General features: G+C 49.0%; 2 protein-coding genes across 4 annotated transcripts; one reads left to right on the top strand and one right to left on the bottom strand.

Annotated features, from left to right (window-relative positions):
• Nucleotides 1–2,796: 2,796 nt before the first annotated feature.
• Nucleotides 2,797–10,862, bottom strand: PSMB4 (proteasome 20S subunit beta 4). The gene is made up of 7 exons (XM_054982521.1): nt 10,691–10,862; nt 8,265–8,471; nt 7,844–7,990; nt 4,787–4,868; nt 4,562–4,678; nt 4,183–4,271; nt 2,797–2,963 (listed from the first exon to the last, which is right to left on the bottom strand). The coding sequence occupies exons 1-7, from the start codon at nt 10,825–10,827 to the stop codon at nt 2,954–2,956; spliced, it is 789 nt and encodes a 262-aa protein (XP_054838496.1). The 5' UTR covers nt 10,828–10,862; the 3' UTR covers nt 2,797–2,953.
• A 13,137-nt stretch (nt 10,863–23,999) lies between these two features.
• Nucleotides 24,000–106,716, top strand: CGN (cingulin). Of its 3 annotated transcripts, XM_054997763.1 has the most exons (22): nt 24,024–24,045; nt 25,710–25,840; nt 44,640–45,916; nt 47,746–47,846; nt 49,309–49,378; nt 53,760–53,858; nt 56,849–57,000; nt 58,969–59,110; nt 60,005–60,217; nt 62,527–62,675; nt 64,410–64,551; nt 66,946–67,158; nt 68,853–69,059; nt 71,149–71,406; nt 78,408–78,578; nt 81,626–81,787; nt 84,088–84,177; nt 87,117–87,200; nt 97,285–97,403; nt 98,493–98,601; nt 99,887–100,050; nt 101,826–106,716. In XM_054997763.1, the coding sequence occupies exons 3-22, from the start codon at nt 44,669–44,671 to the stop codon at nt 101,965–101,967; spliced, it is 4,035 nt and encodes a 1,344-aa protein (XP_054853738.1). In that variant the 5' UTR covers nt 24,024–24,045; nt 25,710–25,840; nt 44,640–44,668; the 3' UTR covers nt 101,968–106,716. The 3 variants fall into 3 exon arrangements, with proteins under 3 accessions (XP_054853748.1, XP_054853738.1, XP_054853757.1); XM_054997773.1 differs by lacking the exon at nt 25,710–25,840 and having other exon boundaries at nt 24,000–24,045; XM_054997782.1 differs by lacking the exons at nt 24,024–24,045; nt 25,710–25,840 and adding an exon at nt 27,297–27,316.
• Nucleotides 106,717–125,333: the final 18,617 nt, after the last annotated feature.

Here is a 125,333-nt window from a genome sequence, read left to right as displayed (position 1 = left end):
TGCCATGTCCTGTGGCATTCTCCCTTCCCCAAATGCTTTTTAAACTTTTTTTTATAACATCCAGCCTGAAGAAACCGCTTCGAGATCTCAATTGAACAGAAGCGGTATAAAAATTGAATTAAATACAAAATAAAAGGAATAAACCTACGTTCTGGTGAACTCAAAAGCCCATCTACAATGGGCTGTGTTGATCCTAGTAAAAGGTATTCTGTGTTTAAAGAGCCATTGACAAGTCATTTTTCCACACCTTTTTTTTAAGGAAAGGTTTGGGGATTGCGGAAGGGTGTGGGCGAACTGCTAATGAGCGCACTCTTTAAAAGTTGCCCAAACATTTGCAAACAGTCAAACTTACACAAATGTGGGTGGTTTCTGGCCATAGCCAAACAAATACAGATTTACTCTAGTAACGGTGCTGTCCCTGGCCCAGAGAGGAAGGATCCTGGTGCCAGAGGAGAGCACGGTGGTATCTAATCCCCTGCTTGCAGAACAGTTCTTTCTCAGGTTCCGTATTTTGTGCAGCTTTGCACATCCAAGTCTTAGTGAAGAGCTCTGAGGCTGATAAAATACCTGAAATCTGAATGTCTGCGTCTCTCTCCTGCACACCTCTGGTTAATCTTCCTCCACCTCTTAGATCCCCCCTCCCATCTGCTGACCCTTCTCTCCACTTTCCTTCCCAGCTACCCTTTTTCTGCCTAGCTTCCCTCTGGGACAGGAAGCAGCTCAACAGGGAGCAGCCGGTGGTCCAGTCCTGTCTTGCACGAGCCTAAAAATCCAGCGCTGCCAACTGGCTACTCAACCCTTCCATACCCAACTGGGACATACGATAAACTGACTGCTCCACACCAATGCCAGAGTAAGCCACCCACAGAGGAGGTCTCTGTCACACAAAGGTGGTCTCGTGTATGCAAAAAAGTGTGACTTTTCCCATTAGCCCACAAAAAAGTGGGGGAAGACATGAGCATGCCTCAGAGAAGACTAGTAGCACCTTTAAGACTAACCAACATTATTGTAGCATAAGTTTTCAAGAGCCACAGCTCTCTGCCAGATGCATGACGAAGCATGCATCTGAAGAAGAGAGCTGTGGCTCTCGAAAGCTTATGCTACAATAACGTCAGTCAGTCTTAAAGAGGCTACTGGACTCTACTATTTTGCTACTACAGACTAACATGGCTAATTCCTCTGGATCAGAAAAGATCGAGAGCCTACTAACTGTGAGAGTGTTAGAGGAAAGGGAGAAAAGAAACTGCAAAGTCCAGGCAGCGTCCTGGAGGAAGTTCCAGTGTCTCACCCGACAAATCTTTCCTTATTTTCAAAATGCACTGGAAACAGAGGTGTTTATTCACGTGCAAGGAAATCCATCCTGAAAGACTCTTACAGTACCATTCGATTTATATACTGCCCTTCAGGACAACTTGACACCTACTCAGAGCAGTTAACAGAGTATCTTTCTTTATAAAAGGAAAGCCATATTGATGACGACTCACTTTTTATCCTGGTGCACCTGCGCACCCACTCCACTTGAAGCCAGCTGGGTGACCTTGGGTCAGTCACAGCTCTCTCAGAGCTCTCTCAGCCCCACCCACCGCACAGGGTGTTTTATTGTGGGGATAATAAGGGCATACTTGTAAACAGCTCTGAGTGGGTATTAAGTTGTCCTGAAGGGCGGTATATAAATCAAATGTTATTACTAAAAACTGAGTTGTTGCCAATATGGCCTCCAGCGGCCGCCATCACAGCAGATAGCCCAGGCAAGGTGGCCTGTCTCTCCGGAGGGTGCCACTGCAGTGGGAAGGCCAGGTGAGGCGAGCCTTCCTCTGGAGGGCACTGTGGCGGTGGGAAGTCCAGACGAGGCAGCACGTCCCTCTGGAGCATGCTGCCACAGTGAGAAGACCAGTATTCCTGCACTCCGTTTTCTAAGGCCCGTTTTTTTTTAATGGGCTCTGTTACAATTGTTATTATCCTCACAACAATCACCCTGTGAGGTGGGTGGGGCTGAGAGAGCTCTGGAAGAGCTGTGACTGACCCAAAGTCACCCAGCTGGCTTCAAGCGGAGGAGTGCCATTAGCTCAGGGTTGAGAAATGAGACATGGCCTAATCCTGGGAACACTACAAGCCAGGGACTGTGGGCTAAAAAGCAACACCATGCATCTGGAAGGGGGGGTTAGGTCAGTCACTCTGCCAACTGTACTGGCCTTTCCCTCTAACCAAAACTTCTTGACTTGAGGAAGAACTCTTAATAACATAAATAACAACATTCGATTTATATACCACCCGTCAGGACAACTTAACGCCCATTCACAGCAGTTTACAGTGTGTCACTATTATCCCCACAACAATCACCCTGTGAGGTGGGTGGGGGGCTGAGAGAACTCTGAGAGAGCTGTGATGGCCCCAAGGTCACCCAGCTGGCTTCAAGCGGAGGAGTGGGGAATCAAACCCGGCTCTCCAGATTAGAGTCCTGCCGCTCTTAACCACTACAACGAACTGGTCCCTACTGGCTCTCCCTCCACTTCTGAAGTGCTACAATCCCTGTGTGCAGCGAGGAGGGAGAACACACGAACTAAGCCCCGGCTGCAACATCACTGCCTGGAGAAGGCCTACTTATGTTGTTTCAGAAATAAGGTGAGTGACGGGAGTGTGGTGTGTTTGTACAGAGCCTTTGGAAATGCTCCTGCACAACTTTAGAGCCTGCACGGTGTCTCGGCATCAACGGTCAGTGCTCCGTGCTGCTTTTCAGTTGCATCACCTCAGGCTCCTATAACAGAGGTTTTAATCCAAGTAAACCAAGCCTTTGGGTTAAGCATCCCCACCTTATTTTGGGGGGTTTGCAACCTTGTTTATTTTGTTTACAAAAAGACATCCAGGCACGGCCACAGGTCATGCATCGAACAGCTTTGGAGGACATCTCCGCAGAGAGGGAGCCACTGCAGGCCCTTCCGTTTCTTCCACTTCATTAAAAGCCGCTGGGGGGAGAAATAAGAAAGATCAGGCCAACCGGAACGAGAGAGTTTGGAAATACATGATTTTGAAAATAAATCCAAAAAGTTTATGTCCTTGTATTTTAAATTATCAATGTTGATTTTACCCTGGAGTACCCTGCATATTGCCCAGAAAGATTTATGAAACAGTTCAGACCTTCCAAGTGAAAAGAAATTTTAATTGCCGAAGGAGGATTAGGACAAGAGCCCATGGCAAGGTGAGCTTTCAGGCACCCCTTGCTTGCTCCTGGGGAAAACAGTCTCTCTTTCCATGGGCTCACATGCGCACACATATGTACCCATCGCCATACACTAGAGCAAGAGAGACACGGGAAGGGGAGAAGCTCCTTTCCCGTTTTACCTTTCTCTCACTTTCAGCCAAATTCCCAAAATGTCTTGCATCCCTTCCAATGCAAATACCAGTCACAAAAATGCATGCCAGGGAGAAGATTCGCAGCCCGTTCTGGGGCTTGGCCCAGTGGAAGAACGTCTTCCCCCTTCAACGGACATGTAGTTCAGGAGCACTAGGATAATGGCTGGAACTGGTAGATGTACTGCTAATCCCAACAGGAGCGGATTTCAAGAAGCCCTGACACCGGGATTGGATGTTCTCTAGTGACCACAGGTGGGTACGGACCGGGAAAAACCCACAGGCTGTGGGTCTGTGATGTTTCATGGACTACGGACTTTTCACGGTCCAGCACTGGTTTGCGAACCGACTGGTTCGTTGGTCCAGGCCAGTGCTGGGAGCCCTCTAACCCCCCTACCCCTCGCTCCAGCTGACTGTCAGCTTGCTCCAGCCAGTCAGCTGGAGCAAGGGGGGGATTTAAATGTTAAAGCGCTCCCAGCGCCGCTTGCCAACAGGGATCAACTGGACCAACAGACCGGCAAAAAGTCCATGGAAAACAGGCGTCCCACAACCCGCCAGTTCGCGAATGCTGAACCGGCCCGGTCCATGATACATTTTGGTCCATTTTCCGGTCTGTGCCCAACTCTACTAGTGACAGAGAAGTTACTAGACAGCAGGGGTGGCCAAGCTGTATTTTTTGCAGGCCGCTCAGCCTAACAAGACTCTTTCTAGATCACTGGAGAACATACACACAACCCCTGAAAGAGAGGTCGGGTCGGCAGGTAACAGGTCTGCTGGTTGTGGCAAACGCTGGGATCCATTTTTCAAAAGCTGGTCAAAAGAGCAGGTGCTTACCTGACGAGATGTGCTATATCCCAGTTGGTGTCAGAGGTGAGCGGCCCTTCTATTTCCACACCTTTCTCCGTCACGCTGATCAGCTCGTACTGCAACAGAGGCACCCTTCTTATTCCCTGCCCAGTGCGTTTGCTTTCAATGACCGTCTTGAAATTGCTCACTGTGCCCATAACTCCTCCTCTGCCACAACCCACCCCCTAAAAATAAGATCGTCCGTCTCATATCCATTTGACGAAAAGTTCATACTACAATAAATATCCTTCTTTAAGGCAACACCAGATTTTTGCTGTTTTGTTATGACAGACTAAGATGACTACCCCTTTACTACCTTTCCACCGCTCCCCTTTTCTACCGGCAGGGGGCCTACAGAACAACTTACCCTGTTGAACGAGCGAGCGTCTCGGTAGTAGAGGATTTTCATGCAACGCTCAAGGAGGGCCCGGGCCTCTTCTCTGGACAAGGTACCCTTCTTCTCCAGGGTGTCCCTCATCAACGGCTGCAATGAGGGGGGAGACTGTTAAGGGTGGCAGGATGTGGCCAAAAGACCTCAGCCCTGAAAAGCTGCACTGCTTCTCAGCCAAATCTATGCCCCCAGATGGCTCACCTGTGCTACGTAAGAGCCGTATCCGGTCGCAAGTGTAGGAGCTTCGTAAGCCACGCCCAGCATGTCGACGTAACCTAAGAAACTGAGAAGGAAGGTCTTGTTTTTATGCTGGACAATAATATAACAACAACATTTGGTTTATATACTGCCCTCCAGGACAACTTAACGCCCACTGAGAGCAGGTTACAAAGTGTGTTATTATTATCCCCACAACAACAAACACCCTGTGAGGTGGGTGGGGCTGAGAGAGCTCTGACTGACCCAAGGTCACCCAGCTGGCTTCAAGTGGAGGAGTGAGGAATCAAACCTGGCTCTCCAGATTACAGTCCTGCCGCTCTTAACCACTACAATGAACTGGTTCCAAACTGGATGAACTTGGCTTCATAAGCAGTCCTCCTCTTTCTCCCCTCCTCCCGTTCACTCAAGGCCTGATCACGGTTCCTATTTCTCTGGACTTCATGCCCCTTCCTGCCCCAGGTGCGCTACAGTTAAAACCAAGCGCGAGACCTAAACCCTTTCTGGGCTGCTCCACTCTCCTTCCCGTTGCCTGCTGAAGGTAGCTGTGAAAAGGGGCGAAGAAGCCTGTCTTGCAGAGACAAACCAAAAGCCTCTCTTGTCTTGTCTCCTGCACCAGCTGACCAGATGACTTAAGCTCACAAAGGCAAAGAGCCCATCCGTGCGGGCGGGACAACGGGGCAGACGGCCTCTGAACTTTCCGCCTCCATACTGCTGGCATCCAGTCGCAAAAGAAGATCAGAATGACCCTGCTGGATCAGACCAGTAGTCCGTCTAGTCTAGCATCCTATTTTACCCATGAGACAAACCAGTTGCCCTGAGGGGGCGACAAACGGGCCAAAGAGGCCGAGGCTTTGCCCTGCAGCTGCCTCCTGGCACTGGGACTTCAGAGGTTGACTGCGTCTGCATATGGAGGCTCCCTCTGCAGGACCGCCTCTCCCCATATGTACCCCAGAGGATGCTTCGTTCAACAAATAAGCAACTGTTGGTGGTTCTTGGCCCAAGGGAGGCCCGCCTGGCCTCGACCAGAGCCAGGGCCTTTTCGGTCCTGGCACCGACCTGGGGGAACTCTCTGTCTGAGGAAACCAGGGCCCGGCGGGATTGATCATCTTTCCGCCGGGCCTGTAAGACAGAGATGTTCCGCCAGGCATATGGTGGAGGCTAGGTTGGGCCCCCACTGGTCACACTAAAGATCTGTCCACCACCTTACATATGAGCCAGAGCTTGAAAAGCAGTATTTTATTGTAGCCATCTGAAGAGAAGCTGTATTGTATAAAGTTGTTTTAATGTTATTTGTATACTGTTTTATGTGTTTTTAACTGTATTTATGTAAATTGAAAAGTTGTACTCTGCCCTGAGCCCGCCTGGCGGAGAGGGCAGACTAAAAATCTAATATAATAAATAATAATTTAGTCACCAGGGCTACCAGCCACTGATGCCCCGATCTCCATGAATCTGTCTAACCCCCTTTTAAAGCCATCGATGCTTGTGCCCATCGCTACATCCCCAGCAGTGAATTTCACAACTGAATTACTGGTTGAGTAAAGAACCGCTTCCTTTCCTCCGTCCTGAACCTATTTCTCATCAATTTCATTGGGTGCTTCTTCTGTTCAGAGTCAAGAAGAATCCTATAAATTATTTTGTACTGACAAACGGAGCGAAGGCTGTTTTCGGGTCTCGCTTCAAAGTCTGAACGCTGCTCAGAAAATAAGATAAAACCTTTAATCTGAACAGCTGGAAGCCTTAATGAGACGTGGATAAGCATTCCATTACACCACTCCCCCCCCCCGCCTAATTTCGTAAACCTCTATCATGTCTCCCCTTAGCCTTCTTTTCTAGACTGAGTAGTCCCAGACTTCCTAGCCTTTCCTCAGGGAAGGTACTCCAACTTCTGAATCATCTTGGTTGTCCTCTTCTGTACTTTTTCCAGCTCTGCAAGGTCCTTTCTGAGATGTGTGCAGTGCTGAAGCGTGTCAGACTAGGCAGGGGGAGATCTGTGCGCAAACGGCAACGAAGCTCGCTTGGTTACTCGCTCTCCACTTGGCCTACCACACAAGGTTGTTGCGAGGACAACCAGGGGAGAGGAGAACTACGTACATTGCTCTGAGCGACGTGGACAAAGGGCAGGATACAAATGGAGAGATCTGCCATCCTCCGGACCCATCTCATCCTTTTTAACAGTCCTCTACACCTCGTCTCCTGCCCCATTCCATATGCTGACTAGCAGCGGGAAGAAGGGTGCCTTCCGTCCACCCGCCAGGCAGCTGCAGCCAAATGACTTTATTTATATTCATTTTATATTCCGCCCTCCCCACATCAGCAGGCTCAGGGCAGATTACAATTAAAATTTAAAATTACATTACACAGTTTGTACGATTTAAAACCATAAAGCCATTTAAATACCATAATTAAAATACATCTATATATACACGCACATACACAGTGGCACAATGATCCAGACGACCACCTTTTAACCATCTCCAGAGCATTTTGGCAGGGAAATTATCACTAGTAGAGGGCATGTGCTATGTTCACCCGGCCAGGGGGCACCGCCTCGCATCAACTATATGCCTGGTGGAACAGCTCCGTCTTACAGGCCCGGCGGAAAGATAATAAATCCCGCCGGGCCCTGGTCTCATTGGACAGAGAGTTCCACCAGGCTGGGGCCAGGACCGAAAAGGCCCTGGCTCAGGTCGATGCTAGGCAGGCCTCCCTGGGGCCAGGGATCTTTAACAGATGTTTGTCACTGGAACGGAGAGTCTTCTGGGGTTCATATGGGGAGAGGCGGTCCCGCAGATCCGCCAGTCCCAGTCCACATAGGGCTTTATAGGTTAATACCAGAACTTCAGCAAGTGGCTCCAAGTTCTAGTACTGTGACTTATGTATTCGCTTCATTTACACCCAGCTTATCTTCCCAGAGGGGATGAAAAGCAGCTTACGTTCTTCTCCTATCCTTGCGTATAAAATAAGAATGACAACCTGACTGTACGTTACAAAAACGAGCATCGTGCAAGAGACTTCTGTGCTGTCAGTGAGGCTTACCCCTCTCCGTTGGAGTAGCCGCCAATCACAACGGTGTTCCAGAGGGGGTTCATCTTGGACCGGCGGCTGTACATGGCTCGGGTCAGCCAGGAGTGAATGGCCTTCGGACTGTAGCTGTGGCCGTCTCCCAGCAGCTCCTCGTCGATCCTGGGAAACGGAAGCAACAGCAAATGCACCCGACTCGCAAAAGGCTTTTCAAGGAAGGCTCCTTGCGCCAAGGGAAGGACCAGATCCACAGGATCTGACCCCTGGACTGGGAATCAACGTGGTGAGGAGGGGGACGGAAAAGGGGCTGGGCAGGAGCTAGAAAGAGCAGCCACCCCACAAGTATGCACATCTATGCACGAGCCCAGCACATCCAGAAATATGTCAGCAGCCAAAGCGCGCATGAGCCCGAGAAGTCGGAATCGTAGCAACTTACACCATCTGATCTATGACCTGCTTGAGGTACTGGAAATCCGCATAATCGCCAGAGGCCCCCAGAACGGTGCTATCGTTGACCTTCATGACCCTGGAGATGTTGCGGAAGCGGGCGAGTGAACCGTAGGAGCCCAGCATGTCTGCAGCAATGACCACTCCGCCGTCAAACTTCACCCCCAGCACGGATGTGCCCGTCACCATGGGATTCCTTAGAGGAACAGGACAGAGGAACAGAATTAGTTATCTACTCACTCCATGTTTACCCCGCCTTTTGCCCCCCAGGGATGCCCAAAAGGGCTTATATTGTTCTTTCTTCTCTGTTTTATTCTCACAGCAACCCTGTGAGGTAGGTTAGCCTGAGAGTGTGTGACTCGCCCAAGGTCATCCAGCGCGCTTCCATGGCTGAGTGGGAATTCGAACCCGGGTCTCCTAGATCCTAGTCCAACACACACTGGCTCCCATCCACTCTGTAAGCTCAGACCCTAAACTTTTCAGGAATTTCAGGCAAAGTATCATCCCAGCCACCGCATCCAAGACCCCTCTCACTCCGGCCCCCTTCTCAATCTCAAACCACTCTCCTACGCCAGCACCTTCCTATTTGCCAAAGCTTCAGTCCTGGATTTTTTTCCTACTCATGGTTGATTTCACCAAAGGGACCTGAAAAATTCTTGCCCCATGAGAACAATGAACACAACTGCACTTACCCCTACACAGAGGACAACTCTACCAATTTTTTCTCCAGTCCTTCCTCCAAGGAACTCAGAGTGGTGTACATGTTTCTCAACCCCCTCCATTTTGCACCTACAACAATCTTGTGAGGTAGGAGAGAAAACTGCCTGCCCGGTCACTCAGTGAAGTTCGTGGCTAAGCGGGTCCTAGCCCAACACTCTAGCCACTATACCACATGGTCTGTCTCTCGGCAGAGAGTCATTCTAGGTGTCCCATCTTACATCCATCCCTGCCAAGCTGTTAGGCCTGAGTGGGGGGGGGGCACACGTAGCATAATTCCTCCCCCCCCTCTGGTGAAGCCTTGCATTACACCAATGCCCCCCCACAGTTTCCATCAAGACCCTTTTCCCTCTCAAGTACAGTTCTGATACACACCCCTTCACAAGTCACACCTCAAAACATCTCTATTTTATATAAAACTTTTCTACGCCACCTTTCCCCTCAAATAGGGTCCCAGAAGACAGCCCAACATCAAATGCATTAAAACCTTAATAATATTTAAAACAAAGTTTAATTCATTAAAAACATATACACACACATAACACCTAAGACCAGGGAGGAGGCCAATAACAGTCACTCAGGAAACACCAAACAGGAGACAAAAGTCTTCACCTGATGGCGGAGGGGGCAGGTGAGTTTCCCTGGGGAGAGAGTGCCAAAGTTTTGGCACCATGACCGAGAACGCCTCTCAGTCCCTGGCAGCTAGGCCCCTTCAAGTTCTCCACAGTTAACACACAGGTGTTCCAGTTGAAGCCACTTTATTAGAGATCCATACAGTTCAGGGTGTTCACACAAAGGTAGCAATTGGGAGAAGTGACCATTCAAAAAAGGGCACTGCTAGTTTTAGGGAAACCTCCCGCCCTTTGGGTCCGTTGACATCCTGGCTCAAAAACCCCAAAGAGTTACATGGGAACTGATTAGTTTAGGCTAGACAGAGTACAGAATGAAATCATCTCAGACTCTGAGAAAAGATACACCGCTCGCTACCCGCAGCTTGCTTCCAAGGACACTTGCTCCAAAAGTGAAAGCAAATACTCTCAACAGGCAACAGGCAACCCCCACTGACCCAGTACATTGGATAGCAGTTAACACACTCTCACACGATTTATGCAGTATACAGAACACAACCTTAGCACAGAGTTATGATCAGCACATAATGCAAAACACATTAATGGCAGGGATGCAGGCATACATACATAACAAGGCCCTTTCTCAGGTTGCCACCTGTCTAGTCTCACGTGGCAGGGGCCCCTGAAGCCTGGCCTCTGAAGATGACAGGCAGATTTGTATCGGAGAAGGTGGCCCTTAAAGTATACTGTTGGCAAACCACACAGAGCTTTGAGGCTCAACAGCAGCCCCTCGAACTGGGCTTGGAGAAAAGGGCTGCTTTGGAGGGAGGGTAGGGCTCTATGGCATTACATCTCACTGAGGTCCCTCCCCTTGCCAAACCCCAGGCTCCCCCCCCCCCAAATCTCCAGGAATTTACCAGCCTGGAGCTGGCAACCCTACTAAACTTCCCCTCTAGTTTGCAGGCAGACTGTCACTGTGCGTGGAGGCTCCATTTGGCCATCAACAAGCCCTCTCCCTCCCCAGGTCTAAGCCATTCTCCGATCGACCTCCCTATGACGCCCCACTTCTCCCGTGACGTCACCAGTGCCCCTCTTTTTCCCCGCGTGACGTCATAAGCCCCCCTCTTACATGGTTCTGTTGACGCCCCCGCCTTCTGCGGCCTGGAGCCCGGCTCCGTTGCCCGGGCATGGGGGCGAGTACAACTCCCCCGGCGCGGGGCCCGCGGCCCAAAATGCGGGAGGCGGCACAAGCGACGGCGCTTCCATCTTGCTCCGGCGGCAGCTTAGTCACGGAGCCGGAAAAGACGCCAGGTCACTGAGCATGCGCGGGGAAGCGAGCCCCGCAGGCCACCGTAGGAGTGAGGACGGAAAGGGGGCGGCCATGTTGTGCGGGGCAAAACATTAGCGACGGCGCCATCTTGGATGAGGGGTATTGGGGGCTTTCGGAGCGCGCGGTCGCCATTTTGAGAGTGGCTCTGAAAAACAAAAACAAAGAGGACAGCCTTGTGGGCTAATAAAATTTTATTACAACGGAAGCTTTCGTGGGGAAACAGCGACTGTCCCTTGGTATCACTTTCGGTTCCCGTTCTGGTGGTCGTAAAAGGCAGAGGAAAATGCTGAGGCACCGAGTGGATAGAACGGAGCGAGCGGGGGCTTTCCACTTTTACCGGAAGTGGTAGATCTGCGTCGCTCTAGACTTCTCCATCTCTATGGGGCAACGTAGAAACCTGCGGAGGGCGCCATCTTGAGTGCGGCTTCGGCTAAAGCTGGCGCGGGAATTGAAGTCTTGCAGGTTGATCGTCATTCTAAGGCTTAAGGTTGCCCCCAGCCTCCAGGTGGTCAAAACAAAACTACAAGCCGTGAAAACTAAATCCCAACTCAAAAAGTAAAAGTGTCCAGTAGCAACTTTAGGACGAACCAACTTTATTGTAATATAAGCTTTCGAAAGCCACAGCTCTCTTTGTTGGATGCTGAAGAAGAGAGCTGTGGTTCTCGAAATCTTATGCTACAATAAAGTTGGTTAATCTTAAAGGTGCTACTGGACTCTACTATTTTGCTACTACAGACTAACACGCTAGCTCCTCTGGATCTACAACTCAAAAAATATCCTAAATTAGCTTAAAGGATCCAGCAGCAATGAAATTTAGAAAATATATATTTGGTTCTTGAAGGGGGTTTTTTTGTAGCTAACCAAGTCCTCTAATAATCCAACATGTACTTTTCAATAGCAAAGACAGGTTGAGTAAATATCAAAAGCATTCAAAGTGCTACATAAGCCTCAGAGTGGGTTAGTGTCAAAAATTCCTATTGTGAGCAAAATGACCAACAAAACTTAAGACTAGTAAAGTGCTAGTGCATTAACCATTCACAATCAATACCATATACATTCATATACACAGTGTCAGTTTGTAAAAAATAATATATTTCACAGTTTATTCAATTTTAAACATTAGAAATAGCCTTAAGGAGACTGTGCAATATAAAGTCCATTCATAAAAAGTTCATGAAAATTCGTGGACTGGCATCCTGTATCTGAGAAAATCCAAATTGGTCTGACACCTTTTCAGAAAACGTATTTTCAGATGTGACCACAACGTAATCCGGCTTATCTTCCTCGTTTCCAGAATTCTTTTTCAGAGTTGTCACAATATATGTATCATATATATAATAAAGAATATCAAAGACCAAGTTAATGAATTTCAAGAAAAAACTATCATATTTCTTCATACCCACAGGGCGATTTTCGCATAATCAGAAGTAACACATCCTCAAACTCTCATTCGGAAGGCTCCTAACGTTGTTATTAACACTTACTGAGGCTTATGTAGAACTTTGAATGCCTTTGATATTTATTCATCACGCCTCTGCTATTGAAAAGTACATGTTGGATTATTTAAAAGGACTACAAAAAAATCCCTTAAAGGCCCAAATATATATTTTCTAAATTTCATCGCCTCTGGATCCTTAAATATTTCTTTAAGCTAATTTAGGATTTTTTTTTAGTTGTGATGGGAAGTTAGTTTTTACAGCTTGTTGTTTTGTTTAGCCTCCAGGTAGTGGCTGGAGATCTTGCAAAATTACAACTCCCACTGGAGAAAATGGTTGCTTTCGAGAGTGCACTCTTTGACATTATACCCAGCTGTGGTCCCTCCCCAAACTCCTCCCTCTCCAGGCTCACCCCCCAAATCTCCAGGAATTTCCAAACCTGGAGCTGGCAACCTGACAAACAAACCTCACTGAGTGTTACTTCCTACTCTATCCTCTTTTTAAAGCACATGCTTTGTGGTTGATTCATTAAAAGCCTGAGATTGTTATTATTAACTTAATTTTTACAGCCCATCTTTGAGACTCAAGTCAGTTTACAAAACATGATTTAAAATAAAAAATTCAGTCAGAAAGTTCCCACTCTCCTGGCTTTGAGTAAACTGCAAAAATGAATTATTCTGCAGGTAATAGGGCTGTGCTTAAGGAAATGGTTCAGAGAGATGCTTTGGGACTGTAGACTATGCTACTGCGTACTGTCTGTTGCAATAAGTATGTTCCTGCGGAATAGTTTCCCTGTCATTTAATGTGTCATGTCAAATTGCTTATGCTTTATTTCAGCATTGCATCAGCTCCGTGTCAGACTTCTTGCTTGTTCCCAATGTCTGCAATCCACTCCCAATTGTATTGTCTATTTCCTTTTAATCTGCCTTGCGTCTCAGTGAGAAAAGCATGCTATAAATAACAACATCAATAATAAAAGACCTCTAATGGACAAACAATGCTAGGACTGAAGAACTGGAAACATAAGCTGTTTAGAATACTTTGCCACTTGTTGGCTCCAAAGTTTGAATTCTCAGACTTCCAGGAACGAACAAGTTGCCAACTCCGTGTTAAGAAATACCTGTAGATTTGTCGGTGCCTCTTAAGGAGGGGAAACCTCAGCAGGGTATAATGCCAGAGAGTCCACCCCTCTGCTATTTTCTCCAAGGGAACTGATCTCGGTAGCTGGGTTGCCCAGTTCCCGCTGGCAACTGGCTGCGAGTTGAGGGGTTTACTGGGTGATAGGTACTGTTGCCAGTTTCAGGCTGGGAAATTCCTGAGCAGAGCCTGGGGACAATGGGATTTGGTGAAGGGCAGGACCTCAGAGCTCCCCTCCAAAACAGCCATTTTCTCCAGGGGAACTGATCTCTCTCGTCTAGAGATTTGTTGAAATTCCTGGAGCTCTCCAGTCCCACCTGAAGGCTGGCAACCACAGTCACAGAGCCAAGCTACAAGTGACGCCTGACACAGGTTAGACACTTGTCAACTTCCCTCAAGTTTTGATGAGAAATGTAGGCAGCTTGGCAGAATGTTGGACAAGTGACAGTTGAAAAGTCGATGTATTGTCGAAGGCTTTCATGGCCGGAGAACGATGGTTGTTGTGGGTTTTCCGGGCTGTATTGCCGTGGTCTTGGCATTGTAGTTCCTGACGTTTCGCCAGCAGCTGTGGCTGGCATCTTCAGGGGTGTAGCACCAAAAGACAGAGATCTCTCAGTGTCACAGTGTGGAAAAGGTGTTGGCAGGTCATTTATATCTACTCAGGAGGGGTGGGGTTGAAAAGACAGTTGAAAAGTCCATTGGACAGCAGTCGGAGAGCCAAGCTGCAAGACCAGGACGCCTATGTTTCCCATCAAAACTTGAGGGAAGCTGACAAGTGTCCAACCTGTGTCAGGCGTCCCTTGTAGCTTGACTCACAGGGGGCTTGTTGGCTATCTCTTGATGTCACTTCTGGGCCCATGGAGAATGACATTAGCATGTCGAGGTGATGCCCAAATTCCCTGCCCCAAATCTGAGCAGCTACAGGAAGTACCAGAGTGGGAATGGCAAGATGACTCTGTAGTCTGGAGATCAATTGTAATTCCAAGAGGGGAACTAGAGGGGAAGTCTGGTATGGTTGCCCCTTGGAGGTTGGCAGGCCTAAAGAGCCCCCTGTTCAACATACATACAAAGACCTCTCGAAACATCAATCAGCTCATTCCAAGGGCTAGAATCCTAAATCTGCTTACCTGGGAGTCAATCCCACTGAACACAGTGGGACGTACTTCTGAGTAGGCATGATAGTAACGTGCTTAGGAGGCAAGCTGTTTGGGTTCCCTCTCTGCCCTGCACCCTGGGGCTGTCTGTTGGTAAATCATCTGCCCTAGACCCCTTTCCGGCCTGGCTACAGGACAGAGACATTGCTGGCCATTCTAGTAGATCCCTTTTCCTAAGAGTCTCTCTACATGAGACATCTGACACATGAAGAACACGTGTCGAAGATGCAATGGTAGCCGGGAAGGGTAGTTTAAGAAGACAGAGCCAGCGGCAGGGCAAAGGCTTTGCTATACACTGGAGCTGTGCGAAGGGGCTGTGAAATGCCAGAAGGGAAACTTTAGCCCATTATAACCTCTCCAGGTTCAAACTTTGCTTTGGAAGGCAGCTCCAGCCCATTTCCATTCCTCAGTGCCCTCTGGTTGCCATCACACACACAGCTTTAGACTGGAGAGGTGAAATTGACAGAGCCTTCCAGGAGGCGAAGATGAAATTGACAAACCCTCTGAGGAGCAATCTCCGCCTGCTTTCTTTTTAAACTATGCTTCCTGGATAACATTGCATCTCCCTACACTTGAGGAACATGCACCAAGGCGGCTCATATAGAAAGACTCTCAATATAGTCTCTCTGTTGCTTTTACTAAACTCATTGGCAGCCTTTGACCAAGTGAGCCATGCTGTCATGGCCCAGTCTGAGAGTGAGGTCTCCTCTGGAGGAGAGGAGCCTCATGTAGCCAGCCAGGACTCCTCAGGAGAAGAGGAGCCCTGTGTAGCCAGCCCTAGCCCTGATTCAGCAGAAGCCAGCAATCAGGAGCAACAGCTGCTGGCTGATCAGAGCTTACAGCCAGCAGCTGAGGCACCAGCACCCTCTAGCTCCAATACTACAGAGGAAGCTCAGCCAGGGACTTCTACAGGTGCAGCACAGCCAAGAGCCTCCACCCCCCCAGGTTCACCCACGCCCAAGGAACGCCGCAGGCAGCGCCAGAGACTGGAACTGCAGGAGAGACGGCGCAGTGCTCGCCTCTTAAGCCAACGCCAGCTGCTGGAGAGTGATGATGAGTAGTGGCAGGATAGAGCCCCAGCAGCTGGCTGAAAACCACGCCTGGCTATAAGAGCCAGTCTGGAGGAACTGCTGGGCGTGGAAGCAATGTGTCTACTGCTTGCAACCGCTCTGTGTTTTGTGAACCTTGCCCGTGCCTGCTTTTGGACATGACACTATTGGTGACTGACCTTGGACTGTACCTGACCTCGCTCTTGGACTCTGGACTCACTCCTGGCTTTATCTTGTGCTCTGACCACTGGTTTGACTTGGCTTTTGCTCTTGGAACTCCTCTTTGACTTTGGCTTTAAGGTTTGGACTTGAACCACCCTGCTTGGGCTGGCCCAGCCTGTGACACATGCCAACCTGTTGAGATGTACATCTGTCAGCTCTGGATTAGGAAATCCCTGGACATTTGAGGGTGGAGTTTGAAGAGGAGATGGACCTCTGGGAGGCTAAAATACCAGTTTTCTCTAGAGGACTGGATCTGTGGAGATCAGCTGAAATTCTGGGAGACAGCAAGTTCCTACCTGGAGTTTGACAACCCTGCTGGAGACATACGGAGGGGTTAAAGGATGTGCTTTGATTTGTTTTCAGTTGTTCCTTATGGGCAGAACTCAAAGGGTTGCAGAAAGGGACACATTTTCGACAGCACAGGAAGGCTCCACCTTGTAGATTCCACACGATCGTCCCCCGTGCTATTCAGTTTCCATGTGCACCACTTGGGAGAATTCACTGATGGTTTTGGAATAGGGTGCCATCAATATTCTGGCGCCAACCAACCCGAAATTTCTTTACCTAAATTCCCCGGTGACGCTTTACAGTCTCTGAACGAATGCCTGACTTCTGTAGCGGAGTCTGGAATTAGCTGGAGAAGGGGCAATGGCGTGATTTTACAGGCAAGTAGTCTCTGGTTGGCTTTGGGGCTGTTTTGTGCCCCTCCCTCTACTTCTACAGCTAGGGCTGCCAACTCTGGGTAGGGAAATTCCTAGAGATTTGGGGGTGGAGCCTGAGGAGGACAGAGTTTGCAGAGGGAAGGGGGCTCAGCACAAATCTAAGCTGCCATTTTCTCCTGGGGTCTGGAGATCAGTTGTAGACTGATTCCTCACACGTTGGATAATGCACTTTCAATGCACTTTATCTGTCCTTTGAGGTGGATTTTTTGTTCCGCACACAAAAAAATCAGTTCCAAATGATCTGTAAAGAGGCTTGGAAGTGCATTATCCAACATGTGTGGAATCACTCCTTATTCCAGGAGAACTCCAGGTCCCATTTGCAACGTGGCCGCCCTATCTACAGCTCCAAATAAACATATTACAAAAAAACTTCCAGCAAGTCCTGCTGTCTCTCTTTTCAAAGAAACTGACCTTCTCAGTTGCCCCAGTGCCCCTGAGACTCCCCACCCCTCCAAGAAGCATAGAGCATGAAACCATTTGTGTTTCAGAACCCATGGGGGGGGGGTCCCTTCCTGAACTTCCTCCGCCTCCAATTACAGAGCTGGCCACCGGGCGGCCACCTCAAATACGTCGTCCGGTTGCGTTGCAGAGAGATTCCCCCCCCAGCAGAATGCCTCCCAACCTTGATTGTGTGTCTTTTGTCTCCCATCTTGCACAGGCAGAAAAGAAAGTGACAGGGTGCTGACATGATTCGGGTTAACGAGCCCCTGATTATCCAGCAGAGAACATCCTTTCACCCGGGATGTGCAGTTGTGCATAGCTTGCTGGGGGGGGGGGGCAGAGGGAGCTGGTGCTTTCCGGACAGCATCTATCCTCTACTCGCCAAGAGTGGCATTCCACGCTGGTGTGTGTTGTAAAGCGGGCTGGGGTGTGGGGGGAGAGACTTGCCACCCTCTGTATATACTTGTGCTGCTTTTGACCTTAAAAAAACCAGCAGGAAGGCAGTGCAGGGCAATGGTTAAAACATCGGCCTGTATTTAGATATATGGGGGTTCAAACCCCCCTTCTGCCGTGATGCACACCAGGTAATTTGGGTCACTGTTTATTAATTTAACCTACCTCACAGGGTCGTTATGAGGCTAGATCAAAGGGGGAAGGGCTGCCCTAAAATCCTTGACTGGGTTTGGCATAAAACAGCCACTTGCTGAAGCCAAACAGTGGGTTTGGACTGGGTGACTGGAGAGGATATCCCCCCATGTGTCTTATGCAGATGGATCGCCTAGTTTTCCAGGATGGAAGAAGAGCAGGGTGTGAAAGGAATTATTACATGCATGGCAGTATGTAATTTTTTTAAAAAAAAATCCTCTTAAATTGTGCAAATTCTCCATCAAATGCAGCATCTATGAACACTAGTTTGGTTTCCCTTCCCTTGGATCTCTTATGTAGTTATTCTTATGCACTTGTGCCAAGTATACAAGTAGGGCTTTTTGTGTGATAGCCAGAGCCTTGAATTGAACCCAGTAACTGTGTTTAAAGATGTCTGGGGGAACTCGGAGAGAAGGAACATTATTTGCTCCTGGCTAGCGGCAAGTGGCGTCGAGGGTGGCAGTCTCAGGCGGCACCTCTTATCGAGCTGCCACTGTAACCCTGGCACTGGCTGATTTCCTCTGTTAGAAACAGGCCCAGCATTTCGCCACTCTTGCTCTGTGGGCATGGGTCTAGCTGGAAAGCAGTGCCATGAGATCTCCAGACCCTCTGAGTGAATGGCACTGCACGGGGCTTTTTTTCTAGGAAAAGAGGTGGTGGGACTCAGTGGTGGAACTCGGGACCGCACAATGACGTCACTTTGGGTCAGCTGGAACAAGGGGCGAGTTTTTTAAAGTTTAAATCACCCTAGGCGAAACTTGTCACATGGCTAGTGGCCCTGCCCCCTGATCTCCAAACAGAGGGGAGTTTAGATTGCCCTCTGCACTGCTCCAACAGTGCAGAGGGCAATCTAAACTCCCCTCTGTCTGGAGATCAGGGGGCGTGGCCACCGGCCATGTGACCATTTTCAAGAGGTGCCGGAACTCTGCTCCACTGCATTCCCGCTGAAAAAAACCCCTGGCACCGGACCTTTTTCATTTATTTCCTTCAAGTCCTTTGACCGGAATGAAGGGGTCACATCCAGGGCACCGCAGATGGACCCTGGAGAGGGCGTGCAGGGCCCAGGGCAAGAAGTTTACCGGGCCTTTCCGCAGCAGTAAGACAAGTTTGCCTCATCCTTCCCGGCTCCAGCCCCTACCGTCCTTTGCTCGCCTCCACCGGTGTCAGTCCCGCTGTTCTTTCCTATCAGTCTTTGGGCTGCCTGCTGTGGAGAAGCAGCCCCTCTGGGGAGTTTCGGCGGGTGGCGCCAGGCCAAAAGTGGTCAGCAGAGAGGAATCAGACAGGCCTGGCAGGAGTTGGAGGAGGAAGCCAATTGCATTCCTCGCGCACAGGCTTGCCAAGGGAACGGTCAAGGTGGGTTTTGGCTCCAGTTGTCGGAAAGCGTAACGCTCAAGCCAGGCTGCAAGGCGATGGAACCTAGTGCGGCTGGAAACAGCGACGTTTTCTATACCAGCAGGTGTTCTCGAAATCACCACAGCACATTTTTCTTCCAAATTAAAAACGGAGACACATCACACTCGTACTCCCTGAAATATTTATTTAGAGAGTGAGATGAGATTAAGAAGAGTCGTCCCCCCCCTCCATGTTTCCCTTTTAGTCGCTCTTGCGAAAGTATCTCATGATTGAAAGAATGCAAGAGCAGGGACTCATCTTGAGATGTGTTAGGCAGCTTTAATTTGTTAAGAGGGCCGTTAATGTTGTCTGTGCTGGCTGTGACTGGAAGCAAAGTTGTGATTTTAGGCTCATTGGAAGGAAAAGGCCGGAGCAGTGATTAATGCAGAGAAGCAATCTTCAAGAACACGCAATTCCGTTGCGTCAGAAATAGTTGAATAACCCAATAGCCATCCAATGCAGAGACACACCAGAATTGCAGAATCTATTCAGACCAAAGCAAGACCAGATCAGTAAATCATACAGAGAGCCACTGGCCATCCTCCTCTGCAGGTGGAACTTCGGGCTTGCAGAATAGTTATTATTTATTTATCATGGCATATTATCAGGGCTAGCATTTCCCCCGCTCTCTATCTCAGCATACAGTTTTGAGAATAATCAGTACAAAGGCAGTGAAATTCAGTCTTTGATTGGCTCAGCCAGAGTAAGAATTTTGAAGTATGCAAGCTTTTGTGCTCCACAGAACTCTTTTTCCAGGCAGAACAAAGTAGTGACACAATCATTTTCGAACATAAACAGTAGCTACTGCAAGTTTGGCTAGAAAAGCAAGCTAGCACAGATAAAAATCAACCATAGTGAAATTATGTTTACATGCTTCCACAGAACTTAAAATGAAGCTTGGATGCCGAGGACAAATCAGAGGCCTGTAGCCTAGCCTAGGGTTTTAAGTTTTGTATGATGGGAATGTAAATATTTTAAAAAGTCCTCCTTTTTAAAACCACAGTGGTCAAGCACGCTGCAAGATATTTGGGAGAATCTTGACTCTGGTCACGGTGCAGGCGAAGAAGTGGCCAGGCAGCCTTCCTCTTGCGTCTTTTGTTTCCCCTCTCAGCAATCAAATCCGATTCCTTCACTGCTCAGGGCAGCATTTTTTCAAAAAAATTCTGATCTTGCAACCCCACATCGAATCAAATCACTCTCCGGTTGGGGATCAGCCAGGGGCTTGTTCTTCCCTGTCTCTTGGATCTTAAGCTGAAAAGGCTCCTGCCTCGCTAGCTGAGAGGAGAGACAGAGATGCATCTCCGTGTGGTGCTGACTGTCCTCAGATGGCCTTTGCCCGTCCAATGCATGGCAAAGATTTCCTTCTCTTAACCATCAGAGTGTCAAAAGGAGGCATTAGGCAAGATCTGGATGTCCAGAACGGGGTTCTTTGGCCTCTCCAGTGGCCAACCAAGAAGCAGAGAGACATCCGATGGGAGTTGGCATCTGAGGGTATTGGAATTAAGGGCCTGGGTCTGCTGCATCTCCAATTCTTCTCAAAGCATGCCCCCCCAGCAAAACTAGTTGTTGACCACAGTCATCACAACCTTTGGGATTCAAATTTTCACTTTGAAGCAGGCTGTGCCAGGCTGCAAAATCTGTTTGTACTGCCAGGATTGAGTCTTGGAACACAAAGTAACCATGTGCAAACCACGAGAGGCAGTTTGGTGTAGTGGTTAAGAGCGCAGGACTCTAATCTGGAGAACTGAGTTTGATTCCCCACTCATCCACTTGAAGCCAGCTGGGTAACCTTGGGTCTGTCACAGCTCTCTCAGAGCTCTCTCAGCCCCACCCACCTCATAGGGTGTTTGTTGTGGGGATAATAATGACATACATTGTAAACCACTCTGAGTGAGCGTTAAGTTGTCCTGAAGGGTGGTATATAAATCGAATGTTGTTGTTATCATCTTTCCTTCTTTCCTTCACTGCTTGACTACCTATTACAGCACAGACCAGTGTTGATCTGAAAGCTTACTATTTTTTTCCCAAGAAAAACTTTTGATGTTAGTTTTTAAGATTGTTTTTGTCTGTCTTTTGCATGTGGCATGAATCTGTCAAAACAAAAATCTGCTTCCTCAGACTGAATGAGGAAGACTTAATTGCCAGTTAAGGCTCAGACTAAAATAAGGTAGTTAGCCTTCAAGGTACCTCAGAACTCTTTACCATTAAGCAACCCCCGTTAGCCTCCTTCATCAAGAGTTGGTTTGCCACATATGTTTTCTAGCAGAGTCTTTAATTTCTGCAAGACTGGGAGAACTTCAGAATGTAAAAGTTCCCATATCTCTGTGCCTGGAAATGCTTTCCCTGTTGAATTCCTGACAATCACCTAACTCATAGTTCAGTTGGGGAAAAGGTAGCCTTTTGCAGGTGGTAAGGACTAGATAGTGTCAAGTCACAGCTGACTTATGGTGACCCCTCAGTACAGGATTGCACTGTATTTATTATTATTTAATTTATCTGAATGAAAATAAAGTAAAAGAATGTTTTAAAAAATCACTAGCCGATCATTATAAATTACAAGCAACTAAATTATGCCAGCTTCATGTGGATGAGCGTGCTGGTCTGTAGTAGAAGAGTCTAGTAGCAGTTTAAAGACCAAGCAGAGAATTTTAGTTGTTCAAATCAGAGTGTGAGGATGGGTACAATAATTTTACTTACTTTTTATTTTACTTGTAATAAAAAACACATTAACAGTGAAATCCTAAGCAGAGTTACTCCAGTCGAAACCTAGAGTTAATCCAGGCTTAGACTGGGGTATCTCTGCTTAGGATTTCTCTGAAAAATATTTTAAATTGGGCTTAGACTGGAGTAACTCTTTAGGATTTCTCTGAAAAAAATGTAAATTGGACTTAGACTGGAGTAACTCTTTAGGATTTCTCTGAAAAATGTAAATTGGGCTTAGACTGGAGTAACTCTTTAGGATTTCTCTGAAAAATGTAAATTGGACTTAGACTGGAGTAACTGTTTAGGATTTCTCTGAAAAATGTAAATTGGACTTAGACTGGAGTAACTGTTTAGGATTTCTCTGAAAAATGTAAATTGGGCTTAGACTGGAGTAACTCTTTAGGATTTCTCTGAAAAAATGTAAATTGGGCTTAGACTGGAGTAACTCTGTTTAGGATTTCTCTGAAAAATGTAAATTGGGCTTAGACTGGAGTAACTCTTTAGGATTTCTCTGAAAAATGTAAATTGGGCTTAGACTGGAGTAACTCTTTAGGATTTCTCTGAAAAATGTAAATTGGACTTAGACTGGAGTAACTGTTTAGGATTTCTCTGAAAAATGTAAATTGGACTTAGACTGGAGTAACTGTTTAGGATTTCTCTGAAAAATGTAAATTGGGCTTAGACTGGAGTAACTCTTTAGGATTTCTCTGAAAAAATGTAAATTGGGCTTAGACTGGAGTAACTCTGTTTAGGATTTCTCTGAAAAATATAAATTGGGCTTAGACTGGAGTAACTCTTTAGGATTTCTCTGAAAAAATGTAAATTGGGCTTAGTCTGGAGTAACTCTGCTTAGAATGTTTCTGTAAAATTAGTTTAAATTGGGCTTAGAGTAACTCTGCTTAAAATTTCTAGTCATAATTAGTATGAATAATAATCAGAAGCTTTGAGTCTCAGTGAGAAAGTGGAGTCTAAATAAATAATTGTCCAGCTCTCTTATTGCTAGAGTTGCCAGCCTCCAGGTAGTGGCTGGAGATCTCCCGGAATTACAACTGGTTTCCAAGCCACAGAGATCAGTTCACCAGGAGATAGGGTTGCCAGCTCCAAGTTGGGAAATTCCTGGAGATCTGGGGGGTGAAACTTGGAGAAAATGGGGTTTGGGAAGGGAAAGGACCTTGGCATGGCATAATTCCATAGAGTCTTCCCCCAAAATAGCCATTTTCTCCAGGAGAACTGATCTCTGTGGCCTGGAGACAAATTGTAATTCCAGGAGATCTCCAGCTACTACCAGGAGGCTGGCAACCCCACCTGGAGAAAATGGCTACTTTGGGGTGGGGGTGGACTCTATGGAATTATGCCATGCCAATGTCCTTTCCCTCCCAAACCCCACTTTCTCCAGGTTTCTCCAGGTTTCACCCCCCAGATCTCCAGGAATTCCCCAAGCTGTAGCTGGCAACCTTACGTATTGCTATTAGGATAAACAACCATCAAGAAAGCAAACTAAAAGGGCATATTGTTGTCGTCGTTAATAATAACATTCAATTTATATACCGCCCTTCAGGACAACTTAATGCCCACTCAGAGTGCTTTACAAAGTATGTCATTATTATCCCCACAACAAAACACCCTGTGAGGTGAGTGGGGTTGAGAGAGCTCTGAGAGAGCTGTGACTGACCCAAAATCACCCCGCTGGCTTCAAGTGGATGAGTGGGGAATCAAACCCGGCTCTCCAGATTAGAGTCCCGCGCTCTTAACTACTACACCAAATTGGCTTGAGTATTAATCATTACTACTACTACTACTACTACTACTACTAATAATAATTCAGTCAATGACCTTTGTCCTATTTTATTGTTCCTGGGTATTAATCATTACTACTACAACTAGTTCCCTCCAAGCGGGCCCAGGCGCCGCCCTGGTTGCTAAGGACTCCTTCCTGCCCCGCCCCGTCGCTTCAAACACGGCGGCCATTTTTTTTCTCCCTTCTTGAGGCCGCCTCCCTTTTTTTCCCGCCCATTCTTCTCCGGCGCCGCATCGCCGGCGAGGCCCCGCCCCTTAGGCGGGGCGAGAAGTTAAGAAGGAGGGGCGTGGCTCTGGGAGAGCAGCTGTGGAAGGGAGGGGCCGGGCCGCCCGGAGCGCGAGCCAATGGGAAGCTTCGGGGCGTGGCCGCGGCTCGCGGCTCAGGTAACAGGTTGCGCCCTGGAGCGGAGGAGGACAGAAGGTGCGCGACGCGCCCGCCGAGCTGCTGGAGAGGAGGTGAGTGGGCGGTGGGCTGGGGGTCGCTCCTTCCCCACGCAAAGTAGTCCCTCCACTGGCGTCCCCCTGTGCGTTTCCCCAGGTGAGGATGGGTGGGCGGTGGCCAGTGCACCCAATTCCCCCCTCTGGGACCCTACATGGGGCTGGCAGCCCCCCTCCCCACGTGGCAGTTTTGGTACCCCCCCTTGACAACCCTCCCCCCTTTATGTGCTTTATTGAGCTTGTTGCTTTCCAGATGGGGGGCTTGTGCATGGTACCAAAATCGTGGAAGGGGTTGGGGTCTCCTCTTGGGGACTGAATCCGAGGTGGACGGCCCCTCGTTGGACTCGGCATGGTTGCTGCCCCCTCCTTTGTAACTTGGGTAGGGGGCTTGCAGTCACAGCTCCTGTTGGCAATGTCACCTCCCCGCCAGCCCTTAGGTGTTGCAACTTATTTGCCCCCTTGAGCACTCAGTGCCCTGCCTGTGTGGTTTCAGGTGGGTACTGGGTAGCCCTGTTGGGTCTGCACTAGAAAAGCAAGATTCGGGTCCAGGGAATTTTGCTTTCCCGGGTGGGTCACTGCCTGCAGTTGGCATGCTCAGGCTGCCTTGAGTCCAAGCGCCAGGGCCCTCTGGGCGTCTCCTTTCCCTCGTTCCAGCTGTGTTCCCTACTGCGCATCTCCCACACCTGTCTTCTGCTCCGGAGGGCTGGGATAATGCCCCACCCTCTGGGAAATTAATTGCCCTCACTTTGCCATCAGTGCCCCTGCCTGCTGCCCCCCTTTGCTTATAGTGCCGCCCAGCTTGACCGCGAATGCCTCCTGTCCATCTGGTACGGCCCTCCCTGTGTTCCCCCATGAGCAGGGCTTCCCCCACCTGTGATTTCTACCCTGGGGTCTCTGTACTCATGCCTAGCAGATGTTTGGTCCCCTTGGTTTGGACTTTGCCCCCTAATTTTGTGGGCAGGGATCGCATCTTTGGGTCATTGCCCCTTGTTTCCCTCCACCCGGGGTCTCTGCACCTCATTTCCCTTCCCCTGGCCGCTGCCTCCGACAGTGAGTGGCAGACACTGTGGCCGCCCACCTGGGACACTCTGGTGGCAACTTTCTCCGTGAAGACTTGGTTCCTTTCGTGTTCTTTTGGTGCTGTCTGGATGGCATGGGGGAATCCCAGTTTCCCGAGGCTGGTTTCTGAAAGTGGGATTTTGGCGCCTGTCTTTATCCGACTCTTAAGACCTTGAAATTCGGGTTGAAGGAAACCTCCAAACGACCAGCAGTGCATTGCTCAGTATCCGCTGCTGCCAGGCCCGGCCGGGTCTCTCCCCTCTCCAGCCATATTTGGTGGATGGATTTCCGCAACGGTGGTTTTGACAAACCACAAGGACTAGGGAAAGGATTTTATTTGGATACGGCTCCACAGCTCTGTGAGCCGATGGTAATTGTTTCTGCAACCGCAAAACTTCTGTAAGAATGGCTGCCTTTTTTTCCAAAGAAGGTACTTTGCCCTCTGAGGTCTGGCCGGGCGGACCCAAAATACCACTTCGGCTGGCTTCGGTGTGGTCTTTCGTAGAGCGACCTACAGCGCCTGAAGCTCCTGGCAAAGCGCCCTGAGCTTGCTCTCCGCTGCTTACCCCTTTGCAAAGTCTGAGCACTGTTTTGGTTACGCTGACCTTTTTTTCCCCTAAAAGGAATGTTGAAAGGACGCTCAGAACTGGGCCCTGGTTCCAGCCGATAACGGTGGAAGCGATGGCTCTTTGGTAGCAAGGGGTTGCTTTGCTGACTCCAAAGGAGCGGTGGTGGAAAACAACTTACAAAGCCAGTAAGCGAGCTTTACGGGTGTCTCTGTCGGGGAGGCTGGAATGGGAGGGACTCGGCAGTGCCACGGCGTAGGCAAATGTGAGGTGCGGAGGCAGAAATCTGTAAAGTGACCTGTGACATCGAGCCTGGAGTCCGCCTTCCCCAGCATCCGGTTTGCGCTGGCGAGCAGCCAGATGACTCTAAGAAGTGTACTAGAAAGTGTGGAAGTGTCGGCTCTGCCCCATTTGTTTGTGTTTGCCTGGTACACTGCCTCTGAAACTGGAAGTTCAGCGTAACTGCTGTCTATGCTCCATGAATCCCCCTAATGCAAGCACCCCGGGGCTTGCCGTCTAGCCAGGGTGGATCCTGCAGATCCGTTCCGCTAACAAATCTGTGGCAACAACCCCTTAATAGCATGGTGTAGTGGTTAGCGTGTCGAATAGGATCTGGACGTCCCAGGTTCGAATGCCGCCTCTGCCATGGAATCTCGCTGGGTAACCTTGGGCCAGTCGCGCTCTGTCTCAGCCTAACCTACGTAGCAGGGGAAAAAGAAGATAAGATGAAACAGGGAAAGGGAGAGCGCTGTAAAGAAGCAGCAGCTTTACTTTGCCTAGTGTGAACTTTTGGTGCCCTCTCTTGCTTTGGGATTGAGCCCCTGAGGCGGGCCCGGAGGGCCAAAGCTTCAGTTGTGTGGTTTGCCCTAGAACAGGGCAGCTAAGACCTTCGCTGCCCTGTACTTTTACAGCAGTGAGTCAACGGGCAGATCCCACGTTGCCAGGCCTTCAGCCTTGACTCAGTTCAGAAAAATGTTAAAAAGTCAGCTGGCCAGCTTTATTTTTTCTTTGTATTGCTGATAGCTGGGACGGGAGAGAATTTAACCACTTTTTGGGGGTAACTGAACCAGATAAACAGTACCCTTCCCACCACAATGTAGTCTGTCTTTCCAAATTCTACGATCCCCCCTCTCCTCCGCTGTCCCAATTCTGCATGTTTTCCCCCCACTGCAAACGCCTTAAAAACATATTCATTCTTTCCTAATTCCAATCACGTTTGCAAGGTTTTTCTTCCCACTACCAGGTTGTGGGGTTTGGAGATCCCTGCACAAAGATTACTCTCCCCCCACCCAAATATTCACTTTTTTTCCTGTACATGGTTTCCTCTTACACCTGGAGGTTTGTGTGCCGCACAATCAGCTGATTGAAACTAGAGGAAAGGCTGATACTTCAAAGCACGGTTTCGCTTTCTCCGGTTCCCATGCACGGAGAACAATATTCCTGTGTCTCGACTGCCCCTGGAGTGGAGGAAATGAGGTTGGCACCCAAGTGGGAGAATTGGTTACTCAACTGGAGAGCGCTCTAAAGAGTTTAACTCAGGTTCACTTTGGATAAACTAAGAAGGAGCGAGCGGGATCAGGTTTAAGCTGCTGACCCTTCCCCCCCCCCATGCTTTCCAAACGGGCCGAATCACGCGCTGGTTAGATTGGGGGCTGCTAGATAAGGTGAGTGGAAAAGACAGAAGACTGAACACAGTTGCTTTTTGTTCGTGCTGTGCAGAGAAGAATCGTTCTAAATGTGTCCTTGAGTCCCAGACAGTTTAAAAAACAACCACTGCCGAGGAGGCCTCCTTCTATTGTGATATCTCGTCTGCCTGCTGCAGAATGGTGGGGGGGGGCATACAAGAAATGCAAACCCAAAGGGCACCACCACCACCCTCCAGGTGCCTGGAACTGGAAACAGAGTTTCCTTTGCGGTTGTGGAGTCCAGAAATTTGATTTTTAAAAAACGAAAGCCAAACTTATGGCCAATAAGATTTCTGTGCTTTCACTGAAACCCGCCCCCCCCCCCCATGTTTCAGTGTTCATCCCATAGAAATATTGTGGCCATCAGTTCAGTTCTCACCAAGAAGGGAGTTCTGACTCTTGAAAGCTCATAGCCTGAGAATTTTGTTGGTCTCTAAGGTGCCGTTGGACTCAAATCCTGCTATCCCTGCTAGGTGAGGGAAATGCCCTGTGCCTCTGCTCAGGGGCGCTTGGATCTGTTTTTTTCCTCCTGGGTGCCAAGGCTGGGCCCTGGCATAAATTGCCCTGGGTGCCACCTTTAACGTGCATCTCTTTGTGTGCCTCTGCTTTCTTCCTGGCTGTCTCACAGGAGGATATTCTAGTTGGAATTTCCACCCTGAAAGATAACCTGTACCCTTCTTACTTGAGAGCAGGCCAAAATCCGAATGGCTCTGCTGTTTAGGGGCAGCGTGAAGGGGGGGGTGTCTAATAGTTGCCTGGGTGCGCTGCCAAAGCCAGAGCGCGAATGTCTCTCATTCTGATTAAATGGATTTGGAAGCAGGTGTGGATGGAGGTTTTAAGAGATGGCTGTACCTTAAGAATATAGGCAGCCTTTTTCCACATGTAAAATGCTCCTTACGACAGCCTGGCAAAGTAGGACCATGTTGGTTGTTGTGGGTTTTCCGGGCTGTATTGCCGTGGTCTTGGCATTGTAGTTCCTGACGTCTTTTGGTGCTACACCTCTGAAGATGCCAGCCACAGCTGCTGGCGAAACGTCAGGAACTACAATGCCAAGACCACGGCAATACAGCCCGGAAAACCCACAACAACCATCGTTCTCCGGCCGTGAAAGCCTTCGACAATACATAGGACCATGTTTTTATCCCCAAACTGGAGGCTTTGAAAGAGTTGGTGGCTTAAGGCCACCAAAGGGTCGGTTTGAGCGCCGGTTTGAGTGCCAGAGGGTCAGTTTGAACGCCAGAGACAGGCAGAGGGTCAGTTTGAACTCAGGCCTTCCTTAATTTGGTCTCCACTGCTGGATCTCTTTCTTTTTACTGAATAGTAAAGAGTCCAGTAGCCCCTTTAAGGCTAACCAACTTTATTGTAGCATAAGACTTTAAGACTAATCAACTTGATTCAGATGAAGAGAGCTGTGGCTCTCGAAAGCTTACGCTACAGTAAAGTCGGTTAGTCTTAAAGGTGTCACTGGACTCTTTACTTGTTTGTAACTACAGACTAACACGGCTCACGCTTTCTTTTTCCTGGCTCCGTAACAGTTCATGTGGCACCTGCAAGAGGCCATCGTTTTATTGCCGGGGTCAGGGGCAGCAGTAATACTTTTTGGTAAGAGAATCCATTCCTGGCAAAGGGAGGTATCGGTGTCATACTTTCAGGGTGGCGCCTGCTCTACTTTTTAACCTTTGTGCCTTCCCATCACTGGGTGGAGGGAAAGAATGGAATCGAGGTCGTCTTGGGGTGTTTGCATCACTCATCAACCCACAAAAAACTGCTTCCTTATGAAGTCGCAAATGTACCCATTTCCTAAGTCAGTGGACTGAGGTGTCAAGAGACTTGTGTTCTTTCCCTGGGTTGGCTCCTTTGGATCTATTCTGATAATGACGGTGTCCTGGTCCCCGACCGTCCCAGGGGCCTTCCTGGTGTCCTTGCACGGAAGGAAACCACTTTTGGTAGCGGAAAGGATGTAGGAGCCTGTTTTCTTGCAGTCCTTGTTTTCTAATACCTGTTGTGATTTTTGCCTTTGGGAGTGGCCTCTTTCAAATGTTGTTAATGTATGCATGTATGCTCCGGGGCTCTTCGCTTTTCAGTTCATTCTCCTAGCTGCTAAATGCATTTTTGGGGAGGTAGATCTCTCTTGCTTCCTGGAGCACATGTCAGTCAAAGCTCTCGCCTGGATCCCAATCCGCAAATGTCCCTTCAGTTCCATCCCCGCTGCCTACCCATAAGCGAAGGGCTGTGGACGACGTTTGTATTTTAAGAGCGTAGTTTTCCCCAATGCCTTCCTCTAGAATCCCGTGCCGGACTCGCCGAGAACAGAGGACGGAAAAGGGGAGGTGCGAGAGCAGGTGTTAGGAATTCACAGGTGCCCCTATTTTTGGCTGCAAGGTTTGGGCTTTGATTTCTGTTGCTGTGCCAGCTTTGAACAATGGTATGCGAAGCCACAAAGCACTTCTGGTGAGCTCTAGGAGAGCATGCAATTTGCTTTTAAATATAAAATCCTGTGCTAGAAAGTGAAATGCCACAGAGTATATAGATCTAGTACACTTAAACAGAATGAGTTGACCTGTTTCATTGTCTCTTCTTCTCTGCCCCCCCTGCCCCCCCCATTGGGTGTTGTGTTGAGGTATGTAGCTGTTTGTCGGGACCAGATTGGACAGAATTCTTGGTGCACCCAATGCCTTGGGTATGGCTGATGGGGTTGTCGACGTTTTGGGGAACAGCAAAGCTCCGTTGCACATCACAAATTCCGGGTAGAAGGATACAGGACGCAGCCCTTCTGGGGACCCCTGGCGAAGTTCTCCCCAACACTGCTGGAGGCTAGGATTCTTGCAGGCAGCAATTCTACAGGTCCAGTCCTACGAGGCACTGCTGTTGCCCTCCTGCATTCTCAGGACCACTGAACGCAAATCGAAAGTGTTCATTCTTGCTGTGTTAATTTAAAATACGTTGCCACCCTATAGCGATTCTAGTTTTTCAAAGAGCAGATGGTGCAAGCCAGAAGTCAGCCGTGCAACAGCCATAAGCTGCCTTTGAAAAACTGCTTGCAGAAGCTGTTGGATATTTGGAGGGTGCAGGGAGGCTGATGTGGGAAAAACTCAAGCCCAAAGCCCATTTGGGCACGCAGGAAATTGGTGACGCTCTGTCTAGATCGTGGCCACGAGCTTCTGAGAACCAGTTTGCCGCAAGTTCACCACTTTTTGGCAAAGGCAGGAATTCTTTCCAGCGCCGTTTGGCTCGCTTTGCCCCCTCCGCTTCCCTTTTCTCTCATCCCCACGCAACCTGTTTGTCCGGTTTTTGTGAAGATTTTGCTTCTCTTGGAGAGGTTTGTGTGAGCACTGTATGTGTGTGTGTGTGTGTGGTTGCAAAAGACTCTGAATGCCTTGTGTCTGAAACTTGGACAATTTGTGATCCCAAACTGCTGGGAGTTTCATTGCTGGGCAAAGTTGTGACTACCTCCTGCCTCGCTGGGGTGTGTTTTCCCAGTACCCTTTTGGCTCTTTTTGAACAGCCAGAGGGGCAGTAGAAGGTCTTCTCCCAAGGTGACTGCAACCCTCCGGGCTTGGGAGAGAGCAGAACAAATTAGGGGACACTGGCCTCCTGCTAAGGGGGGGGGACTTCACAAAATGTTATCCCTGCTAAAAGCTGACTGTTTGGCAACAAACATTTGCTGAGCATCCAGTGATTTTCCTTTGATCAAGGTCCAAAGATCGTTCCAGTGGCCGACAAGAGACAGACTTCCGCAGGTGTAAGAGTCATTTCCGGGCCGTGTGAGCTCTTTGGTGTCCCTTGGGGGACAGTCGCATCGGCAACCGGTGCTTTGATTGGCAGAAGAAGGGTGCCTCGGGGAAGTAACCGGGCACCGCCAAAGCACCTGAGCTGGATTCCTTTCTGCCCCTGCGTACGTGCGAGCAGCGAAGGGCTCGATCCGAAAGATCGGGAAGCCATTTCTGCGCTTTGTTCCAGGAGCTTGGCTTATAATTAACCATCTTTCAGGGCTTTGTGTTCCCTCTCTCTTTCCCCCTCTTTCTTTCCTTTGCCAGTGGAGTGAGAAACCTGAAATGGAGAAGTCCTAGATTGTTCTCACTGCTGTTGAACGAACTTGGGTTTTTTTTGTCTGGATAGCAAGGGGGGGGAATAGAGAGAGAGGGAGAATTCCGAGCGTATGCCAAATCCATTCTGGTTTGCGGGCAAATTCAGACCTTCTGCCAAATCCAAGCTTCTTCTTAACTGTGGTTTTTGGATGGTAACCTGGTTTTGTGTATGTACATGGAGGAGAACGGCTGGGTGGATGGAAATAGCCAGGAATCCGGCCACTCAAGTTTGAAGACCGGTTTTGCAACTGCTTCAATATCTGCTTGCCTTTCCACCTCTGTACCCTATTGAAATGTAAGGGGCACAGGAGGAAACCAGGAATCCATTTCCTTCCGTGTTGTAAATTGGAAATTTGATCCGCAGAATGCAAAAACAAGCAAACAAAGCCGCGTCATGCTTTTTTATTAGGACCAACCAAAATAATACCGCCTTATGGAAGCGTTGTGAGTTCTCCAGAACTCTTGATCAGACGGGGCACCTTTTTTTTTATTTTAAGGTGTGGGCTAGGGAAAGAAACGAACGCTTCGGGCCTTAGATCTTCTGGCCATTTGTAGGGAACCTGTGTAAGAATGCCAAGACAATTTGCATAGATAAAATGGTGCCAAGTGGAGCCGGTGTCAGGTTGCGCCTTTGCTCTTATTGGAAGAAGAATAAAAAAAAATGGAACCATCCGATTTAAAAAACACGGAAACCAGAAGTCGCTCAAATACCACTTTAAAACCAAAGAGTGTACACAGCTCCTTAAATGCAAAACAAGATTTGTGTCAAGTAGCACCTTAAAGACCAACTAAATTTCCAGGGTATTGATTTAATTTGATTTATTAGATTTATAGCCCTCCCTCCCCGCAAGCAGGCCTGGGGCAGGTCGCGACTGCATAATCACATAAAATACAGGAATATAAATACATAAGCATATCTAAAACAGCACGATAAATACAAAGCTCCCAAGGGCTAATCTAGTTGGTCTTTCCTTTCATAGTCTGCCTTTCTCACTGATACTCAAGGTGGATTATACAATGTGAAATTTATACAGTCAATTTCAAGGATATTTTCATAACCGATGACATGGGGTCAGTAAACACAACTTTAGAAAGACAAAGCATTAGCAAGAATCCAATACAGAGTTGAAGAAATGCTGAAACAGAACATAAGCAATTCTAGAGCTGACGTTAGAAAACATGAAGCACAGGTAGCTCATAGGAGCACATATTTAAGACAACAGATAGTACGTAAGGCAACATAGTGTTGGAGTCCAGGGCCCCTAACTCGAAGCATCTGAGACCCGCCATTTTTTTAAAAAAAAGTTTCAGTCTCTCATGGGAGCATTACCCAATAATTTGGAGATGGATGCCAGAACATTGCTTAGCATGACACACGATACCTCCTGATGCACCTCTCTGCCCAAAGAGTTTCTTTCTTGGTTTTGATGGGGGTGGGGTGGGAGTCTCACGTACAGCTGCCTAGCCTGGCCAGTGGTGACTCTGCCAGGCAAAGAGAGGTTTTTCTCGGCACCCAAGATCCTTGAACTGGAATCGCCTAGAGATGAAGCCCGGGGGCTTCTTCCCTTGGGTGCTAAGCCGGTGCCCTGCCGCTGAACCTTTTGATCGAGACCTCGGATGTTCGTTCCTCGGATGGTGGAAGGCTCGCAAGCCCTCTCCTCCGTGTGTCCAAGCAGCGACTCTCCCCCTTAATCGTTATTTACCTACCATCGCCGCCTTTCTTGCGCAAGCGACAAAAGGTCGCTCAGGTTCTCTCGAAATTCCATTCCACCTGCTGCGCCTGCAGGGACGGATCGGTGATGTAAGCTCAGGTGTGTCGGTTTCAGGTTTCTCCACCACTGCCGGGAACTTCCTTGGCTGCTGCCTGGCGTGTTGCAAAGCGCTCCTCTTCCTCAGTCCAGGACGCCTCCCCAGGCCCCCTTCTGAAAACAGCATTGGTGCTGCTACCAGGGCTCATTTCCGGGGGGAACGCACAGGAACGCAGTTCTGGTAGTTCCCCCAACAATCAGGTGGTCCCGCCCACCTGACTTTTGGACATTTGGGGCCGTTCAGGCCTCGATTGGGGCCAAAACGGCCCGGATCACCTTGGTGCTGAGCGGGGAAACCCTCCCCTGCCTGGCAGTGACCCGATCCGGGCCAAAACAGCCCGAATCTGGGCCTAAACAGCCCAGATCAGGTCGGTGCTGGGCGGGCCCGATCTGGGTCCAAAAGAGCCCAAAATGGCAACTTTGGCCCAACTTTATGCTGGGATCGGGACTGGAACAGACAGGATTGGGTTGGTGCTGGGTGAGGGAACCCTCCCCTGCCTGGCACCGACCCAATCTGGGCCATTTGGGGCCCAATCCAGGCCAAAACATGCCCCAAATGGCCATTTTGAACCATTTTGTGCTCATTTCAGCCAGGATTGGCCCAAAAGGCCCTGATCGGGCCACTGCCAGGTGGGGGAACACTCCCCCGTCTGGCAGCAGCCGAATCCCGGCCATTTCGGCCCAGTCAAGGGGCATGGCATATGCTAATGATTTATGCTAATGAGTTCCTGCAGCTCTTTTTCTATGAAATGACCCCTGGGTGCTACCCCAGTAGAGCGCAGCAGGACTGCCTCGGAACGTTACCCAGCGAGGCCTTCCTCTGGCGCACCTCTGGGCACCCTGGCTGTGTGCTGTGCTCTCACCTTCAAAGAACGGCCATGCCTTCCACCTTAAGCACCACTTCTGTTGAGCTCCTTTCCTGCCAGAGGCAAAGGATGCCCCTGGGGCTCCGGTGACTTAGCCCTCTTTTGCCCTCAGTCAGCGTCTCTGCCGGTCATTTGCACTGCATAAATACGGCTTAGGAGCAAAGAGGCCGCCGCGGTGTTCCGTCTCCCCTGTGGCTTGAAAACCAGTGGCTCTTTTTAGAAGTGCTTTGCTAACGCCCGGCTCCTCTTTGCCTCCGGCTTGTTCTTGCTGGGTAGACTGTGCTTCCTTCTGGATAAGTTCTATCTTGTTACCCTAACAATCTAGAGAGGATCCGAATAACAAGCTGGGGATTATGAATCAGTAGGAAGCCTCAATCTTATCTCTATTCCCCAGAAGGAGGCTGGTTTCCTAGGCTGTGAGCCATGGGGACTTCTGATACGCTAGCTGCGCTGTGGGTGTTTAGATTGCTTGGGCACAATGATTCTGCTTGGCCGCATACTTTTAAGAATATCTTCTTGTCCATGAGGATTAGCAACTTCATTCTGCAGTGAAAACGGGGATTGGACAATACACAAAGGCTTGGTAATAGGAGTGTATAGTGATGGGAGGGGTGGGTGTGTATGACTGTATTTAGAATAGTTTCAGGTGGGTAGCGCTGTAGTTAGAAGAGCAAGATTTGAGTCCAGTAGCACCTTTTGTGTTTGTGGTGCCCTCAAGCCATAGCTGATTTATGGAGACCCCTGGTGGGGTTTTCATGGCAAGAGACTAAGAGAGGTGGTTTGCCATTGCCTGCCTCTGCAACCCTGCTCTTCGTCAGAGTTCTCCCATCCAATTACTAACCAAGGCGGACCCTGCTTAGCTTCTGAGATCTGACTAGATTAGGCTCCCCTGGGCTATCCAGGTCAGGGAATATTCAAGTTTATAGTCTCTATCAAATTCAATTTTTCTTTCTTTATAGCTTTCTCAGGGAACTTGTTCCAGTACTAAAAATGGCAGGCAGCGGCGGCGGGGGGTGGGGGGAGAAGAGAATATTGGACAAAAATAACTTAAGCATTTAGATTCTTTTTGTGTAAGGGTTACTGTCTTACCCTTAACACGACATACCACATTTTATGCAGCCAGATCTCTATTTTTGGCAAAAATTGCTGTTTCCACACTGTTAACCACAGGTGCTCCCTTCCACGTGTTTCTTTAGACATGCGTGGACTGCATCCTGGCTCACACATTGGTTTGATTGATTCAGCTTTTAACCTGCTCTCCCTACGAACGGGCTCAGAGTGGATAACAATATAATAAAAGGTGCATTAAAATTTACATGAAAATCATAAATAACACACAGTTCAATCATAAAAACTCAGTCGACGGTCCCCATTTACCCAGCCCGAATAAACATTTCTACGGGTGGGAGGTGGAGAGAGCAGCAGCAGTCTCACATGGAAACTGGGGAGGGGGTTACTCTATCCCCCCAACAAGAGGCAGGTCAACCATTTCCCCTGGAGGGTCACAGAATCATAGAATCATAGGGTTGGAAGGGACCTCCGGGGTCATCTAGTCCAACCCCAGCACAATGCAGGACATCCACAACTACCAGCCCCGTGGCGCAGAGCGGTAAGCTGCAGTACTGCAGCCCAAGCTCTGCTCACGACCTGAGTTCGATCCCGGCGAAAGCTGGGTTCAAGTAGCCGGCTCAAGGTTGACTCAGCCTTCCATCCTTCCGAGGTCGGTAAAATGAGGCCACCATTACTTCCACTGTTGATAATGCTCACAATGTAATTACTCATTGAATAAAGCGGGTTTTCATTTTGTCAGCTCTGTACCTGTTGCCTGTCAACTTCACTGGGTGCCCCGATTTCTAGTTTTAGTTCTCTCTTCGTCTCATACATCTGACGAAGAGAGCTGTGGTTCTCGAAAGCTTATGCTACAATAAAGTTGGTTAGTCTTAAAGGTGCGACCGGATTCTTTAATATTGTCTGGGTAAATGAGAGTTGGGGGCCTGCTAAAGACCCTGTTCCTTCTCTCCCTGCTGACTTGGCCCTGGCATAGCGCACCAGCCCTTTGCGGGCGCATGATCTGCCTCTTTTCCGGACGGATTCCAAGCTGGCATCGGCCCAGCTGCGGTTGGACGGGAGCGGCAGGACTGCTGCTGGCTGCTTGCGTTGCTTAAATGTGTTCTGAACAGGAGAATAATGAACACCTCGGCCACGTTTACAGAAAGCGAGGGAGTTGGCTGCTGGCTTTTTAAAAAAAAAACCCACAGGGTTGCATTTTTTAAAAAATTGCTCTTTAATACATTTATTTTAAATTTGATTTGAAGGCATTTGGGGGTGAGGGAGAGATGGTTTTGGCCTAGCTGGCAGTTGATGCTATTGTAGCTATCTCTGTGCCATTTTATTCCACATTATTAATAATAATAATCAGGGCTCATTTCCAGGGGGAACGCACAGGAACACAGTTCCGGCAGTTCCCCAAAGAGGTCACATGTCAGGTGGCCCCACCCACCTGACTCTCGGCCGTTTGGGGCCAGTTTCAGCCTGGATTGGGGCCGAAATGGCTCGGATCGGGCCTCTGACAGGTGGTGGATCACTCTCCCACTCAGCAGTGGCCCAATCCTGACCATTTTAGGCCCCTTTTTGGCCATTTTCAGCCCCTTTTTGCCATTTTGGGCCCAATTTCGGCCCTGAATGGCCAGGATTGGGTCCAAAACAGGCAGGATAGGTGATGTCAGGGGGTGTGGCATATGCAAATCAGTTATGCTAATGATACACTTCCGATGACGGCAAGGGGTGTGGCATATGCTAATGAGTTATGCTAATGAGTTCCTCCCGCTCTTTTTCTACGAAATGACCCCTGATGATGATGATAATTACTGCACTTACGTAACATTAATATACATGGAACTAGTGCAGCAAGATGGCAAAGAGACCGAGCCAGTTTGGTGTAATGGTTAAGAGGGGCAGGGCTCTAATCTGGAGAATCGGGCTGCTTCTCGTCGTTTTGGCTAAGATCAAGTGTAACCTCACAGGGCGATTGTTGTGGGGATAATAATAACATACTTTGTAAACCGCTCTGAGTGGGTGTTAAGTTGTCCTGAAGGGCGGTATATAAATCGAATGTTATTATTTTTTTAATTATTTGAGCGGAGACTTGTGAAGTGCCTAGTTCGAATTCTGCTTCCTGTCATGTGTTCACTTATTTATTATATTATTAACTTATTTATTTATTTATGTATTATTTATACATAATACTTATGTATATGTATTTATTTATACATAATACTTATGTACTTATTTATGTATTACTAACAAGATTTTTACCTTGCATTTCAGCCCTCTCAGGGTCACCATGACAACTAACAAATTTAAAATATGCACATTAAAACATGGTCTTAATGGCCACCTCATTAAAACAATTTAAAATAAATCTAAAAGGTTTTTTAAAACCTTTTTAATGTTTTAAAACCTTTTTAAGGTTCCCTCAGGGGTCGCTGAGGGAATGCTAAACAAAACAAGAAAGTCTTCACCTGGTGGCAGAAGATAGAAGGGGACAGGTGAATCTCCGTGAGGAGAAAGTTCCAGGGTCTAGGTGCCACCACTGAAAAGGCCCTCTCCTGCGTAATCTCAGGTGGAGGCACCCAAAGCAGGGCCTCTGAAGATGACCGCAGTGGTTGGGTAGGTTCATAAAAGAGTAGGTAGGTCCTTCCGGTCAGTTGATTCCAAACCAGGTAGGGCTTTGAAGGTCAACACCGGCACCTTGAATTGTGCCTGGAAACAGATTGGGAGCCAGTGTAGATGGGGCAAGAGTGGACGGTGTGTCCCCTGCCATCCACTCTAGTCAACTTCCTGGCTGCAGCATTCTGCACCGATTGAAGTTTCTGAACACTTTTCAAGGGCCCCACACAAAGCACAGTGCAGTAATCTGACGAAGAGAGCTGTGGTTCTCGAAAGCTGACGATGCATCTGACGAAGAGAGCTGTGGTTCTCGAAAGCTTATGCCTCAAATTTGGTTAGTCTTAATGGTGCTACTGGACTTTTTACTAATCTTGTTAGGTGTCCTTTCCCAAGCTATTTACTGTCAGACCCCCTGCCTGTAATCTGCAATAGCCATATAGGCTGGTAGTTGAACTTCTAACCAGATGTTGGATCCTATCCGTTCTGCTAACTCAAGCATTTCCTCCTGGCGAAGGAGGAAAGGATCCTTGCCCTGGGTGAAAGCGTTGCTGTTAGTGGAACAGAGTCGCAAGATCCAGCTCTTTGAATTCTCAAAAGCAGGGCTCATTTTGAGGGGGAACACGCAGGAACACAGATGCGGCTGTTCCCCAAAGAGGTCACATGACAGGTGGCCCCACCCACCTGACTCTCAGCCATTTTGGGCCCGTTTCAGCCTGGATTGGGGCTGAAACGTCCTGGATCGGGCCTCTGATGGGTGGTGGATCGCTCTCCCGCTCAGCAGCGGCCCTGAACGGCCAGGATTGGGTCCAAAACAGCCAGGATAGGTGATGTCAGGGGGTGTGGCATATGCAAATCAGTTACGCTAATGACACATTTCTGATTATGTCAAGGGGCATGGCATATGCTGATGAGTTATGCTAATGAGTTCCTCCAGCTCTTTTTCTATGAAATGACCCCTGCTCAAAAGCGATATATAAGATCTAAGGATTGGTTTGATGCCTGCGCTAGGATTTGAACTCGGGACGCCTTTTTCAAAATGGTCTGTCCACTGGATTTCTCCTCACCAACCAGCACTGGTATGAATTGAGACTTCAACCCTCCCCTACCCAATCTCAGCAGCGAGTTTTCAAGTGCCATAAAGTTCTTCGTCAAGAACTGGAATCGAGGCTTGCCCCCAAACCCACAACGAGATCTCTTCCACTGTATTGCTATGAGATGGGAGTTTTCACAGCGACCTGAACATGCAACTTGGCCAAGTTTCTGATTCCTGCAGTGTATTTTGTTCTGGATAAAAGTTTTGTGTGCTTTGAAAGCTCGCTCTGTATCTCAACGTAAGTTAGATCTAGTTCTTTTTCAGAGTGTGCACTCTGTGGGTGTTAGAGAGAGAGAGAGAGAGAGAGAGAGAGAGGTGGTTGGCAACATGGAGTGAAAGAAGAGATGCTCTCTTGCCTGGCAGCCTCGATACCTCCCTGCAATGTTATCTGGTATTTCTGTAACCATAAATAGTTTCAAAAAAGGCCTGGATGGCAAAACCTCTCCTCCTCCTCCTCCTCCTCTCTTCCTCCCTCCTCTGCCGAATTAAAGCTGCAGCACCCCCTTTCCAGTGGATTGCCAGCTGAGCCGGGGAAGGGTGGTTTGTTCTCGGCAAGCTTCCTGTCCCAGCCGCTCCTGATGTCTCCCCCTTTGCCAAAGGGCTGTGTCTTTACTTCCAGAGGTACTCAGTGATAGTTTTGGGGTCTCTTTCTGGGAGCTCCAACCCGCTGAAGAGTGCTGGGCTGCGGGGTAGAGCAGCATTTCGGCTGCCTGTTAGCTCAAGGACATCTGGCTTGGCCGGCTGGTTCCCAGCCAGAGGGAAGTCTGCCTGGTTCCTTTAGCCTGCGGCAGGGAGAGGAACTGGATGCTGGTCTTGGGCCCGGACACTCTCGGTTCCTCCGTCGCCAGGGAACCGATGCCATGCTGCAGCCCAGCTGGCCGCTCTCTTGCCACCACCATGTGCCAGGCGCCCTGCCCGTTCTGCCTCTGGGGACCGCTAACCAGCTCTGGCATCATGCTGTGCTCCAAACGTCACAGCTTAGCATCTCTTGGGCTGTGAGCAGGTCTCCTGGCCGGACAAGTTCCCACGGCAGTGCCGGGCTGTGACAGATGCTCGCCTAGCGCACTTCTAGCTGGCTTTCCAAAATCTTTTGCTATCGTTCTCGTTCTGTGCATTTCCTTCCCTTTCCCAGATGCTTTTTCTTCCTGCCGCGCACCCGCCTGCCGCATGGTACCCCTCTCCAGTCGCAGTGAGTATGCAGCATTTTGCTAGCGGGCCGGTGAAGGGGGGGGCAGACCGGGGAGGCTGCTGAGTTGGGAGAGTTCCCGGTCAGCCTCCCGAAGACTGAAGGATGCTCTTTGTTCAGTGTGACAGTCTCCAGGACTGCGATCCCCCTTCCTCTTTTCCTGCCCCCTCTTCCACACTCTGTGCCTCTTGTCCTGCTGATGCGGCAGGATTTTAATTGAAGCACGTTTCTCGTCTCTGATCACGCGGCCCCCTCGCTGTCCTGCTAATTAATTCCCACAGTAAAACGCAAGGATGCACAGAGTGGAATTGCTGGTGTTCGCTTTTTTGTCAGGAATACAGGCCTCTCCTTGTGCCTGGCTTGCCTGTACCCTAGAAATCAGACTTCATTCATGAGCACAGTTGTCTTCTCCTGTCCCCCTTTGTTTCCCACATGCTTCCTTTTTGTAAAAAATCCCCAAACGGTAATTGCATCTTCTTAGAGCCCGGCAGAAGATCGCTTTTGTGGGATGTGAGAAGAGTATATAACTGTGAATGGTTTGGGGGGAAAGTAGACAAAGTATTTTCTCTCCTTCTCCGGTATGCTGAACTCAGTCGGCGGTGAAATTAATTGGCGGGCGACTGCAGACGAGGTCCAGTTCTTGCAGCGTATAGCTAACTTGCGGAACTCATTTCCACAGGGTGCCGTGATAGCCACTCGCTTAGATGGCTTTGAAAAGGGGCTGAGACGAGTTTGTGGTAGAGAGAGGTCTCTTGATGGCGGTTAGCCATGGCAGCAAAGCAGAAACTCCATGTTCAGAAGCAGTTTATCTCAAGATATCAGGTGTTGGAGACAGGGAAGAGTGGCTGCCTACGTGCCCCTGATTGTGATCTTATAGGAAGTATCCCTTGAGAAGAGGACGTTAGACCAGTTTGATCCAGTGATGATTTTCTGGGTAACTACTGCTCTGTGAGGACTAGCAATGGAGCCTCCATGTTTAGAGGCACTGCCCCAGTAGCTGGGGCATGGATTTCAGAAGCTGCCTGCTTGGGAACTTCCTTGGGCATCATCTGGTTAAGCCCCTGTTGGAAAGAGGGAGCCGGGCTAGATGATCTCAGGTGACCCAGCAGGGCAATTCTGGTGCCCCTGGTTCAGATCTCATTTCGCTCAGGAACACTCCCAATGGTTTTAGATGAGCTGCTTAAGTTCAGCTGTCCGTCTGCAATACAGGAATGGTGGTGATACTGGCCTACCTTACAGGGTTGTTGGAAGAGTTAAAGAGAAGCACTGTGGATATTCCAAAGCTTATACAAAGGCTACATGTGGTGCTACGTGACTGGTGTATGTGTTCCCAAACTGCTTCGGTGCTTAAAAGTTTGCCAGAACAGTGTCTCTCCGGCAAGCGTTCAGCTTCATTTATCGATTTTTAACTTTTGAGCTTAATACAGAAAGACTGAAACCAAGCAGCAGGCAGTTCCCCTGGTATTTCCCTTCCATTGTTCAAGGGTCATTGGGGAAATAGTAGTTGTGATTGGTTGGCGTGATCAGGTACTCCGGAGAACAGCTGCTCCTAAAATTGCTGTGTTGCTTAATTCAAGGAGTGAACCTGGGGCTTAAAGACCCTTGAAAATATTCAGGGGCTCGAAACTCTTCACTTTTCTCATTCCAAGGAAAGCAAGCCTTATCTCTGGTACGGTCAGATTTGACAGGCTTAGAAAGTGTGTGTGTGTGTGTGTGTGTTAAAGAGAAAGAGGGAGGGGGATGTTTGTGGCTGATCTTGGCTAGGTGGCAAAAGATTGTGCAACTTTAAAAAAATTGTATCTGCCACATGTATGCCAGCGGAGTGGATGCAAGTATGTTATTTGGTGAATCTCCTGATTGCCCTGTGCAAATTAGGCTCTCCAGACATCGGTAAGTAGTTGCTAGTCGCCCGTGGTAAGCAGGAATTGTCCCCAGGCGAACAGCTCAGAAAATTCCTTGTAAAACTGCAAATGGGCACGTTGATGTGCCCACCATTGGCTGGTAATGTGCCAAAAGAAAATGTCTATGTTATGGTACAGAGTAGTAGGTTGGCAATACGTTGTTGTGTCTGGCTACTTAGGAGGCACTTCCCCTTTATGACGTATTGGGCCTTTGGCACCCTGCAGCTTCCTGTTTGGCTTAGTAGAGTTTATCATCTGCATGAATAAAAAACCCGCGTTAACACCCTTGGAAAATTTGCAGGCGGCTATTCCTGACCTCCGGCTGTTTGCACTTAAAGCCCTGAAGTTCTTTCCAAGGAAGGACAGGAACCCACATTGCAAAACGTATCAAGAAGCTGTGCAGAGTGCCAGCTGATATCCTCTAGGAGAGCTGTTAGGATTGGGTCCGGTAGCACCAGATTTCCACGGTAGGAGCTTTCAAGACTTCATCGGATTGGGTCGGGATCTCCGTCAAGCAAGCGCCCTGTGGCCGAGCTGGGTTTGTGAAATGGTTCCTCTCTTCTCTGCGATGCAGGGCCTGCTGACTCTGTCTCCCTGGTCCCCCTAAACACAAGACGTTGGGAAGAACGAGTCCTTGACCTTTCATGGTTCTAATCACCGTTAAACTTCCTCCATCCAGGTGGGAAGGATTCCAACCTCTCAAAGCTTACACTTCTGCTTCCTTATTGCAGACAGATAACAGAGGCCAAGTCACCTACAGAATTCGCCTGTCACCTCCGCGGGGATTTTCTCTCCTGCTTTCCACTCTACTCAGTTCTCTTTTTGTGTATGGATGTGTGCACCTGAGGGTGTGTGTTTTCGGGAACCAGGCACCGTTGCCTCCAACCGACAGATCAGATGGAGCCGCGTTTCCAATTTGCACTCCAGCAAATTCCCTCCTCCCCAAGCCGTTCGGCGTATTTATTTTTCTCCCTTTGTAAAAAAGGAGTTGCCTGCTGTGTGTGTGTGTGTGTGCCTGTGTGTCGCAGGGCTTAAAGTTCAGCTTTGTTGCTTCTCCTGCGGCGTGGAAATACCCTGTATTAATGCAGCATTCCACAGGTTCTTTTTTAAAACCCTTTTTCTTTTAATTCAGGATTAAGGTGGACCGCGCTCTGGCTTGGTTGTGCCGCACAATTCAGTGGGTTTTGTTCCCTCTCCGTGTTTGTAATGCTGTCCCGACCAGTTCAGTGGGACGAGGGAGTCATTACGATAGCATCCCGTTATCAGGGCCTGTTTTCTGGAATTTCTTCCCCCTTCTCCTGCCAGAGTCTGAGTCGAGCTGGGTGGGCAAGAATTTTGCAAGCGTTCTTGCACAAGAATCTCAAGAGCTGGAGACCACATGCGGCTTGGAGCTATTTGACCTTTTCTGTGAACGGGCGAAGTGGTTCTTAATTCCCCCTATCCCTTGGCTTCAGCCTAGGGTAGCCAACCTCCAGGTAGTGGCTGGAGATCTCCCAGAATTACAGCTGATCTCCAGGCAGCAGAGGGTTGGAGGGTGAACTCTGTGGTGTTATGCCTTGTGCGGGCCCCTGCCCTCCCCAGGTTCCACCCCCCAAATCTCCAGGAATTTCCTACCCCAGGGCTGGCAACCCTATTGCAGCCTTTTTATCCCATTTGCAAAACAGAAACCTCAGAAGAGCCTGTTGGATCAGACCAGCGGTCCAGCATCCTGTCTCAGGGCATAGAGGCCAAGCTCTTCCCCTGAGGTTGCCGTCACCATGGCTAGTAGCCCTGTGTCACCATAGCTAGTAGCCCAACAGCCCTGCGAGGTAGATTAGGCTGAGTATGTGACTGGCCTGGGGTCACCCAGTGAGCTAAGCGAGAGGTTAAGTGGCTCACCTGCGAATCGGCACTCTTCTGGTTCGAATCCCACTCCTGCCATGAGCTCAGGAGGTGGCCTTGGGTCAGCCCCGCCTCTCAGCCCCAGCTCCCCAGCTGTATTGCGGGGATAATAATAACACTAACTTGTTCACCTCTCTGGATGAGGCACTCATCTGTCTAGAAGAGCGGTATATAAGTGCAGTTGTTGTTGTCATTATTATTATTAGTCTGTCCTTAACCCTTTGTAGCATACCGGATCGCTTTTTGCCCTTAGGTGGCTCCCTAGTAGAGCATGAAAGGAAGGGCCCTTCCCTGTTCTCTGGCCTAGCGAGGGGTACTTGGCAATATCTACTCCTAAACACAGATGCTCAAGGGAGAACCCGTGACTCATTGGTAATTGTGTACCTGTTCCCTTTTTCTTCTCCAGTTTTTTTGCTAGTCTGTTGTGTGCTGGTTAAGGATAGAACGTTTTGGAGGTCTTTCATTCATAGGGTCGCCGTAGGTCGGTGGCGGCTTGACGGCACTTAACACACACGTTGTGTGCTGGTCTCTGCCCCTTTGTCCAGCCCACTAAGATGGGCTGGCTGGCTGGCTCTCTTTCTCATTGCTGGTTGGCCACCTGCTATGCTTGACCACCTGCAGCAGCCCTGCCTCTAGAATACAGGAAATTCTCCAACATTTATCCAGAACAGTGCCGGTTTTTGCAGAATACAGACGAGCGGTGCTTCACCCATTGGGCAAGCCTGTCCTTGCTCCTTTTGTTTGCCTTCACAGTGCTGCAGTGTGATCCTGAGTCTGTGATCTCTCTCTTTCTTTCCCTCCCCTTTGCAGGACCCATTCAGAACTCCAGCCGGCGGGGAATGGACCACCAGATGAATGGCGTCATGGCCGAGAAGCACAGCCCCATTGACTACGGGGTTCAGATCAGGTTCATCGATGACCTGAAAGAACCCGGCAAGTCCCAAAAGATTCGACCGAAGATCTCCAAGCCGGGTTCTTACGGCGTTGCGGTGCGGGTCCAAGGCATTGACGGGCAGCCATTTGTGGTCCTCAACAGCGGCGAGAAAGGCGGAGACTCTTTTGGGGTGCAGATCAAAGGGGAGAGCAAATATGGGGCACCTGCCCGGAACCAACAGCCCGAGGAGCAGTTCCCCGGTTCCCCCGGCACAGCCTCGTCATCCAAGGATGCCTCGGGGTCAATCAGCTCGGACTCTGATCTCCCGGAGAACCCGTACGCAGCAAAAATGTCTCGCTATGGCTCCCAGTACAGCACATCCGACGAAGAGCAAGGCCCGAGACGCTGCACCAGGGTGCCAAAACCGGACAGCTTGGAGACCGCCTCCTCTTATCACAGCAATGGGTCCTCTCTTCCCCGGGGCAGCTACAGGACATTACCCCACAAAAAGGCCTTTGGGGAGCAGCTGCGGAGGACCCAGTCTCATGGTTCGCTGCTGAGCCCTGATTTGGAAGAGCCGCGTGAACCCAGTCCTCCCAGAACCCAGCCCGTCCACGCTTCCCAGCAGGCCCCTGCGGGGGGAACCATGAAGAGTTCCAGCATGATGAATCTTGCCAGCAGAAAGCTACCCAGCCCTCGCGATGAAGTCGGCAGCGTCTCCGGTTTAAGACCCGTCAAGAAACAGCCGTTGTTGGAGGTGGAGGAGTCTTCTCAGTCCGCCCAGCCGGCAAACACGGGCGGCGGCAGCGACATCGATACCAAGCCACTGTCGTCCGTGGACTCTCTGATCAACAAGTTTGACGGGAAGGCCCTGCAGAGAGGAAGGGCTTCCCGGAGAAGCCGGGTCTTGCCGGAGGACCGGAAGCGCTCGCAGAGCCTCGATGGTAGGGTGCCGTATCACGACACGGCAGACAGCCGGGAGTTGGATGGCAGCGGGCCCCAAGCAAGCTTCGGAGATGGACCCGCGACTTCGACGGCCAAGCAGCTTGGCTCAGGCAACCTGATGGGAACCAGAAATCACAGTAGGGTCCCCGGACAGCAGCCGAAAGAGAACGGAGTGGACAAATCGAAACTGACCCGCGAGTGGGTCGTCAAGAACCTGGAGGAGCCTGTGACGGACAAACAGCCGAACAAAGTACAGTCAGACATGCAGGTGATTCTCACTCCAGAATTATTTTAAGAGGCCTCTCCTGTCAACACTCATCTTTCTTTCCTGCATCTCTTAGGCCCACCAGCCCAGGGTGTCTCGAGCAGAGCTGAGGATGTCAGTGAACAGCGTGGCCATCTTCCGTGCCTTATTGGTGGTGATAGGCCTGCTCCCGGCAGCCTGTGTTGTCACTGGGATTGTGGAAATGATTGACGGGGCCCTGCTGGGCCGTATTTCATCAGCTCCCTGCATTTTAAGCAATATGTGCAAACTTGGTTTAAAAAAAAATCTAACAGTGAAATCATAAGCAGAGTCGCTCCAGTCTAAGCCAATTGATTTCAGTGGGCTTAGGCTGGAATAACTCTGTTTAGGATTTCACTTTAAGTCTTATCAGATTTTTCACCCTACATAATTTTATTATACACAAAGGCGCTTGTGGGATTCTAAGAACATAAGAGAAGCCATGTTGGATCAGGCCAACACTCGGTGTCACACAGTGGCCAAAAACCCAGGTGTCCTCAGGAGGTCTGCCAGTGGGGAAGGGACACTAGAAACCCTCCCACTGATTGCCCCCAAACACCAAGAATACAGAGCATCACTGCCCTAGACAGAGAGTTCCATCTAGACCTTGTGGCTAATAGCCACTGATGGACCTCTGCTTCGTATGTTTATCCAATCCCCTCTTGAAGCTGTCTGTGCTTGAACCTGCCACCACCTCCTGAGGCAGTGAGTTCCATGTGTTAATCACCCTTTGGGTGAAGAAGTACTTCCTTTATCCGTTCTAACCCGACTGCTCAGCAATTTCATTGAGTGCCCATGAGTTCTTGTATTGTGAGAAAGGGAGAAAAATACTTCTTTCTCTCCCTTCTAAGTGCTGTGCAGGAAACATATCCAGTAGGTCTCTGCCCCACAGGCTCACAGATGAGAAGAGGGGGAGATATTTGCACCCGCTGGGTTGGACGTGAGCGAAGAAAAGAGTAACGTTAGTGGCTATATCATGTGAGCATGCTAGGAGAAAAGAAATCCAAAAGAAAAAGCGAGAGGGGACAAAATGCAGATAAGTTTTTAATAACTTCCAAAAGTCAGTTGGACCAAACTGGCTCAGCGTTAATAAGCGGGCGGGGCGGGGGAGTTCCATGCTTTGCATGCACAGAGAGGAGAAATGAATTGAGGAAGTGGAAACGGAGAAGGTGAGCCAGAGTTAGGACTCTCGGAGTTCGATGACTGCAGCTGCCACAGCTCCAAGCGGTTTTTTTCCCTTTGAAAATGGTAGGTGTACCTGGGCGTGGTAGTCTAACACATAAATGTTTTTCTTGTACTAGGCAAACAAAAACGCAACGTTAAAAAAAAAAGTTTTCAAAGATCCGTAGTACATAGATAGTTTTAACTGGGTAGCCATGTTGGTCTGCAATCGAACAGCAGGATTTGAGTCCTGTGTCACCTTAGAGATCAGCTAGATTTCCAGGGTGTAAACTTTCCAGAGTCCAAGCTCCCTTCTTCAGATGGAATTTCTACAATATCTGATATCCTCCGAACATTGCAGTCGACCCCTGGTTACCTGGGAGCAGCTCTCTCTCCCCCCCCGGCCAACCCCAACGAAAGATAAGTGAAAGGCTTCGGAACTGTGTCAGGTCCCACCTCCCCCTTTGGGGTGACAAATTATCTCTTGTTTTCACGTGCTCCCTTTTCAGCAGTTATTTTATCCGTGGCTGGGGTGGGCCTGTCTGCCATTTAGCCTGCCCTGTCTGCTCGTTCCGCCATTCACAGCGCGATGGTCGCCATTTGGCAACGCGGGCGTCCTACAGCGATGCTTCACTCTTTCTTGTTTCTTGCAGCTGAAATCTACCCCAGACCTTCTGAAGGACCAACAGAAGGTCTTGCAGCCGGGGAGCAGCGAGCATACGAAGGCACTGATCTATGGCATCTTGAAGGACGGGTGAGCGTTTGTGGTGTCAAGAGGAGGACGAACGCAGCCTTTCATACTTTGAATTTCAGCTAGGTCTCGTCAGTGCTGACTTAAGCGGGCTTTCAACCCTTGGCAGCCGTGAGGAGGGTGCCGTAGCGCCTGTTCTTTGTGTAGAAAGTGCCAGGTTCAGTCCCCGGTGTCTCGGGAAGCAAGGCTGTGGAAGGCTATATAACCTTATAGAGCTACTGCCAGCCAGTATGGGGCAAGCTGGGACCTCTCCTGTCTGATAGGGTTAGACACCTCCAAAGGTTTTCGGTCTGTGCCTGGCCCACTGGAGCAACTGGTCAGCCTGTGAGTAAGACACAATTCTGGACTAGTTAGACCATTGTTCTGATTATAGGTTAGGAACCTCGGCTGGTGGTCACATAATGTGCAGAAGGGTCCCTGGCCATCCTCTGTCTTCCCTCTCACACTGAGGGGTTGAAGAGGGAGCACCTCCAGCATTTTGCTGTAACCACTACCCAGTCCCACCAACTGTGAACGGGGTTATGGAACTTGTTGGTGTTGAAAATTGAAGAATTACATGAGAGGATGCACTCCTTTATTTTAGTAAAGAGTCCAGCAGCACCTTTAAGACTAATCAATTCTATTGTAGCGTAAGCTTTCGAGAACCACAGCTCTCTTCGTCAGATGCATCATCGGATGCATCTGACAAAGAGAGCTATGGTTCTCGAAAGCTTAGGCTACAATAAAGTTGCATCTGACAAAGAGAGCTGTGGTTCTCGAAAGCTGGCGATGCATCTGAAGAAGAGAGCTGTGGTTCTCGAAAGCTTTGGCTACAATAAAGTTGCACCTGATGAAGAGAGCTGTGGTTCTCGAAAGCTGACAATGCAACTGAAGAATAGAGCTGTGGTTCTCGAAAGCTTATGCTACAATGTGAGCTTAGATTCAGTTTGGGGTGCGGGGGAGCTCTAAGGAGTCATGAGAGTGGTTGCACAGGTATAGTGTACGCTGGGGGCGTGGTGGCAGTGAGGGGGGCGTCACTCAGGTGTTTTTGGAGGTGCTTGCGGGCATAAAGACTCGCGAGGGAGAGATGGCGGAGGTGTCTGGTTAAATCAGGGCCCGGCAGGCCCTACTATCCTTCCGCTGGGCCTGCAAGACAGAGTTGTTCTGCCAGGCATGTGGCAGAGGCTGGACCTCTGCCGGCCTGAGGTGGGGGAGGGGAAGGGGGTGTATAAAATCTTAACCCTCCCTGGGAAGGCTGTCCGCCATCCTGTTTTAAATGTGAATGGATTTTTATTGTATTTTTAATATGTTGTTTTTATCGTATTTTGTATTTTAATATGTTGTTATCCGCCCTGAGCCCGCTTGCAGGGAGGGCGGAATAGAAATTTGAAATAAATAAAATAAAATAAACGGAAGTGGCAGTTTATGCGAACAGGGCGCAGACACGCTTCAAAGGTTATGCGTTGGTCTGCTTTTTGTCTTTCAGGAGCACGGAAAGTGAAAGCTCCATGAAGAAGAAAACCAACCTTGTTTTTGAGAAAATCCAGACGCTGGCGGTAAGTCTCCAGTGCGGTCTATGGGGGGCGCTGTGCTTTCCTGCGTGTGTCGGGAGCATATAATTGAGGTCTTACGAGAGGGTTTGGATTGCAGAATTAGCTTCAGTCCGGCTCATCTGTTGGCACTTCTGGTTTCTCCCATGAGGGGAGAGGGCTGGGAACCAGCTCTGGACCTCAGGCAGCTGCCCCGTTTTGCTCTGGGAGCAACGGCTCACTTCTTCAGATGCACGGAGTGAATAATCTCTTACAGAGGTTTTTATACCTCCTCCTTTTCTGAGTTATAAAAATCTCTGTAGAAGATTTTTCACTCCATGCACCTGAAGAAACAATCTCCGACTCACGGAAGCGTCTTCTGGAATTAACATTTCCAGTCTTTAAGGTGTCTCTCGGCTAGTGCTTTATTTAGGATCCGGGATGGATTGGGTGAGGGGAGCGGGTTTGGCATTTGCGTCTTTCGTTTAGTTGTGGAGTTTCCTGGGCAAGGGACACGCTCCGTAAGGGAAGGCTGCATTCAGTACTGGAAGGGGGAGTTTCATTGCAGGGGGAGGGGGTAGCTTAGCCCCATGTTAAATACATACAATGCTTTACTCCTGTGCCTGGGGAAAATTGCTACCTGACCCCAAGGTTGCGCTCGGTCTTACCCTGGGCACGTAAGAAGGAGCCACGAGAACTAAGCACTGATGCAGCCCTTCCTGCCCTCCCTCTCATGATCTGCCCAGGTTCACAGGATCAGCGTTGCTGCCAGAGGGCCATCTAGCCTCTGCTTTAAAACCTCCAAAGAAGGAGTTGTATCCGGTACATTTTTATCCCACCCTTCTTCCAGTGAGTTCAGGGCACCTGATTGGCTCTTCTTTCTCTCCCGCCGCTATCTTCTTATTGTATCCCCTTAACAATCCTTTGATGTCGGTTCAGCTAAGAGAAAATGATGGGCCTGGGATTAGCTTGCAAACTTCCTTAGCAGAATCGGAATTGGAACCCGGGCCTTCCAGACCTTAGTCCCACATTCTTAACTTCTGCACCATGCTGGCTTCCGGAACCTTCTGGTTTTGCCTGTCTTAACATCACAGGAGGAGCGGCAGCAAAACATCTCTTGGATATTCGAGTAGCTGCTGAGTGCTGACCTACCTCGCAGGGTTATTGTGGGGATAAAATTAAGAAGGAGGAGAAGGACGAAAGCCACTTGAGGTTCCCATTGGGAGGGGTATAAATGAAGTAAATAAGAAGCCACAGGGTTGGTGACCATGTAGAGCGGCTCTGTCCCAAACAAACTCAAAAAGAGTCCAGTAGCACCTTTAAGACTAACCAATTTTATTGTAGCATAAGCTTTCGAGAATCAAGTTCTCTTCGTCAGATCTGACAAAGAGAGCTGTGGTTTTTCGAAAGCTTATGCTACAATAAAATTGGTTAGTCTTAAAGGTGCTACTGGACTCTTTTTGATTTTGCTACCATAGACTAACACGGCTAACTCCTCTGCATCTCTGTCCCAAGCAAGACCGCTGGGCCGTCTCGGACAGCATTGCCTACTCAGATCGGCCCAGGCTTTTTTTCTGGGAAAAGAGGTGGTGGAACTCAAAGGGTTGCCCTCGGAGAAAATGGTCTCATGGCTGGTGGCCCTGCCCCCTGATCTCCAGACAGAAGGGAGTTGAGATTGCCTTACGGAAGGCAGTCTCAACTCCCCTCTGTCTGGAGATCAGGGGGCGGGGCCACCAGCCATGTGACCATTTTCAAGAGGTGCCGGAATTCCATTCCACCGCGTTCCAGCTGAAAAAAAGCCCTGGGCCCAGATATTGCTCGTCACATAACTATTCCTTTTAAAGCCCTAGATGCAGGGGCTTGAACGCCTCCTCCTTCCCCTCATGGTCTGTTGTAGTGGGTAAGGCGCATCCAGAGCTCAAGAGCTAGTCCAGACCCAGACCCAAGGCAGGATTCAGTATCCTCATTCTACTTTTTGGATAAGGCTGGCTGTTCAAGTAAATTCCACCCGTCTCCTCTTTGATCTTCCTTGATCGTCCTGATAAATGCTGCTGATCTGATGCTCTGGGGCTTCTGTCCTCTCTGCGCCCCCCCCCCCCTCTTCCCCATACCTTGCAGCTGAATGTTGGCCTCAGCAGGAGTTCACTCGTCTGGCACGCCTTTTCCTCCCAGGCTTGCATTTTGCACGCCCGCTCTTTGCGCTTCTTAAATACTGCCAAGGGACGTGCGCTTACAGCTCCCTCCCCTGTAATCATTGCAGCAACCGTGCGAGGTGGATTAAGATAGGAGAGGCTGGCTCCGGGGTGCCCTGCTAGAGGGGTGGGGATTTGATATGAGGCTGTTCCAGTCCCAGGCCAGGACTGTGCCACACGGGTGCTCGGATGAAAAGGAGGAAAACCTTTGTTGGTTTCACCGCTCCGGCTATATCACCCACGTTGCATGCAGAAGTTTCAGTCCCTCCGTGGCATCTCAAGCTTTGCGCGTGGCCCTAAAGCCGCAGCAGGAGGGGAGAGACTTGCATTTCTGAAGAAGGGAGCTGTGACTCTCGAAAGCTTCCACCCTGAAAATCTTGTTGGTCTCTAAGGTGCCACTGGACTCCAGTCTTGCACGCTGTGTTTCACTTCCTCCATCCCTCCCAGAGTGCAAAGAGGGGAAACCATGTGGAAGCAGGGGGGAGAACAATTTGTGAGGGTTGCATTCATAGACTTTAGGCTGGGTGGGGGAAGTGTTAAACTAGCAATGGGCGAGTGGCTTAGGCTTCCTCGGGAGGTGGTGGGCTCTCCTTCTAGGGAGGTTTTTAAGCAGAGGCTAGATGGCCATTGGACAACAATGCTGATTCTGTGAACTTGGGCAGATCATGAGAGGGAGGGCAGGAAGGGCTGCATCAGTGCTTAGACCGCGTGGCCCCTTCTTGCATACCCAGGGGTAATGCTGATTGCCACTTTGGGGTCAGGAAGCAATTTCCCCCAGGCCGGTTTGGCCAGGGATCCTGGCAGTGTTTTGCCATCTTCTGGTCATGGAGCAAGGGTCGCTGGGGGTGTTGCGGGAGGGAGGTAGTTGTGAATTTCCAGCATTGTGCAGGGGGTTGGACTAGATGACCCTGCAGGTCCCTTCCAACCCTATGATTCTATTTTGCTTCCCCTCCCCATTTCCTCTTTTGCACAAGATCCCGGAAAGGTGAAAAGGCGATACTCTCTTTCGTGCCACCCGTTGGCACTTCCATGCCCCTCGGCTCCTTTTTGCCAGCCATATCGTGAAAACGGCATCTCGATTGCTCGGAGGGTCAGAAGGGACCCCTATCAAAGTCCTGGAGCCCTTTGCCTTCAGTGTGAAATCAACCTGCCCCCTTTTCTCCCACCCCCATTACAATATCGCTCCTCCTTGGCTCAGTTTCTCCCTGTAAATATTGCAGACTCCAGCAGTTCCTAAAAAGCATTTTTCAGCAAGCGCCGATCTATACCTCCCCCGCCCTTCCTCTCTTTCTCAAAGCGGAGGTGGTAGGTTTCTCTGTCCCAGTTGGCCCAAGAGGGGCCTGCTGCTTGGGGCCAGTGAGAACTGTTAGGAGAGTGGATGTTGTGGGGCCTCTGTTGCTGACCCAAACTTCATTTCTGAGCTAACAGACAGAGGAGAGCTCTTCTCCCGCCTTCTCCCTCCCGCACCAAGAAAAGCCAGCAAAGAGAGAATGATCTCCGTTTCAGTTTTCGTGTATGAAGCTGCCACACCCCAAATTGCTTCATTGGGTTGTGTAGCTCTGTACTGTCTCTCTGAGTAAAGAGCATCCTCCAGAATCTTGGATGGAGAAGGTCTTCTGTTCTGGTGCAGAAGGTTGTTTAAGGGGAGCATCCAGGAACGAACCCGGGATCTAGTGGCCGCAAAGCCAGTGGGCTACGGACCCGCTCCCGTTAAGAGCTTTCGGGGAGCTGGGAAAGACCTTTCTCTGCCCGAGATCCCAGAGAGCCGTTCCCAGTTGGGATGGGCCAAGCTCAGCCAAACGGGCCAAGTTGAGGCTTTGAATGCTTGAAGTCTCAACTGCATCTCTAGTTAAACGCTGTTGGGTAACGAGAGTCTGAGATCTGCCAACCGTACTGAACTCGCTGGTTTACTCTACATTGAGCAGCCTCAAATGCAGGCAATAAATAAAGTTGCACAGCTCTTCGTGGCCTGTATGCCTCTTCCTCTTTGTCTTGGACACAGAAGGCCTCGTCTGCAGCCCCTTTCCAATCCTGCCTGCAGGCATGCCAGATTACGTGGAGCCCAGAACAAATCTTTTTCTCCTGCTCCTCTTTCTCAAACATCTTCCTTGATGGCATTCGAGGCAGCGGGAGTTTTCTGCCTTCTGGAATTCCTGATCGCATCTTACATCCCCCTTTCTGATGCGCTTTTTCTCTCCTTGCTTCCTTTGGGGAAGGCTGTTCCTTCGGCAGATTCGAGATCCTCCCCAGCCGAGCTGAGCGAGCTGCAGCGGAAGTTCGGAGAGCTGCAGCGCAAACTGGACGAGGAGACCAAGGTGAGGTGGGAGCCTCTGCCTGGCAGATGCCAAGCGCCTCCTGTGCATGCTGCGGAGCTTGGCGAACGGGGTCCAGCAACTTGTACTGGATGTGGCACTAAGTTTGTGGCAGGCATCCTGTGCCGCTGCCGAAGACCATGTTGGTCCTCCGTGCATGACGTTGCCAGCTGTAACAGCATTCTGGCAAAGAATGGCTCTCCCGATACAGAAAGTAACGTAGCAAAGGAGAAAAACTCCCACGGGAGAAAAATACACTATGACGGGTATATTACGGTGCTCAAGTGCTAATTAATATGGTTTGTCACAGTTCATATCAATTCAATATTCAAATGTTACAGTGCATAATCATTATACATTATAAAGTAACAGGCATCAATCTTTTCGAGCATGTATCAAAAACACTCAACATACAAAGGTGATAACTCCGGGGAAGGCAACTACGCAAACACTGTCCTAAAGTCTTAAATATTCATACACAACAGCATCAGCTGGCTCTCTGGGTGGAACATTGGCTACACAGAGGGCCTCTGGCTGACAGCTGTTTTGTGTGAGGGTTTGGATGTAGCAGCCGCAGTTATCATGCCATGAAATGTAAATTGCCTTTGACGGGGCCCTGATGGATCAGACCAAAGGCCCGCCGAGGCAAGCGTCCCGTTTCCTACAAAGGCTGGCCAAATCCGCCTTGTTTCCATTTTTATCCTGCCCTTTTCCCGGGGAGCTGAGGGTGGAAAATGTGCTTCTCCCTCTGTTTTGTCCGCGCGACATCCCTGAAAGGACAGCCCGACCGAAAGCGACGGGCCGAAGCTCAGCCTATGAGCTTTATGCCGGAGTGGAGATTTGAACCCACGTCTTCCCAGTTCTAGTCCCACACCCTAACCGCAACACTGCATTGGCTGTCTCTTTGAATGCCTCCTTGAAGTTCAGACTGTGTTTTCCAGCCCTAATATTTAGAGGTAGACTATCTCTGCATATGGAGGTTCCATTTAGCTGTTGATTGATAAAAACTCCTAGAATAGTCAGACTGTGGGAGGGAGCTTTCCTTGTGCTGTCTGAAATGTAGATTTTGGGTTGGGGTGGCTTTCCTAATAGGTTTTGTTGTTGCACGGGAAAAAGTGCTTTACAAACCAACAAAATTTACGTACTTTAAAAAAAAAAGTGGCTGCAGGAATAATAATAATAATAATATTTGATTTCTGTTCCACCTTCAGGACAACTTAACACCCACTCAGAGCGGTTTACAAAGTGTGTTATTATTATCCCCACGACAATCACCCTGTGAGGTGGGTGGGGCTGAGAGAGCTCTGAGAGAGCTGTGACGGACCCAAGGTCACCCAGCTGACTTGAAGCGGAGGAGGGGGGAATCAAACCTGGCTCTCCAGATTAGAGTCCTGCCGCTCCTAACCACTACACCAAACTGGCTCTCAGGATTGGATTCTGTGAAGGGCTGTTCAGCTAAACGGGACGTCTTTCTCCGGCCCAAGGAAAGTGCCTTGTGCCAGAAGAGATTTCCCCCCTTAGTCGAGCAGATTTGTGGGAGAGGGCCCACACCAATAATATCCTTCTGGACCATTCCACGCTCTTTCTGGGGTTTTTCCCCCTGTCCTTGTTCCTGCATGGGAGCAACCTCAGAACAGCCTAGAACCTGAGCCAAAGAATTGGTGGTCAAATCAGCTTGGTCATCTTTCTTGGTCCTCTTTTGACCAGTGAGATAACAGCAGCTCAGAGCAGCTCTCCTCTCCCAGAGAACTTCAGCTTTCTTCTTCCTCTTTTTATCTTTTATTAGCCAGCTTGTTCCTTGGGTAAGTGGAGTTGGCCATACGTTTACCTGCATGGCTGTTTTCCTTTCCTTGGCCCTTACCATCTTTACCCTATCAAATTCCCATCCTCACTGTAATATCCTTACAGTAGTATCATTCCCATCAATGTTTAAACAGAGGTTCCTGGGTATTCTTTATTATTACCCGTAATCAGGGCTCATTTCGAGGGGGAACGCGCAGGAACGCTGTTCCAGCAGTTCCCCAAAGAGGTCACATGTCAGGTGGCCCCGCCCACCTGACTCTCGGCCATTTGGGGCCCGTTTCGGCCTGGAATGGGGCCAAAACGGTCTGGATCGGGCCTCTGACAGGTGGTGGATCACTCTCCCACCCAGCAGTGGCCCAATCCTGACCATTTTAGGCCCCTTTTCGGCCATTTTCAGCCCCTTTTCCCCATTTTGGGCCCAATTTCAGCCCTGAATGGCCAGGATTGGGTCCAAAACATCTAGGATAGGTGATGTCAGGGGTGTGTGCCATATGGAAATCAGTTATGCTAATGACACACTTCTGGTGATGTCAAGGGGCATGGCATATGCTAATGAGTTATGCTAATGAGTTCCTCCAGTTCTTTTCCTACGGAATGACCCCTGCCCGTAATAAAGAAATAATTTTTATTATTTATTATTACATAATAATAATTATTTTATGCAACATTCAATAAATAAAACCATAGGACAGGATAGTAAAAATAAGCAGAGATCCAATACAAAAACAAAAAATAGTGCTGAAACAAACCATAGATCTATCCAGTAGGAGGGTATTTAGAGCAACAGACTCTGTTGAGAGCCAGTTTGGTGAAGTGGTTAAGAGCGCAGGACTGTGTTCTGGAGAACCTGGTTTGATTCCCCACTCCTCCACTTGAAGCCAGCTGGGTGACCTTGGGCTAGTCACAGCTCTCTCAGAGCTCTCTCAGCCCTCCCACCTCACAGGGTGATTGTTGTGGGGATAATAATAACATACTTTGTAAACCGCTCTGAGTGGGCATTAAGTTGTCCTGAAGGGTGGTATATAAATCGAATGTTGTTGTTGTTATTATTGTTGTTGTTGTACTGGGTAGTCCCAGAATGCCAGTAAAACTCGCTGATTGATGCCTTTTGGCTCTGTGCCTGACGAGAATCTTAATTTCCGCCCCCCCCCCCCCCCTTCATTTGTGTTTTAAAAATATTATCTGCGCAGCTCCGTCAGAGATTGGAACTGTCACGAGACAGCCGCCGTAACGGCGCCCCGCGCAACCTGGAGATCCGCCTGGAGGAGTCGGAAGAGGAATGCCGTCGGCTTCGAGAGGCCTTTGAGAAGAAGACCCAGGAACTGCAGAGCGGCTTACAGGAGTAAGTTGCTTTCCCCATCCTCTGGGTTTCTCCCGTATTGGGCATAAGGTCTCCAATGGATACAAAACAGCCACTGGTGTGTGCGGGGAGATACAAGCTTGCTGCCTGACCAGCCCAAAATATATGGCGCAATTATAATATATAATAACAACATTCGATTTATATACCGCCCTTCAGGATGACTTAACACCCACTCAGAGCGGCTTACAAAGTATGTCATTATTATCCCCACAACAACAAACACCCTGTGAGGTGGGTGGGGCTGAGAGAGCTCTGAGAAGCTGTGATGGACCCAAGGTGACCCAGCTGGCTTCAAGCGGAGGAGTGGGGAATCAAACCCGGCTCTCCAGATTAGAGTCCGGCCGCTCTTAACCACTACACCAAACTGGCTCGTGGGCAAAATTGCTGCCCTGAGCCTTGCATTACACTATCTGCAACTCCAGAGTATTGATCCTGGGTTCGAGACACCAAAGTGCATCTCTGCCACAGGCCTGCCGTGTGGGCTTGTCAATATGCCATTTTCTCAGCCGTGAGCTACCTCTCAAGCTGTTATGCGAACGAGAAAGGCAGAGCCGGAGAACAGCCACTGCAGACTATGAGCACTGTAGAAACAGGATGCAGCCAACTGGTGTCTTGTGGGCCACATCCACCCCGCTGCCCCAGCTTTTGCCCCCTTTCTTCCTCTCTCCACCATAGAGGCTGGCCTGACTAGCACCGTTCGCTCGAGCTATCTTCTCGCTAAGTGTTGGGCATCATTTCTGGGGCCTTCTTCTCTCGCACAACCTTACCCAGATACTGTGGTTGTGCTCAGAAGCTCTCTGGCCCGTCCTGAACTATGCAGACAAGGGTCTTCTCTTTAGCAGCGGCAAAAATGCGGAAGTCTGTGCCTTGGAGGGAGGAGTCTCTGTGACCCCTCATTGATCGTTTTTCTGGTGCATGCTTGACGGTGTATTGATTCAGAGGGCCGTTGAGGTCTGATGTGAAAAAGCAGTTTGTTGAGAGCCTTTTTATTTCATTGGCTGGCTGAACTGTGTGTGTGTTTTAGATTGTACCCCATGGAACTGTCTTTTTTTTTTGTAATAAACTAAAATAAATAAACCACAAAGCACCACATTTGGTGTGCCCCTGCCCATATGCAACATGTGGACCTCTGGGGCTTCCATCACTTAACACGGGTGGATCAGGTCAAGTAGCTTTTGTGTGGTACTCCACACCTATGAGAGCGTCTACAATATTCATAGATCCAGGGGAGTTAGCCATGTTAGTCTGTAGTTGCAAAATAGCAAAGAGTCCAGTAGCACCTTTAAGGCTAACCGACTTTATTTAGCATAAGCTTTTGAGAACCACAGCTCTCTTCGTCAGATGTATGTCAGCTTTCGAGAACCACAGCTCTCTTTGTCAGATGCATCAATTTTGTTTTCATAAACAAAAATAAATAATGTATTGTCGAAGGCTTTCACAGCTGGAGAACGATGGTTGTTGTGGATTTTTCGGGCTGTATAGCTGTGGTCTTGGCATTGTAGTTCCTGACGTTTCGCCAGCAGCTGTGGCTGGCATCTTCAGATCCACAACAACCAAAAATAAATAAATCACAAGGCACCACATTTGGTGTGCCCCTGCCCATATGCAACATGCGGACCTCTGGGGCTTCCATCACTTAACACATGCATCGATGCATCTGACAAAGAGAGCTGTGGTTCTCAAAAGCTTATGCTACACTAAGGCTGGTTAGTCTTAAAGGTGCTACTGGACTCTTTACTATTCTGCAATGTTCCTCTCCTTGGCCTCGATAATTGTTTTATTGTAGGGTTTTATTTGGGAACATCACCATTCCCCCCCCCCCCAGGAACTGCTTTTCCAAAAGTGCAGTGTAGAAATGTATTAGCACGGAGGCCTGTTTTTCCACGAGACCAGGCTTCGTTCTGTGTGCAGTTCAGAAGATAAAATGCTTGCTTTTTCATTCCGCAGGCTGAAGGAGGCGAAGACAGTCAAGGACCAGACGGAAGCGAAGCTGGCCGACATGGAGGAGCAGCTGATGGAGATGCAGGAGGAGCTCGATCGCTTCCGGGAACTCTCGGGGGACACTCCCAGTCGAGAAGCTCTGCTGAGGGTAGGGGAATCCTCTTGAGTCCTGTAGCACTCTGGAGCGATACTGAGAGCTGCAAAATAGCGGAGTCCAGTAGCACCTTGAAGACTAACCAATGTTATTGTAGCATAAGCTTTTGAGAACCACAGCTCTCTTCGTTAGATGCTGCGTCTGATGAAGAGAGCTGTGGTTCTCAAAAGCTTATGCTCCAATAAAGTTGGTAAGTCTTCAAGGTGCTTCTGGACTCTTTACCATTTTGCTACTACAGACTAACTCCTCTGGATCTATGACCGTACTGAGAGCTGTTTGCAGTGGAGAGTACGCTGCTGGAATTCAGGTTTTGCTGTCATATTGGGAGCCGTTTGGTGAGCCCACGCATAGCCAATGAAGTGGAATCTGAATGGCCGTGCGAATAAATAAGCGAATGGCTTCTCAGGTGAAGGTGCAAAGCTTGTAGGTGGGTAGCCGTGTGGGTCTGCAGTAGAACAGCAGCATCGGAGTCCAGTGGCACCTTGGAGACGGACAAGATTTTCAGAGTGTAAGCTTGCGAGAGAGTCAGCGTTCCCTTCTTCGGACAGAGCTCTGCCTCTGAAAATCTTGTCGGTCTCTAAGATGCCACCGGACTCCAATCCCGCTGTGCAAGCTTTTGCAATTGAATCCACAGTTAGCGGTTCCTCTGCTGCCCCCCCCCCCCCACCAGTGCAAAAAGCTGCCCCTTGCAATTGGGGAGGGCTTCTCGCATTGGAGGAAGATTGTACGCTTTGCAGAATTTAGCTGCTCCTGTTATCCCACAACCCTCTAGCTCTCGGCCAGTACAGGCACCTCACTGGTGACGCCCTGGCTGCGAGGTTTGTTATGTCGGTTAAGGGCACCGGAAAGATCTCGCTGCTGCGTTTTGTTCTCCTCGCTTTCCCCCAGGAGCTGCTGGAGACCCGAGAGGAGCTGGAGGAGGTGATGAGAGCCAAGCAGAAGCAGGAGGAGCAGCTGCGCCAGCGGGAGCGGGAGCTGACGGCCCTGAAAGGGGCCTTGAAGGAGGAGGTGTCCAACCACGACAAAGAGCTGGACCGGGTCCGGCAGCAGTGCCAGCAAGACGTGGAGCTGCTCCGGCGCAACATGGAGGACGTGTCGCAGGTGGGAGGGGCGGGTTCGAGTCCGGCCTGCCCAGTGTGGCTCCTTGACGAAACCAGGACGCTATTCTCAAGCTGGCGGGAAGGGGGTGGAGGTTCGGGCTTTGTCTGAGCTGTCCCTCTTCAGGCTCCTGCAGTAGAACTGCCCTCTTCGGCGTTCCCTGCAAGCAGAAAGCTAGGATGTCAAGGAGAATGGTTCTCTTTGTTTGTTCAAAAAACTTCTGTGCTGCCTTTCCTTCCCAATAAGGTCCGTTAAAACTTCAAGGCACTAAAACAGCACTTGAAATATAAGTGTATATAATATATTTAAATATTTAATAAAACATAAACTCACATGACCATATAACCAGAGCGGGGCCAGTAACAGTTTGTTATTGTTAGCTGAAGCCTAGCGGAGCTGTCTCCTGCTGTCTGTATGGCTCAGGTGCAGGGTTCTTGTTGCTGCAGTTGGGGCCTGCTGTTTAGCTCCAAACTGGGTTGCAGGACTAAAGGTCCAGGTGAAAGGGAACTCGGAGTGCTGCCCAGTCTGGCAGATGTTTGCTTTCTCTCTGCTAAAATGGCAATGCAGTCTTATACAGAGTTAATCGAGTCTAAGCCCACTCCTTTCAGTCTGCTCAAACTGGAGTAACTCTGGGTAGGATAACACAGTTGGATGCTCAGGTATTCTGCAGAGGTAGCCTAGAAATGTCCTAAATAAATCCACCCTGGGCCAGTCACAGTCTCTCTCAGCCTAGCCTTCCTCACAGGACTGTTGTGAGGATGAACAGATGAAGGAATAATAACGTTCAATTTATACACTGCCCTTCAGAACTGCTTAACACCCACTTGGGACATTTTACAAAGTGTGTTGTTACTATCCTCACGACGATCACCCTGTGAGGTGGGTGGGGCTGAGAGAGCTCTGAGAGAGCTGTGACTGACCCGAAGTCACCCAGCTGGCTTCAAGCGAAGAAGTGGGGAATCAAACCCGGTTCTCCAGATTAGAGTCCTGCCGCTCTTAACCACTACACCAAAACCAGGCATGCAGCCCTGAGCTCCTAACAGGGAAGTGTGTGTTACGAATGTGCTAGATAGGTATATGGGGTGGGGAGCAGTTCTCAGCTGGAGAGACCTGCACAAGAACAAAGCCTCGGTTGAGCCCAGGGACAGGATATGTCAAATGACACCCCAGTGGGGCATGGTGGTCAAGTTAGGATCTGGGAGAGCCAGGCTGGAGTGCCCCCACAGCCGTGAAAGCTGGCAGGTTGACCTTGGGCCAGCCGCACCCTCTCCGCTTAGCCCACCTCACAGGGTGGTTGTTGCGAGAATGAAACAGAGGAGAGAGCGGCAGTAGGTTCCCATTGGGGAGAAAGGTAGAGTATAAATGAAGGAAATCAATAAATATGCTAGATGTGGACCGGGTGGCAGAGGCAGGGAACAAAATCCTTTCTGCTTTCCACAGTTGGGCTGGGCGTTTGTGCTTTCCCTTGTGGGGGCTGCTCGTGAACTCCCGTTACTTGTGAACTGGTGGGTTTGTTCAAGGGGGTTTGGAAGGGGATTTTGCTGCACCTCCTTCATGTTTTGGGAGGTGTCGGGACCTTTGACAATGAAGAAGAAGGGGGGGTCTGCACCAAGGCAAAACGAAGGATAAAAGAACAATCAGTGCAAAGGGAAGAATCTTTAACAATGGCATATCTCTACGCGTTTTGCATACAGCTTTGTCAGGGAGAATCTACCAATTAAAACAAAATATAAAATAATAATTAGTACATCATCTCCAAAGCTAAATAAACACATGAATAAAACACAGGACAATTTCAGAGAGCGTGTACAGAGTCCAGTAGCACCTATAAGACTAACAAGATTTGTGGTGGGGTATGAGCTTCCGTGAGTCACAGCTCACTTCTTCAGTGAGCTGAAAGCTCCTACCCTACCACAAATCTTGTTAGTCTTTTAGGTCCAGTAGCTACTGGACTCTTGCTCTTTTCTACCGCTACAGACAGACTACCCATTTTGACCTATTTCCATGTACAGAGTGCAGTTCATAGTAAGTACTTGGTAGCTAGATAATCGAATTAACGTACACTGCATATTTCATAATCACAAAACATTTTTCATTTAAATTTTTTATGAACATCACAAAACCTTCCTTTTAGTGTCTTTTCCGCATATGCACATTAGAGACTGAGTCGCCTGGCCTTACCTCAGTTCTTATCTACGTGAAAGTTTGCCGTCTGACCTCTGACTACCTAACTCTGACGTGTGCGTCCTGGTCACCAGATATTCTCCACCCCACACACCCCAAATCATGGGTTGAATGTTGTTTTTGTGTAGGATCAGGCCAGCCTGGAAGCCGAGAGGCAGAAGATCAACTCCGTGGTGAGAAACCTTCAGAGGGAGCTGGAAGAAAGCAACGAGGAGGCGACCCATTGGAAGGAGATGTTTCAGAGGAACAAGGAGGACTTACGGAGCACCAAGCAAGAGTAAGCATTCGCCCTCCTTCTTTTCCTCCCCTCCTCGCCCCCTTTTCCCCGCTGAGATCAGCACTCAAAACAACATGGGCATGTGGCTCTTAGTTAAGGCAGCCCCTACGATCACCACTGTTCACCTGTGCAAGGTGCAGTGGCTGTCACCAACTCCCTGCTGCAGTCTGCGTAGCTGGCAGGGACTGCATGGATACCCCACCTTCATGCTCAAGGCTCTGTGTATGATGTAAGTCAGTGGAGGCAGGCGTCTGAGGGGCCGTGGAGCCAGGAGGAGGTGCAGTGCGGCGGAGGCCCCCCGCCCCCCGTGCAGCTTTCCTGCTGCCAAGGAAGTGGCTGTGGAGCCGTGCTGCGCCTCTCAGCCAGCTCCACAGCCCCTTAAAGGCCTGCCTGCAGAGTTGGCAGGGAGGTGAAATATGAGGGAGACCCCCCCCCCTGCGGCTTTCCGCGGCGATAGATAGATAGATAGATAGATAGATTAGATAGATTAGATAGATAGATAGATAGATAGATAGATAGATAGATAGATAGATAGATAGATAGATAGATAGATAGATAGATAGATAGATAGATAGATAGATAGATAGATAGATAGATAGATAGATAGATATTTGGCTCAGAATACACACAATCTGTATATACGCCAAGATTCCAAAAGAAATCAGAAGTACGTTCATTCAGAGGAGAAGAGCACAGACCCTGTCGGGTCCCTGATGGACAACCAGCTGACCAATGGAAATCATTCTCGGTCATATCCCCTCCCCCTTTCCAGAACAGGGGTGGTACTTAATTGTGCAGTGTAGGGGCCCCACCCTTGGCAGATGGTATCGTATGTATCGGATGATTGGTCTGGAGGCCCCAATCCTGTACCGCAGGTCATAGAATCATAGAATCGTAGAGTTGGAAGGGGCCATACAGACCATCTAGTCCAACCCCCTGCCCAGTGCTGGATCAGCCTGAAGTATCCGGATCAGCCTAAAGCATCTTGTGATTCCCTCCTGTCAAAGGTTGCACAAATCAGGTCACGGTGCAAACAGGCTTCTGCTTAACATGAAGAATTAATTTTGGCTTCATTTATTTAAATGTTTTAATGCTGCCTTCCCACCCAAATTAGGGTCTGGAAGGGGGCGAACGACCAAACACGTTAAAAACCAACTTGAAAAACACCACCATGCTCACAGGAAGGAGAGAGCATTAAACAAAACAGAAGGGTCTTTGCCCGCAGGAGATAGTGATACTCGTGCAGGGCTAGAGTGGGCACGTTTTTCAGCCTGAGGACCCCAACCGGGTCTGAGCCCCCTTGAGAGAGCTTGCAGGTGGACACGGCTGGTCGTGGAAAGAGAGAGCCCTCCCGAGTGGGCTGAGATCCAGACGTGGCCCCTTCTCCCGCTGGGCTTCTTCTAACGGCTCTTGGTGGCACTTGAGTCGCTTAACCGTTTTTCGGGAGCATCAGCGTGCTAGCTGGCAGTGCAGGCTGGCAATTCCTACAAACTGGTCAGCAGCTCCTGGACTGGAGAGAAAGCTCTTGCAAGCTGCATTTTGCCCTCCTCAAATACGGTGAGCCGTTCCACTTCGGCATGATGCGAATGATCAAGTTCCGCCCCAGTCAGGTCTATGGACAAATGGAGCATCTTTTATCCAAGAGGGTCACCCTCTTCCAGCCGTCTCCCCCTTTCATTTTTGCATCGTGTAGTTAACTTTTGTTTTTTGGGGGGGGGTCGTTCCCTTCCCCAGGTTGCTGCAGGTGAAGGTGGAGCGCGAGGAGTTTGAGGAGGAGCTGAAGGAGATGCGCGAGCGCTTCTCAGCAATGCGGCAGGAGGCGGATCAGGCCCGGAACGGCGCTGGGGATACCAGTGAGGCTGACAAGCTCCGAAAGGTGCGCTGGGTTAAGGAAGCAACGCTACGGCCGGTGGCAACGTATACGGGGGAGATAAGGATTGGTGTCGCTTTGATTCTGGTAATTTGGGGACCTGGGGAGACCCAGGAGTTGGAGCTGTTCCGACTGCAGACGGTCACAAAAAGGTTTCTGTTGGAGGATGGTGTCAGGGCACAGAAGGCGGAGGAGCCGTTGCTTGGAAGGCAGTCTGTGATAGCTTCCAAGGAGTTACTTGCATGGCTGCTGCAATTTCACGTTGACCGCAACCGAGGGCCTCAAACCCCCAAGCAGTTTGAAGTGCATTTGTACACTTCAAGAAACATGCAATAACTGTTAAGTCCCATTACTATATGCTACGCATACATAGCGCCTCCCACCTCCTTCCCCATACTTAGAGTGATTCCGCACACGTTGGATAATGCACTTCCAATCCTCTTTATAGATCATTTGGAATGCATTTTTTCATGTGTGGAGCAAAAAATCCATCTCAAACGATGGATAAAGTGCATTGAAAGTGCATTATCCAACGTGTGCAGAATCAGCTTTAGTAAGAAAAAACTAATAATCAAAAAGGAAAAACTCCTCATTCCATTATTACTACACTATTTCATCTTATCTCTTTATGTAACTGATTAGTATAGCAATCCTCTCTGCTTATCCCTGGCTTTATCAATGTTTCCATATCTACAAACTATTTTAGCAATTATATATTTGATTATATATTCATACGTTTCTCCCCTTGTCAGACTGTAACTTCTTATAAGCTATATACAGTAAGCCAGTTTGTGATCTTATTCCTCTTTTATAAAGCTGCAACATCTTATTTATTCTATTCTTTATAAGCAAAATAATTCCCCCATTTCTGTTCAAATTCACTTATTGGCAGGGCTTTATTTCTGGGAAGAGGTGGTGGTGGAACTCAATGATGTCACTTTGGGTCAGCTGGAACAAGGGGGGAGTTTTTAAAAGTTTAAATTGCCCTCAGTGAAAATGGTCACCTGGCCAGTGGCCCCGCCCCCCCTGATCTCCAGACAGAGGGGAGTTTAGATTGCCCTCCGTGCCGGCACGGAGGGCAATCTAAACTCCCCTCTGTCTGGAGATCAGGGGGCGGGGCCACCGGCCAGGTGACCATTTTTAAGAGGTGCCGGAACTCCATTCCACTGCGTTCCAGCTGAAAAAAAGCCCTACTTAATTGGTCTTCTGTTTATATAACTCGTCAGTTTTGCCAACCACTGCATATTCTGCTATCTTGTCTTTCCAGTTGCAATTTCTATTGCTATGTGTACCCCTCTTTATTCTGAAAAATAAAAAAAATTAAAAATAAAGAACATGCAATAACTGAAAATACTGGGTCGGATCCTGCGGATGAGAACCACAGGATCCGACCCGTTGCAGCTGACGACTTGAATCCCCTAGATAGGATGTTGACTCTTGACTAAGCTGGCAAACCGACCCAGATTCCTCTCTTGACCACAGAATGCCTGCTGATCTCTCAGAAGTTTTTTTTTTCTTATAAGTCGGGCACTGTGCGTTTTTTGTGCTGTCTTTGTCTTTATGAATAAGAAGAGCAAGATTTAGGTCTTAAAGATCAAGTCTTTAAGCTGCTAGTGGACACGATTCATGCTCTTGTGGGATTTGTGCTGTTCAGTCAACAATTCCACAAGAGATTGGGGAGTAGATGCTGTAGCTCTTTGTTGACTCTTTGCAGCTTTTATAGCAGTTGAAGGATACCAGATCTTGGCAGGCTTGCCAAGATCTGGTACCATTTCGGTGGGCCTGCAAGATGGAGATGTTCCGCCGGGCATACGGTTGAGGCTGGTATTAGGACCATCATTGAGCCTCCCGTCGCCTTCTCCTATCCAACGACATCCCGTCCGTCCGGGTGTCTCCCTCTTTGTATTTGAGGGCAGGAATGTGCAATAGGACATCTGAGTTATGATTTTATGATATGATTTTAATTGTATTTATAGAACTATGTATTTTATTAATGTTGTGCCCCATCCTGAGCCTGCTTGTGGGGGAGGGCAGGCTAAATACCAAGTAAAGTAAAGAATATTACCCCCTTCATGGCAAATAGCTTATGCCGTCGTGGCATAAGTTGTGCGTTGCTGTTTGAGAATAACATTCTCGTCCCTGGAGATAGTTGCAGGTGGGTAGCCACGTTGGTCTGTAGTAGAAGAGCATGAATCGTGTCCACTAGCAGCTTAAAGACTTGATCTTTAAGACCTAAATCTTGCTCTTCTCATTCATAAAGACAAAGAAGAGCTTCACCTTCCTGAGAACCCCTTTTGGTTCTCCTCCCTTGGCCGCTGCCCCATCGAGGACATTCGGTCCAACATCTCCGGCGGACATTGCTGATCCTTTCTCTTCCCCGCCTGTCTTCCTCCTTACCAGGAACTCCACGAGGCTCGCGAACAGCTGCGGGAGCTGGTTTCGGAGAAGCAGGCCCAGGACGAGCTGCTCCGCCAAAGGGAGAGGGAGCTGGCCGCCCTGAAGGGGGCGCTGCAAGAGGAGGTGGCCAGTCACGACCAGGAGGTGGAGGAGGTGAAGCGTCAGTTCCAGGAGAACCTGCAGAGGCTCCGGAAGGACTACGAAGACGCCTCGAAGGCGAGTATTTGTGGGGGGGGGAGCAGCTGGGCGTCCCCAAGTCCGCTTCATGTGGGAAGCTCCACGTCTAGAGGCAGCAATTCCGATGCCGGGAGGCCACAACGGAGGAAGGCCTCGGCCTCTGTGCCCAGTTGTTGGTCACTGTCGGAGGCCGGATGCTGGACTAGACCGGCCTGCTGGTCTGATGCGGCTGGGCTCTTCTGATGTGCACTAAGCACGCCACGACACAGGAGGCTCAGCTGTGAGCCTGAAAATGCGACAAAGGTTCCACATACTCCCACCTTGAGCTTCTTGACGGAGGGAGCAGGCTTCTTCAGGGCCCAGATCAGGGTTACCACCTTCAGGTTGGGAAATTCGTGGAGTTTTGGGGGAGGAGACTGGGAAGGGTGGAGTTTGGGGAGAGGAGGGACCTCCGTGGGGCATAGTACTATAGAGTCCACCCTCCAAAGCAGCCATTTCCCCCAGGGGCACTGGTCTCTGTAGTCTGGAGACCAGTTCTAATTCTGAGACATCTCCACACACACATACCCGGAGGCTGGCAATTCTAGCTCCACTTGAGGCAACGTAGTAGATATTTTACAGTGTGTTAAGACTGAGGCTAGCGGCATAGCACGTTGTCTCCAATTTCTGGCTCAGGGTTGCGAAGATGGCACAACAAAGTGTCGTTGGTGCCTGTGAGACTGTGCCTCGTGTGGCCGCCAGACAGCCAAAGGCGAGGGCTGCCATCTGCTTCCGTGGCTTTCTTCTTTATGCAGAGGCTGTCCCTTGGTGCCTCGGCCTTGTTATCCTCTGGTCTGTCTGGCAGAAGGTGTTCAGGGTCTCAGGCTGAAAAATGGTTTTTCTCCCCCGCCCCCGCCGCAGGACCTGAGGCCTCGTGCAAGCAGAGATGGTGCTTTTGTTTGTTTCCACCGAGGCATGTTTCTCTAGCTAGTTTACGGGATTGGATCTCGACAATCTGTTCTGCTGATTTCCTTAAGCAGAATCTCTTATATTGGGGGAAGGCTTCTTGTGCCAGAGAAAGTTAGCCGAGCAGATCTCTAGGATCCGACCTGCATCAGAAAAGGGAAAAAATAAAATAAAAACAATTCACAGAGGCGATCCTATCGACTCTGCAATTCACATGTATCTAACTGTTCTTATTCTTGGTATGGAGTTGGTCATCAAGTGGTCTTCTGCGCAAGTGCACATGAAAACTGCGCATGTACAGGCCAGCACAGTTCCCATGTGCACCTGCGCAGAAAACCACTCGATGAACAATAGTTAACAGGTAAGCACAACCTGGTTTTCATCGTCGTGTCTTCTGTGTAATCCCACATGCAGACCGCTCGATGACCAACAGTTATAGGCAGCCCTGTATTCCATTTTGCTTGCCTTTTCTCCAACCTGTTCAGCAAGGAGCAATGAGGCCGGGGGAAAGGGAGCAAACCATGAGGGCCTGTGTGGCAGAAGTGTCACCTGCTGTAATTTTTCTAAACGAACAAGCACAACAACCGAACAATCCAAACAACAACCGAACAATCCACAACGACCAACGAACAAGCAAGACGTTCCCTGCCTACCACCTGGGCCTCTTGGGAGACCACCTCCCTTGTATGTTTACCAGTGTTGTCCCTCCAGCCTTGGAGACCAGCAGCTTTGGCGGCCAGAACAGCCGGGCTTGCAGTTTAATCCTCGCCCTTCTCTTCTTCCGGCAGGTAAAGGCTGCGCTGCAAGGGGAAAAGGAGACAACCGAGCAGACGAAGAAGGCCGTCGAGTCCACCTTGCGGGAGACGCAGGAGGAGAACGACGACCTCCGGCGGAAGATCCTGGGGCTGGAGACGCAGCTGAAGGAGTACCGGCATTTTGCCGACAACTGGCAGAGCACCGAAGCCAGGCTGAAGGAGAAGGTGGCCAAACTGGAGGTACGGCCAGTTAAAGGCCTTGAATGCTGAGGGGTGGGCAAGGAATTGGCTTCCAGACCTCCACGAGGGGCCAGAGGAGAGGCCTCAAAGCCAGGAAGGGGAAGTCCAAAAACCAGCCTTGAGCTCGGAGCAGCACTCTGTGGCATAGTGGTTAGAGTGTCAGGCTAGAATCGGAGGGACCCGGGTTTGAATCCCCACTCTGTTGTGGAAGTTGCCTGGGTGGCCTTGGGCTAGTCACTTTCAGTCTAACCTACCTTACAGGGTTGTCGTGAGGTTAAAATTAAGAGGAGGATGTGAGCAGCTGTGGGTGCCCTCTGGGAAGAAAGGCAGTAAGGAATGGTGGAACATATTCCCTTCTACAAAACAAAGGTGGCTCAAGGAAATTCGGAAAGAGTGTGTTGCATAGTGGTTAGAGTGGCAGGCAAGGATCTGGGCAAGCCGGGTTCAATTCCTCTCTCTGGCACGGGTGACCTCGGGCCAGTCACACCCTCGCAGCCTAACCTGCCTCACAGGGAACGATACAAGCCCACTTTGAGTTCCCACTGGAGAGAAAGGCAGGGTATATTTGAAGCAAATAAATAGAAAATAATAAGTAATAAATTGTTTTAAAGCGAGCTTTAGAGTCGAACAGGACACTTCTGCAGGCCCAGGTACTTTCGGGTTGATGTCGTCCCAGTACACTGCATGTGTGCTTCCGTATTCAAATGCAGAAAGGCCTCCCAAACAGACAGGGTCTATGCTCTGGCAGGGGGCAGGAGTGAGCATAAATCAATGCAAGAGAGTTCTGTAACCTTTGGGCTGGGTCCCTGGGACCCATTCTGCTCAGTGGTGCTTTCCTCTGGTGCAAGGACGTACCTTCAGGTTCCTTGGATCCAAACCGTTCAGAGCTTTTAAAAGGTCAAGACAGGCGCCTTGAATTGTGCCCGGGAAGATCCAGATAACCAGTGAATCGCCCTGAGCCGAGATATGAGACGCTCCCTCCCGTTCATCCCAGATGGCAGCTGAGCCATCAGTATTTTGGACGACTTGACATTTCCAGGCAATCTTCAAGGGCAGGCCCCACATATGACAGACACATCCTGGAGTTCAAGCAACGACTTAATCGGTCAGTTGAGTTACCGAGCAGTCTGGTGTTGCTAGAAAGATTGCTTGTGCCGCCCCTTGGAAGTCAGGTCACTTGAAGGTGGGAGGACAGAAAAGGAAGAACGCCTCACAGGATCACAGAGTCGGAAGGGGCCATACAGACCTCCTAGTCCAACCCCCTGCCCAGTGCAGGATGAGCCTAAAGCATCTCTGACAAATATTCATCCAGCCTGTTCTTGAAAACTGTCAGTGAGGGGGAGCTCACCACCTCCCTAGGCAGCTGATTCCACCGTTGAACTACTCTGATTGTGAAAAGGTTTTTCCTAATATACAGGCGGCACCTTTCTGCATGTAATTTAAGCCCGTTGCTTCGGGTCCTACCCTCTGCTGCCAACTGGAACAGCTCCTTGCGCTCCTCCAAATGACAGCCTTTCAAATATTTAAAGAGAGCAATCATGTCCCCCCTCAACCTCCTCTTCTCCAAACTAAACATTCCCAAGGCCCTCAGCCTTTCCTCATAAGGCTCAGTCTCCAGACCCCTGATCATTCTTTTCGCTCTCCTCTGCACCTTCTCGATTTTGTCCACATCCTTTTTGAAGTGAGGCCTCCAGAACTGCACACAATACTCCAGGTGTGGGCTGACCAAGGCAGTATAGAGAGGGGCTATGACCTCCTGCGATTTCAATGCAATGGCCCCTTTGATACAACCCAAGACTGAGTTTGCCTTTTTTGCCACTGCATCACACCGACTGCTCACATTTTGTTTACAGTCCACTCTTAAACTCAATATGAGCAGTCAGTGTGATGCGGTGGCAAAAAAGGCAAACTCACCTCCTGTAGGCCCAGCTGCAGGGGGTCAGCTGTGAGCCAAGCCCTAGTGGTGCCCTCCTTCTCATGCCCTCCCAAGCCAGTGGGTCACATGGGTGGCTTGGCCAGAGAACCGACCTTGTTTAGCCCGTTGGAGGGGCAGGATGCCCACCGCAAGTTCCTTTCCTTCCCCTTCTAGGCCGAGCGCAGGCAGATGGAGGAGTCCTTGGGAGACGCCACGGACCAGGAGCAAGAGCTGCTGCTGGCCAAGAGGTCCCTGGAGAGCCGCTTGGAGGAGGCTCACAGGAGCCTGAACCGGCTCTCCCGAGAGCACCAGGATCTGACCGCCTCTTACCAGGAGGAGACCAAGCAAAAGGAACAGCTGAAGAAGGCCAAGAGCGAGCTGGAGGAGGAGAAGCGGCTGCTGGACAAGAGCCTCGGGAAGCTGACGAGGGAGGTGAGTCGGGGGACGCGGCAGCCCAGGAGCTTGGGGCCTCCTCGAGGGTCTGGATACGGGCCTGTTCTCCTCTGTGTTCGGAGGGGGAGGCTGGGAGCAACTGGGAGGGCCGGTCTGGGAGGGCCGGCTGCTGAGAGAAAGCCAGGATGGGTGACAAACAGGCCTTGTTGGCGGGATGAAAAGACCTGTGGTTACCCAGGGAGGTTACAATTTACAGTTCACCATAAGGCAGTGCTACTCGCTTGGGAGCCACATGTTGTGGGTCTTTGATAAGCCGCGTGTGGCTCTTCTGAGCCCTGTTCCCCAGTGTGGCGCCTGCCCCGTGTTTTCCAGGAATTCAGGACGGCTGTTCCTCAGGGGAGTTAGTAATCGGCAGGAGTTTTCCACCTTGAAACAGCCTCCACTGGAGAAATAGGGAAGCTGCGAGGCTCCCTGAACTGCAGGCTCCACGCTAGGCGTTTGTTTTGTTTACGGTGTTGATAGTCCAACTTTCTCGCTGAGATCCGAGGCGGGTTATAACAGTGTAAATCAATACAAAAATCAGGATAAGACCTCCTGTAAACAACGTAATAGGATTAGGATTGCAGAAATTTGACGGAGAGCTGAAACGAAGCATAAGCATTAACAAAACGCATTAAGCGATGCAGAAATCACATAGGGCCATATTTATGGAAAGAGACAGTACGTACTATACACAGTGGTATAGTCACAGTTCCTATCCCTTTACCAAAGCATCTTAACTATTTACTTAAAGTACAGTTTCCGTGTCTCCCATTCATATCAACGGACCTCACAGAAGAGAGTTTTCCCACAGGGCAAAATTGCCCCGGAATCTATCGAGGATAGATTCTGGCATTAAAGGTGCCGGAATCTATCCCCGATACTGCATCCTTCCATGGTGCTCCATGTGCCCGTGGCTGGAATTTTTAGTTCAGCCAGGTCATCAAGAGCAGCACGAGCTTTGTCAAAAGGCCCTCTGGGACTCAGTGCGCAAAACCCCATGCTCTGCAGCAGAATGCAGGGGTGGGGGGAAACAGATTGAGTTACCCAGCTTAGAGCCTGCGTTAAGGACATGGCAAGAACATTACATGGTGTCCAGCAGCTACCAGCTAACATTTGCCCCAGGAGCTTAGAGAGCTGGCACATGCGTTCAGTGGGGGTTAACGTGGCTGCAGGTTCGCAGCTGCACCTGCGGTGGGGACTAGCAGGCAGTGTGGAGCAGCTGTGAGGGGCACGGGAGGTGCTGCTTCTGCCTGCATCTGTCCCGGGTGAAAAGGACGGACGGTATTGCAGGGCTGGCCATACAAAGATCTCTGGAGGCCGTCCTGGATAATCCATTTGCAGGAAAAGTTTGATTTCTTCTTCCTGGCTGTAAAGAAAGAAAGAAACGGTAATGCTTAGTATATTTAGCAAATTTCAGAACATCAAAAGCTCTTCACCCTCAGATCCGGAGGAGTTAGCCGTGTTAGTCTGTATTAGCAAAATAGTAAAGAGTCCAGTAGCACTTTTAAGACTAACTTTAATGTAGCATAAGCTTTCAAGAACCACAGCTCTCTTCATCAGCTTTCAAGAGTCAGCGTTCCTATGCATCTGACAAAGAGAGCGGTGGTTCTTGAAAGCTTATGCTACAGTAAAGTCGGTTAGTCTTAAAGGTGCTACTGGACTCTAGTATTTTTCTTCACACACAGTATCTTATACAGTCTTTTGTATATCTTGCACTCTGACAGTGTGATAATTTTGGGTTAGGGCTTGGAAGACCCCCAGTTCAAATCCTCACTCAACTATGAAACCTGCTAGCTGACCCTTGGGCCAATCACTTTTTTCTGTCAGCCTAACCTATCTCACAGGGTTGTTGTGGTGGAAAACTGTATATGCTGTTCCTTGGAGAGAAGGGTGGGGTGAAAATGGATGGATTGATAAAACTTGGTTATCCTAACAATGATCCTTTTTATGATAACCCTAGCATAGTGTAGAATCCTGAATGATGTATGAGGTGGTGAATGGGTGTCTGGTTTGTACCACTTCAGAGTTCAGTATAAAGAACACTTCTTTTATGCAAAAACATCCCTGCTTATAGAAAGCTAGCAAGTCGGAAGAATGCTGGCATACTAGTTTTCTGCTTGCATGGAGTTTTTAATTATCACACTTTTATCCTTATTTATTTATTTAATTTATTTATTTGATTTATATTCTACCCTTCCCACACCAGCAGGCTCAGAGCTAGTTTTCTGCTTGCAGGGAGTTTTTATCATCACACTTCTATCCTTATTTATTTATGTTATTTATTTATTTAATTTATATTCCGCCCTCCCCACACTCAGTAGGCTCCTTTCCTTCCAAGAATTTTTTGGAGACATGCATGTGGTTCTGCTTCATTTTATCCTTGCAATGTCCCTGTGAGGTAGGCCAGGCTGAGAGATGGCAGTGGGTCTAGGATGATTTGGTGAGCTTCACTGCTGAATGGCAGATTAGAACTCAGGACTGGTTTGGATCCTATGACTGCTGCACCCTTGCATTGCGTGTGTTTGTGCCGTCAAGTTGTGACGGACTCATGGCAACCCCCAGCAAGGGGCTTTCAAGGCAAGTGAGAAGCAGAGGTGGCTTGCCTGTGCCTTCCTCTGCAGAGTCTTCCTTGGTGGTCCCCCATTCAAGTACCGACCCTGCTTAGCTTCCCAGATCTGATGAGATCCTTGCATTAAATCAGGTATGTTATCCAGAAGGGCATTTGGGACCCCATTTCCCCACTTGCCGTTCAAAGGGGCACAGATGACACCCAGCTGTGCTTCTCCCCGACAGCTGATTCAGGTGGGCCTGTGCAAGTCTTGAACAGGTGCATGCAGAACATAACAGGATGGATTTGAGCTAATAAACTGAAGCTCAATCCAGATGCTGACTCTTGCCTTTGAAAGCATTTAAGTGTCATGGAGTTGGGGTACTTTCATACTAACACCTCCGGGGCTGTTTAGCCTGCCGGTTGAGATCCAATTCGCAAGCTCTGTTCTCTGTTTCCCTGTCTTGTGACTGGCAACCAAACATGGTGCTTTTTCTATGGTGGCACCTCACCTTTGCAATGCCCTCCTTTTTGAGGCCCGCCTGGCGCCTACCTTGTTGTCCTTTAGTTGCTGAGACAAAATATTTCTTTTTGCCCAAGCTTGTAATTGAGGTGTTTCGTCTTTTTTTAAAGCTGTCTTTATGGTCTGCTGTATCTGACAACTCAGTTTTTTTTAAAGGGTGCTTAATGTTGTTTGTACGACTTGTTTTAATGTTGATAATTTTATGGCAGTTGTTTCTTTGATTTTATTGTACTGGTACATACCTTGTGAGCCCCTTCTAGCTGGTCTCTGGAGAGACAACAATAATGACATACTTTGTAAACCGCTCTGAGTGGGCATTAAGTTGTCCTGAAGGGTGGTATATATATCAAATGTTGTTGTTGTTATTATTTTCTGAACAAATACAGGCCAGCAGTGGACTTTCCCCCTCTGCCACAAACCCTATGAGATGACTTTCTCTCCTCAGTCACTTCCTTCCTAGAATCCGGGGCAATAATTGTCACCGATCTTGCCGAGAACAAAATGGCTGCGCTCGCATCTACATCTCTCTCCTTTTCCCACTCGCCTGACTGGAATAGGAAGGAATAATTAAAATGTATTGAGAAGAAATTGTTCTGCAGCGTGCACCCTCGAGACCGAAGTTCACAGCTTCTCTCTCTCAAACGATAAAAAGAGAGTGCTTCTGTGCTGCTGAATGTTGTTATAATCTTGAAAGATGAGGAAGTGTGAAGTCTGTACTCCCACAAGAATGCAGACCCAGCATCTTAGCATGTGTGGGAGAGAGAACTTGGCGCATGAATTGCTGTTGTGGGCGGGAGAATGTTTAGGGTCACGGTGCCGTGGGGCAAGGTTTGGGTTCCGATTGCACTCCGCCATGAAGTTTGCTGGGAGATGTTGGCCCAATCGCTGTCTCTCAGTATGATTTACTTCATGGAGGGGTTGTGAGGCTAAAATGTGGCGGGGAGAACCATGTATGCCGCTCTGAGCTTTCTGGATAGAAATGCACCAGATAGCCACCACTGGAGGTCATAGTTATGTGCAAATTGCTATCTCCTCGTGCCGAGGGGCAGCTAGTAATGGTTAGAGTATCTAACTAGGAACTTAAAGTCCCAGGTTCGAATCCTCATTCTGTCCTGGAAAATTGCTGGGTGGCTTTGAGCCAGTCATGCGTTCTCAGCCTAACCTACCTCGCAGGATTGTTATGAGGATAAAATGGAGGAACGGAGAATGATCTAAGCTGCTTTGGATCCCCATGTGGGGATAAATGGGGGAAATAAATTAACTGTCCATCTCGTTCCCTTTATTTGGTATGCCATGATTCCCTAATTTGTAAGAACCAACAGTTGTCCTGTGGGATCAAACCAAAAGGCGCGTCTTACCAAGCATTCTGCCTTCCCAGTGACAAAGTAGCTGTACGCTGGAGAGTTCACAAATGAAAGATCACAGTCGTATTGTTCTGGACAACTCTGGCCAGGCCTGATTCAGATATAGACGGGCACTTAAGAAGCCATAAACATCTAGTTAGCGTTCATGTATCGTTTAACTCCTTGCAAGAGGTACTCCTCAGTATCATTGTGGGTTCATTAGCGGGTATTGCACAGAAGTAATACAGTTATAGAATCTTTGCTTCCCTTCTAAGCCTTTATTATTAAAAACATGCATTATTTAGCATTCTTAATATTAGCTAAATCGACAGAAAATCATGCCATCCATTATAACTACATAGATTGTTAAAAAGGAGAGTAATTACATGAGTCCAAGAAAGTATCTTGCCCAGGGGTCATTTCGTAGAAAAAGAGCTGGAGGAACTCATTAGCATAACTCATTAGCATATGACACGGCCCTTGACATCACCGGAAATGTGTCATTTGCATAACTGATTTGCATATGCCACACACCCTGACATCACCTATCCTGGCTGTTTTGGGCCCAGTCGTGGCCATTCAGGGCCGAAATTGGGCCCAACATGGCAAAAAGGGGCTGAAAATGGCCAAAAAGGGGCCCAAAATGGTCAGGATCGGGCCGCTGCTGAGCAGGGAGAGTGATCCACCACCCACCAGAGGCCCGATCTGGGCAAAATGGTCCCAAAATGGCCGAGAGTCAGGTGGGTTGGGCCACCTGACGTGATCTCTTGGGGGAACTACCAGAACTGCGTTCCTGCATGTTCCCCCTCAAAATGAGCCCTGATCTTACCCCAAAGATAAGCCGGTCACAGGCAAGGAGCTCCTTCTAGGAAGAAGCTCCCGATCAGTTCAGTGTTGTAACTTCAAGCACCAGACAAGGTTATCTTCTATATCTATATTAATGCCTTCATGAAGTATATAAAAATGGTTAGTTCACTCTTGCTACATTTTTAACTTAACGAAGTCTATGTACAATTAGTGATTACAAGCTTCTCATACATTGGACAAACCAGCCAACCTCTACGCAAAAGAATAAATGGACACAAATCTGACATTAGAAATGGCAACGTCCAGAAACCAGTGGGAGAACACTTCAATCTACCAGGACATTCCATCAAAGACTTAAAGGTCGCTGTAGTCCAACAGAAACCTTTCAAAAACAAAATCCAGCGGGAAGCTGCTGAATTGGAATTCATATGCAAATTTGACTCCGTCAAGCTGGGACTGAATAGGGACTGTGAATGGTTATCTCATTATCACAGGTAACTGATTTCCTTTACAGAGGCGGGGTCAGGGGGAGTCCAGTGGCACCTGGCGTGGGCTTTCGAGGACCACAGTTCTCTTTGTCAGATGCATCTGGCGGGGAGGGCTGTGGTTATCGAAGGCTTGTGCTGCAGTGGAATTGGTTGGTCTTGGAAGTGCTGCTGGACTCTTTTTGATTTTGCTACTACAGACTAACACGGCAAACTCCTTTGAACCTTTACACAAGCAAACTGATCCCCACACCAAAAGGAGCTGCCTGCATCTCCATATCAAAGGAGTTGTTTACATCCCCCCTCTCCTCCTCCCCCCATCCCTTCCCCTCTCCTCCTCTATATTTGACCAGTTTCTTTCTGCCCTCCATGCATCTGACGAAGAGAACGTGATTCTCGAAAGCTTATGCTACAATAAAATTGGTTAGTCTTAAAGGTGCTACTGGACTCTTTTTGATTTTGCTACTACAGACTAACACGGCTAACTCCTCTGGATCATACATATAAATATCTTTTGGCCTTTAAACTAGTTCACCCATCCTTGAATCTGTGAAGTTGAATATTCCTGTCATTCTCAGACGCTGTCTTCTCCTGGGACTCAACACACAGGGTCTATTGATAAGGGTTAGACAGCTCTACTAATCTACACAAGGCCATACAACTGTGTTACTCCTTTGTTTGATGCCCCTCTCCGAGGATGTTCTTTCCTTTATCGACAATAGTCCTTTCGGCCCAAGCGATGTTCTATTCTAGGCCTGCAGACTCCCTTCGTGGCACATTTCGCTATGGGGCCACGTTAACCCAGTTTCTGTGTGCAATGACATCTTCTGTGATCTTGGTCAAATCTAGCAATGCTTTCCCCTACATTTCTAGTGATATCTGTGACAATATCTCTGTGATTGGAGAGATCCTGCCTGTGTTGTTAATAATAACATTTGATTTATATACCACCCTTCAGGACAACTTAATGCCAACTCAGAGCAGTTTACAAAGTGTGTTATTATTATCCTTACGATAATCACCCTGTGAGAAGGGTGGGGCTGAGAGAGCTCTGAGAGAGCTGTGATTGACCCAAGGTTTCACGCGGAGGAGTGGGGAATCAAACCTGGCTCTCCAGATTAGAGTCCTGCCGCTGTTAACCACTACACCAAACTGTACTGTTGCCGGACCCCAGTAATTGGAGAGCTGTCACCTTTCTTTAGGTGGGATGAAAGAGAGGTAGGACATAAAACCAGAATACGATCCTTGTTTTTGTGCTGTCTTGATCCCAAGTTCCTCACTTCTCCCTCCAGCTGGATCAGATGACCGAAGAGTCCCACAGAGCCCTGTCTGAGCTGCAGGCCCAGTTGGAGGAGTACAAGGAGAAGTCTCGCAAGGAGATAACGGACTCGCAGAAGCAAGCCAAAGACAGGAATGCAGAAGTGGAGAAAATGCAGTATAACCTGGGAAGACTGCAAGACGAGGTAGGGGCCTAGGAAGCGCTTGGCTCATATGGATCCAGGCAAGAAAGGTGCGAGGCGGAGCTGGGATGACACCTTTTGCTTTAAGTGAGAATGTGTGAAACGAGGGGAAGCTGCACAGTCAGAATCCTCATCTTGGGAGCGGAAGGTGCAAAGTCAGAGCAGCTGCAGTACAAGAGCGGGTGGAAGTGGGCCAGGAGCAGGCATGGGGGTTGGCTTTTTAAAAACAGCAGCCATACATTTGTGGGTGTGGTACACCCTGAACCGCGCCATGATATCTCTTGATTTTTTTGCTTCCCTTTCATTTCTGCCACGCCTTCAGCAGACAGGGTGCCTGTCTTGCGTGTCCTCTCCTTTTTAAAAAAAAACAAAAGGCACAAAGAGACTGAGAGACTTCTGTCTTTTGGTGCTACACCTCTGAAGATGCCAGCCACAGCTGCTGGTGAAACGTCAGGAACTACAATGCCAAGACCACGGCAATACAGCCCGGAAAACCCACAACAGCCAAAAGGCACAAAGTCTAAAAACTTCCACTTTAAAATGGAATTTTCGTGATTTTGAATTTTTGGAGTCCTTCCCAAATGCATACAGAAGCTAAGAACATGGGGGACAGAACTTGCTTGCAAGCTGTGGCTGACTGGGCTTTTAAAATTTATTTCATTTATTTTTATGTCATTGGATTTCTATTCCGCTCTCCCCACAAGCGGGCTCAGGGCGGATTACATCATTTAAAACACAGTTCAGCAATAAATGTACAAATGAGCCATGAAAACAGTATGAAAACATTATAAAATTATCAGTTTTATAGTAATAAATACAGAGATAGCAGCAACCATTACATAGTTATTTGTTCAGCTTCATTTGGATAAAACCCATGGGCAACAGTTAATATAATTTTCGGGTGCAATTAATCTGTTAAAAACAGGGTGGTGGTGGAACATCTGGTGGGGAGGGTTAAACATTCATTCACACCCTCTCCGCACATGGCAGGTGGAGGCCTAGCCTAGTTTTTTTCCCAGCGTGGCGAGAACGGCATTTGAGGTAATTTCCCAACATTCCTCATTTCTTTAGCAAAATGGCTGTCTAGCAAAAACTAGTTGCCAACGAGGGCCTTAGAACCCTTGGCTGAGGGGTTGTACAGTTGATTCTTTAACCCGCCAAATGTCGGTCTTTGTGAAGTGAAGATCGTGTGGGCCTTGAGAGCTTTCCAGGTTGGTTCTGTTGGGCCGAGGGAAGTGAGGTCAGGCAGGTCAGGTTTATGCAGGTCAGCGAAGAACCGGCCGAGCTCCCTGAGGAAGGAGGCAGCCAGAAGAAGGATATTCAGAGCAGAACCAGATACGTCCTTCAGCAACAAGGCCCTCTCTCTGCGAAGTAGAAACACTGATTTTCAAGGTGCTTGTTGATCATGGTCCGTATAACTCACTGATATTTGAGGTACTTGCAGTCCGTATTACTCAGCTTGCTGATTATGGTGATGCAGTCATGTATTTAAGTCTTTTTTTGCTCTTTGCCATAACAGTTATTAATCAATAAATTCGATCCGATATAAGACCATGATTAACAACTTCCTCAAAAATCAGGGAATCAGGCTATAAATAACAAGTACCTCAAAGATCAAGTCAAACAGACTATAAAATATAAGTAATGCAATGTCTTCAATAAACCTAACATAAAGTATACATTTCTCCCCCCCACCCCGCCCAAAAAAAAGATTCAAGGAAAATCTAAATCTTCCCCACCTACATAATTGCCACCATTTGAAAAGAGAACATGGTGGCAATTATGTAAATGGGGAAGATCAGACAGAATATTATAACTTATTTTAAGAAATTTTAACAATTTTATTTATTTATTTCATTGGATTTCTATTCCACCCTCCCTGCAAGCGGGCTCAGGGCGGATTACATCATTTTAAACACAACGTAGCCTAAATATATACATTAGCCGTAAAAACAACATAAAAACATTATTAAAATTTTAATCAGTTATAACCATAGTAATAAAAGAGAGCAGCAGTAACCCTTGCTATAGTTTTCAGGTGCTATTAAGCTGTTAATAAGCAGAGTGGTAGTGGAACATCTGATGGGGAGGGTTAAAACATTCATTCACGCCTCCCCCCCCCCCATGGCCAGCGCAGGCCTAGCCCAGCCTCAGCCATATGCCTGGCGGAACATCTCTGTCTTACAGGCCCTGCAAAAGGACAACAAATCCTACCGGGCTCTGGTTTCGATGGACAGAGTCCCACCAGATCTAGACCAGAACCGAAAAGGCCCTGGCTGTGGTCAAGGCCAAGCGGGCCTCCCTGGGGCCAGGGACCACCAATAGTTGCTTTTCGTAGTGTCCTCCAGGGCATATGTAGGGAGAGGCGGTCCTGCAGATATGCTGGTCCCAGTCTGCTTAGGGCTTTATAGATTAGTACCAAAACCTTGAATCTGATCTGGTACTCCACCGGCAACCAATGCAGCTGACGCAGTATAGGTGTTACATGTGCTCCAGTTGGCACTCCTGCGAGCATTGTATTCAGTCCCTAGATATGTAATTATTGTATCTCACATATATTATTGTATACTACTGACTTAGATTCTGATCCTGGTTCATAATAATAATAAACTGAAACGGATATATCATATGGTGTTAAAAAAAAGAGTATGTAGTCCAGAAAATGCCCTGACCTGGATAGCCCAGGTGAGCCTGATCTCATCGGATATCAGAAGCTAAGCCGGGTCGGGAGACCTCCAACAAAGACCAAGGTTGCAGAGGGGCAGGCAATGGCAAACCATCTCTGTTAAGTCTCTTGCCATGAAAATCCCAACAGGGGTCATCATAAATCAGCTATGACTTGACAGCACTCTCTAGTCCAGTCCAGAAAGTAATTTATCAAAAAAATACAAAAGCAATGGCATTCCCGATGCCTCTTCTGGGTGAAGATCAGATATGGTGCAACATGCAGGATTTAGGGCAGCGGGGGACCCCGAGTTCAGATCTCTGCTCTTTGACCCCCGCGGAGGCAAGTTCGGCTCCCTGAGCTTTCTGTGCTTGCCTTCTCTGAGGTCGTGCGACTCAAGCAGGCCTTGCAGGACAGCCAAGCCGAGCGCGAGAACGCCGTGTTGGATAAGGAGCTCCTGGCGCAGCGCCTCCACAACTTGGAGCAGGAGATGGACTCCAAGCGGCGGTCCCAGGATGATCGATCCCGGCAAGTCAAAGCTCTGGAGGTTCGTATTTCTCTTCTCTGAATGAAGTCCTGAGTCACCTTCAGGCCTGTGCTTTAGGGTTCCTCTTTTGGATGTAAAGGCAGAAGATCCTGGAGAAGAACTGCAAGGTTAGAGTCCAGTGGCACCTTTGAGACCACTGGGATTTCCAGGACATGAGCTTTCGAGAGTCAAAGCTCCCTTCGTCAGATACAAGGAGTAGAAAAAAGTAGAAGTGTCTATAATCCAGGCAGAGGGTGGGAGGGGTGCTGCAAATTAGAGTGTCCGGAAACTAGCTATAATACATGTTGTAATTAACTTGATAGAGCAATGGAGCTCTATCCTATAGAATTTTTCTCAAACTACATATGCTAATTTTCTGCACATCACACCCCTGCTCTATCAAGCTAACTACAATATGTATTATAGCTAGCTTCCAGACACTCCAATTCGCAGCACCCCTCCCACACTCTGCCTGGATTATAGGGACTCCTGCCTTTTTCCACTTCTTGTATCTGACAAAGAGAACTTTGACTCTCGAAAGCTCATGCCCTGGAAATCTCGTTGGTCTCTAAAGTGCAACGGTACTAGAATCTTGCTCTTCTACTACAGACTAACATGGCTACTCACCTGAAACTATCTTCCTCTCCGCTCCATGTCGTGGTTTTGTGTAGAGCATCTTTGGGATGCTTTATAGAATAATAAATTAGTGGGTTAGACATTTGGATTCATTCTGCTAATGGGAGCTCTTTTCCCCTGGTGCAAGATGCCTTCCTGGGAAACAAGAGGCCGCTCTTGTATCAGGGGAAGACTCCTTGAGCTGGAGTAAGGGATCGCCGTTGGTGGAATGGATCCAGTTGTGCATGCATGGGTATTGACCTAACAGAAAACGAGCTTCGTTTCGAGAAAGAGGAAGATCAATGTTTCATCCTTGCTTCGCGTCTCAAACAAAAACACCTCTGTGGCTGACACTGGATGCCTTGTGCTGTTGCTCCGCTTTCAACAAAGGGGAGGAAAGGGAGAGAAATTATCCAGGCACCTGCTCAGGTCCTCCCCTTAGAGAAATACATTCCACCTGCCTCCCCTCCCCTGGTTCTTGCAATGGCTCAGAGCATGCAGTGCAATTTAATTTTAATTTAATTTAATTTATTGTATTTATATTCCGCCCTCCCTGCTTCCGCAGGCTCAGGGCGGATAACAGAATACAAATATACACATCATTAAAACACATTAAAAACACAATCATATCATCTACAGAGTCATCTATTACATATAAATAATTTAAAAAATTTTTTAAAAGCAGCACATAGCAAAAGTTTAGTATATCACACAGCGATGTTACCAGAGCAAATCCATACTGTAATAATAAGTGTGGCAGCAACATCTGTGTTCACATGGGGGAATAGTTTAACCCCCCCTTCACGGGGGGGGGGGCACTGCCTGGCGTCAGTCATATGCCTGGCGGAATAGCTCCGTCTTACAGGCCCGGCGAAATGCAAGCAAATCTTGCCGGGCCCTAGTCTCGCAAGACAAAGCATTCCACCAGGCCGGGGCCAGGACCGAAAAGGCCCTGGCCCTGGTCGACGCAGTGTTAGCAGAAGAATGTCTGTCTGGAATGGGGGCGAGGCCATCTTGCTTTATCCGTTCGGCATCTTAAGAGCAGCTCAAGTCTCAAAACCTGCTTCAGATCAGATTTCAGCAGTATAGCACATAGCTTGTGGATGGTGGATGCAAAATCTTTCTTGAGCAGCAGGGGGCACCACTGCTTTTCAAAGAACCCACTACTCTCTGTATGCCCTTACCAGAGAGGTGATAGAGAAAGCGGCTTGCTTTGCGTATATTTTCATTTTTAATGACATATCTAAATTTGCTTGCTGCCCATTGGATGTTTCGAAACACACATTTTCCTACATGGAAAAATAATTTGTTTCCAAAGGTGATAGATCAAGATGGGTAGCCGTGTTAGTCTGTCTGTAGCAGTAGAAAAGAGCAAGAGTCCAGTAGCACCTGTAAGACTATGAAAATTTGTGGTAGGGGATGAGCTTTCGAGAGTCACAGCTCACTTCTTCAGGTCTGAAGAAATATCTGAAGAAGTGAACTGTGAGTCTCACAAGCTCACACATCCTCCCACAATTTTTATCAGTCTTACAGGTGCTACTAAACTCTTGCTCTTTTCTTATGTTTCACAAGAACATTAAGCTGACTAGGCCATATAGAAAGCACCAATTGTCAGCTGATCTTGCCTGTAAAACTTCTGGGATCTCTTCAGACCCACCCTTGTATACAAACGTGGGTTTGTTTGCTTTTTTAAACTCCCTTTGCAGGACAAATCGAAACGTCTTGAAGTAGAACTGGATGAGGAAAGGAGCACAGTCGAGCTGTTAACCGAGAGGATTAACCGCACCAGAGACCAGGTGGGGAACTGGAATCCATTACTGCCTCACCTGCTTGCCGAACTTCAGTGGGTGAATGAAAGGGCAGCTAGGCCGAGTCCTATCCTGAATGGTCCGCGTTTAGGTTTTCTTTCCACCTTCCACCAACCAGATTTCACCTGGAAGTTTGCAAGCAAGTCATAATGGATATATCTCTGGTGGGCAGGGAAGCGATGCAATTGTTGGAAGATGGTGGGAAGCAGGGGTCATTTCGTAGAAAAAGAGCTGGAGGAACTAGCATATGCCATGCCCCTTGACATCACCGGAAGTGTGTCATTGGCATAACTGATTTGCATATGCCACACCCCCTGACATCATCTATCCTGGCTGTTTTGGACCCAATCCTGGCCATTCAGGGCCGAAATTGGGCCTAAAATGGCAAAAGGGGGCTGAAAGTGGCCGATAAGGGGCTCAAAATGGTCAGAATTGGGCTGCTGCTGAGCGGGAAAGTGATCCAGCACCTGTCAGAGGCCCGATCCGGGCCATTTTGGCCCCAATCCAGGCTGAAATGGGCCCCAAATGGCCAAGAGTCAGGTGGGTGGGGCCACCTGACATATGACCTCTTGGAGGAACTGCGTTCCTGCACGTTCCCCCTCGAAATGAGCCCTGGTGGGAAGCCATAAGAAGGGACCTGATGGGTCTTGGTCTGTCTAGTTCAATGTCCTTTTTCCAACGGTGAGCAGGCGGATGTTTCCAGAAATTCCAGGTAAACAGGGACGCAAGATAGCAGCCCTCTCCAGCTGTGTGTGAACTGGCATGGAGTGATATACTACCCCTGAATATGGAGGTTCCGTTTAGCTCTCATGGCTGATAGCTGCTGGCAAGCCCATCTAGACTTGCCTTAGAAGTTCTCTGTAGTCCTAAGACCCACCAAAAGCTTCTAGGCAGCCCACAGCCACAGCCAAGCCTCAGAGCCTGTGGCATCAGCCATGTGGTCAGATTTTCAGCCTACATATCTTATTCTGCTCACCAGCATTATATGAGCTCTTGGTTCACATCTCATACGCAGCTGGAAAAAAACCCCAAATACTTGAATTGCTCAGAGAAAATTGGTCTCTCAGGCCCTCATCTGTGTCAAATGTATACCAGGGCCCTTCTCTATATGTAGGTGTGATTGGCAGAGGATCTTGGGGCCAAGGGGTTGAATTCTGCAAGGGTGTGTAAAAGCTGGCCTTGTCTTGCCACAAAACACGCAAGTAAAGCTGTTTATCTCCCTGGTACACAATGAGATCACCTTCCCGGCAGAAGGCCTGCTGTTGTTGTAAATATTGAATGTTCAAAGCACTTTGCATCTCTTATCTTGGTGTAACCTCTAGCAACCATCCTGTAAGGTAAGTTGTATTATTGCCAGTGCTTGAAGAGAATGACTCTCCATGCCTAGGTTCCTGAAAGGCACAGTTCCCCCAACGTGTTGCCCAAGGGCACCATGGCACCTGCTGACACTTTTCCTGGTGCTCTCCAAGTGGTTTTTAGAAACTGGATGGGGCCAGGTAGGGCTTTTGGCCAGCAAGGCACCTGACGGGTGATTGGAGACCTGATCGGCTTTGCAATTTTTTTTTAAAGTTGCTTCGGCGGCAGCTGCCATTTCAGTCACGGCATGACTGTTGTGCGTATGCAAGAAAATATTTTTCAACAATACGTTGGTTTTAAAAGGCATTCTGCTAAGCAAAGCTTCTGCCTGAAATGTTGATGAGTTACTGTTAGAGTTACGCATAACCTCTCTCCCTGACCTTTGGTGGTTGGCTCTGCTTCTTGTGGCTGCTGTTTTGTGGTTGCGCCCACCGCCCTCTGCCAGAATTCCGAAGATTGCGGACCCCTACTCTAGGGAGATCACAGCAGAGGGGACTTGCTGATACACAGGGGGTCTGCACCACCACTATTCGCATGTTAGAGAAGGCAGGGTTCATTTTACCTCCTGCGCACTTCAGTCCAGCCCACATGTGACTGGGTAAACCACGAAAGCCAGGTCATCATCATAATAACAATAACATTTGATTTATATACCGCTCTTCAAGACAACTTAATGCCCACTCGGAGCGGTTTACAAAGTATGTCATTATTATCCCCACAACAACAATCACCCTGTGAGGTAGGTGGAGCTGAGAGAGCTCTGAGAGAGCTGTGACTGACCCAAGGTCACCCAGCTGGCTTCAAACTGGGAATCAAGCCCAGTTCTCCAGATTAGAGTCCTGCACTCTTAACCACTACACCAAACTGGCTCTCATGTTCCTTTCCGTCTTCCACCAACCAGACTTCACAAGGAAGTTCACAAGCAAGGCATGAAATGTATATCCCGCCCCCCCCCCTGGGTGGAAGAGATCCTATTGTGGGAAGGATCCCCCACAACTCCATCTTGTCTTGCTTCCTGCACCTTTTGCTGTTGACACCTATGTCACGGCTGACACATATGCTTCACTGTAACCCTGTAAGCACAACGTCATATGGAGTTTTTTCAGCCAAAATGGGGGTGTCGGTAGCTGTGCAAGCACGAGCTTGGTGGAGCAGGCCATGTGCCGTGGGGGAAGAAGGTTCGTGCCTCAGCATTCCCAGTCCGAAAAATACCTTTTCCGGCTCCGGCAGCATTCTCAGCTGTTGGACCCCTCCCTTTAAAAAGTCCTGCCACCCCAAGTGGGTTGATAATGCAGTTGGGGCAGCCCTCTCTGGGCTTGAGAGACAGGCAGGCAGCAGGTTATAAGGTTCTTTTCTTTGTTTTAATGTTTAGCAATTACTGAGGGGGATAAAGAAAAAGGAGCCCCCCCCCCATTGCTGTCTTCTAGTTGTTGTTCTTGGCCTGTCTGTTGTGCCGTTGGCCTTCTGTTCCATTTTGTGTCACTCCCGGAGCAGACCTCTCCTGCTTAGGTTGTAGAACATCGGACAGGAAATCTCGCATTAAGCCCACCCCTTCCTCTCTCTTTCTCCAGATCGACCAATTGCGCGCCGAGCTGTTGCAAGAGCGTTCTGTCCGGCAAGACCTGGAGTGCGACAAGATCTCTCTGGAGAGGCAGGTGAGGCTGTTGTGGATGCTTTTGTTTGCACGAGCCCTTCCTCTTAACAGCCCGCCCGCTCAGAGGCTGCTGGGTAGGCCCATATCCGGCAACACTGATGAGTGCTGGAGAAATTAGCAGGCTTGCTTGGTGAAGTTTAAACGGCTTTTCTTCATGGGAAACGGCTTACTGCACAAATCCAGTCCAGTCCGAAGATTCGGAATCGGTCTCCTTCGGTTTACTCCCGAATTGGAGGGCTGGCTTAGCAGCCACACACTTTCACTCCTTATCCAACTTGCAGCTTCTCTGAGACTTGCAAACTGGAAGCACCAACCCATCTATGCACTCGTGGCAATGTTAAACTCTGGCGCTACACAGCATCAGCAGGGACAGAGATGAACGGGCATCAAAGAACCTTCCCTTGTAGGCCCCGTCGTCGTTGTCATCGTCGTCGTCATCATCGTCATCATCGTCATAAAAACAATAAAAACAACTTCAGTAGAAATACAGAAAAATTACTTTAAGCTGTGAAAACAGAGAATATATTAAAAACAACTGAAACAAAGGCTGAATACAAGAAGAAACAGTTTGAGAATAGATTAAATAAGGACAAACCCTTACATGGGCAACATCTAAAAACTATTGAAGGAAAAAGTGACAACAGCCTAACTTGGGCATGGTTGAAGATGGGTACATTCAAGAAAGAAACTGAAGGCCTGATCTTCACAGCGCAAGAACAAGCATTGCAAACGAATGTTATGAAAGCCAAAATTCAGAAAATCAGTGAAAATCCAAAATGTCGACTTTGCCAGGACTAAGTTGAAACTGTGTCCCACCTTATCTCTGAATGCAGCAAAATTGCACAGACGGACTACAAAGCTAGACGTGACAGGGTCACAAAGCTAACTCATTGGTCATTGTGTAAAAAGTATAACTTGCCAGTATCAAAGAATTCATGGGAACATCAGGTGGAAAAGGTGCTAGGTAATGAAGAAGTCAAGATCTTGTGGGATTTCAGAATTCAAACTGATTGGCACCTTGAACATAATACACCAGACATAACAATCGTGGAAAATCAAAAAGTCTGGATAATCGACACTGCAATTCCTGGGGATGTCAGAGTCAAAGAAAAAGAACAAGAAAAACGATTAAATATAGAGATCTGGCAATAGAATCCACCCGACTATGGAAGAAGAACGCAACAGTAGTCCCCATTGTCATTGGGGCACTGGGCACCATCTCGAAAAACTTTGCCATTCATATGGAAAAACTGCAGCTTTCTGAAATAACACCTACAGAACTGCAAAAGGTGGTGCTACTTGGAACAGCGTACATATTCCGCAGATATCTGGTTGATACTTAGGTCTCTGGTGGAAACTTGTGTCAGCTTAGTAAGGCCAGTCAATAATAACATGTGACCTCTGCTTATTGTTGATTGTGTTTCAGATAATTCGAATAATAATAATGATAATAATAACAACAACATTCGATTTATATACCACCCTTCAGGACAACTTAATGCCCACTCAGAGCAGTTTACAAAGTATGTTATTATTATCCCCACAATGAACACCCTGTGAGGTGGGAGGGGCTGAGAGAGCTCTGAGAGAGCTGTGACTAGCCCAAGGTCACCCAGCTGGCTTCAAGTGGAGGAGTGGGGAATCAAACCCGGCTCTCCAGATTAGAGTCCTGCTGCTCTTCACCACTACACCAAACTGGCTCTCCGTCCAATGGGAACCATCTGCCCTTAGCTGCTCAGGCTTCTGGAACCTTCCTTGGTCCCACTGTGGGCAATAGCCCACCCCCTCTTTCTGCATCTCAGTTGCTCCTTTGCTTCAGCTTCGCCCCGCTCCTGCATGGCCGTCAACAGCTGAGCTGCATCAGAAGGAGATGTTTGCCTTGGTTACTGTTGCTTTGGAGAGGATGCGGTGAAAGAGTGGTTTGTGTGTCTTTGAAGGGCCTTTGGTTCCCAACCTGGGTCCTGTATGATGTCTTCCCTTGGCCACCCTGATCTTCCTTCTTGCTCTTGGAGAAGCTGCACAAAGCCCAGTTTTCTGTCCGTTTTCTGGACTGTTAGTGAACATTCCGTGGCATCCAGCATGATTCTGTCTAGTCTCTAGAGAAAGCAGGGGTCATTTCGTAGAAAAAAAGAACTGGAGGAACTCATTAGCATATGCCACGCCCCTTGATATCACAGGAAGTGTGTCGTTGGCATAACTGATTTGCATATGCCACACCCCCTGACATCACCTATCCAGGCTTTTTTGGACCCAATCCTGGCCATTCAGGGTCAAAATTGGGCCCAAAATGTCAAAAAGGGGCTGAAAATGGCCAAAAAGGGCCCCAAAATGGTCAGGATCAGGCCGCTGCTGAGCGGGAGAGTGATCCAGCACCCGTCAGAGGCCTGATCCCGGCCGTTTCGGCCCCAATCCAGGCTGAAACGGGCCCAAAATGGCCGAGAGTCAGGTGGGTGGGGCCACCTGACATGTGACCTCTTTGGGGAACTGCCGGAACTGCGTTCCCCCTTGAAATGAGCCCTGGGAGAAAGCCATGTTTTGTGTCCTGCTTTCAGAGATTTGGTAGGTGTGTTGCATGTGTCTGGGCCTGCCTTTCAGGACAGCCTCTGAAACTTTCTCCCTTATGTAGCTTGCTTGGCGCCTTCTTTAGCTTTAGTAAATTAGGGCGGCTTGGTTCAAGCAGTTTTTCAGAGTCTGCTTAAGTCGATGCTGGCTTCCTCTTGCCTTCTGCTGGGCAACGCAACCGCTTGTCACGTTAGTCTGATCGGCTGGGGTTTGGCCGGCTTTTTAAAAACACTTCTTTTGTTACAACTTGCAATGTAATTTTTAAAAAGCGTTGTAGGCCGCCTCGGGGATCGAAGGGCACAGTGCCTGTGCTCTGATAAATAAATCACGCAGCCCTTCGGCTAATGGCTAGATAGGGAGATCAAACCTCAAGAGGATCAGCCCGTGTCAAGCTTGGGGGGAGAGTCGTAGACGTGTTCTGCGTTTGCCTTGCAAGCTGACGCGAGCCCTGATGTAATCGTGGGGCAGGCTGGAAATTTAAATAACGCCCGGCCCTGAGTTTGAAATTTAAAAACGAAATCCCAGCTGTGAAAGCATCCCTCGATGACATGCACTCCCCAAGGGGGGGAAATATCCAGGGAGTGTAAGACGGGTGTGGTTAAACAGAGAAGCGTGAAGATTAGGAAGGAGACAGCAATCAAATTAGTAAGTTGTCTGTTGATGGAGGTGGCTTAGGGGATGAATGGCAAAGAGGAGCTGGATCCTGGCTTGCCGCCAGATCTTTGGAAGGCGGCTTATGGTGAGAGATGGCAGGGCAGGAAGGATGGGGGGGGTGGCACCATGGCCCCTGCTAGCCTGGTGCCCCCCCAATCTGTAGTGGTTAGGAGCGTGGGACTCTAATCTGGAGAGCCGGGTTTGATTCCCCACTCCTCCACTTGAAGCCAGCTGGGTGACCTTGGGATAGTCACAGCTCTCTCAGAGCTCTCTCAGCCCCACCCACCTCACAGGGTGCTTTGTTGTTATGGGCATAATAATAACATACTTTGTAAACCACTGAGTGGGCATTAAGTTGTGCTGAAGGGCGGTATATAAATCGAATGTTGTTGTTGTTGTTATTATTATTAGATTTTGTGAGGTTCAGAACCTGACCTGCAGTAGCGGGGAGGGCCCAGATCAAATGATTTATTGTTTATGAGTGAGGCACCGTGGTATAGCGGTTAGAGTGTCAGTCTAAGACTTGGCACAGCCTGTCGGGCATCCGGGTTGCTGAGTTGTATTTTTGGGTTATTTCCTTCTCGTAAGCCTGTTTGAGTCCCCAGTGTTGGGAGAACAGCGGGATAAAAATATTCTTAATGAGGACAGGGCTGTGTGTTCTGGGAAAAAAATACAGGTCTATGCAGGGGACAGCAGTGCTGGGGAAGGGAGGAATGGCTGAGCACCTTCTTAGCTGGCAAAGCCTCCCTGGTCCCGGTTCAGTCCCTGGCAACAGCCACAGGTAGCTGGGTGGGAGGAGACTTTGAAGAGTGGCTGCCAATCAGAATAAATAATACTAAGCTAGATGGACCAATGGTATGACTTGAAAGAAAACCGCTTCATTGGGGGCGGAACAATTGGCAGAGCTTCTTGCGGGTGCAAAGATTTTCTTTCGATCCCGTCCACCGTCAGTGATGGGAGATATTTTTATGCACGTCCAAAAGAAGGGATAGAAAAGAAAAACGTTGCCCGGCATGCACTCATTCTCGCTGCTGCCAGATTTGCCCAGTTCAGGCTAAACCAAAATGGCTGAAGGAAGAGCTACCTGGCGTGGCTTCGTTCCGTGGCTCGGTTTCTCAAAGGACGTGGGCTGGGTGGATCTGATCGTAACAGCTTTGTAAGCCATGGGGGAGAGGGTTGTGCAATGATCAGCAACGTTATAGCAGGGTCTGTTCATTCCAGGAGGTGGAAAAAGCGATTGAGGACAAAACAGAAATCCAGTGGTGCCTTAAAGACATATGTACATATGTAGATGTCGTATACTGAATCAGGCCCTTGAGTTAATAATAATTATTGACTTCTCCCATCTGGCTTTTATATTGTGTATGCTGTATGACTGAATGTTTTTTAAACTTTTTATGGTTGTATGTTGTATAAATAAATTTTAATGTGTTTTTAAATTGTTGTAATCCGCCCTGAGCCCTTTGTGGAGAGCGGTTTTCACGACAATCACCCTGTGAGGTGGGTGGGGCTGAGAGAGCTCTGGAAGAGCTGTGACGGACCCAGCTGGCTTCAAGTGGAGGAGTGGGGAATCAAACCTGGCTCTCCAGATTAGAGTCCTGCTGCTCTTAACCAGTTTTGCCTGTTTAGACTGGCAGCAGCTCTCCAGGATCTCAGGCCGAGGTCTTTCACATCCCCTGCTGCCTGCTGCTTGTAAACTGGAGATGCCGGAGCTCGAACCTGAGACCTTTTGCATGCCAGGGAGATGGTCCACCATGCTACCACTGCCCCAACAAATAGCATTTATTTCAATATGAGCTTTCGGGAGGCCCAGCTGACTTCTTTGCTCTGACTGAGAGGAGGTTCTGGCTGTTCCATAAGATTGGCTTTTCCAAGAAAACCATAAGAGGAAAAGACACAAACTAAACAGAGCCTGCAAGAAGGAAACCACACAGCCCTATAAAATGAATGGAAACTGAGCCCTCTGGTAGGGCCACAACCTGAAAAATGTCTGTGTTTCTGTGCTCATGTTTGGAGTAGAAAGTCTACTCTTCATGTACAGGCAAGGCTGGACTGACGAACAACATGTGGAGTCGAAAGAAAAATTAGAGCCACCAGATGGGTCAGGGCTTCAAATTCTAATGTACAGAGGAACCTAGAAGAGCACCAAAAACTGGATCGCTTCTCAGAAGGGTGACAAATCAAGTATGGTTCCTAATGTGAGCGTGTCTTCCCGTGCAGATGCTAACCCCTTTCTAGGCATCAACGCCTCCTGAATTATCTGAAGAACAGCAAAAGATCCAATTGCTCCTTAAAAAGTTTCAAGCAAGCGAATTTACCCCCAGCAGTGCGCCCTTTGAACAAGAGTTTCATCAAAGATGACCGCTGAATGGAAAGCCACAGATGAAATTCAGGAGAAATAGAGAGAGGTCAGAGAGAGCTTTATAATTTCTGCAAAAAATACATTAGAGAAAGCTCTGACTGAGCGTGCTTAGGAAAGGGGGCTTGCAGTGAATTGTGTGTTGCCTGCTAATTTTCATGCCATCTAGGAATTTTCCAACACTCTAACCACTACACTGCACTGCAATTATGCAGCAAGAAAGCCTGTAAGGAATGAAGCTGGATTCTGAAACAAGCAGGAAAATTAGCATGTTTTTCAGCACATTTACACCATTTCCCTTAATCTGCACCATTGTCCTAGTTTTGTTTTTAAAATTTTGTCCCCGGAAATCTCGTTCATCCATCCCTGTGTCTTGTGAGACTCGTTGACTGCGCTTAGGACCAAACGACATGTTACAACGTACGCGAGTCCAACAGGGGGATTCGCAGACATACTGCAGCAGTGAGTTCCTCCATTTAAAAGTGCCGCAGGGGCCTGTTTGGGATTGGGACTGCAACAGGGAGGGAAGAGGAGCTCCTCCTGTCCCCCCACTCCATTTTCCAGAGCTCATGCTGACACATGCAGAGCCCCAGACAAGGCAAATATCCCCCCCCCCCACATGCCATTTTGGCTGGTGGACAGCCTGTCCTCCCTGTAAGCTGCAGTCTTCGTATAAATTGGGGCCTACCTCACTTTTAAATGGAGTTCCAGCAGAATTTGCAGCTGCGATCTGGCTGTGAGCCCCTGTGGTGGACTTGCATCTGTTGTTAAGGTGTGGCTTGGCCCCTTTTAAGCCATGAGAGCTAGACATTGCTTCTTATTTTAAAGAAATTGGTGTTGAAACTCTCAGGCACCTGAATTCTCTGCTGTCTTTCACACGGAGACTGAGATGGATTGTGGCGCAGGCCCAGCCCCTTCGCTGTAAGTGAAGGGCCCTTTCAGGCTGCTGAAAGTTGGGGCCTCCCGTTTCCTTTTGGCTCGGAAGAGCTGGGAGGGGCTCGGAGCTTGTTCAGGTTGCCAACCTCCAGGTGGAGTGCAACAGAGATCAGTTCCCCTGGATAAAACTGCTGCTTTGGAGGGGCCCTATGCCATTATACCCCACAGGGGTCCCCTCTCTCTCCAAACCCCACCCCATACAGGCTCTACCACCAAATCTCAAGGAATTCCCGGCCCAGAGTTGGCAACCCTCGGGCTTGTTTGCTTGGAGGCTCTGAAATTACCTCAGCTTCCCCCGCCACTTTGGACAGGGTCCCTTGATTTCGCTGACAAGCTGTTTTGAGATCTGGCTGGTTCTGAGCGGTCTTCAGCCGGCTGCTTCTTCTTCCCAGGGAAGCCTTTTCCTGTCTGAGCTTGCAAAAAGCGAGACTTTGCTTATGCAAAGGTACCGCTTTAGAAGCAAGAGCCCCTGAATAAATGTTAGAACTGAGAATCCCTGTGCTTCTGCTCTCCGCAGTAATTAAAGCGAGCCAAATAACTCAGCAACGCTCCTCTTGCGGGCTGAATTGGCCTTCCAGGTGCTCGGAGAGATTGGATCCAGAAGTCCAGGCTGATGGGTAGCAGCAGAAAAGACTTAAGAGCCCAGTAGCACCTATAAGACTAACACAATCTGTGGTAGGGTATGAGCTTTCGTGAGTCATAGCTCGCCTCTTCAGATACCGAGAAGTGAGCTGTGACTCACGAAAGCTCATAGCCAACTACCAATTTTGTTAATCTTATAGGCGCTACTGGGCTCTTGCTCTTTTCTACTCCCCCAGGCTGCATTTCAAAGTCAGCTTAGGAAGCCGAGTTAACTATCATCTGCCCAGGTTGCAAAGATTGGGTTCAGCAGAGGTGAAAACCATTGGACTGGATTCTGTGTGGTTCGACTCTGCTAATGGCAGCTGCCACAAACCCACGTCCAACTCAGGCTTGGGCTGACCTTCCCCTACCCTGAGGTAAAACCTCTCCTCTCTAAGCCTATGAAGCAGTATCCTGGGCTGGGAAGCCTCTGGTAGCATGGTTGATGTTAAGCTTCAACTTACTTTCTTGCCCCACCCTTATGGAATATTAAAAATGGTTACCCAGCCGAGTCTTAGTAGGGGACAGATCAGGGGTTTGCGCTTCCCTTTAGCCGAAACTGGCACACAAGATCTTGGGGAGGTTCAAAACGTAACTGAAGGTTTATTTACAGTCGGTGAAGGCAGGTAGGCAGGTGTTTGAACTGAAGAAACAGAAAGGTTTTTATACAGCAGCTTCACTGGTGTGAGGCGCAAAACACTTGGTATAACACTAGGTTGCTGGCTTCTTTCAGAGGTTGACACTGCTTCACAGATGTTTTATACACACAAACACAGCACGGCTTTCCCTCCTCTCCAGACTTAAGGGTGCTCCACTGAGACAAACCCTTCCTAGATAACTGGGCAGGCGTTGTAGTTATGAGCTATAACCCGGTTCCTGGCACTGAAGGGGAGACTCCTCTCTACCCACTTCCTTGGCCCTCTATAATCCCCAGATCTCTTGAGTCTAAGTAGGAGTTAGTGCTGGTTTTCCCCACTTTAGTCCGAGGACTAACAGTGCTTCACAAACATTTCTTCTTCACACAGAGGATTCTCTGGCTGACCCTCTCTGGTCCAAAGCCAGGCTCCAACTCTCTTTCCCTCTCTTGTTTTCCCTCCAATTCCAACTGACAGCTTCCCCAACATTCCCTCCCCAACTGCCATTTCAGGCTAACCACATGGCGGGGAATGGGGGGGACATGTCAATCATAGCTCACTGACTGGAAATCTCAGCATCTGAAGCGGAGTCCGTCACAGCAGCATTCCCCCCAATGAACCTGTCCTGACCTGGATGGCCCAGGTGAACCTGATCTCAGATCTCCAAAGCTAAGCAGGGTCGGCCTTGGTTAGTAATTGGATGGGAGACCTCCAACGAAGACCAGGGTTGCAGAGGCAGTGGCAAACTCCCTTTGTTTGTCTCCTGCCATGAAAACCACGCCAGGGGTCAGCTAGGACTAAAAGCGTTTCACAAACATTTCTTCCTCACACAGCCGTAAGTCAGCTATGACTTGAGGGCACGCTCCACCACGTATACAGAATTTCGCTGGCTGTAGCTCGGGATGCATTTTGGAGTGACGCAGCCGTGGCTCTGGCCAAAGAATTGGCTCTCCAGGGTATTGTCGAAGGCTTTCACGGCCGGAGAACGATGGTTGTTGCGGATTTTCCGGGCTGTATAGCCGTGGTCTTGGCATTGTAGTTCCTGACGTTTCGCCCGCAGCTGTGGTTGGCATCTTCAGAGGTGTAGCACCAAAAGACAGAGATCTCTCAGTGCCACAGTGTGGATAGATCGGCTCTGTCATTAGCCTCGGTTGCCTTCTCCTCTGCCGCCAAGAGCGCCAGCAACTCGCTTCCTTCGTTTTCTTGCATTCCATGGGGATACTTGGCAGCTGGTGTCACAGGCGGGAAACACTTTATCCCTGACTTGCAAAATTCTCTTCCTATCTGTGCAGCTGTTTGCCCGAAGCATGTTTAAACACAGAGAGGGAGGTGTCTAGGCTCTTCTGGGACTCTGTGAAGTTCTTGCCACGCTGTTTTTCTGCTTGGCTGCCCTTCAGCACAAGGGGAAAATAATTACTGTTATGTAACTCCAGTCATAAAACTTCCACCCAGCAATATTACATAACAGCGTAATGGATGCTTTTGTCATTGTTTGGAACTGCAGCTGGAGCCACAATAATGGGCTTTTGGAGAGCTGAAAGGGACGAAAATATTTTAGAGTCCAGCCCACTCCCCTCTGCCAACATTTCACCTGCTCTTGCAATCCAGGGCTCTGTCTGCCACGCTTAGAGTGCAGCGGTGCAGTCAACAGAAAGGCGAGGGGGAAATTAGACCACTCAAGCCAGCGAACCAGTCCGCACATAACAGAAGAAAGTGGAAACTTAGGTCGAACAAATTTGCCCCCTTGTGAAGCCTCAGGGCTTGCCTGCAAATATTCCGTTTTCTCGCTCCCTCTTGTCCAAGCAAGTTCCTCGCTCTTGAAATGAGCGTTGAATTTATTCTGATATGCAAGTCACTGGCCAATAGGAGTGAAGTCTTTGCGCGTTTAGCCCCAAGAGGTGTCTCTGCAAAAATTGCTGCTGTGTGAATGATTGGGAGGCACCTTGTTTAAAAAAAATCAAGACGTCTTACCAATACATCGATGCAACGTTGCCACCTGACCCTGAACCTGTTCTGAATTCCAGGGCTCAGCCGTGGGCCTTGTGGGTTGCTAATAAGACTGCTTCTGAGAACATGCAGAGTGTTTCCTCTTGCCTCTTAAGTAAACCAGGCAGCTCATAAAAGTAGATATGGGCGGGGAGGGAGTGCACGTCCAGGTAGTAGAGTCTTGATCCACCTTTTGCTTCTGGGAATCGTCGTCTGTGTGTTCATTTTTAAATGGACAGGAAGGCCCCAAAGGCAGCAATTTTCGTAGGGAAGCTGGGGTTCTCCGCTTTGCACCGCTTGCGTAAACTCCTGCTTTAAAACCTCCTTTCCAGAACAAAGACCTCAAGAGCCGCCTCGCGAGCTCCGAAGGGTTGCAGAAGCCCAACGCCAACGTCTCGCAGCTGGAGTCGCGCATTCAAGAGCTGCAGGACAAGCTCCAGGCTGAAGAAAGGTATCTGTGTGGATGTGGGTGTGGGAGGGTCCCATGCAATGAAAAAACAATGCAGTGCAGTGAACAGAAAGGTTAGAACTGTAGGATAGTGGAATAGGTGAGGAGGTTGCTTGACGAGGGAGAGGCTTATAGTCTGTTGCAATATTTATAGTGCGTATCAATCTTCCTTTTACAGCTTTATAGTCTACCTTTGTAACGCACTTTCTACATTTTAACCCACAATTCCTGGGCAGTTTTTGTTCCATTTCCGTTGCTTGCCCTGTGTTCCAATTCTGTAACCCCAGTTCTGCTACGTTTTTTATTGGGCTTTGCTGCCTGACTGAGTTGTTTTTTTAAAATTTTGTAACGTGCCTTGAGTCTCGGTGAGAAAGGCGGGCTATAAATGAAGCAAATTTTTTAAAAATAAAGACCTAGCCCTTCGGGCCCTTTGGAAGCTATGCGGCCTCTCACCAGGCTGGCTTCATGGTGCAGGTACTACACTTGTAGGATGGACTCGGGTGCCACCTCTGTTCAGAGCCGCAAAGGTCCTTTGTGAGACCAAGTTCTGTCTCCTGTGGCCCCAGGGTTGCTTTTGGAGAAGTGCCCTGTGCTGCTTTGGACGAGCTTTCTTACCCTGCTGCCACGCTTTTCCTCCCGTGTCTCCATTCGACCCGTGTTTGTACACGGTAGGAGCAAAGGTTAGGGGCATGGCTCAAGCTTTCCCTCCTTCTTCCTCCGTATCGTCCCGAGCCCAGTTTCCTCGCTCATCTGCAGCCCTGAGTTTGTATTGCACTGAGGCCTTCTGCTCATGGCAGCACCTTCCTGGGGGCTTAGGAGCCTTCCAAGCAGAAACGGCACCACCACGAGAGGAACGGGCTCCAAGCCTGAGATTCCGTGCTAGACTGGCATTGTCCCTAGCCAGTTGCCCTGCCTTCCCCACTCACTCTCTCCCTTCCTGGTCCTGACAGACCTGCTCCCGGATCCCCCTCCTCCTGGACCGCAGGGTCTTGCGACGGAGGGATCCCTTCACCCGGGGCTAGCTTAACCCGGTTGATCAAGGCCATGCCGAGACCCTCCGGGCTGAGCCATGCCGTTTCCCCCACCTTGCAGAGAGAAGAGCATCCTGTTGTCTTCTAGCCGCAAGCTGGAGCGGAAGGTGAAGGAGCTGACCATCCAGATCGACGACGAAAGGCAGCACGTCAATGACCAGAAAGATCAGGTGGGTGGGGGAGAGACGGGTCCGGGGAAAAGGGGCGCGCCCAGACGGGAACGGCGCCTGAGAAAAGGATCTCAGTGTTTGGAAAGATCTCGCATAAAATCTGCCTTCTACTGAATGAGTCCACCGGGCTGTCATTGTCTACTCGGGCTGGCAGCCGCTCTCCAGAGTCTCGGGTCTTCCACATCCCCGTGACTTAATCCTTTTAACTGGAGACGCCGCCTCTGCTTGGACCTGGGATGCAAAGCAGGGGCTCTGCTCCTCTGCCACAGCCCCTCACCAAGACAGGGAGCTGCCTTGTACTTATCCGCCCTTTGGTCCATCAAGGTCAGCATTGTCTGCTTAGGCTGGCAGCCGCTCTCAGGCGGAGTTCTTCCGCATCACCTCCGCGCGATCCTTTTAACTGGAGATGCTGGAGATCGAACCGGGGGCCTTCTGCATGCAAAGCAGAGGCTCCTCTGCTGAACCACGGCTGAGCTCAGATGGCCTGACGGTCTGACGGCAGAAGCAGCTGAAGGTGTTCACGTGCCCAGGCAGGGCAGCGGCTCAGTGGTTCCGCTCTTACCGTCGTCCCCCAGAGAAGGTCCCGGGTTCCGTCCTTGACCTTTCCAGTAAAAAGGATCTCCTGCATTGCAGGGTGAGGGAATGCTCTTTGGTGGACGTGGTCTTGCGGTTAGGTAGAGCAGCCTTCCAACGTGGTATAAGGTGCCTGACACTGTAACAGGGATGGGCTGCAGCTCAGTAGCAGAGCTCTAGCTGGGCCTGAGGAAGGTGCAGGATCCAGCCCCTGGCGGCTCCGGTTAAAAGGTTCTTGGCAAGTGTTGGGAAAGGCCTTCCTCTGCTGGAGACCCTGGAAAGCTGTTGAGAGTCCAAGCAGAGCCGGATGGGCCATGAATCTGACCCAGTATCGTGTCTTCAAGGAGAGAGGCCCCAGCTAAGTGGCCGAGTTGCCTTCCCCGATGCAGAATAATAACTTTCGATTTATATGCCGCCCTTCAGGACAACTTAATGCCCACTCCGAGCTGTTTACAAAGCATGTCAGAAGGTCTTGGGTTCAGTCTTCAGCATCCCCAGTAAGACGATGGTTAGGAAAGAGCTTTCTCTGTCTTGAGAAAGGGGAGCCACTCGTCCTGGGAGACCGCCCTGACCTCAGTGGACCAAGATTTGGCTTGGGGGTGGAGTTCCTGCTTTGCATACAGGGAGTCCCCCCAGGTATATTCCCGGTGAATGGAGCGGGATAGCAGGTGGTGGGAAAACCCTGACTGCATTCTTCCTCCCCCGCGCGCAGCTGAGCTTGCGGGTCAAGGCGCTGAAGAGGCAAGTGGACGGAGCCGAAGAGGAGATCGAGCGGCTGGAGGCTGCGCGGAAGAAGGCCCAGCGGGAGCTGGAGGAGGAGCACGAGTTGAACGAGCAGCTGCAGAGCCGGATCAAGGCCCTGGAGAAGGACCTCTGGTAGGGGGGGGGAGCGTTGCCACCGCACGGGCGTTTCTTCTTGGGTGTCTGTAAGAAACGTTCACAGCCCTTTTTTGGGCTTTGCAAATCAACAATGGCTGCTTCCTTAGAAACTGGCGAAAATGTTGGGACTAGACCCACGGGAAGCATTCAACAATATCAAACACCCACTTAAATAAATTTTTTATAAATTTTCAATATTTAAAGTGCAAGTAAATATACTAAATAGCTAATTCTTCATAACCTCAAACAAGCAATATAGCAGCAACGATTCATATACAATTTAAATACATTCTACTGGAACAACCGGGAACAATAAAGTTGGTGTTCATGTCCTGCCTCCATTGTCGTTTCTTCCAACAATTGACTTAAGGTGTCTCCTCCAGATGGTAAGAAAGCCGCAGGATTGGAACTGGCAAGGCGAACCTTTTCACCCTATCTGGGGCCGGCTGAAGCACAGATTTCACAAAAGCTTCCTCAGGAGTAAAAGGCAAAACCACGAAGAAATCATAGGCTCGGAGACCCGGTCTGGGCGGCAGTAAATTCTAACGCGCATGAACACCAACTTTATTGTTCCCGGTTGTTCCAATAGAATGTATTTAAATTGTATATGAATCGTTGCTGCAATATTGCTTGTTTGAGGTTATGAAGAATTAGCTATTTAGTATATTTATTATAACTAATGTATTGCACTAACCTTGTTTATAGCACTTGCACTTTAAATATTGAAAATTTATAAAAAATTTATTTAAGTGGGTGTTTGATATTGTTGAATGCTTCCCATGGGTCTAGTCCCAACATTTTCGCCCCTTTTTTGGGCTTTGGCTGAGTAGTGTACTTGAGAAAGAACGGTGCTGTGCCCCAAAGAGCCTACAGTTTAGCCAAAGGGAGGCAGGCAGCAAGAAACCAGGTGAGTGAACGAGGGTAGCCACGGCAGTCACGTGTGTTCGGAGGAGCAGAGTGGAGAAGGAAAGGTGGGCCTGGGAAGAGAATCAACAGGAAACAGGAAGACGTGACAGCCTTATGGGAAGGTTGGTGTGTGTCGTCCCCCCCCCCCCGTCCCTGCTCCTCCAGTTCTTGCTTAAAAGAGGGAAACTGCAAAACAGAAAGGGGGAGGGAGAGAAAGATGCAGAAAAGGTGCTGGAGGATTCAGGTGTGAACTGGCTTTCCTGATGCATTTTCTTCCTCTGGAGAAGCTTCTCAACACCAGTTAATAATAAATACAATATTTTTATAATATTTCAATAGATCTCTCTGATGTACACAGGGCTTCCCATCTGTTATCTTATTTGATCCAAGGATTAAATGATTCATTGCTTTGTCTCGTAACTGTTGTTGGTTTTTTTAACTGCAGCAGTTCCCATGAAAGAACAAGGGTGGTGGTTAGTGTTTGGCTGCGACATGGGAGGTTCAATTCCCCACCGAGCCATAAAGCTCGCTGGATCATTTGGGCCAATAGCACGCTCTCGTTCTAACCAATCCCACAAGGGATACAATGGGGAGGGTGGAAATGTTTGTTACTCTGCTGAGATCGTTGGAATAAAGACAGGATAAAAATGGATGATGACCAGACGGTTGAAAGCAGTTCTCTCGGATAATTCAGTATCTAGCGAAGCCTAGTTGAACACTGATCAGGGAAACGGGGGCTTTGAAGGATGTTGCAGGTTTGAGTATTGCGGTCGTTGGGAATGTGTCAGGAAATCTGGTTGCAGCTTTGTGCTCCCCGTTGCCGAATGAGTGCCAATGGTTGCTTGCCTTCTCTCCTTCGGATCTAGGCGCAAGGCAGCCCGGTCCACGGCAGAGTCCTCCCTGAAGGATGACCAGCTGAGCTCGGACGAGGAGTTTGACAGCGCCTACGGCCCTTCCTCCATCGCGTCCCTCCTGACCGAGGGGAACCTCCAAACCAGTTCCTGCTAGTAGCATTCGGCTTTGAGGGTTGGGGCAGGCGAGCATTGCCTCATGGGGGGGGCAGGGGGAAGATGTGCCTCGCCCACCCTCCTCGTCAAAGCGCCAAAATGGACATTGGGGCACCCATTCAGAAAACCATTCTGGCTGCACATGCCATGCCAGGCGTAGAAGATGGAGGACACCCATCCCACCCGCCTTTTTCGTGATAAAATGGACCTCTTATGATGTGAAGGAAAGATTTTTATTTTTTTTTCTTGGGTGGGGGAGAGGGTGGTGTGTAAAAATGATTATATTTTAACCTATATTGTTTCTTGATCTGGTACTCAGGGCATCGGTGAATGAATGATTCTGAAGAACAAAGAAAGGAGCTTCTCTTTCTTAACCAAATTTTAATCGTTCTATGTATATAGGGGACATAAACATCTATGTACGTATGTAAAATGCATGTATACTGAAATCAATGTGCAATAATGGGGGGGGGTAATTCTGGGGAGATTGTAGGCAAGGACGTGTCTCAAAGGGGGAGATGTTTGTCTTCCCTGTTGGGCACCCCTGCGTGGGTGTTGAGCTGTAGGTTGGCGGTATCCGAGGTGGCCTTAACAATCGGCATATCCTAGTCTTGGCTGGTGCGTCCTTGTGCAAGTCTTAGGGTGCCTGAGATGGAAAAGCTTGAACGTTGCCTTGCGGTTGGGCAACCTTCTCCGGGGACTTGGCTTGTAACCCTTTCCAAGACTCTTTATGGCCAGTTCCTTCTTCTCTTGTACATCCCTCGTACGTCCCTTTCCTATCTATTCTGGTCCGCTCCTTGGATCCACTCTGCACTCCGAGGGATGCGTTGTCTTTTGCTCAGGAGCAGAACTAACTCTGAAACGGATGCACCTGAACCAGGGAAAGAGGTTTGCCGGATCACCGCTTCCAGCATAAATGTCAAGTTGAAGATTTTGCAAGATTTCAGCCAGGCGGGCAAAATACTCATGCTGAGGTGGGTGGTCCCAGACGTTGTGGACTCGATCTGTAGTGTCAGCTTGATCTCAGCCATCCAGCACCAACTGATTGGCAAGGATCTATTTGGGTTCTCTCTAAAGACGGTGGCTGAAGCTGTTCTGGAGGGGGAGGATCCTGGCAGCGTCACTGAAAAGTCTTGGTCCCTCTGAGCGTCTCCAGCTCTCTTCATGTTGCACCGGGAACAAGGTTTATCGGAATTCCTGGAGAATGCAATGGAGGAAACCTTTTACAATTGTTGATGGAAACCGAGAGGCCTACGACCATCAAGTTGTAAAAACTCTTGTGTTTGTGCCACTGAATCTTGGCAGTCCTGCATATTCTCGCTCCAGTGGGCTGACAATACCACCAAACCTCCTGTATTCAGGGCAGGTATTGCTGCAGCTGTGATGCCCATCTTGTTTTGTAACTGCAAAGCAAGGTAATTGTTAGCATTTGGGGTAAGGTCTGACACTCTGGTCCTCCAGTGGTTGTGATCGGACTGTGAGCACATGGCAGAACCCCTGATGTCTGCGAGTCACTTCCCACCTTACCATTTAAAGGAGGAGCACTCCTGCTAGTCTCTCCCATGTCAGGGAACGCAATCCCCAAGTAATGAATACATGTAGATGCGACTTTCAGTGGCATTTCAATGCACTTTAGCAATTGTTTGCAATTTGCAAACGATCCCTAAACTGCATTATCCGCCATGTGTGAAAGCAGCCATAACCCGGGAAGAAGGAATACCAGGGGTTTGATCCCTACAGGGAAAGGCTCCTTGGGCGAGGGAAAGCGCCGCTGTTAGCATGACGGATCTTCAGGGTCCAGTCCAGGGACTCTGTCAGAGGAGGAGCCATTTCCCAAAGCTCTTCCCCTGTAGGTTCTACAAGAAAGCCAGTAGGAATAGGTGGCTTCAAAGCAGTTAAAGATGCACGGCTTCGTCTCTTGTCTCGTCTTGACGATTCCTGAACCAACTCGTCAAAAGTATTTCTCAAACTCTCCTATGACCGTCAGCAGATTAGAGAAGTCACATCTATGGCCGCGTTCCAGCCTTGCCCTCAGTGTGTCTGCAGCTGGGACAAGGGTACGGTTGCACGAGCATCATCTATGCACCTGGGCACCTTCTCGTCGACCTCGCATTTGGTTCCACTTTGCAGAGAAGGCCAGGCCAGGAACAATCTCTGTGGCACTGAACCTTTCTAAGGGCTTTTTCCCCCCCTCCTTCACTTAACAGAACCCAGTCCGGGGCGACCCCACACAAACCTTTCCAGACCTTGCACTGTGTGCCTTATTGCTCATCTGTCCCTCAAGGGGAACTGTTTTGGACATCCTTTTCTGACCTGGATTTGGACTGGGAGGCCAGGCTTGAAAACACACCACTCGGGGATAATGGCGTACATCTACACCCCTGGCACTTGTCCATCTGTCTTCTTAAGCGAAGGGAAAGGGGACACCTTCCCGCTTGCTCAGTGCTCCAGAGCTCGCTCCCATCTGTCTCGCGATGGTGATAAATGGGAATTCTTGAAGAGGCGAAGCGTTCTTTCCCTTTTCCATTTGGATGCTTGCCCGGCAGAGGGGAGGTTGGGTGGACAGCCAAGGTCCTTTGGTTCTTGTTGGAGACAATCACAGGGAGGGGGGAGCTTTTGACACAGAAAATGCCTTAAGGGAAGCTCCCCCCCCCTCCCCAGCTATCTTGCTTCTAAATCCTTTACAAAAGGCGTTCTGGATAGTTTGTGGTGCAGAAGAGAATTCCAGGTAGAGCCACAGGCAGTTTTAGGGGTCTGGCCAGGGTGGAGTCAGTGGGGCCGTCTCCTCCTGCACTGAAGGCTGTCCCAATTGTAAGTCCAGTCCAAACATCAGGGCAGGCTGGAGGCCTCCCTTCAGCTGCCAGTTTTTGTCCAAATAAATGTTGTCTCTGGACCCCAGAATTGCCACTAGAGGCAAATGCTCAGTGCGGATTCTTGGAGCTGCGTTTGTTTCCCCATTGGCAGTGAAGGAGGCAAACCAAGTGTGCCAGGGCTAGGGTAATGTGGGCTAGTTTTTAAGAAAAGTGTAGCTCCTAAGTGTAGCGGTCAGGGCATGCACACGTGAATGAGATGCCCAGTTCTCAGTCACGACAACTGTGCCGTGGCGGGTGTTAAAAGTGAAGCCGCCATCTCGCTTGCCCGTCAACTCCTCTCTGTTGTCTCCAGCTCTCTTTCGTAGCTCAGTGGTGGGCAGGTGGTTGCCCTATGACTTTGGATACCTTTACAGCTGCAATCGGGGATTTCTTGTAAAGGTGAGCCTCCTTCCAAATTGGGGAGGATCTGGTAGGAAAAAACAGTAGAAAGGTGAACTATCAGAGGGCTGCTCTGTTAAACTGCCTGTGCAATTGCAAGACGCATCCAATTCTGGATTTTGTCCAAAACGTGGCAGTTCTCATTTGCAAGACTCCTGAAACTGGCCTGCTCCAACCTTCTCTGAATGTGCCCCTTCTCTGGAGAGTTTCTTCCCCCGAGCTCTGGACCTTGTTCTTTTTTCTTTTGGCCAGAAAAGTGGCATCGTTGTTTTGGTTTTGTTCTCCACCCTCTGCAGCACATAGCTGCTGAGCTGTGAGGGACTCTCTTGGGCCTGCTCACCTGATGAATATAATATATGGACAAACTGAATAGAGCCTGCTAGCCATATATTATGGCTTGGCAGGCACTCAACCGTCCGTCTCTGTTCTCGCAATCTCAGGCGCGCGGCCAAATCAGGACATTTGGGCCCCTGGTGAGCCACCATATGTAGCAGCTGGTTTATGGTAAGCCACAGGTTTCTGTAGGCCTGGCTTAGTTTTTCTATTGCGTGTTGGCCATGGAGTTCATGACCTGATGGATTCTTGCCTGCAGTCAAGACCCGTTTTATTTCTGCAGCGTGCAAAGCTGGCCAAAAGTCAACGCACGTCCCAGGAACTGTGTCTTGTAAGCACCCCAAGTTCACAAAGAACTTGCGTTCTTTTCAGACTTTTGGCAGAGCTTCCGGCTGATACAGAAAATGCTCTTTTTGGAGTTCACCTCCAGCGCAGGTGGTGTGATCTCCATTCAGGTCTCTAGAGGGCTGGCTGTTGTAAGTAGATCTGGCCCGATAATACACCAAAACCATCGGAAGGGCTCCAAAACATCTTGGCCATCATGACCAGGTGATTATAAGACTATCCAATAACTCAGTGGTTGCAAACTAATCGTTTTTAGACCCTCTGTGTTTGTGGGCTGCACGTAGATGGTGTACACAATTTTAAAAATCCAACGCCATACAGGGTGGAGAGTTGGAAACACTTGAACTTCCTCTAAAGCTCATTCAGAGACATTTTAGCAGGGGGCAAACTTTGGTGGTGATAGGCAGGCACCTATCAGGGGCAAAATGGAACCCGTCCATCAGAGCCCACCAGCTGAAGCATGTGTCTTGAAATAAAGCAAAGAATGGAATTACAAAAGAAAAGCCTTGCCCCTCCACATGCTCAGTTTTCCAGGGGCAAAACTTGGACTGGTTTTTTACACCCAGACCTCTGCAGCTGTACTTTTTACAATCATGCAATAATTTAGATGTGTATTGCGGGGGGGGGGGGAATATGAGCAACGTGGAATGTTGAACCGCGATTGTGCGCTCGCCCTATTGCGACGGATTTTGGACCATTTGAAATGGCTGCTAATGTGATTCGTTTTTATTATTTGTAACTTTTTTGATTTCATTCCAGATTTATTTTCCTTTATTAAAAGAACAAACTTGTCTATTGATTTTTAAAATAAAAAGGTCCTACATTAATTTGGGCGTCGGACTTTATTCTCTGCCCGTTCCCGCGCCATCTTGGAATTGATGTGTGAGGAAAGTCTTCAAAATGGCCACCAGCTCACCTCTAATGAGCCAAAATTTCATCCAGGTGGCTGGACTGGGAAACTTTTTTTTAAAAAAGGCTTTTCTTTTAGACCTGGTGAATGGGGAGTGGGTGGGTGATGAAAGACAGCCGGTCTTGTGTAGCTGTTTTTGAGTTTGAACTGATGCAACTTCACTGGGTGAATTTTGGCTCTTGGCCTCATCTACTTCGTAGGGTTGTAACATTAAAATGCAAGAGGGGACAGAGCCAGTATTCCACTCTGAACTCCAGGAAAGAAGGGAGGGAAGAAGGGAGGGGGGAGGAAGAGAGAGGGGAAGAAAGGAAGAGAGGGAGGGAGGAAAGGAAGGCGGGATGGGGAGAGGAAAGGAAGGAGAGGCGGAGGAAGGAAGAGAGGCAGGGAGGGGAGGGAGGGAGGGAAGGAAGAAGGGAGGAAAGGAAGAGGCGGGGAGGGAGGGAGGGAAGGAGGAAGGGAGGCAGGAGAGGAAGGAAAAGAGGGAGGGAGGGAAGGAGAAAGGGAGGAAGGTGTTAGACTTAATTAGCAGAGATTAATTAATGCACAGTAGAATATAAGAAGACAGACTCTAGTGTTTTAGCTCTAGGAAAATACTTTACTACATATTAGGACAAAGGGTACATTTGGAGAGAAAATACAGAATAGTTAACCAACTTCTACATCTTGATGGTCAGACTAGACACAATATAATCTGAACTAAGACATGAACAAAGAGCAATAAACCCCCTGGTATATGTTAGAAGTTAACTGCCTCTAATAAAGCTGGCTTTCCAATAGATGATCCTAGATCTCTTCATTAAGCATAAAGACTCGTTTCTATGGCAGGAATTTTAACTGGACAGCTAAGTGGCCCTATGCAAACTAGCTGACTAACTAAACTAACAGAACAACAACTTATTTCTTCTGTGGCTGAACGTGGGGCACTTGCTCAAATCCCAACAGAATGAAAGTATAAACGTAGGATGAATGGTCGTATGACCTGGAGGGAAGCTTTTCCCTCCTAGTCATTAGTTCTTTCTTCATTACGCCACCACCATCAAACGTTCCTAGGTTTAGTCCCCCCACCCAGCCATTTGGTACTGGTGAACCTCTGAGCATGTGTAAAGTGTTAAGAAAGGCTGAGCAGTTGGACACTGTTGACACAGCTTGAACTTAACCAAAGAAAGATCTTTATTGAATTACAGTAGAATATAAAATAGAGGGAGTACACAAAGAGGGAAGTGTATCACACTAGCTGGCAGCCATTGGAAAAAGAAAGAAGGTCTAAATGTCTCACTTCAACTTATGTATTTATTATTTTATTTGACTTAAAATGAAATGTGATTAAAACAATAAATTAATAGTCAACTTTAAAAACACTTAAACTTATATTAAAATACTCCGGCACCATTATACATTAGGCTACTTTGGATACTAATAAAAGACCTGCATAGGTCATAGCTGTGGGTAGAACACATAGCCGAGGGCAGTCAGAGAAGAGGCAGCGATCTTAGATAGGATAAGGGGGTACACCCGCTGGTCCTCAACCAAAGGCCTGGCGGAACATCTCCATTTCGCAGGCTCTGCAGAACTCTAAAAGGTCCCGCAGGGCCCGGATCTCCAGCGGGAGTGTGTTCCACCGGGCTGGGGCCAGGGCAGAAAAAGCCCTGGCCCTGGTGGAGGCCAGCCGGGTGTCCCTCGGGCCAGGGACCACCAGGAGTTGTTTATCTGCAGAGCGCAGCACCCTGCAAGGGACGTAATGGGAGAGGCGGTCCCACAGGTACGCCGGTCCCAGTCCGTGGAGAGCTTTAAACACCGACAGGGACACCACAGAGCTGGTTTTACGGTGGCATCAAAAGGCTAGAAAAACATACATTTATCCATCTCAGGATTGTCAGCTATAACAAGCATGCCAAAGAGAGGTTTCGGTTTGAGTCAATGTTGTACTGCCCTGGCAGCTTTTATTGCCCTCTCTTTCTGGAGAGATCCGCTTTCCCACGGCTTGATTGGAAAGGTGAATTACCAGCCAGCTTGGTATCTGCAGGCCTTCTAGGTAATCCTTGGCGTGACAGATGGCATAGTGAATATGCTTGTAGAATAGAATCAGCATCAGAGTGTTGGAAGGGACCTCCAGGGTCATCTAGTCCAACCCCCTGCACAATGCAGGAAATTCACAACTACCTCCCCCCGCCCACACACGCCCAGTGACCCCTGCTCCATGCCTAGAAGATAGCAAAAAGCCTCCAGGATCCCTGGCCAAACTGACCTGGGGAAAATTGCTTCCTGACCCAAAAAGGGTGATCAGCATTGCCCTGGGTGTGTAAGAAAGGGCTTGTGGGCTATTTATTTTTGTTTATTTTACTTCATTTATACTCTCCCTTTCTCCCCAAAGGGCACCCAGAGCAGCTTCCATCAACCTCTCCTCTATTTTATCCTCGCAACCCTATGAGGGAGGTTAGGTTGAGAGGGTGGGGCTGGCCCAAGGTCACCCAGAAAACTTCCATAGAAGAGTGGCAATTCGAACCTGGGTCTCCCAGACCTTAGTCTAACACTCTAACCACTGCACAACACTGTCTTGGAAAACAGCGGACTTTTCCTTCTCAATTTTATATACTGGAAACCAGCATTTTTCAAGATTGCGGGCTGAGATTATGGGTGGCGCTGGATGTCTTCCAGGGGAGGCGAAGCTCTGAGCCCTGACTGCATTTGAAGTCATGCAAAATCTGCAGAGATCTGGGAGCAGCTTCGCGTGCTTGCAAGTTTTTCACGCCGGAGCCAATGTGGAGTATAGGGGGAGGATCAAACTTTGGCCTGCTCAGCCACTTGGAAAGAAGTGCGAGGGCATCCGTTGCGGATCTGGACCCCCTCTGCCCTCTTCTCCCTGGAGTGACCTGGCTGGAGAGCATCTAGCATCATAGGCAGAAGAAGGGGGAGCGAGTCCCTGTGCTCTGGAAAGGGCTTTTCTAGACTTCGCCCCTTGTTTCTGAATGCAAATGGACAGCAATTGGCGGAAACTGTCAGTCCCTGGCAGGTAGACCCCTCAGCCCCTCTGCAGTGAACACACATTTGGTTCCAGTAGAAAAGCTTTATTCAGGATTTTAACAGTTCACGTCTGCACTCCAGCAAGGAGCTTGGTAGAAGTGATGAGTCAAAACATAAGAGGCTATGATATACTTGAAGTTTCCCGCGCCCCAGCAACGGTAGGTTTTGGCGCGCAAGATTACACGGGTTCTGTGAGAACCTCATTAGTACATTCTCAGCATCTGGTAAAGTAGCGAAGCTGGCATCCAGACACTCAAGGTCATCATGTCTAACTAGGAGATGCAGACTTCTGTGAGATAAGGTGAGAGGCCCCTCTCTGGGTCTGGAAAGCAATAGACTGTGGCATCAGTGACACAACAAACAAACATGGCATGGTTATACATAGACATGACCAGGGCTTTTTTTCTGGGAAAAGTAGTAGTGGAACTCAGTGGGTTGCCCTTGGAGAAAATGGTCACATGGCTGTTGGCCCTGCCCCCTGATCTCCAGACAGAAGGGAGTTTAGATTGCCCTCTGTGCCACGGGCAACCTCAACTCCCCTCTGTCTGGAGATCAGGGGGCGGGGCCACCAGCCATGTGATCATTTTCAAGAGGTTCCGGAACTCCGTTCCACCACGTTCCAGCTGAAAAAAAGCCCTGGATGTGACAGAACCACATCCACACAGGGGGAAACCTTCTCCCTGGCCTACTGCCTTTTTGGCAGGCAAGGCGGCCGAATGCCCACCCCACCCATAAGAGCATTTAGAGACCCATCTCCACCCTTTACAGCCTGCTGGGGAATAGTCCAGGAAAAGCTTTACTGCTACAGCCAGTGGTTAGAATGTCAGGCTAGGAGCAGCAAGATCCAGGTTCGAATCTCCACTCTGCTGTGAAGCTTCCTGGGTGACTCTGGGCAAGTCACGTCCTCTCAACCCAACCTTTCAGGGGTATTGTGGGGATTAAAAGGGAAAGGGAGAGCCACTGTGGTGTAGTGGTTACAGTGCTGGCCGAGAGTGTTGTCAGCCACTTTGGGTTCCCAATGTGGAGAAAAGTGCAGTATAAAAGAAGTAAATAAACTGTGATGGATTTTGTGTCCTTGAGCCGCTTTGGACATCACAGCGGCCAGGCCCAATGTCCCTTCCTTGGAGATTTGCCCGTGAGATTTTGTAGCGCTTCACCCTTCCTAGAACGGGGCAAGAGGGGCAATATTCAGACTATTTTGGAGACTTCCCAGCAGAAAGCCCCGTTCTTGTCCCCTTGCTGCTTGCCGGCTTGGCCAGGCGTTCTCCTGCCAACCAATGTCATGGTCTGTCCTGCGTCACTTTGTCATAAGAGCAACGAAAAGGTTATGCAAACGGGCGCAGTTATCATCGCTCTCTTTGCGGGGAAGTAGGTCAGTGAGTGTTTTGTTACCTAATCCGAGAGCAGGTTGTAGGCCGAAGAAGCATGACTCCGCTGGAGACGCTCCTTCAAATCGGCCGCCGCCCTTTCTGGCCTACATTTTAACCCAGCTGGAAGGGTGTCGCCTTCCAGGGATATGCCCTCACCCATTTGTGCTTCTGGTACTTATCCCAGATCTTGGGAACTCTAGAGAAAGGTGCCCCATGCCCCGTTTGCATGGGGTCCATTATCCTGACAATGAGATCTCGTGGGCCGCTTGCAAAAGACCAAAGGGGAACTGCTCCAGCTTGGCATTAGGCAGACCCCTTCTAGGTCCCCTGGGCATGTGCTGGCAGAGTCTGGGTGCAAACCTGCAGGATCTTGGCCCGGCGCCAGCTGCTCCCTTGTGGCTGATAGCCAAGAGCCAGCTGAGCCTCTACGAAATGACAGCACCCTGCTTGTATAGCCCCAAGCACTGGCTTTGCTGGACACTTGCCAATCCTTTATCCCATGTTTCCTGAGCTTGCCCCAAGCTGTGGTGGTGGCTGCTCACGTTGCTGGCTTGGCTGGAGTGGGGAGACTCATAGAACAGTCTGTTCATTGCCACTGGGCATGACCTCAAATGGAGCTCCCATGAATATCGCCGTGGGGGCAAACAGCTGGAAGGCTTAAACTTTTTACATTAGCTTAAACCTTTTGCATCGGCTTGTGCACATCCTACGAATCGCTTTTGGAGACTCTGTTCTGGGGTTGGTTGATTATGGTGAGAGTTTTTAGACACCGGCCCTATTCTCTGTGCCCTGGATAGCCCAGGTGAGCCTGATCTCATCAATTTCAGAAGCTAAGCAGGGTCGGCCAAGTTTAGTAATTGGATGGGAGACCTCCAACAAAGACCTGCGTTGCACAGCAAGGCAATGGCAAACCACCTCTGTTAGTCTCTTGCCATAAAAACCCCACCAGGGGTCTCCATGAGTCAGTTGTGACTTGAGGGCACTCCCCACCACCACCACCTCTACTCTGTGCACTTCCCACTTTGCAGACATTACTCTACTTCCGCTGAACGTTGTAACTTGCTAGAGGGTAAGCATGGCAAAGAAGCTGCTTAGCCTACATAGCTGGGCTATGTGTTGTGAGAAATCTGGGGCTGTGCCTTTTATGAAAGCGAGTGGAGGATAACTTGCAAACAGAAAAGTAGCACATCAGGGTGGGCTAAAACCAGTCTCCCAATCATGTTAGCTTTCTAGGGAGTTGCCGGGTTTGAGCCCACTGCTCTGCCGCCGATCTGACATGGCTTCCTATCTTAAACTATCTTCTATGAAGGTGGGTACTTTAAATATTATTATTTAATACGGAGACCGTTCAAGTTGTGCAATCATTCATAGCAGCATCGTGCTAGTTCTGGTGCGGTTTTGTTTTCCCCTCATTAAACATACAGATATGCCTTTAAACTTGGATCTGGATTCAAATCCTGCCCCATTCTTGGATTTCTGGTTTGAGCATTATTTGCTGCAGCATGTCCCAAATTTCTGATACTCAACTTGCCCCTCTTTTTGAAATGAACTTGGAAGTACATTTTATGTGTATATGTCATGTGCTGTCAAGTTGCCTCCAACCTATGGCAACCCTAAGAATGAAAGGCCTCCCAAACGTCCTATCATTAACAGACGTGCTCAGATCCTGCAAACTGGAGGGCGTGGCTTCTTTTATTGAGTCAAGCCGTCTCGTTTTTATTCTTCCTCTTTTCCTACTGCCTTCCCCTTCTCCAGAGAGTCTTGTCTTCTCTTGTAGACTTTTCCAGAAGAGTCTTGACAATATTGACTTCCCAGAGAATCTTGTCTTCTCATGATGTGGCCAAAGTACAGTTTTGTCGTTTTAGCTTCTAGGCTTCTAGATTTCAGGCTTGATTCGATCTAGAACCCACTTATTTGTCTTTTTTGGCCATCCAGGGTATCCGCAAAACTCTCCCCCCAGTGCCACATTTCAAATGAATCAGTTTGGTTTACTTGAGTCCAACCTCAGAGGAGGCCCCGGCCCCCCCGGCCATGTGCCTGCATGAGTCACTGAACCTGACTGGAAGGACGCATGCAGAGTTGCAGCGGGCAGCATCCTCCCAGCTTGGAGAACCTTCCTGAATCTCCACAGTGAGCAGCACTGGATGCCAAACACTGGCCAAATATCCGTCCTCCACTGTGGAGGATGTTAGTTAGAAAGAAGCAACATGGTCAGACCAGTAACTGTACTGTGTGCAATGGTGTTGCCCCCATTTTAATTACCTTAATTCTCCTAGCAGCGCCTGTATGTCCCGGCATACAGTCCTCCAGACTGATTACATGTGCATAGACTGAGTTTATGAGGATAAAATGTTGCGGGGTGTGTGTGTGTGTGACAGACAAGACTATCAACACCTTTTGTTTCAGGTTTGCTTCTCAGGAAGCAGGCCGCAACATGCTTTCACGCTGCGCCTGGCTCCCAAGGCCGATAAGACCTGCTCTGGGAAGGAAGAAAATGTCGCAATCGGGCCCTTGACGTGCTCGGGCGGCAATTTAGCGGCTGTCTCTCCCTTGCCAGTTTCACAGCCATCAGATGCCAGCCCTCTGAGAGGAGCGCTCGGCAGGGCTTCTCTACCTTGAGTACTTGCAATGACAGCGAACGATTCAAGAGTACTGCCTGAAAAGGGGGGAATAGCTTTCTGGTCTGCTGAGCTTTCGTGGAATGCGTGTGCTAAGGTTGCCAGTTTGGGGCTGGGAAATTCCAGGAGATTTGGGGTGTGGAGCGTGGAGAGAGTGCAGTTTGGGGAGGGGTAATTTGGAGATCAGTGGTGATTCTGGGGCATCTCCTGGCCCCACCTGGAGGTTGGCAGCCCTGTGCACTCTTTAACCGGTCTGCCCACCTTAATGATTGAGAGAAGGGCTCTTTGTCCTGAGGAATGGCTAAGACATTTCAGACCTTTCAGTGTCGAAAAAGAGAACTGAAGGAACGAGGCGACAAAGGTCTATAAAATTATGCGGGGGGTGTAAACCATAGTGAAGAGGGGACATGTTCTCCCAAATGCTCAAAACTGGGGTCTCTCCGCAAGGAATTGGCATATTTAGGGCGGACAAAAGTCATTCGCTGCTGTGAGATATGTTGGCCAGTAGTTTAGGAAGCTTTAAAAGGGGGCATGGTAAGTCTACAGCTACCAGCCCTGATGGCTAAACAGAGCCTCCTTGTTTAGAGGCAGTGTACCTCTAAATATCTGTAGGCTGGTGAGCAACAGCAGGGTTGAGGCTTTGACCTCCATGCCCTACTTATAGGTTTCCTGTATCCATAAGGGGCATGGTGGGCATATACATATCCTTAAACATAAAAGGCAAACTGTGTTGCTGATGATGCACATTTTATCCTGGTGCGCCTGCGCAGGAGCACCAGGATAAAAAGTGCGTCATGGCCAATATGGCCTCCAGAGGGCGTCGTGGTGGTGGCGGGACGGCCAGGCGAGCCACCCCGTCCCTGTGGAGGGCGCCACCACTGCAGAACGTCCAGGTGAACCGTCCCGTCCCTCTGGGGGCCGCACCGTTTACTAGGGCCCCCTTTTAAAAATCGGGCTTTGTTGCTAGCATTTTACATAAAAATAAATACCTGCCTTCCACGTAGGAAACAGGATGCTGAACTAGACAGTCCCAGCGGAGGCTTGCTCTCCTAAGTGAGAAAAGCCCAGAACAGTGACTCATGCAGAGGCCCCCTGTGCTTCCCTGCAGGCAGCCATCATAGGTATTTCATAGTTAGCAGTATGCCAAAAGTTGTATGCAAGCTGTTTGCACTTAGTGCCTCCAATAGAAGAGAGGATTTCATTGGTTCTGCCTTTCCCCATCTAAAGATGCTTTTCCTCTTGAAATGTCAAAGCGGTGAGATCCTCGAGATTGCAGTTATTTCCCCCTAGAATCTCTCTCCCTTTTCCATTTTGACCCCCAAACGGCAAGTCTGCCCCTTCCTTTTTTACAAGCTATCTGCGTATCTCCCCATCTTACACTCATCAATCCCCCCCCCCTTCTCGCTAAGCAGTTGCGGTTTCCAAACCAAACACCCGAACTGGCCGCAAGTTAAATATTAAATCTCACCCTCTCTTTTAAAAAAAACCCCCAAACTCTGTATGATCTCATTTTATAGACGGACTGCAAGTACTCTGAGGTTTATTATCTATGACCAATAAAATTCACAGTCAGATATGAGATCCCCAAGGAAGCAGGCTGTAATCTGAAAGGTTGATTTACAGTTAATGGCATGTTTAAAAAGTGGAGGGGAGCTTTTGTTGGGGGAAGGGGGCGGTCTTTCTATCTTCACCATCAGTGGGTTGGATCCAGTGGACGTGTTTCCATTTGCAGAGGCACCTTCCTCTGGCCCAAGAGGCTTTCTTCTGAGCTCAGAGGTTCTACCGCTAACAGAAGAGTCTGTCCTGTCCAAGGTAGACTGCTCGTGTCAAGGAACGGAGCCACCATCTGCAGAATCCAACCTATTATTAATTTTGTTTTTAATCCTGCTTTTTGCACCCCAACCTTCTAGGCAGTTCACAATCGCAGGAGCTTTACAAACTTCAAGATTGGACAGAGCGGTCAAAGTCTTGGCCTTTGGGGGGGGGATGTGTGTGTATGTGTGAGAGAGAGAGAGAGATTTCAACCCATCAGGGTCATTTCGGTGGTGGCACTGCCATTATGGAACTGTGCCTCAGGGGCAGCCGGCCATTCCCCCTTATAATTTCCTCGTTCTTTTGAAGTGTTTCATTGAGGCATCTTTTTCTTCCCTCATGCATCTTTTTTTTTAAAAAATCTGCCTTGTCTCCAGCTTTGATTGCACTAAGTTCTTAAAAAGCGGCCTCTTTTCAATGCATTTCTGGGCCCAGGGCTATCGGGCAGCTATTAAAAGCCCAGGTATCTTAGACCCTTCCCCTCCCCTCTTTTGCTTTCCTTTTTTGGCAAACGTCTCTGGAGCGTGTCGCCTTTCATCTGGCTTTCCAAGGAAGCTTTGTGGTACTGGATCCACCTTGCGTTGGGTTGCACCTGGCCACGGGTGTCATCGCATTCCAGGTTGCTAGGAGACGGCCAGCAAGAACTCCTTCCTGCTGCCAAGATCTGTGTGCATTAATTGCATCTGCCACTCGGAATGGGCGGCTGGGTAGCCCAATCAAAAAAAAGTCCAGTAGCACCTTTAAGACTAACCAATTTTATTGTAGCATAAGCTTTCGAGAATCAAGTTCTCTTCGTCAGATGCCTGATACAGATACAGGCCCAGTGGAGCCCGTTTCAGGCTGCTATGTCCGGTTCCCTACATGGACTGATCATCCTGAAACACCGCCCAGTTGTTGTGTCACTTTGAGTTACCTCTGAAGTGTGTTTTTCATTTTGAGAAGAAGTTTGGCTATTGCTCTTGCTTTTTCTTAAAAATACAGTCTAGCCAGGCCAGCATGCTGGAAGCAGACACGCTGGGGTGTTGTGGTGGTTAGACTGGGGAAACTTAGATTCAAATTCCCGGGCATGGGCGACCTTCAGCCACTCAGTGTCTCAGCTTTACCTTCTTTGCAGGGTCATTGTAAAGCAAAGACAAAGGAGAGAGAAGTTAAGTGTATGCTGCCTGGATTTCTTTGGAGGAAAGATAGGAGAAAATGGTAATGCGGGGAAACAGTAAAGAGAACGAGGGAGGTTTTAGAAATAAATACCTGCGTCATAGCCAGTTTCCTAAGAATCGCTGGGGGTGGGAAACAGAGATAATCATAGATATGAAGGGTGGGGCTATGCTAATAAGGGATGCCTCAATTCTCAGTGGTGCCCTGTGAGTTCTGTGGGGTGAAGAAAATAATAATAATAATAACAGTGTGCGTATATACTATCCTTCTGTACAAATTAGTGCCACACTCAGATTGGTGAACAGTGTTATTATTCTCCCCAAAATACAGCTGGGGAGCTGGGCTGAGAGGAGTGGCTTGCTCGAGGCAACCTACTTGAGCTCATGGCAGGAGTGCTGCCATGTGGCGGATAGTCGAACCAGCAGAGTGCTGATTTGCAGCCCAACCACTCAACCATTATGCTAGAGCAGCTCTATAATAACAAGTGCTTATACGTATACCGCTCTTCTGGCCAGATTAGTACTCTACTCAGAGTGGTGAACAAAGCCACTTATCCACTATACTACAGCAGTTCTCCAGTCCCAACCTGGGTTGTGGTTAGGGAAGTCTTGAGTTCTGGTTTTGGAAATTCCTGGAGACTTCAGCAGGGGAGCTTGGGGAGTACAGAATAATAATAATAATAACATTCAATTTATATACTACCCTTCAGGACAACTTAACGCCCACTCAGAGCAGTGTACAATGTATGTTATTACTAGAAACAAAGCCCATTGGAGCAAAAAATACAACAGGCTCTAGAAAGGGCAGGGGGGCCTGGCCGGCCATTGCCCCCTCCCCAGCGCCCCGATTTGGGCAAGGAGAAGGAGGGCAGGGTGGCATGCCCGCCTCCATGCCCCCCTGCCCTTGCCCCCATTGTGGCTTGAGGGGGAGGTGAGCGAGGTATGCCTGCCGTTGGGGGCCCCTTGCTCCTGAGTACCCCCCTCGCCCTCCCCATTGCGACTTCATGTAGGGTTGCCAGCTCCAGGTTGGAACATTCCATCGCTTGATACCCCCTCCCAGGATTGCAGCTTTGGTGGGGAGAGGAGTCAAGCGAGGCTTGCCTGCCACTGCTCGACACCCCCCCAGCCCCCGGGACCACAGCTTTGGGGGGATCTGGGGAGGAGGCAAGCGAGGCTTGCATGCCGCCATTCAACCCCCCCCCCCAACGTTGCAACTTTGGTGGGGAAAGGAGGCCAGTGATCAGGGCCGCTGCCAGCAGGGAGCATGGGGGGCGGGCTCCAGGCTCCTCCGCCCGGCAGTCACCCCGATCAGGCCGCTGCAGCATGAAGCAATTCCCCTCGTATCCCCATTAGGGGCACAATTATGCGCCTGCACTCTGGGTTACGGGGTGAGTCGTCAGAAACCCGCTTACTGTATTATGTAGTAATATTATCGTCACAACAAAACACCCTGTGAGATGGGTGGGGCTGAGAGAGCACCTAGAAGCTGTGACTGATCCAAGGTCACCCAGCTGGCTTCAAGTGGAGGAGTGGGGAATCAAACCTGGCTCTCCAGATTAGAGTCCTGCCGCTCTTAACCCCTACTCCAAACTGGCTCTCCACTTTATCCTGGCCATGGGGCGTTCCCACCCTGGATGTATGGTATTTATTTTAAAAGAGTAATTTCGCTCCTTTCCTCCATTTTGGTCCTAACCTTACAAGCATGGGGGTTTGATCCTGTAAACACATTCCACTATGGGCGCGGCTATTCCCCGATGCAAGGAGCCTTCTCTTGGTGTAGGAGGGACTTGCAAATCTCCTTGAGTCAAGAGAAGGCCCCGTGCTTTGGGGAGAAGCCACACCATCAGCGGACTGATCCAGGCCTTAATTGAAAACCACCTTTAAAGGGCAGCCATAAATGGGCATTTCTTTCACCTAAGCTAGCATCTTCTGGTGCTGCCCCGGCTGCAAGGTTGCCAACTTCCAGATTTTTAGTATACAAGGAAACATTCACACATGAGCTCATTTCCCTCTCAACATTTGTATCCCCAAATGGGAGATGGGAAAGCTGAGAAAGGGAATGCCTAAACTCAGCCCCCTGTTCCTCAGACTGTTTTTGACACCAGGCCTTGGCTGTGGCAGAATGATATGATCATAGGGTTGGAAGGGACCTCCAGGGTCATCTAGTCCAACCCAGGATCAGAGAGTGCTCCTGGGCATGTGCAGAGTGTTTTAATGAACAAAAGCTCCATGTCTCTAGCTGTGGTATAGCAGGCAGGAATTCAGCAGGAGAGGCCTTGTAATGGGAGCCAGCGTGGCGCTCTGCCACGGACTCACTGCCTGCTTTTGGTCACGGCACTTGGCCTCTGGCCGCTGTTTCCTTTGTGTTAAACAAAGGGGTTAGTCATGCTTCTTGGATTCCTTCCCAGAGGGTTGATTGGAGTGTTTGGATGGTGTGTCAAGCGCTTGGGGCATCCAGGTTCGTTGGCGATCTTTGTTTCCTCATCAGGTGCTGACAGAGAGGTGGCCTTCTCTTGCCCTCTTCACCGCTACCTTCGCTGGGTGCGTCTTTCTTCCTGAAAAGTGGACTTCGGTCTTTAACAGAAACTCTGTGACAGCAAGCTGTGATGTGTTGCTGGCCTTCTTGTAATGTGAAATCTGGGAAGTCCCCACTGAGGTTGCCAACTGACCTGCCCCCTTCCCTGCTCTTGTGCTGTCTCACCTGGACCTGTGAGAGTCAGCTGATGAAAATTTGAAAACGGGGCGATTAAAAAAAAATCACCTGCTAATGTCATCAACACACCATGCGGCTGTCAAAGGCACAGCTGCACTGGTGGGTGAGGGAGTTGGCAACCACATTCTCGCCTAATGTGATTTCTCAGATGAGAAGTCCTCAGCTGCATGGAAGGGCCCGTGTATTGTTTCTCTGGGCTTGGAGTAGATTTTGTGGAGTAGAACCCACTTTGACAGAGGAATAAGGCTAGTCCTCATTAAGCAGACATTTATAGATGAAGTTAGGTTGGGAATGTTTTTTTAACAGCAGGACAAAAGGAAGAAGAACTACAGGACAGAACACACTGAGTGAGATCTAATTTACTAAGAACATCGAGTCCTGAAATGGCTAGAGTCTTATTAAGTCCATGTTTCTGAATTAGATTATCACACTTGGATTGAAAGACAGAGTCTCTCTACACGAGATTCCTCAGCACGGGTTCGTCAAGTGTAGGAAGACACAATGTTAGCCGGGAAGCAAAGTTTAAAAAGACAGAGCTGGCAGAGATTGCTCCTCAGAGGGTTTGTTAATTTCATTTTCGTTCCCCTGATGGCTCTGTCAGTTTCACCTCTCCAGTCTAAAACTGTGTGGGATCGCAACCAGAGGGCAGTGAGGAATGGAAATGGGCTGGGTTGGAGCTGCCCTCCAGAGCCGGGCTTGGACCTGGAGAGCTTATAATGGGCTTGTTTATGTATTGTTAATGTGTCATCTGTTTAGAATGTTGTCGTTTTTTTAATCCTTTATTGTTATTGTTTATAGTTTATAGTTTAAATAAATTCTACAGGAAAGGTTATAATCGGCTGAAGTTTCCCTTCCAGCATTTCACATCCCCTTCACATAGCTCCAGTGTATAGCAAAGCCTTTGCCCTGCTGCCGGCTCTGTCTTTTTAAACTACCCTTCCCGGCTAACATTGCATCTCCCTACACGTGTTCTTCCTGGGTCAGATGTCTTACGTAGAGAGACTCAGAGACAAGGGTCCCTTTTTTGCACAGGCTTTTTCTGCGCAGGGTCAAAACTCAGAAGAGAACCCTTGAAACGCCACAGTGAACTCTGAAGGGGGAGTTAATCATCCATAATTCAGAAGAAAACCTGAAGAGGTAGGGAGCCAAATACGGCAAAAATTGCCCAGGCCAACAAGGCCATACAATCTCACAGTGCTGGGCGCTGGACTCCAGCCCCCGTTTCCCCCCTCCTTGGGCTCTGTTTGAAGTTGTTTAAGGAGGAAGCACTTTGCACATGCCTAAATATACTCTCTCCTTCATGTAACAAAGCAGGCGTTCCCTGATTTCTGAACTAGGTCCAAGCATACACTTTTCACGTAATCGCCATTCTCTCCCCCCCTTTTCTTTTTATTTCTTATTTAGTTATTTGCAACCCACTTATCTGCCCTGTAGGGACCTACAGTGGCTTATAATATTATCCTCACAACAACCCTGTAGGGTAGTTTCTAGTGGGTGGCCATGTTGGTCTGCAGTAGAACAGCAAGATTTGAATCCAGTAGCACTTTAAAGACTAAAAGGATTTCTAGGATAGGAGCTTTCAAAAGTCAAGGCTCCCTTCATCAGATACTAGAAGGAATGGAGATCACTGAGCCTTTATATCCCGTTAAGGATGAGGTAGGCGTCTTGCAAAGAAGTCAGGATACAAAGGTGTAATGGAGCTTGGTTAGAGTAGGGGAGAAATGTTTAGGGGTAGGAAATGCCAAGTATTATTATCTGTAGTGAGGTAAGGATCCTTTGTCCCGGGGAGGTGGGGTTCATTGTTCTCAATTTGTGAATGAACTCAAGTCAACAATCTCATATTGTACTCTCTTAAGATCTGCAGTGAGAAATTAGCATCTGCGGAACTTCAGAACAATAGATCCCTCGGGGCTGAATAAAGACATAGGGTTTTTAATCTCACGACCGGTGAAATCCTAAACAGAATTACTCCCGTCTAAGCCCACTGAAATCAATGGTCTTAGACTGGCGTAACTCTGCTTAGGATTTCACTGTACAGATGCTAATTTCTGCTCTAATTAAATTGCCTTGTGCCATTGTACCTTTGCGTCCTGACAACCTCCTTTGCTACATTCCTCTCATCTAATCAAGTCACGTTGTACCTTTACATCCTGATCTCTTTCTTCGTAACACCCCTCCCTGCTCTTGAGTGGCATATAAAGGCTCAGGGATCGACTTGTATCTGACGAAGGGAGCTTTGATTGACTCTCAAAACTTTAAACCTTAGAAATCTTGTGGGTCTCCAGGGGCTGACAGACTCAAATCTTCCTTTGAGATAGGTTAAGCTGCGTGTGTGTGACTGAACCACAGTCAGCCAGCAAGCATCCGTGGCAGATTGAGGCATTTTACCCAGGTCTCCCAGATAGTCCGATGCTCTAACCACTACACCATATTATCTTTCACCTCTGTGCCCCCCCAGTTCTTTAGATCACCCCTCTCTGCCTCCTTTTCCTACCTTGTAATGATTCTGTATTTTGGCCTGAAAGTATCACCTTTGGGTGATTAACTTGGCCAAACATATCCACTCTGCTTGAGCCGAAGCAGGTACTGGCGATACCAGATACTCTGCTGAAATAGAATTTGCTTTGAGGAAATGGAAGCATCGTCCCTCATGCCTGGCAGGCGGGGGCGGGGGATCTCTGGGCTGGTTCAAAAAGGCCAGCGGGGTGAGCTCTAGCCTTTATCTGGGATCACAGAGACTCCAAGCCTACGAAAAGGCTTAGCTGTCCTGCAACCAAGAATGGCCCTGATATGGCCTGATATCCTTCGCATTTAGATCGCCGTCAGCCCAGCCTTCTTTCAGCTTCACCAGAGCAAGGAGGAAGCAAGGAAATCAACAGTGTATCAACGCAGAATGCAAATCAATTCTAAAACCACAAAAAGTAATGGAAAACAGGAGGGGGGAGGAAGCAAACACAACTCCAGAGACCCACAACCGTCTCTGTAAAAGCAGCAAAGCTCCACAGCCTCCCCTCCTGCTAGCAGCAGTCTGGAAACAGCCTCACTGCAAGAAAGAGGCATTTCGAAGAGGCCTCTGGAATCAGCCATTTTCAGTGCACGCCCCATGATCGAAAGACGGACTTGCCAACCTCTAGGTGGGGCCTGGAGATCTCCCAGAGTTACTTGCAACGGCTCTCCAGACTGCAGGGATCAATTTCCCTAGAGAAAACGGCTGCTTTGGAGGGTGGAGGGCATCATATTGGCTCTGTGTAATCTGCCAGCCACTGGGCTGGGCGGGAAGGTGCGTGCCAGTCTTTAATGCCCTCTGTTTGCCCAGCTGGCCTGGGAAAAGTTTACATTGCAGCACGCTACACAACTGCTCAGTGTCCCTGTGCTCAAGCAGCCTAGGGAGGTCTTGCGTGCCAGACAGGCAGGAAGTTGGCAGCTTTTCCAGATTTCTTTTGGTGGCCAAACTTCTGCCCTTGAGATGGCGGTTGTAGGCACAGCCTTACGCAGGAGCTATCTTGAAGCTGGAGTGATGGCGGAGAGGGGAAATTCGGCTGAATTTCCGGCTGTTAATCTACTGGATCAAGAAACGGGGAAAGAGGCAGCCCTGGTGAAGACAGAAAGAGAATTAGGGAGACAGAGTTCACAGAATACATCTATTAAGCATGTACTTTGGTTATGTCCAGTTATTCCACTTTTGGGGGAGGAAGTTATTACTCATATTAAGTTTGGATTAGAATACCCATTGATCTTTGAGGAGCGGGGCTTTTTTTCACCTGGAACGCGGTGGAACGGAGTTCTGGCACCTCTTGAAAACGGTCACATGGCTGGTGGCCCCGCCCCCCGCAGACAAAGGAGAGTTTAGATTGCCCTCCGTGTCGAAGCGGCATGGAGGGCAATCTAAACTCTCCTCTGTCTGGAGATCAGGGGGCGGGGCCACCAGCCATGTGACCATTTTCACCAAGGGCAATTTAAACTTTAAAAACTCCCCCCCCCAGCTCCAGCTGACCCAAAATGATGTCATTGTGCAGTCCTGGGAGCGTGCACACACTTTGCACACGTGCATGTGGTACCAGGGGCACCACCTCCCGCCAGGAGTTGCCCCTTGCGCTGGCAACCCACTGAGTTCTACCACCTCTTTTCCCAGAAAAAAAGCCCTGTTGAGCATGTTTATGTACTTCTAAATTACCTACTGGAATCTAACTGATAGTCAATGGAAATGGACTGTCTGTGCCTTTACTGTAATTAAAAACTTATAACTGCATAAAAAACTCATGTTGCAAGCGACACTGGAGAGACAAAAGCCCATCTCCCATAATTCGATGGATAGAAGACCTTACAACTTTTATCTATAGTCAAATCTATGGCAGATAGGTGTTAACTGAGGATGGACTTATTTTTAGACATTTGGAAACCTTTTATAGATCCTCATGTGTAGATTTCTCATTACAGTTGTCATATTTATTATTATTATTATTATTATTATTATTATTATTATTATATGAGGCTTAAAAATTTTTTTATTTTCAAATAAAATAAAAATTAATATATTTTTTTAAAGGTGCAGTCCTTGATAGCTCTTGTTAAATCATCTGAGATGCCAAAATCCTAGGCTAGGTGGATAGTTGACCTGACTAGGTTGCCAAGTATTTTTAGTGTAGTGCTCCTGTGCCTTTTACAGCTGCCCAACAGGCAGAAATCCAGCAAGTTAAACATTTTCCATCATGGAGTGGCTGGGATGGGGAAAGATACTGTCCATAGGCCTTCCGTCTACCAGTCACACAGCTGTGGAAGGTGTCTGAAGAAGGGAGCTCTGACTCTCAAAAGTTTACACACAATCTTGTTAGTCTCTGAGGTGCCACTGGACTCAAACCCTGCTGTGGAAGGCACAGGAGCCCTGTTGGGAGAAAAGCTAGCAACCCAATTGGACCAGCTCCTCTCCCCCCTTCCCAGGATTCTGGCATCTACTGTGAAGAGGAGAGCTCTTCTCGGAAGCTCAAGGAAAAGGAAGCAACGGGCTCACGTGTACAACGACTGTGGGCTAACCGTGCCGAAACGAGACTTGCCTTCCTTTTATCTTCTGGAACTCACTGACACAAGAAGTGGTTGTTAAGAAGGATTAAGCTAATCCCTGGAGAATAATAGGTTGATGAAAGGCTTCTAGTCACACTGGCCCAATAGAAACTCCATATATAGAGGCAGCATACCTCTTATCAACCTCTGGATCCTTTTTTTCTCCTGTTCTTCTTCCAAGGAGCTCAAGGCGGCATCCCTAATTCTCCCCTCCTCTGTTTTATTTGCACAACAACACTGGGCAGGGAGACGGTGAGTGTGTTTTGGCTGAAGGTCACACAGGTTGCTCCTTGACCCCCCCCCAATCCTAGGGGGACGCTCTTAACTCGTGTGTTGCTGGGGATAATCCACAGTTGGTTGGATCCTATGGATCCATTCTACGGACTCTGTCTGGATCCAGGAGAAAAGCCCTGCTGTAATTATTTATTGACTTCTTTTATAACCCGCCTTTCTCCGCAGTGGGGGACCTGAAGCAGTTTACATCACTCTCCTCTCTTCCATTTTATCCTCCCAACAACCTTGTGAGGTAGGTTAGGCTGGGAGTGTGTGACAGTCCCAAGGTCACCCAGCAAGCTTCTGTGGCAGATTGGGAATTCGAACTCAGGTCTCCCAAATCCTAGTCTGACACTCTACCCACAACAGATCTGTGGGGTCCAAATTCATAAGGTAGCCAACACCTTTGTGCCCAATTTATGGTGTTCCAAGGGGGGGGATATTTTGCTGCCCTCTCTTAGGAATCCAAGAATTGATGGATCTTGGGGGGCCCCGACCAAGCCAGGCCA

The sequence above is a fragment of the Eublepharis macularius genome, chromosome 1 (assembly GCF_028583425.1).
Source record: "Eublepharis macularius isolate TG4126 chromosome 1, MPM_Emac_v1.0, whole genome shotgun sequence".
NCBI classification, from domain to species: domain Eukaryota; kingdom Metazoa; phylum Chordata; class Lepidosauria; order Squamata; family Eublepharidae; genus Eublepharis; species Eublepharis macularius.
The sequence above is the reverse complement of the archived record's forward strand: the minus strand, read 5'-3'. Positions and strand labels throughout refer to the sequence as shown.

What these genes read in the sequence shown, in the direction of transcription:
- PSMB4 (XM_054982521.1), bottom strand. Translation starts at nt 10,827, where the DNA reads ATGGAAGCGCCGTCGCTTGTGCCGCCTCCCGCATTTTGGGCCGCGGGC. An exon ending in GGGGGCGTCAACAGAACCAT is followed by an intron (nt 8,472 to 10,690) that starts GTAAGAGGGGGG and finishes TGTTCCTCTAAG; the next exon opens with GAATCCCATGGTGACGGGCA. An exon ending in ACGCTCGCTCGTTCAACAGG is followed by an intron (nt 4,272 to 4,561) that starts GTAAGTTGTTCT and finishes CCTCTGTTGCAG; the next exon opens with TACGAGCTGATCAGCGTGAC.
- CGN (XM_054997773.1), top strand. Translation starts at nt 44,669, where the DNA reads ATGGACCACCAGATGAATGGCGTCATGGCCGAGAAGCACAGCCCCATT. An exon ending in GTCGAGAAGCTCTGCTGAGG is followed by an intron (nt 59,111 to 60,004) that starts GTAGGGGAATCC and finishes GCTTTCCCCCAG; the next exon opens with GAGCTGCTGGAGACCCGAGA. An exon ending in TTAACCGCACCAGAGACCAG is followed by an intron (nt 84,178 to 87,116) that starts GTGGGGAACTGG and finishes CTCTTTCTCCAG; the next exon opens with ATCGACCAATTGCGCGCCGA.